At 52.9% G+C, this 141,443-nt stretch overlaps 1 protein-coding gene across 7 annotated transcripts; it reads left to right on the forward strand.

The window, feature by feature from the left end:
* Positions 1–599: 599 nt before the first annotated feature.
* On the forward strand, positions 600–95,156 carry ST3GAL1 (ST3 beta-galactoside alpha-2,3-sialyltransferase 1). Of its 7 annotated transcripts, none has more exons than XM_013996463.3 (9): positions 600–794; positions 21,299–21,450; positions 38,370–38,516; positions 81,286–82,190; positions 85,775–85,971; positions 87,176–87,355; positions 88,547–88,592; positions 89,933–90,052; positions 91,414–95,156. In XM_013996463.3, the coding sequence occupies exons 4-9, from the start codon at positions 81,876–81,878 to the stop codon at positions 91,585–91,587; spliced, it is 1,032 nt and encodes a 343-aa protein (XP_013851917.1). In that variant the 5' UTR covers positions 600–794; positions 21,299–21,450; positions 38,370–38,516; positions 81,286–81,875; the 3' UTR covers positions 91,588–95,156.
* The last annotated feature ends 46,287 nt before the right edge of the window (positions 95,157–141,443 follow it).

Consider the following 141,443-nt stretch of genomic DNA (forward strand, 5'->3'; position numbering starts at 1 on the left):
TATCGTGCACCCGGCTCGGGCTCTTCGGAGCTCTGCCACGTCCTCTCAGAGGGCGCCCTTCACCTCCTCCGCGGGGCTGATCCCCCGGGCCCCCGGCCCCCAGGCCGCTCTTCCCTAGCCTTGCCAGCTTGAAGGCGGCGGCTTCGGCACGAAGGGTCGCCAAACCATCTCCGCAGAGCCCCTCTCGGGGCGGCGATCCGGACCCCGCGCCGCCTCCAGCGTCTCCCCGGCCGGGCCTCCGCCGAGCCGGCGTGGGTCCACGTGGCTCGGAGCTCTAGATTCGGCTCGCAGGCAGCCCCCAGCGAGCGGAAAGACGAGCGGAGTCCGGCAGGGAGCGGGGCCGGGGCGGGGGCGGGGGCGAGGGCGGCGCGGGGCCGCGAGGGGCGGGCGCTGGGCGGAGGAAGGGGCGGGCCGCGCGCAGCAGAGGCGCCCGCCCGGCTCCGGCGCGGCCCGGCTCGCGGCCCCGCGCCGCCCCTCCTCGGCCGGCCCGCCTCCCCCTCCCGTTACACCCGGGGGAAGGTGTTCCCGAGACCGCTCCCATCCTCACCCCGCCTCCCGGCTTTCCCGGCTCCAGCCTCCGCCGGCGGAGCTTCTGTGCCAGACAGTTTCGACACTTTGCAAAGACAAAGACCAGAGGGAGGAGGAAAAGGAGGACGAGGAGGAAGAGAGAGAAGGAAGGGGCGATGTGAGCTGGGGAAGGGGTGCGTGTTCGGGACACCCCCCGCTTATTCTCCCCCTCAGCCCCTCTTCCCCTCAAAGCCCCAGAAACTTCCGCGTGGCTCCCACGGCGGGCGGTGAGTGAGCGCGCGGAGCCGGGGGTGCACGGGGGGCTGCGTCCTCCGGAGTTGGGGCTCCGGCAGTTGCGTGTGTGCTCTCCCAGCGCAGGGGTGATTGTCCGGAGCCGGGACTCAAGTGGTGGGGAAGGATCCCGCAGGGTGTGACAGGAGGGTGGAAGTGGATTAAAAACCCCAGGCGCCCAGAGGGAGTCGGGCACACGTAAGGAGACCCCTTCCTTAGTGGAGGCGCCGCCGGGGTCTTTAGAAGAGGGAGGAGGTCGGGGAGGAGGGTCGGACATAGGGGTCTTCAGCCATTTCCAGAAGAGCTGCTGGGAGCCCAACGGGGAGCCTACACCGGTTCTGGGGCAGCGGTGCCCGGGGTGGCCCCAGTGACATTGCACTCGGCGCCAGGCTGGCGTCTCCCGGGTCGGCGGAAAGGTGGAGTGGCCAGTGGCGCCGCAGTGGGATGAGACCCCCACGGGGCGGCGGGGCTCCCGCCCTTTAGAGCGGAACCCAGGACTGCGGGGGCGCGCAGAGGCCGCCCAGTGATCCGGTCGAGCGGCCGCGGGATGGTATCCGATCGAGCTTCCAAATCCGCTGCGAGCAGGCGCAGATCGGGGAGGTGGCTCTAGTCCCCGGGGACACCGCCGGCCCACGTTACTCCGGATACTGTGGAGAGGTTGGGACAGCTGGACGTGGCGTGGTGGGCAGCCGAGGGGTGGGCGAAATGGAGGGTGGCGGGGGTGGTGTTGGTGGCAACTCGAAACTCTGAGTCCGCCCCAGTCCCGTTAGGCGCCGCCGCTGCCGCGAAATAATCTCACAAAAGTTCGCAACTTGTCTGCGTCTCGGGTGTGTGACCTGCGCGGGGCAGGGGCCGCTCCTGGGGCGAGCGGAGGGTCCGGGAGCAGTGCCACAGGGCAGAGCGCCCGGATGGGATAGAGCCTGATTTGGAATCGGGACAGTGGCGCAACTTTCAGCTCCTGGTTTCGCCAGGCGTGAGTGTTTGAGCTTGACCTTGCGGGAGCAAGCACGGCGGAACTTGAGATGGGGATTGAGGCTGCGCCCCAACTGGGCACAGTTGCGCCCCAACTGGGCACAGTTATGCCCCAGGGCGCCATCGCCTTATCCCTCGGCCAGGTCTCCTGGGAAAGGTATTGGGATCGTCCTGGCTCTGCTCGTCCACTGGAGATCTGAGTGTTTCCTCCCTCTAACTCGAGGGTCCCAACCAGCGCCTACCACGCGCGGGGTCTGGTGGGAGCGCTGGGAGAGCGGACATGTGCGCGCTCAGAAGTGTGCGAATACCGATGGGGGCTGGGCGGGTCACTCCGTCTCTGGGGCTCTGCATGCCCTGTAGAAGGAGACAGCCTTGACCCTGAGGGCAGTGACCTCCTCGCTGCGTGGCTGCATCAGGCATCCGCCTAGGCTTTCTCATGGCCCCCCTCGGGGGACGTGTTGCCTCCTCGAGCTCATCCCCCTCGCGGGTCCCACTCCACTCGGATTTGTGCCGAGGTGATTCCTTAGGGAGACAGTGAGTACCCACCCCCGCTCTGCGGCTGTGTGTGTGTTTGTGTGTGTTGGGAGGGCCGGTACTCGCCAGCGGGAAAATAAGGTAGGCGGGGGAATGAGATTTAGCCCGGCACACAGTAGGTACGCAGGCCTTGTGAAAAGGCCTCTTTAAGGGAAGGCGCTGGCAGGGGCCCCATGTCCCTTCCCTCTATTTCTCCACGTTTACTATGAATTCGAATTCATCTACCCAGTCAAGCACCTTGGGCTTCTGCATGTGCCTGGTGCACCTACTATGTGCGAGGCACAAAGCTATGCTGTTCCTAGAAGCTGCGGGCGGAGCCGCCAGGTTTTCTTTCCCCCTGCTGCGGGAGAGCAGTCGGGAAGTTCTGAAAAGGCAAGGTGCACTGCCCCCTGCTGGCGGATCTGGAAACTGCCGCTTGGCTCTGAGGCTGCCCAGGGACGAGGGCGGTAGGGTGCCTGGGTTCCCGCGCGCTCCCTGCATCTTTTTGCACCTCTGGTTCCTACCCCCAAATGCCATGGCCCGGCCTTTATCTGAAATCCTGCAGGTAGCTGCAAAGACAGACCCGCGTTCACCATAACATGCCCGGATCTGGGCTCGAGTGCGGGCCCTTCTAGTCTCTCATCATCTCTCTCTGACTTTGGCTTCCAGACTTAATCTCTCAAAGTCTCAGTTTCCGTATTTGTAAGATGGGGTCATTACTATTGCCTTACAAAGTAAACATTATATGTAGTTGTGTGAATGTGTGTGTAAATATGTACACTTGTTCACACACTATACATAGTATGTATGTGTGCCTGTGCCTTGACTTCAAGTGTAGGGAAAGGGATTTCCTCCTACCAAAGTTTTATTTTGCTGAATATATGACAGAATAAGTAGGGGGCCCCTTCCGCCACTTTTGAACGCTCCCCCGAGCCAGGGAGCTTGCTGTGCCTGTGTTTGGCTGGGCCCACATTGCACTGGCCATCGGGGTCTATGGTTGGGAGGGAGGGCCAGGGCCCAGGCCTGAGCAGAGCCTTCGCTTCAGTCCTTGGCGGGGCAGCACCCCCCTGCAGCGCTGGGCTCAGAGAAAACCAGGAAGTGTTGCCAGAAGTGAAGGGAGAGGGATTTCTTGGGGGGTTCCAGATTCTGCTGGAAGCTCTTCTCAGCAGGGGGAAGCTTCTTGTAGCAAAGCAGCCTCTTGCTGCCCTCAGGTCTGTTTCCACTTGGAAGCCCACTAACTCCCCTCCTGAAGTCAAGAGCCGCCCAGAACTTGCCTTCAGGAGCCTTTGGTGCCCCAGCTCTGGGGGGCAGGGTCCATCATCAGTGATCAGTGGGCCTGGCAGTGAGGGTCCCCGAAGGTCCTGGAGCCTCGGGGGGGGGGGGGGGCCTTTGTGCTGGTGGTGCTCTGTCTCCTCTCCACGAACAGCCCCGAGAATCTCACCTGGAGGCAAGCTGTCTGAAGTCCCCTAGGAAAGGACCTCTCTCTCTTTCTCTTTTTTTTTTTTTTTTTTTTTTTTTCAATTTTGGACACCTTGGGGCGTATGGGATCAGATCCAAGCCTCAGTCTCAACCCAAGCCGAAGCGGTGGCAACGCTGGATCCTTAACCCACGGTGCCAGGCTGGGGATCGAACTTGCATCTCAGTGCTCCCAAGATGCCTCAGTCCTGTTTTGCCACAGCAGGAACTCCAGGAAAGGGCCTCCCTCAGTCTTCTGGTCAGTTGACCTTGCCTGAGTCTGTTGCTGACTCAAAGGAATTATATTTGGACAAGGCTTTGCTTTGTAGGATCTAAACCTGAACCCTCTCCCAGGTCCCCTCCCACACCACAAAAAGCAGCCAAGAGAGTGAAAAATAAAATCCGCCAGTCATCTTGTCCTTACATTGCTTCCCAGTGGGTCCACCGTGTGGATCCGCACGCACACCACACAGGCCACTGGGAGAGCTGGCCCGGTCACAAAGAATTATTCTAGAATAAGGCTTGCCTGCCCTTAGTTCCATTCTGGAACCTTATGGGATGTCCGGCACCTCCTCCTTGCAGAGTGGAGGGTCTGGGTACGCTCCTGCTCTCATTTGGTGCCAGGAGCCCAGCCTGGGACCCCAGCAAGAGCCTGTGTTCTATGCTTAATAGATGCAAACTATTGCCTTTGGGATGGATCAGCCCTGGGAACGATATCTAGTCACTTGTGATGGAGCAGGATGGAGGATAATGTGAGAAAAAGAATGGAATGTGTATATATGTACGTACATGTGTGTGACTGGGTCACTTTGCTGTACAGTAGAAAATTGACAGAACACTGTAAACCAACTAAAATAGAAAAGATAAAAATCATTTAAAAAAAAAAAAAGGAGTTCCGGTTGTGGTGCAGCGGAAATGAATCCTACTAGGAACCATGAGGTTGCAGGTTCGATCCCTGGCCTTGCTCAGTGGGTTAAGGATCCGGCTGTGGTGTAGGTCACAGATGTGGCTCGGATCCCGAGTTGCAGTGGCTGTGGTGTAGGCCAGCAGCGATAGCTCTGAATCGCCTCGCCTCCCAGCCAGGGAACTCCCATGTGCTGCAGGTTTGGCCCTAAAAAGCAAAAAAAAAAAAAAAAACAACTGTGTGGGTGTCACCTTGGGGCCATTAGAGCCTTTCTTTGTGAAGCCAGCACCCCCTGCCCATTTGCCTTTGCCTCCAGCTCTGTCCTGGGTACCTTCCCCACATCCCTGGTGTCATAGGCAGTCCTAGCCAACCCTGCACCCAGGGGGCTCCCACCTCATCTGGTCTCGGGGGCCCACCATCACGCGGCAATGCCGAGCCCCAGCGGTTCTCAGCATTGGCTGTGGAGACGGGGCCTGGAAGTTTCAGATTCTGGGGTGACATCAGGGGAGATACCCAGATGATGCCTGCTGCAGCCAGGAACCACAGCGGCCTCTCCAGGACCTGGTCTGTTCCCACTGTAAGAGCTGAGAAAATGGTCTTAGAAATGATTTTGTTCAACTTTCATTTTATGCAAACATCCCGAGGCCCCTTGGGTAGGTCACAGGGACCTGCAGTGACAGAGCTGATCTCGAATACTGGCTGGTCTCAAACTTTACCTAGATTAGCCCTCTGGGCTCCGCCTTCCCCAAGCCCACTCTTTTCCATACACTTAGCATCTCCGTTTCCTTAGGAGACCAATACATCCTTGGAAATGGCTGTTGTTGGTTGGATTGTGTTGATTTCCATTGAACCAACATTTATTAGGAACTTAGTGTGTTCCAGGCACCCTACAAGGTGCTGGAAATACAGAGATGGGAGGACTTGTGCTTGGTTCTTGTCCTCCCCACCCCCCATCCTGCCAGATGTCATGGTGTCGTGTGCATGAAGAGTTACTGCTGCAGTGTGGTTTGCACTAGAGCAGAAAGATGCACCGGCTGAGACAGGGTTGGGACAGTGGGAGACAGGATTCCTTTGCCTTTTGGGGAATGGGAGGGGGGGCACAGAAGGATCCATTGAGGCAACAGTCCCAGGTTAACTTGAGGAACTCTTATAGTCATCAATCAGACTGCAAGAGAGCAATGGTATTTTCCTGAATCTGCAGAACTGGTTTCTAATCAAAGTGGCGCATGCCCTGTGTGCTTGAGAAAAAGAAAGGAAAATGACAGATGGACCATAGGTCTGTTGTGCGTGGTTCCGCAGAGGTGAGGGAACTGGAGGTTGTAGGGGTTCAGTGCTTTGGACCTTGGTTCCTGCACTGTGCCCTGATCTACGGTCGAGTTCGGTTCCTGTGGCCGGTGCTCCTCAGCCAGAGCTAACTGTGCCGCCCTCCAAGGGCTCCGGGCTTCAGAGAAGCTTGTGAGAAGGCCGGTGGCTGCTTTGCTTGGGCTTTTTGAAAAAATAAAATGCGATGCGTCATCCTTAATACCGTCCTCATACACTTGCTCAGATTGAATGAGCCGATTTGGGAGAGTGCGAGGAAGTGGCAGGGCAGGCAGTGGAGGCAGCCAGGTGATCAGCATCCTGCTGCCGCAGTCCAGCTGTGTGAGTTTGGATCCTGCTGCTTGCGGTCCAGCTGTGTGCAGCCCCCTGGGCCAGATTTGAGATGCCGGTGGGTGGTTATCCCCCTGGGACACAGACCCTGGTGTAAAGGAAAGAGGTCCTGCTGAGAGGGTATTGCGAAGGGGGCGGGGCTCCCAGAGCCTCCCGGGGATCCCAGTTCTAGAGGAATCGAGAGAGTCTGGTCCTAGAGGAAGAGCTGCTGGCTGCAGATGCTGCCTCCGGACAGAACGGGTGGAAATGCAGGAGGTGACCAGAGATGGAAAGTTGTGGAAAACTCACGGAAAAGCACGCGAAACCCAAGGCTGGCTTTCCTGTTAAATGGCTTAACATTAACAGAATGGCCCGGTTGGTTGGGAGATGAGCATTCTTTTCTCCTTCCTGCAGGTTGTATCAACTTTTTAAAGTTTCTTTTTCCCTAGGGCTAGACCTGGAGAGTTACCAGGAACAGGGACACCTGGGGAGGGGGTGGGGAGAGCCGCTCTGTTCCCTGAGCCTGTCTCCATTTGGTATTGCTGGTCAGCAGGGGACATGACATGTGTCCAAGTGGAAGGCACCTGGAGTGGACTCTGTAGCGGGTCAGACCTGAGACAAATATCAGAGAGAAGCCTCTGGTGTCAGGATATTTCCTCCAGGCGGGGAGGGGGGGATCCTGGGTCCTGATCCCGTTCCCCCTGCTCCTGCCCAGCGATCTTGGGCACACTGCTTGTGGATTGCAAAAATGCATAGTCCAAAATCTGAGCATTAGGAGTTCCTGTTGTGGCTCATCGGAAACGAATCTGACTAGTATCCATGAGGACCCAGGTTCGGTCCCTGGTCTCACTTAGTGGGTTAAGTATCCCTCGTGATGTAGGCTGGCGTTGCTGTGGCTGTGGTGTAGGCCAGCAGCTGCAGCTCTGATTCCACCCACCCCTAGCCTGGGAACCTCCATATGCTGCCTGTGTGCCCCTAAAAATAGCTAAGTAAATAAATAATTAAATAAAAGTTGAGAATTCAGTTTCATTTGGTAGATCTTGTGGGGACTTCAGGCCTGTGAGACAGCTTCTCAGGAGCTCTGAGGGCTTGATCCAGGAGGAGCCAGGATGTTGGAGGGGGTTTTGCGACAAAGACTAGGTAGTGGGACCATCAGAAGATTCTCTTTTTTTTTTCTTTTTGCCTTTTTTTTCTAGGGCCGTACCCGTGGCATATGGAGGTTCCCAGGCCAGGGGTCTAATCAGAGCTACAGCTGCCAGCCTACACCACAGCCACAGCAATGCCAGATCCAAGCCGCATCTGCAACCTACACCACAGCTCACGGCCATGCCGGATCCTTAACCCACTGAGCGAGGCCGGGGATCGAACCCGCAACCTCATGGTTCCTAGTCGGATTCATTTCCACTGCGCCACGACGGGAACTCCAGAAGATTACTTTTAATTAAAGAAAACCAGACGTCTCAAGTTAATGAATTTAGCACTTTTCTAGCTATGGGAAAGATGCAAGAGCCTGGGCTCACTGAAATCATTTGTTTGCTATGCACCTTAGCTGTCTAGGGCCCGTAACCCGGGCTTTCTCATCCTGAGTCCCCACAGGGTGTACCGGGGTGACCGAAGTAGCTGAGGGCTTGGGGGATGCTGCGGCAGCCCCTTTGTCTCCATGCTGGTGGGGGGTGGCTGCAGTGGCTCCATGGCTGCAACATCCTTTGTTTACTGATACAGGGCAGGTGACATTTTTCCTTCTTGCCCTGAACAGTGGGGTCTCCATTTTCTCCATTAGTAGAAGCGCTATAGATCCCCAGAGAGAGGGTGAGGCATGGGAACAGGCCTTATTGCTTACAAACTAGTTAGCATCTACTTTTTATTAAATGTTTGGTGTGCGCCCAGTATAGTGGCGAGTATTTTCAACTCAGATCGTCTGGTGTTGCAGTAGAAAGCGTGCACACTCAAACTGAGTGGAGCATTTAATCGAGTGTTTATGAGAGTTCCTGTTGTGGCTCAGTGGGTCACGAACCCGACACAGTGTCCCCGAGGATGTGGGTTCACTCCCTGGCCTCGCTCCGTGGGTGAAGGATCTGATGTTGCCGTGAGCTGCGGTGTAGGTCAGCTTGGATCCTGTGTTGCCTTTGCCGTGGCTGTGGTGTAGGCCGGCAGCTGCAGCTCTGATTAGACCCCCTAGTCCACGGACTTCCATGTGCCCCAGATTTGGCCTTAAAATAAACAAACAAACAAATAAATAAATAGAAGAGTGGTTACAGAGCTGGGAGCAGTATTTAGGGAAACCAGCAAGGGGTGTAGCAGGGCCTGGGCCCAGTGACCAGGCCCCACCACCCGCTTCCTGCCCCCCAGAAGAGGAAAAGGGAAGGGCGGGTGAAGGGAACCCGGAGAGCCTGGCAGTAGGAGGTGATAGAAGCCTGCGGAAGAGCCTCCCCGCCCCTGGCAGGGAGGGGCTGTCGGATACACGCTGCCCCCTTGCTCTGTCCCACCTGCCCCCCACCACCCCTCTGCCATCAGGAGCAGAGCCCTCTCTGCAGCCAGAGGCCAAGTGCTTCCTTGTTGGAGCCTCTTGAGGACAGGACAGGATGGAGCCAGGTCAGGGGCGGGCCTGGAGGGCGATCTGTGCCCCGTGCCCTCAGTGATGCTGCAGAAACCTGGAGGTTTGAGGTTTGAGGTCCTCGGAGGGGGTGAGCTGCAAACAGCAGAGAAGGCCCTGGCTTGAGGCCACACGGCCCAGGTGTTAACCTACTGTGCTCTGTCTACACCTGCAAAGTAGGTGTCAGGTATAAGATATGATTATTACTGTAAGCTCCTGAGGTTTTTTCTTTTTCTTTTTTTGGTTTTCTAGGGCCACACCCGCGGCATATGGAGGTTCCCAGGCTAGGGGTCTAATAGGAGCTATTGATGCCAGCCTACACCAGAGCCACAGCAACTCAGGATCCGAGCCGCGTCTGCAACCTACACCACAGCTCACAGCCATGCCGGATCCTTAACCCACTGAGCAAGGCCAGGGATCGAACCCGCAACGTCATGGTTCCTAGTCAGATTTGTTTCCGCTATGCAAAGGGAACTCCCATGTTAAAGGTTTTTTCCTTACACAACATCTGGGAATGTTTGGACCTTTTCTTCTGCCTCTGTGTGTGTGTGTGTGTGTGTGTGTGTGTGTGTGTGTGTGTGTGTGTGTATTTATACTCTAAGATACGTAAAAGCTATTTAATGAGGTCTGACTAGGAAACCCTTATGAGAATATAAAATACAAATGAAAAATCATTTATAATAAATCAGAGAAGTTAAAAAGAGAACATTAGTTGCAAATATTTGGCAAAATTTTATCTTTAATTTTTTTTTTTTTTTTTTTTTTTTTTTTTTTTGCTTTTTAGGGCCACACCTGTGGCATACAGAAGTTCCCAGGCTTGGGGTTAAATCAGAGCTGCAGCTGCCAACCTACACCACAGCCACAGTAACACGGGGTCTGAGCCATGTCTGCGACCTACACCGCAACTCATGGCAATGCCAGATCCTTAACCCACTGAGGGAGGCTGGAATGGAACATGCATCCTTGTGGATACTAGTCAGGTTCTTAACCTGCTGAGCCATAATGGGAACTTCCCAGAATTTTTAAAAAAGAGGTTGCAAATGACTTTTGGAAGGTCCACATTTGGGTGTGCAAAGAGAATGCTTTCTCTGAATTCCACTAGACACCTTAAAAAAAATCCACAAAAAAAGTCCACATAGGTATCATGGTAATAGATTTTGCTGCATTAAAAAAATCCATTTGAATCCATATTGAACTAACAGACCAGAGTGGCTAAAAATTCCCTTCATGCATATTTACTTAGCAGAGGGCTCTTGAGAAAAACCCAACCAAAAAAACCCAACCAAAGCAAATCTAACTGAGAGGGTAAAACGATTCCAAAATATTGTTTCATGCTCACAAAGCCTAAAGCAGCTCCACATGAAAGATGAAAATCCATCTAATTGGGCATTTACCTTTGCAGAAATAAAAGGCTCGGTGGAAAGAGAAGAAAAAAGCAACAAGAAAAACAAAAACCCTTTTTCCTCGGAAGTCTAGACTGGAGCCCAAAATAAATCCCTTGCATTTGGCCAAGTAGCGAAAGGCTGCGTTCTCCCTCCCAGCCTCAGAGATTCGCGGCTGGTTGAGAGCCAAACGCCCTCTGAAACACCCACCCAGCACCCACAGGCCTCACCCTGTTTGTACCTCAGTTCCAGCCCCCCTGTGCTCCACTGGGATTAGGGTCCTTACCTTGTTTCCCAAAAACAAGCCCTTGAGTGGCTCACCCAAGGTCATGAAACGGAGCAGGACCCTGTGAGGTTCCTGGGCACAAGCCTTCCTGTGTCCCCCTTTCCTTGTTTTGGGAAATAAGTAGCAGCCTCCATGACCTTCCCTGAGTTCCAAAGGGGGTTCAGGCAGTGGCTCATCAGGGAAGTGCGGGAAAGCAGAGACCCGAGAGGAAGCGTCGAGAAACCACAGTGCAGCTGGGGGCAGGGACCTGGTTCCTCCTCAAGGAAATACGCACGAAAATATCTTTGAATTCTGCAGATAAAAGCCTCGACAAATGAAAACCACAGAGGAAGATCACTAAACACCAGTTTTGAAGAAGAATGCAAACTTGCTTCTACCCCATCCTTATCTGCAGCCCTATTTTCCACTCCCCAAACTGCAAGACCGTCTCCTGTCCTCTTCCAAGGGGGACAGAGTCTTTAAGGCATTAGCCTGCCGTGGCCCCCTTTGCCTGGCAAAGCAATAAAAGCTACCTTTTTCTCCTTCACCCAAAACTCTGTCTCCACGTTGCTATTCAGCACCCGTGGACAGAGGCCGAGTTTCGGCAGCAGCCACCCTGTCACCCCTGCACTCGGATCTTCCCTGTGTCTGGAATTACCCTCGTGGGAAGCAGGTGGCTCCTGAGAAGGGAAGAAACCCACACTTCCGTCGCCTCGAAGCCCCCTTATGCATCTTCCTCTGCTCAGACCTTGGAGCCCCCACCATCACACTTCTACCTCGAACAGGTGAGGGAGCTGGAGGTTAGCCAGGTGACCCGGTCCACACAGGGCCGTGTGCTTAGGAAACCGCCTTGGATTTTGGTGGAGCCACCTCCCTTCATCCTGGTCCCTCAGTGAAACCTACAACGCTTATGACTCGAACCCAGCCGGAACCCAGATTGGAATTTGAACCCACAGGGTTTTTTTCATTAGAATCACTCACCCAGCGTCTGGACTTCCTGAGGTTTAGGTTCTTTGTGTCTCAGCCCAGAAGGAATTCATCAAGCGACAACGTGGCAGACAAGAAATAGGTTTATTAAGATCGGAGGCAAGTGAGCCGTTAAAAAACACTGCCCTGAGGATCGGGTGGGCTCCGTTTTTATAACCCAAGGAAAGTGGGAAAGGGAAAAAGATGCTTTTTTTCTCTTTCTTCGAGTAGACGTCAGGCTTACATCACTAGCTCCTCCTTCGTATCCGCTAAGAATATTTGATGCTGTGAGTTCGAACCAGGAGTGTCGAGGTCCTTATTCAAAGCAGCAGCAGGGTGGTAACTTAATGCTAAGATACACCGAACCATCTCAGGTTTCCGTATAAGGAGTGTCTCCTACTTTGGAAGGTCATCTTTCCTCCAAATTCCTGTCCTTGGTCGCAAGGATCATTATCTCATTGAACTTGAATGCAGGCCTCATTTATCTATGACTTAATATATCTTAGGTTCTCTAGTTAAGCAATCCTGCTTTGCTCCAAGATGTTCTGATGACTCTCCTGAGCAATTATTAACTTAAAGTGATCTCCCAAAGGTCCCTAGGTTTCCCTCTCTCTCTGTGGTCCCCGACTGGGACTTCTGCAACTACCTGTGTAACTCACCTCCTCCATCTTTATGGCCTTGCCATCTCCACCTTGCCCCCTGCTCCCTCCATCTGAGAACCGTGGCCAAGAAATCCATAAACTGCGTCTCAGCATCCTCATTAGATCCTGGAGTCAACTTGGGAGACCAAACGTTGTTATTCCTAACAGTGTAATACAGCAGGGCACAATTCAGCATAATACAACACAAGACAAGACAACGCAGCACCACACCACACCAGGTGCCAACCACACCTGACACTGACAGTTCATGCAAAGTAGGTATGGATGAACCGCAACCGGAGACAGACTTGGCCCAGAAGCAGTTTAGCAGTAGGATGCCGGAGAGGGCCGTGCCCCGGGGAGCCTTGGGAGCGGGCCAAGGCTGGGTTCTGCTGGTCCGGATCACAGTGGAACCTACAGAAAGGAGCTGTCAAGCAAAAACCCAGACAGGTCCCTAGATAATTTCCCTGGTATTTAGTTATTTTGCTGGTCAATAATTTCCTCCCGGGGGAGGGAGTCAACCAGTACATGGAGTCAAAGTCCTAGAACAATGGCATAAACAGAGTTTAGGAGAAAGGACTGAGGAGAAAAAGCCTCCAGACATCGGGGAGCAGGGATGCTTGCCTGCGCATTTTTTGGGGGGTGGGGTGTGACAAACTTTTGAACTGTCAGCGAGCAGAGAGGTTACTGTGTGTGTTCTGTGCTTGTAGGATTTCAAAGACTGCAATTTCAGTTGATGGATTTTTCTAGAAAACTCTGAGAGTTTGACTGTGGAGCCTCGTGGCAGGTGGTCTCTGGCTTCCCTGGGCCCAGGCCTGCCTTCAGTGCTTACCCTGCTGCTGGGCCAGGAGGCACGCTTTCCCTCGTCAGGGCTTTCATAGTTCCTTTAATATTAGAACCCTCGTCTTTGGGACGGCCCTGTAAAGTGGCTGCTTGTACTTTTCCCATGATCCCCTTTATCGATGTGGAAACAGATACAGAGAAGTTACACCCCTGGCTCAAAGTCACATAACTAGAAAGTGGCAGAGCCAGGATTTGCAGCTTGTTCCACCTCTGCCTGAAGCCCAAGATCCTGCTATTGCCAGGATCTCTAGATCCGGGAACCAGGGAGGGCGGGGCAGCCTCCCTGAGAGGTGCAGCTATGAAACACGTTACACCGGGCGTCTGTCCCCATGCATAGCCCAAGAGGTGTGCCATCTCATCTGATGCCCACGACAAATGGACCCAAGTTCCGTGGCATCATTTTGGGGGGAGGTTCAGGTTTTCCTCCACGCGCCGTTTGCCAAAGGCTGTGACGCCAAGCCTTTTCCCGATTCACCCTTTGGGGCTGGTTGGATGGGTTTGTTTAGCCCATGGTAATCTGGCTGGATTCTCAGATCTCTTGAGTGGATCCTGCTTTGCTGATTTGCAAGTGCTTGTCCTTTGGCGGCTTGTCTGCGTACATTGAATTCAGAGCCCCCTGGTGCCTGGGAGATTGAGGAAGGACTGTGAGCAGGAAGCTTTGGTATAAGTTTGTCATCAGGCAGGTAAACCTACCCAGACCTCTAGACAGGTGTATCTCAGGCTGTGCGCTTCAGGAAAAATGAATAAAGTTGCTCTTGGCAACATGAAAAAATTCCCTTTTAATAACATTTTCACCACAGAGAGAAGGGTTTGTGTTCTCATTACTTGAAAATGCTGTTAATCCTACCTCCTGGTGGAGAGTTTGATGAATAAAAACTGTTACTGGGGAAACATATCGTCTGCCACCAACAAGAATGTCTTGGTGGGGGATATTCCTGGTTGTTTCTGAAACCTCACCTTAGATCGCAACACTTTAGTCTTTGGGCGAAAAAGGAAATTAAAACAAAAGAAAGAGATGAGAAGAGCAAGGCCGTGCTTCGCCGGAGAGACATTTCAAGGGAAAAAGACGCCTTTCACAACAGTTTGAAGAATTGGTTCCCACAGCAGGGCGGCTTCTGTTCTTCTGTCTCTAACCTAAGATAGGGGACAAACGGAGCTCCGCAAACGTCGCGCCCAAACCACAGGATTATGCGAATTAAACTGATGTCTATACAATGTCACACATTGAACAAGGAGAACAAAATGGACTGGCCCCGGGGACGGTTTTGAATATCGAAATAACTTCTGCGTCATCAGGAACTGGCCCCCGGGATGGGGTAAGGGGGGGAGGTTTCTCCGAACATGAGCCGTGGTGTCATAAGCGGTGACCCGTTACAGAAGGGGGTGGGAGGAAGTCATGTGTTGAGGTGATCAAATGATAATAAGTTACAGAGCTTGCACATCTAAACAGCGTGAAATCAGAAGGAATTATAAAAATCCGAGCATTTTCAAAGATCCTTAGCAGTGCCCTTGATCAACCTTCCTCGCTCCAAGACTTCAGTTACTCATCAAATGAGTCCTTCCTTGATTCACTCAAGAGAAGTCCTGGCTCTGCCACTTCCTGGCTGTGTGACCTTCGGCGTGCTGCTTAACCTCTCTGAACTTTCATTCTGAGTGCCTTCTAAAGAGTGAGGCATTCTGAAGCATGCCTGCTTTACAAGTGCTGGCTGAGTACATGCTTTGATCATTGTCTTTCGCATTTAGACGCCCCTTGCTCCGCTCCCGTGAGTTAAGTTCGTCACTTTGATGCTGCCTTGTGGTTACCCCTCCTCTGCTCGAATGCTGCCAGTGATGGTCGGCTCTGTGTCCTACACCACGGCCCTCTGACCTGGATGCCTCTGTGGATTAGAAAGTTCTTCCTCACGTAGAGCTTCCAACCCAGGGGGGCTTCCTGGAGGAGGTGGTAGGCTGGGGGAATCTCCGGAGCTATCTGAATTTAAGGCTGGAAAGTTTGCTGGGTTTAAGAAGCTGTGGTGGGTCCCATCTAGTGGGAGATGATGCCCATCTGAGACTTTGGACCTGCCCTTAGAGTCATTCCCTGTATTTCACCGCTGAGACCGCTCAGACAGAATCCTGACCCGCGTGACTCCTCAGCCTGCAGAGCCTGGACGAGAAGCCAGCCTCGCGTGCGTTCAAGGCTGCCGCGGCCCGCTTTCACCCCTGGTTTTCTGCCCCCCTTGGGCAGCTCCGGGTGTCAGCAGCAGGTGTGGATCCCTGTGCCGCGTCTCCAGGTGGCCCTGCTGGCCAGGTCCCCACTAGCGCCCCCTTCGTGTTTACACCATAGCCCCCCGCCCCCAGCAGGTCCGCGCTAGTTCGGGCGACCTCGGGCATCTCTCTGTCCTCTCATCCTTCCTCCTTGTCTGCCCAGGAAAGGCCTGGACTCCTGGACTCTCTGGACCCACTTAACCTGCAAAGTAGGGTGTTTCTGTCCTGTTGGCAGCATTTTGACAGTTGAGGGGCGCATGGAAGTCGCCCCCTTGACCTGAGCCCCCCACTCCCGGGTTGGGAACAGTCCCTCCCAGCACATCCCCGAGTCTCCCTCCAGTGTCCCCCCACCTGCCACGTGGTAGAAGCTTCCTGGGCCAGGATCTGCCCTCAGACTTCCTCTCACCCCCTTGACATTATTCTGAGAATCAGATAAGAGGCCCAAAGCGTGAAGTCCCTCCTCCCCAAGCCACGTATTTCAAAGGGCTGGAAACAGGCCAGGTCGTGGTGGCACTCCGTGTCGCATTCACCGAGGAGAGATGCTGCCTGATGCCAGCGTGTCCTCCAGCCCAGGGTTTTCACCGTCCGTACAGGTGCTCTTCCCTCCCACCCTCGTTCTCTGCCTTCCTTCTCTCGATCCCACCTGCGCCTCTTTCTGCCTTCCGTCTCCCCCTCACCCACAAATCCTGTCCGAAAGAAGCTAGTTATGCCTCCTAATTAGGTCACGGCTGCCTTGAAAACCCACATGCAAATTTCACGCGTTCTCCCGGGTCTGGCAGACACAGCCGTGCCCATCAGGTGCAGGGAGGCTGCCCAGCCTGCCAGCATCTCCCACCTCCGGAGCCCAAGTCCATGCACCCAACAAGGAGGGCACCTCCTGTCCTGGAGGCCACGGGGGCGGAGGCTGGCCAGGGCAGGGGCGGGGAAGTGTCTTCCTGTCCGAGCCTCAGTTTCCCCACTTGTGCTCTGGAAGTACCACCGCCCTCTTTCTGGCTGAGAAACAGGAGATACATCAAACAGGAGGGGTGGAGGGAAGGCCTGGAGAACAGAGGGTCTTAGGAGCTGGGAGCTGGGTGGGAGCTTCTGACAGCAGCATCAAGGAGGGGGAGAGGCGGTGCACACAGGACCCCAGGGGGTCACCCACAGCCAGAGCTGGGGTGCCTCCCCAGTCGTGGGATGGGTGGGTGGAAGGGATGCGAGAGGAACACATCAGGGCATCAGCTTGATGGGCACTAAGTGCCCTGTCTTCTTCCATTCGTGAGGGGTGATCCTTTCCTGCTGAAAGCCGTTGAGCCAGACCCGTGTTTTAGGCAAACCCATAGCTGAGGTGTGTAGAGAGTGGGAGGCGGAGCCCTGAGCATCATCGAGGGAGTCCCCGTGGAAGTTTTTGTGCTGCTCCCACATAAGAAGGGTGGGTGACCTCATCGCTTTGGGGTTTGAGAGCTGATTGTACTCAGGGGCTACAAAATTAGAAATTGAGAGCCACTTGGAGGTGTCCAGCCTGGTCCCTAGAGAACTGGGGAGCCGTGGGTGACCGCAGGGAGCACAGCCACAGGACACACCACTGTCCCTCTCATTGTGGACCTATGGGATTTTTTTTCCTTTCTCTCACTCTCTTTTTTTTTCTCCCTTTTTCTTTTTAGGGCCACACCCATGGCATATGGCTGTTCCCAGGCTAGGGGTCGAATTGCAGCTATAGCTGCCGGTCTACACCACAGCCACAGCAACACGGGACTTGAGCTACAGCTCATGGCATTGCTGGATCCTTAATCCACTGAGCGAGACCAGGGATCCAGCCCACATCCTCATGGATACTAGTTGGGTTCATAACCCACTGAGCTGCAGCGGGAACTCTGATTAGTTCTTGACCTCCTTTCCCATGGTCCTCGTGTGTGGGTCAGGAATCCAGATGAAGAAGCCATCCGCTTAAGCATGGGGTGTCTGCCACTGGCTACAGAGTGGCGTGGTTCTTACTTGCGTGCTCGAGGCCTCCTCTGCACCGTGGCCTCCTCCTGGCCAGAGCCCAAGAGTGTCCTGCTGTCCCCATCAGGGCAGAGCAGGGTCCGTGCACAGAACAGAAGCAGTGCAGTTGTTGCTGATGGAAGGGATTTGTGCTAGTCCTGATATTCACCCTGAGGAATTAGTCTAATCCCTGAGGCTCTGCTCTTGACTATGACCTTGAGCAAGTTACGTAATCTCTGCAAGTCTCCACAGTGATGAAAATGATAATAATAATAACAACAACAATAATAATGATAATAATTATGCTCACATCACAGGAGAATCTACTGGGCCTTTGGGTACAAAGGGCTAAAATTTGGCCAAGTGTTAGTAAGCATTTAAAAATGCCGTCTGCTACTTTCGCCACTGCTAGTTTTACGTTGCAATTATTATGAAAGCAACTTCAGTTCTTATTCCCTTGCTTTGCAGGACAACCCTCTAAAGCATCGAAGCAGGTACTCTTTCCATTTTACCAGCGAGTAAACTAAGACTCAGAGCAGGGCTGTTTTTCTAAACTCACATAGCCAGACCTGGCTGGCCTCCTCTGCTTGGCCCACCTAGCAGCTGGCCACACGGGCTTGGAACATGACACGACCGCAGGCCTCTGAGCAGAGATTCCTGTCATTCAAAAATGCAGTAATAGTTTGCATCCAGGCCCAGGCTTAATACGGATTCAGATGATGGCTTTTTTGCTTGGAAGAGAAAAGCAATGCTTTATAAAGCGAACGGGCTGTGCTCCTCCAGGGTCTCTATTGTGCTGGAGTTGCCCTTCCAGTCCCCAGCTGTACCCCAGGAAGATGCAGCATCGGAGAACACAGCCTCTTATAAGATTTATTGGAGTCCATGGCGCAGGAGATAGGACCTTCAGGGGAGGCGTGTGCTGAGAGGGGCGGGGAAGGAATGGTGTCTGGGTCCAGAACGGGAGACGGGAGAGCTGACTTGTTTGACTGGAATTGATCCTCTTTTCAGGGCATCGGCTGGAATTGATGGGCAGTTTTCTCGACTCCAGGTCTCCTGGTTGAAGCCCAGGAGTTTGCACCACTAAAGGCCCAGTTGGTAGCTAGTGGCTTCCAGCTGGATGGAGAGAAATAAGGGGGCGAAATGGGCTGGGCTGGGCTGAGAGTAAGTCGGGTTGGTCGCAGGAGGAGCCCTCAGCCCGTGGTCCCCCTGCCTTCCTCTTGGCCCCCCGGCCCTTGGGCCCGCCTCTCTGGGCCCTGGCTTCCTCCCCTGTGATCTCACAGAGTCGCCTGGGCTTTTCCGGGCCTCCCCCCAAATGGAGAGTGTAACTGATTTGTCTTCCTGTATAGCCTGTGTTCATGAACATACTTCACACTTTTTTTTGTTTGTTTTTTAGGGCCAAACCCGCGGCATATGCATATGGAGGTTCCTAGGCTAGGGGTCTAATTGGAGCTACAGCTGCTAGCCTACACCACAGCCACAGCAATGCTGGATCCTTAACCAACTGAGCTAGGCCAGGGATTGAACCTGCAACCTCATGGTTCCTAGTCGGATTCATTTCTGCTGTGGCACAATGGGAACTTCTTCACTGTGATGTCACTCTTTGCATTTTTAAGAGTTGAGCTGGGGAGTTCCTTTTGTGGGGCTCAGCAGTAACAAACCCAATTAGTATCCATGAGGACACAGGTTCGGTCCAACCCCTGGCCTCACTCAGTGGGTTAAGGATCTGGCATTGCTGGGAGCTGAGCTGTGGTGTAGGCCGGCAGCCGCAGCTCCAATTAGACCCCTAGCCTAGCTTCCTCTAACTGGCTCTGGCTTCTTTCTTCTGGGTAAACATTCCGCCCCCATCAGGAGCTCCAAATAGCATCTGTTTATTGTCAACACCAGATGCCTTTAGACAAATTGGGCACTAAATCCTGTTGACTTTACATCTAAAATAGCTCTCGAGTCTTCCACTCCCCATCATGCCCACAGCCCTGCCTGAGCCCTGGCCCTCATCAGCCCTTGATAACTAGCCCCCTGGGGCTGACTTCTTTCTAGCATGAAGGTTAATTAGGTTGTATCACTGCCAGCAGCCTAAAGAAAACATTCTGGTTACATCAGCTAGCTTTCTCTGAGTAACAAATAGCCCCCAAACTTAGTGGTTCTAACAACAAATGTTTATTACGTCTGACACTTTGGTTAGACTGGGTATTTCTTTCGGTCTGGGCAGCCTGGCTAAGGCTCCTTGATTGCCTGTTACTGCATATTATTACCTCCTTTGTCGTGGATTAATTGACCGTGTGTGGATTTTGCTGTGAATTTTTAAATACATTCATTGTATTAAAGTCAAGGGCTATTAGAGAAAAGATCATAATCAGCTTTTACTCTTAAGTTTCTATAATGATCCGTATTATAAATATCTTTCTGGACAATTAGTATAATGGAATGGGAGTTCCCCGTGTGGCTCAGTGGTGATGTACACGACTAGTATCCACAAGGATGCACATTCAATCCCTGGCCTCGCTCAGTGGGTTGGGAGTCCGGTGTTGCCCTGAGCTGTGGTGTAGGTTACAGATGGGGCTTGGGTCCAGCATTAATGTGGCTGTGGCAGAGGCTGGCAGCTGTAGCTCCGATTTGACCCGTAGCCTGGGAACTTCCATATGCCACAGGTGTGGCTCTAAAAAGAAAAAAAAAAGTTTAATGGAATGTTGGCATTGTCACTTGATATATTAGTAAAATTGAACAGTCCATAAAAAATAAGCTAGGGGCTCAGCTGGGAAGGTTCAGATGCCTCCGTCTTCTCCCCAGGTTGTTTCTGGTCCCCCAGGGGGCCAGCTCAGGTGTGTTCATGTGGCAGCAGTGATTCCCAGCCCAGCCGCACGAGTGAGGATGCTCTTGCCTTGCCACTCGTAAGCCTTTCTTTGTGTCACGTGTGTTAGTGGCTTATTGTTCAGAAGCAAGTCACATGGCCAAGTTCAGACTCCAAGGAGAGATGGACCCCACTTGGTGGTGGGAGGGGAAGCAGAGGCACAGCACAGAGGGCCTGCTCCCAGGTGACGTGAGCCAATGGGGCTGCTTCTGCCATCAGCCCTCCCCGAGGCTCAGAGGACCTTTGGAACTTGACAGAAGGGGTGTCCTGGGGTGGTCCCTTTCTGCCACCTGCCGCCTTGGTCATCCTGGGCGAGTTTGCTCACGTCAGCCCTCCCGGACTCAGCAGCTCATCCGTGTTGGGGGGGTGACTGGTGTGGTCACGTTGGATCTCGTGAGAGGATGAGCTGAGAAAACCCATGGTCTGCATAGCGCAGGGCTTGGGACGCAGTAAGAACTCAGCCGAGGGTCCCGGATCACCATTCTCAGCTGAGGTCTTTCTCAGATGAGCCCTTTCCTGTCCAGCCCCAGCCTGGTTAATCTTAACCTTGATCTCACAGGTTGCACTTTCACATCTTCCTACTTCTTTATCTTTGTCCTTAGAGATACTTTCCCCGAGGTTTTGCAAACGGCATCTCACTTGTACCTTGATGGACGAGCAGCTAAGAATATCATGCCCTCTTCACCCTCGTTGTTGGACTGAGCTGGCTGTTTCTTCCCTGGCTCTCCCAGAGGTCGCCCCCATGCTGGCACCTGTTGCCCTGCTTTCCTTATTTGTTTTCTCCACCTGGCTGAGCTCCTGGAGGGCATGGGCTATGCCCCCCTCATGCTTCCCTCTCTGGCTCTTGGCTCCAGGTACGGAACAGAATAGGGGTTTCTTTACAGAATATAGGATGCCTTACTCATCGGGTGAGTGAGTGGAGAGGTGGGAGAGTGCGTTTTAATCATCTTGTCATCTTCAGAAGGTGGCGGGTGAACTAAATGTGTCAAAACTGTGGCTCAGTGGTAACGAACCCCACTAGTATCCAAGAGGACACGGGTTCAATTCCCGGCATCCCTCAGTGGGTTAAGGATCCAGTACTGCTGTGAACCATGGTATAGTTGCAGATGCAGCTTGGATCCTGTGTTGCTGTCACTGTGGTGTGGGCCAGCAGCTGCAGCTGTGATTAGACCCCTAGTCTGGGAACTTCCATGTGCCGAGCATGCGGCCCTAAAAAGCAACAAATAAACAAAAACAAGCCAAAAAAACCTCCTGTCTTAACTGTTTCTCCTCTTCCCTTCCAGCTGGTACCACTTTCAGATGCAACCGTTCGGACGCAGAAAAGCCGATAGGAGCAATGAGCATCTCCAGGGGCTGTGGCGAGCAGATGCTGTGACCTTGGTGACCAGGACAGCCATCTGAGGACCAGGAATGGATACCCCCTCAGCCCACTGAGGTAATGACTGACTGACTGACCCGCCGCCCTGCACCAGTGAGAGGCTGTTTTTCTGGTTTCTTCCATGGATGACGTTGGGAGGGGCAGGGCGATGCTCCTGCCTCTTGATCTCTTTGTAACTTGGCACGCTCTCCTGGGATAGTCCATCAAGAGGGAATAGCACCTTCTCCTGCAGGGAAAAATGCAGGCCTTTTAGAGTATCAAGCAACCTCTCTGTTTCTTAAAAGGAAAATCTTCTGAGCTCTCACGAAAACTGGTAAATCCTATCATGACAAGGGCCTGCCATCCCAAAGAAGGCCTGCAGTGACACTGCTGTGTCCTGGAGTGAGTGCTCAGCAGCCAACACTATGACCCACAGGACAAAGCCGGCCTGACCATGTTTTATAAATAAGGTTTTACTGGCACCCAGCCAGGCTCATCCATTAGGGTCGTCTGTGTAGCACTTGCGACAGAGAAGGTGTGGCTTCGAAGCTGAAAGTAGTTATGATCTGGTCCTTAACAGAAAAAATGTGCCAGGAGTTCCCGTTGTGGCTCAGAGGATTAAGAACCCGACTAGTATCCACGAGGATATGGGTTCGATCCCTGGCCATGCAAGTGGGTTAAGGATCCGGCATTGCTGTGAGCTGAGGTGTAGGTCGCAGAAAGACGTGGTTCGGATCCCGCGTAGCTGTGACTGTGGTGCAGGCCGGCAGCTGCAGCTCTGATTTGACCCCCTAGCCTGGGAACCTCCATATGCTGCAGGTACAGCCCTAAAAAGAAGAAGAAAGAAAAAAGAAAAAATGTGCCAGTCCCCGGTGTAGAGCTGGGCTGTCTGGTTAGTGTCTCCACTCCATGTGTGGCTGTTAAATTTAGTGAATGAGAAGGAAATGAAATTAAACATTTAGTCCTGGGTGGCACTTAGCCCTTTCCAAGTGCAAGTGGCTGGTGGGGCTGGTGGGGCTGATGGCTCCCATTTTGGACCTTGCAGACTGAGAACGTTCCCATCGTGGCCTGGGCGACCTTGACCACCCGGGGTGTCTGTCCTCACTCCTTCAGCCTCTCACTCAGAGTGGGCATAATTGTAACCCTTGAGGAAGAAGGCAGGTTTGTTGTGTGTATGTGTGTGTGCAGGTGTGTATGTGTGTGTAGCTGTTCTGTGTCATTATTGGCAAGACGTGTTTCTACCTACCTACTCATCTATAAAAATGGAATTCCTTTTTTAAAAAATCTTTTTTTATCAGAAATTCTTATTTGGGAGGTCCCATCTTGGCTCAGTGGTTAACGAACCCTATTGGGATCCATGAGGAGGCGCGTTTGATCCCTGGCCTCACTCAGTGGGTTAAGGATCTGGTGTTGCCGTGGCATAGGCTGGCAGCGATAGCTCCTATTTGACCCCTAGACCGGGAACCTCCATATGCCAAGGGTGCAGCCCTAAAAAGAAAAAAAGAAATTCTTATTTGGTTCTCCTTTGGGTTTTGTGGGGAAGGTGGCCTTTGTGTACAGCGGTTTGATGTGGGATCTCAGTTCCCTGACCAGGGATTGAACCTGGGCCACAGAGGTCAAAGTGCTCAATCCTAACAATTAGGCCACCAGGGGACTCCCCCAAAATGGAATTACTTTTAACATTTCTTTGGGCAGCCGACCTGTGGTCTCTGCATGAGTCCATGTAGAAACTAAGGTGCTTGGGTCTTGGGATTTATTTGTTTTATGTGTGCAGATAGGGAGCTGTAAATACGAGCTTCAACCCCGCTAAGGTCACAGGCAGACAGACACAGGATGGGGCCTCCTGTAAAGGGAAGAAGCAATGGCCACCGTGTTCCCCTGGGCTGAAGATAGGAGTTAGGGAGATAAGAAACAAGGAGAGGACAGGAAATGAGCTGAAGATAAGCTATCTTTGGGTTCTGGAGGAATGAGGAAGGATGAAGACCAAAGCTGATAGGGAAAGAGTCACAGGCTTACTTTCAAAGAACATGCTGAACACGGAAATGATGGTTGGGACCTAATCACATCTCAGAGCTGGGCACAGCCGGTTGCATACAGCAGACCTGTGGGGAGAGCCTTGGACTTGGCAGTAGTCCTGCCATCTTGGATGGGTCAGGACGGGGGCATAATAGGAGGTTCCACTTGTTGATTAAGCCAGCGTGCAGGGAGGAATGACAGGATGCCCAGTGGTCAGGATGGGTTCCAAGACGGAACAGAGAAAAAGTTCTAGGTGGCCAAGAGAACCTGCAACCTCATGGTTCCTAGTTGGATTCGTTTTCGCAAAGACCCCAAGTTGTGTCTTTCCAAGCTGGGCTTCCTCACTCTTGGGTGGCCCAGGGCCAGGAAAGAACAAAGGAGAAATTCAGATGATGAAAAAAGATTGATTTGCTTCCTAGACATCTAGGTCTGAAGATGGCTTCTGCCCCTCTTCTCTTGGTTGGCTTTCAAGCTCCTCACTCTTAGAGGTGTGTGTTGGGTGCGTTGGAACAGGTATTTCTAAAACAAACCTTCAAATAATGGAGTGTAATGAAGACATTAAGTAATCAGAATTAAGAATAATAAAGGTATTCATTTTTTAATTCCAAACACATCAAGAATGAGGAAAACGATGGTGGTGATTGACAGTGATAATACTGTTCATTTCTTTCCAACTTACAACATGGCAGATGCACTGTTCTGCAAGTAATAATAATGACTATTATTATAGCCTGAAATTACTGGGCACGTGCACACAATGTGCAGACCATCGTGCTAAGCCTTAAATCCGCTCTTTCTCAGTCATATGAACCCTGAGTGTTCTTTTCAATTCACAATTTTTTTCAATTATTTTGTTGTTACGTCATTGCACATTTACAGAGATGCTGAACACATAGCCAAAAAAAATCGTGGATACCTTCATCAAGGCTTCTCAAGTATTAATGTTTTGTTGTATTCCTAAAATTACAGATTTTTTTTTTTTTTTTGGTCTTTCTGTCCTTTCTAGGGCCGCACCCTCGGCATATGGAGGTTCCCAGGCTAGGGATGTAATCAGAGCTGTGGCCACCAGCCTATGCCACAGCCACGCCAGATCCGAGCCACATCTTTAACGTACACCACAGCTCATGGCACTTAACCCACTGAGCGAGGCCAGGGATCGAACCTGCAACCTCATGGTTCCTAGTTGGATTCGTTTTCGCTGCGCCATGACGAAAACTCCAACAGAATTCTTATATCCACAACACAACTGAATCAGAGACTTAACATTGATTTGTAGTTCAAGACATTAACTTTTTTTTTTTTGGCTGCACCCATGGCATATGCCTGTCTGGGAATTGAACCCGAACTTCCACTGTGATCCAAGCCCCTGCACTCGGATCCTTAACCCACTGAACCATAGTGGGAACTCTGATGTTAACTTTTTTTGGACACATTCAAGCCAGTGATTTTCCAGAATGTTCCTCAGTTTGTGTTTGTCTGATGTTGCCTTATGGTTAGGATTTTGACTTGTATGCTTCTGTAGGAATCCCACAGAACTGATGTTGGATTGTCAGGGCCTCATGCTGGGAGGCTGAGGGTCTGTCCTGGAGCTGGTGATGGTGCTTTATCATTCGGTCAAGGTGGCATGTGCCAGGTGTCTCTACCGAAAGTTACTCTTTCACCTTCGTAACCATTAAGTGTCTTAAGGGGAGCTTCTCTGAGACTTTGTATTGTAAATATCCTGTCACTCTTTAACCTATTGTCCCCTAGTTTTAGCCTCTATGGACAGTTCTTGCTTGAATCACTTTACTAGCATGGATACCAAATAGTGATTTTTCTAATCTCATCATTTCTTTTCCAGTCGTTAGTTGGTTTTCCGCTGTAAAAAAGAACTTTCTTCCTTTCACCCTTCCTTTCCTCTCTCCACCCTTTCTTTTCGTGAGTGTGGACTCGTGGACTGGAATTTTACTCAGTGGGTTTGAATCTCCTGTTATCTTTTTTTTTTTTTTTTTTTTGATATTTAAGTCATCCCAAATGTATCCAGTGGAGGCTGACTCCTGCGTCTTTTTAACATGCCTCTCTTGTTTTTTTGAGCATTCACTTGTTCGTGCAACACGATAGTCTAGCCTCATTTTGTGCTTTCCCCGCCCCAGCCTCTGAATCAGAATTTTCTCAAGGAACCCTGGCTCCTTTCTTGCAGGATGGTGTTTAGAAATACCGTCTGGTCTCAAGGGGTGTCCATTACTGCTGGGATAGCATTGCTCCCAGGCCCTCTGAGGAGACAGAGCTGGGCAGTGTGAAATTGCGCACGTGTGTGTGTGTGTGTGTGTGCATCATGTTTATAGACACATGCACACCCATCCATACATCCATCCATTCACATCACATGTGTGTGTGTGTAAATGCACATACACATCATCTCCATTATCTCTAAATCAACCTCTCTGTGTATTAAACCACCATGAGTGCACGCTGATGATGCCAGAACGTTCTTGAAATTCATGTCTGTCTAAATGATGCTGCATAATTGCTTCTCGGCCTTTTGGCCAAGATCAGGTGTAAATGATGCTGCACAGCCACCCTGTCCCCACCATCAGAGCCACCACCCGTCACATCTATAAACTGTGGATTAGGTCCTGTCCAGCCCCTTTCCTCGCTGCTCCTGCTCACAAAAGCCCAATGGCCCAAGTTCAGAGGAAGAGACAAGATTCTGAAAAGCTAATAATTCACTTGTGCAAAGGGGTGTCACTCGTGCACGTGGCAAGCTCGCAGAGAGGATGGCCTGTCTGCAGGTGACATTTGATCAGGAGGCCCGGGGAGACGGTACTGTTCCAGAAACAAAAAGAGCAAAAGGTGGGAGCAAAAAGAGCCTTTGTCCCCATGGACCTGGGGTCTCTGACTCCCACAGCAGCAAGAAAGCCAAAAGTGGGGGGTGGATGTCCACCTCCCTTGCACCCCAAGACCCGTGCTTGTGCCCTGGGTCACTGAAGGTGTCACGTGACATAGACCAGCAGGTGCAGCGATCCACGTGGCGCTGGGGGAATGGGCCTCTGAACGGGATCGCCTGTGTGCCTGCGTCACGTCGCTGCAGGGTTCGGGCGCGCGTGGCTGCTGTCCTTGCTTGCACAGACCTTGAGCAAGAGGAGGGTGTGATTAGGGAACTGGGCCTCTCTGGGGCGAGGGCGTTTCCTCCCTTGCACTGGGGCTTTCCTGGGTGAGCTGCTTAAGCACAGAGGCTTAAACAAAACATATTTGTCCCCCCAGCTCCAGGCCGGATATATGCAAAATGTGCAGTCAATAAATGTTGATTTCATTCACGCATCAACAATGAGATCTCTGTTTTGTTGTTGGTTTTTTTTTTTTGGTTTTTTTTTTTTTTGCTTTTGCTTTCTAAGGCTGTATCCACAGCATATGGAAGTTCCCAGGCTGGGGGTTGAATTGGAGCTGCACCTGCAGGTCTACCGCAGCCACAGTAACACAGGATCCGAGCTGCATCTGTGACCTGTACCAAAGCTCATGGCAATGTCAGATCCTTAACCTTCTCTGCAGGGCCAGGGATTGAACCCATCTCCTCATGGATCCTAGTCAGATTTGTGACCGCTGAACCACGACGGGAACTCTCTGAGATCTCTGTTATGTGCCAGGCACGGGACCGACTCTGGGGAGTTCCCATCCTATAGCAAAGAGCGGGGAAGGGAGGAGACTGATGGAGCAGGAAAAAATATGTATGAATGGCACTGTCGGGGGCTAGCAGGGGACCAGGGGGCAGTGTAGGTGTGGTGGTCCAGGAAGGTCACTTGGAGGAGATGTTTATGGAACCAAGTCCCACGGCTGATAAGACAGAGAGGACAAACAGTGCCGAGTGGGGGGAGCAGGGGGCTGCCAATCAAAGGCCAGGCCCAGCCGGGGACTCATTTAATCTCCACCAGGGACTCTCTAGGGGCCTGCATCCCGGACACCCAGGCCTGTTTTCTCCATGGCATCCTTTCCAGGCCTGAAGAGTCCCCGGGTCCGGGCACTGTCCCTCATACCTCCAGCATTTCCTCCAAAAAGAAAAAAAAAAAAGTGATCAGCTGGCCCGCAGACGGACGGGAGGCCAAGGCATTTTGCATAGATCTCAGCACAGCCGGCGGTCATTAGCTGTGACAGTGGACAGCAGGGGAAAGCCGGTGGGATTCCTGTGGCCAATAACCTTTAAGAAAAGAGCACTGGTTCCAGGAACAGGGGCCTGTTTCCCCGGAAGAGAGGAGGCCTGGCGCCGGCCTCCTGAATATCTGAGAGGCTGTCAGAGGGAGGAGGATGCACTTGCCCTGGGCGGCTTAGAGGCGGGAATCCAAGAGGAACGAGTGAAAGTCACCGGTTTCAGTTCACGGGGTGCTTCTTCTTCCTTCTCATCCCCCAGCTGATTCCTGCATCGTTTCATTCCTTCAGTCATTCAGCAAACAAAAGCCTGGCACTGTGCCCAGCGCTGGAGGCAAAACAGAACAAGATAAGGGCTGTGTCCTCAGGATGTTAAGAATTTAATGGGAGAAACAGACGGATGAGCTGATCCGTGGTATACACGGATCCAGTTCCCAGTTCTGTGAGGCCTGAGGCTAGTGCACTTTGGGGAGTTCTCTTTAAGGAAAAGAATGCAACAAGTTCCCGTCATGACGCAGTGGAAATGAATCCAATGAAGAACCATGAGGTTGCGGGTTCGATCCCTGGCCTCGCTCAGTGGGTTAAGGACCCGGTGTTGCCGTGAGCTGTGGTGTAGGTCAGAGACGCAGCTTGGATCCCATGTTGCTGTGGTTGTGGTGTAGGCCGGCGGCTACGGCTCCCATTAGACCCCTAACCTGGGAACCTCCGTATGCCACAACTGCAGCCCTAAAAAGACCAAAAAAAAAAAAAAAAAAAAAAAAGAATGCAAGGTTGGGCACTTAACATACAAACCCTAGACAAGTGGGTTGCCGCCGTGGGGCCCTGGAGCTTAAGCTTCCTTGGCGTGGCCCAGGCCCCCTCTGCGGTGGGGGAAAGTGCTTGTTGTCACTGTACCTGGAGCCACCGGGCTGGCTGGGCATGAGGGTTTGTTCCCTGCAGGAGGCTGGACAAACACTTGGCAGAAAGGCGGGCAGTGGGAATTCTGGTGTCCCTGTAGTAGGGTGGCCTTATCTTCTGGGTCGTCTGAGCTCTTGTTCTTGGACAAGTGCTGCTGGGGTTTTCTTTTTTCTTTTTTTTCCTCTAACTTTTTAAAACTCTTTCAAAAACTCACGTATGGTTGATTTACAGTGTTGTGTCAATTTCTGCTGGACAGCACAGTGACCCAGTTATACTTTCACATATTTGCTTTTTCTCATATCATCCTCCATTGTGTTCTAACCCAAGAGCCTGGACACAGGTCCCTGTGCTGTACAGTAGGACCTCATGGCTTATCCATGGTACATGTAATAGTTTGCTAGTAGCATCCATGTGGCTGCAAATGGAATTATTCCTCTTTTTTATGGCTGTGTAGTATTCCATTGTGTATATGTACCACATCTTCTTAATCCAATCATCTGTTGATGAACATTTAGGTTGCTTCCATGTCTTGGCTATTGTGAACAGTGAGTGCAGTGAGAATTGGGGTGCAAGTATGTCTTTGAATTGTAGTTTTGTCCGGATCTATGCCTAGGAGTGGGGTTTCTGGATCATATGGTAGTTCTATATTTAGTTTTCTGAGCAGTCTCCATACTGTTTTCCAGGGAGGTTGCACTAATTTACATTCCCACCAGCAGCGTAGGGAGGCTTCCTTTTCTCCACACCCTCTTTGCTGCTGGGATTTTCAAAGGCGCTTCCCTTACGGTTCTGCAGGCTGACCTTCTGAGACCTACTTCTGAGACTGTGTTTTAGGAAACTGCCTGGACTTTCAGAGTGTAAGTGTTGGTGGAGTGTCTGTGCGCACACGCAGAGGGCTGACAGGGGCCACCCACCCTTCTGAGAGCCCCCAAGACCCACAGCTTTGACCCCACCACCACTCTGAGAGCCGGCTGCTGTGATTCTCCCTGTTTTACTGATGATGGAACACAGAGAGGTTAAGTGACTTACTCACAGATGCACAGCTAATAAATAGCAAGCTGCATGCTGGAAACACCCCCAGTGGCCAGTATTGGCGAACAGCTAAAGTACAACCACGGATGGGATCTTACCTGTTTGATGAATGCGAAGAGGTCTTACTGGCACGTTGAGATGCTTTGATTAAGTGTAAAGGTGGACTACAGAGGTAGTTAGAACTATCCACAATAACTAAAAGCTAATAGTGCTCGAACCCTCTCCCAGCCTTTGTACCCTCTGGGGATGCTTCTCATGGCTCGTGTGTTCATACTTCCATTCAGTGGGCTTTAACTGAGTCCCTGTTATGTGCCTGGTGCAGGGCATATGGCTGTGACAAACTCAGACGTGCTTTCTGCTGTTATGCAGCTTTGTTGACTTGCAGGCTTCCGGCTGTGCCTCTGTCCCTGCTTTCTCCCTCCATGTCACCCCAGATGTACCTTCCCGGGGCCCTCATGGACCCCCAGCCCTCAGACCCAGCCCCTCCCTGCAGGGGCTTGTCCCTCAACTGGAGCATGGGTCAGGCCCTCACAGGCCTCATGCCAGGTGTCAGCAGGTGTAGCTCCTACCTTATCATCTTCCAGAAGGGTCAGGCTCCTGGCAGCTGCAGGGATTGCCCTGCTCCCTGGACGTCCAAAGAGCCAGCCCTGATGGACATCTGGGCTGGAAGGAAGGAAGCAAGGGCCCTGGATTCCTAAGAACAAGCTTCCAGACGGTTCTCTGCTTGCCAGCTGTTCTTTTTTAACCCACCGAGCTTTGTTCTCTTGATAAACGGGGCCAGTCTCATCCAGCAGGAAAGACGGACCCCTTTGGAACCTGAGCTCTCTCTGGTTCAAGGTCCCAGCAGGGGACCCGCCTGGCGGGCACCTGCGTCTGCCTCTCTCCAGCTCTTGGGCGGGAATTTTGCTTTTCTGCGACTCAGCTTCTCCTTCTATAAGAAAGGAGAAAAATCACAGGACCCTTTGGGAGGGATGCTGAGGATTAAATGAGATAATGATTCAGGAAGCTGGGCACGGTGTCTGGCCCACAGCACGTGCCGGGTACGGTACAGCCAAGTTCTTGTGTTATCACCGTATTATAGCTGAGCTGCTCTGGTGGCACGTGGGTGAGCGGCGAGGGTGGCTGAGAAGGGGTCTGGCTCCAGCAAAGACCTTTCTTCCGGGCAAGGATGGACATTGCAGGGGTGGCTTCTGTGGCCGGGCCCAGAGGCCTTAACGATGCTGGAGTCACAGGAAGAGGGAAAATCCACCCAGAGCGTGGACGTCTGCTCTGTGCTTTCCAGGAGCCAAGTCCACAGCCTGAGACATCCTTAGAAGAGTAGTTTGTACTCAAGTTGGGTCCAGCCGATAAGCGTTTGGACACTTACCAATAATAACCTTTTTGTTCCCAAGGCATCCGATTGTGCCTTTCCTGCTTTCAGTGACTGTGCCATTTCAGGCCCCGGGACAGAGTCCAGTTCCGTAGCAGGACAGCCAGGGCCATCACCACCTGGGCCCTGCCAAGATCCCTGGCCTTACTACTGCTCCCTGGCCCTGGTGGTTCTTGCTGTGATTGCAGAATGCCTCTCAGCAACCCCTGTCAGGGAACTTTGGAAAAAACCCGAAGTTTATCACTTGTAAGCTCTGGAGGCACATGGCATGGCTGGGGCCATGCAGGAAGGTGGTTGTGGGGGGGGGGGGTTTGGCATACACAGAGCTGGGGTTCTGCCTTGATTGGGATCGAGGCGGCATCCCCCGTGTTTTGCAGAATCACTCTATTGGCAAATTTAAAATAGAGGAGTGAGAATTACAGCATGGGAAGGGTAAGGCGAGGCCACCCATAAGGTCAGTTGTCTAGATCCCTCAGGGCTTTTGAGAATAGGGAAGTGAATGGGTGGGGCCACCTGACTGTTTCTCAAGTTTGTAGCTGTAGTGATGTGTTTATTCAAGAAGAACAATCATCTTTGAAATAGATGCTTAATGTGAAAAGCTTCATGTCAGCCACTTATTTTACCACCAAAAAAGCTAACTGGTAAACATTTACGCACAGATGCACAGATACAGATGTTTGGCTTTAGATGGGGACGTAGATAGGGCTGCCTGCTTTGTTCTCATTACCCTAAATAACATTCCCTCTAAATGAAGTCACTTCCCTGTGTCCATCGTCCTTCCTGCAAAACTCAACTCAAGCACCATCTCTTCGCATCCTCTGCCACCCCTCCTCCTTCCAAATGTCCCCAAACACCCATGCGTGTCTGACTCTCATCACACTGACCCCACTCCGGTGCCTGGCTTTGGAGCGTGTCCCTGTTCGCTGTCGGCCCGGGAGCTCCACGGAGAACAGGAGCGCGTGATGCATCTTCACGGGGCCGTACGGAGAACCCACCTGTGCCAGGTGCATCTCTGCATCTCCAGGGCCGAGAACGGGCATCTGAAAGCTGGCACAGTTTGCCCACTTGTCTCAGCCCCCAGAGCCAGCCCTGGCTATTGGTGTTGGTTTGGTAAACACGAGGTCCAGCCACCTGACTGCTCTGCTGGGCTGGACGCGGGCCTGGGCCACCTCGGGGCTTATTTCTATCTTCCCCTCCTCTGGCATCACCCTGCCTGCCCCACTTCCACGGACCTCTGCCTCCAGCTTTTGGAGAGCCGGAGGTGGGGGAGCCTGTGTCTGTGGGCTCATGGTCCTTACGGGCCGGCCACCTTCTCTGTGTTGCCCACAGCTCGGTCACCCCGGGTGCTTGCAGAACCTTTGCTGTTTATAGATCCGCACGCCTTGGCCTCTGTGAAGCAGGCACGTCCTGCCAGAAGGGCCCACCGACCTCTCGGATCAGGATAATGAGGCAGAGGAAGAAGGACGTGGGAGGGAACCAAGGCCAGCCTGTCTGAGAGCCGCTTGGGCCAGCGTGTCCTGTGCACTGTGTCAGGGGCTGCGCAGGCGAGAGACGCCACCAGGGGCTCAAGGACCTTCACATAGACACTCAGTCTCAGCCACTGAACATACCCTCCGTGCTGGGGGGATAGGGCCTCAGAAAAGGGGGAGGAAGGGAAGGTCTTTGGGGCAGGGGAGGGGGATAAGCTCCTTTTAGAGGCTGAGTGTGTGGAACTGGCTCCCTGAACTGTGAAACCAAGGCAGATGGACGGTCACTTAACCAGAACCTCTTGGAGGGCAGAGGCCCTCTCCTTCCCCACTTGAGTCCTTGGTCCCTGCGTCAAGGAGGGGCCACGTGGTGAGTGAACATCTGTCCTGAACAATTGTCAGACCGTACGCCTGTCGAAGGTCCTGGCAGGTGGCGGTACCGCAGGACTTGGCGTCTCCGTTTCTGCATGTCTGTGTGTATCTCCCCGCGCCACCACCAGCCTCAGCAGCAGCAGCAGCGCTGCACTGAACATCTTTAAGCTTTTGGCATTTTTCTTCCTGTGAACTCTGTCCTTGTGGTAAGTTCCCAGGAGAGAGATCCTGAGGATGTTTTTAGGGTTCTTGCCACCTGCTCGTAATTGTGACGTTGTCCTGGGATAAAGGGAGGAAGGCGGATGGGGACAGGAGCTGGAGGACGATTCCCGCTGGGACTGCGAGAGGGACCAGGGCCAAGGCCAGAGGCAGCAGCGGTGGGATCTTGTGATGGCCAGCGGATCTGCTCTCGGCTGGGCCCAGTGTCGCCCACCCCCGTGCACACACACACACTTAGGGAGAGGCGTGTTGGCTGTCACAGCATCTGGGGAGTCTCCTGGCATTTTGTAGGGAGGGGCCAGGGATGCTGTACACCTGCGGCGTGGCCAGCCCTGCCCTGGGTAGGAAGGCTGGTCTAGTCCAAATTGCCAGAGACCCTGAGGGAGATTTGGCATCAAGCAGCAAGGCAGCAGTACTAAACTTTTTGGTTTTCAAGGCCGCATTACACTCTTGACATTACTGATGGCACTGAAGAGCTTTTGTGTCTATTATCTTTTAACGTGTATCATGTGAGTTACTAAAAATTGAGAAATTCTTTTTTTTTCTGCCAGGGCCACATCTGCAGCATGCGGAAATTCCCAGGCTGGGGGTTGACTCATAGCTGCAGCTGCCAGCCTACAGCACAGCCTCAGCAACAGCAGATCCGAGCCACATCTGCGACCTACACTGCAGCTTGCAGCAAGGCCAGAGATCAGACCCTCATTCTCATGGTTTTTAACCCGCAGAGCCACAGTGGGAACTCCTTTATATGTTATACAAGTTCGATCCCTGGCCTCCCTCAGTGGGCTAAGGATCCAGCATTGGGTCAGGCTGTGGCGTAGGTTGCAGATGCAGCTCGGATCTCGTGTGGCCCTGGCTGTGGTGTGGGCTGGAAGCTGCAGCTCCGATTTGACCCTTAGCCTGGGAACTTCCATATGCCGTGGGTGTGATGGTAAAAAGAAAAGGGGAATAAATAAAAATAACAATAAATTCATTGCATAATAACGTAAGTATAGTGAAAAATAGCTACTTTCCCAAACAAAAAAGAAAAGCAGTAAACGTAGTATTGTTTTACTCATCCCCTCACCTCTGGCCTGAGAGTGAGCATGGGAAAGCAAATGATGTCTTGCTATTACTGTGAAAATGGTTTTGGTGTCACAGACCCCCTGGCAGGGCCTCAGTGACCCCTGGGAGGGGGGCGTCCCTGGAACATAATTTCTGAAGCACAAGTGCAAGGTTAAGATTATGACTTTTGAAGCAGGCTGCCCGTGGGGGAAGCGGAGGTCAAGTGCAGGTTCACCTGCATCCAGGCGGGTGACCCTAGGCAAGATAGGTAACTTTCCCGTGCCTCACTTCCATCCTCTGTAAAATGGGATAACAGTACCTGCTTCACAGGATTATTGGGAATTAAACAAGCTAATATGCATAACGCTCTTGGAGAACAGTGTTGTCTGGTACATATTAAATGCTGTGTAAATTTTATATCAATAAGTACGTATCGGAGTTGCTGCCGTGGCTCAGTGGTTAACGAACCCAACTAGTATCCATGAGGACACAGGTTCCATCCCTGGCCTTGTTCAGTGGGTTAAGGATCTGGCATTCCTGTGCACTGTGGTGTAGGTCACAGATGTGGCTTGGATCCTGTGTTGCTGTGGTTGTGGTGTAGGTCTGTAGCTACAGCTCTGATTTGACCCCGAGCCTGGGAGCTTCCATATGCAGCAGGTGTGGCCCTAAAAAGCAAAAAAAAAAAAAAAAAAAAAATGCATATGCACATACGTGCTGTAGATGTATGCATGTGTGTATACATGTACGTACCATGCTATATAAGTACACATACATGTGTATATGCCTCACTGTATACACACCCTGCATGTGCATATGTGTATGTACGCAGGTCATACTACATAGAGACTATATACACGTGTGTGTGTGTTTAGGCCAGTAGAAAACAGTTTTCAGTCACTATGGCAAAAGCCACCCATTTCACCTCGCTTGTAAGAACCTGACTCTTTAACAGAGCCATGTCTGAAGGCAGCATTTTCGTCCCGTCACCAGGGTGCAGGGCACGGAGGCGACGCATTGTGCTCAGGGACTGCCTCATGGGAATGACTAGAAATGCGGGACCCAGGTGAGAGCTCGGCTGTGCCCACACTGGGGGCCACGTGTCAGCCCAGCGCGTGCTCCCCGGAGCCCCGATCCAGGGCTTGGCGACACTGCTGACGCTCCTTCTCGTGTCTCTCCTCCTCCCTTTGCCGGCGAAGTGACTGTCTTCCTTTAGCCACCTGATTGAGAACATCTGGCCGCCGAGGCAGACATCAAAGCAGGAGCCCCCCTCGCGGGCTCCAGGGGTCCCCAGAAGCCCCAGGCTGCTCCTGATGGCTCAGGGGATGCTCGGTCAGCGGCGCAGCTCACGCAGTGTTTTCCTGAAATGCTTTTTGTCCGGAAGCGCCCAGTGTGAGCTTTGCAAAGCTCAGCCTCAGCCTTTGAAAATCCACATCAGTTCCAAAAAAAAAAAAAAAAAAGATAAAAGATCAGCGTGGATGATTCAGCCACAGCATTTGAACCCAAGGAAGAGGAATCTGGAGGGTCTCTTGGTAAAGCACTGGCTCCTCTTCCACCTGCTTCATTCATTCATTCGACCAATAAACACTGATGGGACTCCCTCCTAGTGCCGGGCGGGTCCAGTGAGCTGGGGCTGCTTCTGTCAGCGGACGACAATTCCTTGTGAGATGGACGTGGGTTTCTGATAAAGGACGGAGTTAACACCTCGGTTCAAGGGTTTGTAGCAGATGGGAGAAGAGAGGAGGGGAGTTGGGAGCCTGCTGGGGGCGGCGACGGGCTGGGCACGGTGAGAGCAGAAAGGTGCGCAGAGACCTGGAGGTGGTGAGGGATCCAGGTGGGCACTGGGGGGTGGGGGGGGACAGTGGTGGCCAAGCCCTGGGCGGGAGGGGTGCGCCTGGTGAATCTGACAGGCAGAGGACTCAGGCTGCCCTGCTGAGTGAGTGAGGGGCCAGCAGAGGGTCAGAGAGGAAAGGGGATGAGGACTGTAGAGGCGCTTGTTTCCAAGGGTGACCCTGTGCTGCTGCTGCCTTTTTTTTTTTTTTTTTTTTTTTTGGCTCTTCAGGGCCACATCTAAGACATATGAAGGTTCCCGGACTCTGGGTTGAATTGGAGCTATAGCTGCCAACCTACACCACAGCCACAGCAACTTGGGATCCAAGCTGCATCTGTGACCTACACCACAGCTCACAGCAATGCCCGATCCTTAACCCACTGAGTGGGGCCAGGGATCGAACCTGGGTCCTTCTGGATACCTAGATGAGTTCGTTACAGCTTTGCCACAGTAGGAACTCTGACCCAGTGCTTCTTGATGGACTTGAGTGACTCCCTGTGACTAATTTCTTAAGCTTCTTCAATTAATTACTCAGCCTCGCTGCCTCTGGGAAGCCACCCCGGAGCCGTGACTGGGCCTGGAGCGCCTCGTCTGGGCTCCCATGTCGGCCTCCAGCCTCGATTCCCGAACTCAGATGAAGTTAATCCACCTTCCAGATTAAGACCTGTTAGCTGGGTTTTTCAGTTTTCTATCTGCCAAGCGGGCAGCAGCTGGTCCTGGGTTTCGTGACCTCCTGCTCTTGTCCAGGAGCCCCCCCCCCCGCCCCCCAGCCTCTAAGCCCCAGGGCCTTTCTGAAATTTCCGCTCTCCTAGGACCCTTTTCATCCTGTCCCCCAAATAGACCAGTCTCTCCTCTATCAGAAGCTGCTCAGATTGGAGTTCTTTGTGCCTGGGTTAGGGATCCAGCATTGTCACTGCTGTGGCTCGAGTTAGATCCTTGGCCCCAGAAACTTCCACATAAGAAGGGTGCAGCCAAAAAAAAAAGAAGGATTAGTTAAAAAAAAAAAAAGTAGAACCTGCTCAAATTTTCTTGGTGCCCTGCCTTTCGCAGGCGCTCAGCACATTTTGCCTGGCATTTGCCCGTCACATTCCCCCGCTGGATGCTAAATTCCATAAGGCAAGGGACCCCGCCTGAGCTCTGTGTATGTCATCTTCCTGTGGCTGGAGAGGGTTGGGGATGCGGACATGCCGCTACAAGACCGGAGGACCGAGCCTTGGGTGCCTGTCTGTGCAGTGCTCCTGTGCCCACCGCCCCCCACCCCACACCCCCGCCCTCGCTGGCTACTGCCCTCCCCACGCAGTACCTGCAGCTCCCATGCATCCTTGCCTGGCCCAGCCTGTCCCTCTGCCCAGAGGGGACCTTCTCTTATTTCTTCACCTAGCGGGTCACCTGCTGGCCATTCCTAACTCACCCGAAGGGCCAGCTCCTTGGGAAACTGCCTGATGCCCCTGCCCCTTTAGTGCCAGCCCCTCCCCCATTTTGGTGGCCTTTTCTTTCTCCCACAGCAGCCTGGGAGGCTCTGAGGTGCCAGAAGGATTCCTGTAGCCCTGTCCTCAGAGCCCTCGGGGTCTAGAGTAGGAGCAGTGAACTCTTTCTGTAGAGGGCCAGAGAGAGTAAATATTTTCGTCTTTGTGGGCCAGGTCGTCTGTGTTGTGACTGCTCCGGTCTGCCCTGGCGGTGCAAAAGCAGCCACAGGCAACGCAAAAGTGAACAGGCGGAGCTGTGTTCCAGTAAAACTGCATTTAGCAAAATAGGCGGCCGGCCAGATTTGGCCTCTGGGTGGTCATTTGCTGAATCCTGGCTTGACTGAGCCTTGGCCGTGGAGGCCAGCAGCTTGACTCGCACACGGACGCACTGTTGGCTGATGCCCTGGGGACCCCCGGGGTGGGGACAGGGGCTCTCCCAGAGCTCGGGAGCATCCTCGGTGACTAAGGTGCCTGACACAGGGCTGGTCCCTGCCCCTTCCCTCCCAGCGCTGGATTCCTGGGAAGGGCCGGGCGTGGTCTCTGGGGCCCCTGGGCGTGGAACCTGGCCTCTCCTCCGAGTGCACGTTTCTGCACTGACTTTACCAGCTGAGGCTGGGTAGCACACCCTGGACGTGGCCCTGGGAGGACTCAGCTCAGCCCTCCAGATGCTGCTGTCCTAGAAACGCCTTCCCCGTGGTGGCAGCCTGCAGACCGCTAAGCACCCGGCCTTAACCACAGAGCTGTGCTGGGGCCTGGGGCACCTGGAGCTTCCTGTCCAACCTTAGTCCCTGAAAGGGAGGCCCTGAGGTGTCATACCCGGCGGGAGGCAAGCTCTTCCCTTCTTGCTTCTGCGCATCCTGGGCTCTGCATGGGCCTGTTGCGTCCCGACACACACGTAGGCGGTGCCTTGTATGCTCCAAGTACACACGTTATTTAATCATCATAACCACCTATCCCGGGGGTATTGTTAGCCTGATGTTCCACAGGGCATACTGAGTCACAGAGGTTATACCGCGCGGGGGCAGAGCTGGGGTTTGAACCCAGCGATCCGACCCAGGGCCTTGGCTCATGACTTCCCATGCCATGCTCACATGCAATAGAAAGGATGCAGAGCTGGAGGGAACCAGGGTGGATCCAACTCACCCATCACCCAATCCCCTCTCTCCTGCCAGGACACAATTGCACAGAGAACTCAAGCAATCGGCTGAAGGTCACACAGCATGGGTAGTAGAGGCAAGATTTGAAGCTTGGTGATTCGATTTCTGATCCAGTGCTTTATCCATGAGCCCAGACCCCTCTGAAACCCTGTACAAAAAGAGGTGAGCCCTCTCCCCCCAGAACAATACAACCTCTTGTCTTTGTTCAAAAGGTGCGCCTTCTCCAGGAAGTAACGGTACAGACATGCACCTTAGTTAACATGGGTGGGTTATCTGGTTCTGGAAGCAGCTAGATCTGGGCTCAAGAATCAGTACTCAGGTGGGGCTCGGGCAACGCTCCCCTCTCTGACCGTCTGACTGCTCATCTGAAGCCTCAAGGCTGCCCTTGGCTGAGTTGTTCTGAGAGCCGAGTTCCATGGTGTATCTGGCATCACGGAGTCCTTGGCCCTCAGCTAGTGTGGCCTCTGGTCCCCGCTTCCTCATTCGCTCTCCCCCCCCGCCCCGCACCAGGGATGTGCCAGCACCCTCCTACCCACTGTGCCTGCTGCAGAACTTGGTCCCACGATTCCTCTTTCCAGCAGCCGCCCTGCCCTCACTTGGCGGTATTGCAAGTCCAGGAAACCACGCTGGGCTATTTCCACCCCAGGGGCCGAGGCAGCTCACTTTTTTGTTCTTGCCCTGTAATTGCAGGGTTTTACAGTGGTTTTTCTGTTGCCTGAAAGTCCCAGTATTCGCTCTGTTTCTCTCTGACATGTAATCGTATCTTAGGAACCCACAGCAATTAGGCCCCTGGCCCTCAGAGGATGCTGTTTTTCTATGGAGACAGATGTCTGGATGAAAAGGAAGGCATTTGCTGGTTGTAGCGAAGTCTGTGATTAGGCAAACCCTTTAATGAAGCCTCTGCATGGATTTGCTGGCTCTGGATGGTTGGGGAACCTTACAGTCTTGATGAACTATTTTCTGGCTTCCTTCTTCTTGATCCTACAATCTGTAGGAGCCCAGACCTGGATGCTGGCTGGAGAACGGCAGAGGGCAAGGGTCTCTGGTGTCCAGGGCTGGGGCGTTGTCATGTCTGCAGAGGTGGGGGTATTCTCAGCTCAGGTGCTTGGCAGCATTCAGGCTGCCTGGGGTCCAGCCCTGCCTTCCAGGCAAGGCTACCTTTGGGGGAAACTGAAAAAAAGTGGCAAGATCCACTCGTTTGCAAAACGGTGATGTCAGCCCGAGGTGGCAGTATTGCTTGGTGGTCAAACTCTCTCCTGGGGGTACGGCCTGGGTTTGTGTGCTGGTTTTACCACTTACAGGCTGGGTGACCTTGGATAAGTTCTTAACCTCTCTGTGTTTCAGATTTTCATCTGAAAAATTGGGATGGTAATAACTAGCTCAACCCTCGTTAAAATATTTGTTGAGGGGCCATAGATGTTACGCGGGAATAACATTGACCCCAGCGCAGACCTGCGGGAGGTCCTGGGACTCCCAGCTGACTGTGTCCTTGACACTGAGGGCGAGAGGTGGCTGGCCACTCTGGCCTCCATCCACAGCAGCATGAGTCGTCTGAGTCTTTACATAAACTCCCGATCCATGCCCCCTTGAGGTAGGTGCTAGTTTTAGCATCACCATTCCTGCTTTACAGAGGAGAAAAAGGCACAGAGAGGTTAAGAGACTTGCCCAGGGGTGCCCAGCAAAGGTTGGCAGAGACTCAGACTCAGACGACTCGCCCCGAGTCTGTGTGTTTAACCACTCAGACCACTTTACTGACTCTCAGTGTGGAGGGAAAAACAGCTGCCACGTGCATGGTTGTCGCCATGTGACATGTGCTGGGACAGAGGCAGACACGGGCGGCCCGGGCCTGTCTGTCCTTTTGCTGGTGGGGCCTGGACCTTTCTCTCTCTGCCCCTGTGGTGCTTGGAGGCCCGAGCCACCCCCCAGGCAGGGCTGTACCCCACTCTCCCCAGGAGGCCACGCAGCTCCCCCCTGGTCTGGTCCGAAGGCGGGAGGCCCCCCGGAGTGGGCGGGGAGCCACTGAGCAAGGCGGAGGTGGGGCACAGACCCATCTGTTTGGAATTAGACAGGAACTGAGCACAGTTGGCCAGAAAGCAGTCATTTGAAGCCAAAAAACTGAGTTTGGAAACACTGGGCAAGAGTCTCAGCAGAGCCGACGCTTCTTCTGCGATTCCATCTCAGTCTTTACTCCAAGGCCTGTTTGCCCAGCACCTTCTTCACACTGGACTGGGGATGGACACCGGTGCAGGGTCGTGGGGGGCCTTTCTCTGGCCTGGGATGCTGGAAGGAGGGGGCAGTGTGCTAGGGCACACCTCGAGCCCAGGGAGGGTCCTTACTCCGGGGGGGACAAAAGTGACAAACAGCATTAATAGTATTTATGGAGTTCCCACCGTAGCACAGTGGGTTAAGACCCAGACTGCAGTGCAGTGGGTGAAAGGATCCAGCAGATGCGGCTCAGATTCAGTCCCTGGCTGGGGAACTTCTGTATGCGTGGGTGCGACCATAAAAAATATAATAATAGTGATAGTATTTATGATGTGCTTACAGGGTGCCAGCAGCTTGGCATCTGATCTCCTGGGTCAGGATTAGGTTTGCCTTCAGTTGGTGAGTGGAACCTGGGCCCTTAGGGGTTAACTAGCAAAATGCCCATGGCTGATGAGCGACTCTGCTGGGGTGTGAACCCAGGATTCTAGATGCCAGCGCTCAGCTCGTGGGCCAGCTGGGGTGTAGCATAAACTACTCTGGGGGTCAGAGCATAAGCCTGAGTCTCATTCCTTGCTTTGTCTCGTACCAGCTGTGTGGCCTCAGGCAAGTCGGGCAACCTCTCTGAGCCTCAAACCTTCTGCTGTGGCACATAATACATGACATTGACATATGTTCCCACCAGGATAGTGTGAGCAGATCCACCCATTTCGAGCCTGTGACGGTGGTTTGAAAGGCAGAGAAGGACCTCTCAGTGCTCCTGGATGAACAGGCTTTTGGTTGGGGTTGGAGAGGGGAAGGTGGGGTTGGGTGGGGCCCTAGGGAGCCTCAGAATCCAGGGACAGTGTTCCCAAGCCTTCATTCTTGGGAGGCAGGGCTGACCTGGCTGCGTCTGCATTCTCACACACCCTTGCTGGCCTCCTCTGCTGCTTCCTAGTTTCCCTTTTCTGCTGTGGATCTAAGCCTCTTGAAATGAAATCTCAAATCCTGGGAGGCTTTTGCATTAAATACAGCCCTTGAGAGCTTGCTAGGTCAAGGTTCTGGGGACAAGCTTCAGGTGGCTGGAGAAAAAGGTGCACCATTTTCCAGGGCTTGGGGTAGGTTTTTTTTTGGGGGGGTAGTTTTATTACATGCTCAGAAAAGTAGCCATGACCACTGAAGAAAGTCCTGCAAAGAGAGGAAGTGTGAAAAAGAAATCTCTCAGAACCACCCCTCCTGGAAAGTACCTATCTTAACACTTTGGAGAATTTCCTTTTGCTATATGTTTTTCAGTTCCTGTATTGTTACATCTGTCATTCTGATCCTGGTGTTATTTCCTTTGTCTTTTAACAATTTAACAGTGTAGCAGATGTTTCATCCTTGTTATTTTAAATTCCTCATGAGTGTTAGTGAGATGCAGACTTTTCCATGGTATGACAGCTATTTCTCATACCACGATACACTTAGTAATCTCCTTAAGGTGGATCGTGTTGGAGCTCTGTGGCATTTTGCTATGAAAAATAACAGGATGGTGGATAAAGAAGTTGTGGTTTTTATATACCATGGAATATTACTCAGCCGTAAAAAAGAACGAAATTCTGCCATTGGCAATAATGTGGGTGAACCTAGGGGGTATTATGCTAAGTGAAAAAAGTCAGGCAGAGAAAGACAAACACTGTCTGATTTCACTTCTATGTGGAATCTAACACACAAAACAAATGAACAACCATAACAGAATAGAAACAGAGTTTTAGAGATAGACAGCAATAAATGAGTCACAGCTATGAAATATGCAATGGGGGGGATATAGTCAGTACGTATGTACCATCTTTTTTTTTTTTTTGCCATTTCTTGGGCCGCTCCCTCGGCATATGGAGGTTCCCAGGCTAGGGATCAAATTGGAGTTGTAGCCACTGGCCTATGCCAGAGCCACAGCAACACAGGATCCGAGCCGCATCTGCATCCTACACCACAGCTCAGGGCAAGGCCGGATCCTTAACCCACTGAGCAAGGCCAGGGATCGAACCCGCAACTTCACGGTTCCTAGTCGGATTCGCCAACCACTGAGCCACGACGGGAACTCCAATTATGTACCATCTTTGCGTGGTGCAATGTTATAACTAGACGTACCGTGGTGATCGTTTTGAAATATATATATAAAAAAATAGCCGTGCTGTACGCCAGCAACTAACATAGCGTTTGTAGGTTAGTTACACTTCAAAAACGATTCAACATACAAGCAGACTCATAAAAAAAGAGATCAGATGCGTGGTTCCCGAGGTGGGAAGGTGGGGGAGGGAGAATTGGATGGAGGAGTGAAAAAGTACCAACTTCCAGTTGTAAGGACTGGGGTCGTAAGGTACCACGTGATAAATAAAATGAGCACTGCCGTATATTGTATAGGAAAATTGTTAAGAGACTGAATCCTAGGAGTTCTTATTATGAAATTTTTTCTATTTCTTTAATTCTGTATCTATATGAGGTGATGGATTTCCGTAAACTTACAATAAGTGCCTGATGCAAGTCAAACCATCATGCTGCACATGTTAAACTTATGCAGTGCCGCCTGTCAATTCTATCTCAGTGAGAATGAAAGACAAAAATAACTTGATGATAAACCCCTCTGTCCGCACGCTGAGCCATTTCCAGGAACAGGTTCCTGCAAGGAGGAGCCGAGCTCTCGTGGAGGCTTTTGATGCTGCACACGAATGCCCTCTTGTTGGAGACGAGTGAGCAGAGCTCCGCTGCAGGGGCTCGTGCTGCTGCTGAAAAGAGAACAGAAGCCATGTGCTCCCGCCTCAGAGGAAAGGTACCAAATGGACCAGACTTAGCATCTCTTCTTGATGATTCCAAAGGAGCTCTAGGAGTCCTCATGAGCTCCGTGAAGTTTCACCCGAAGCTGGGATGTCTAGGATCCCTCAGAAGGTGGAAGTGGCAGGACGCAGACGCTTCCGTGCTGCTGGGATGGGAGCTGCCTCCAGCAAGACGGGGTTCACTGCAGAGGATCCCCCAACACAGAGCAGCTGCCTGTGCACACACCCACCTCCCCTCGCTGCACTCTCTGAGCATCCCCCGTTCTTAATTCTCTGTCACTGGCTTCTGGACATCTGCTCTGTTATGCCTTTACTTCTTAGCTGAGTCTCTCGTGCACCTAGAACTTAAGTTCCCTTCACCCATGGTGCCCCTGCTGTAGCCTCACCGCTCGTCACATTACCTGACACGTAGCAGGTACTCAATGAATATGTTGATTGAATGAATGAATGAATGAATGGGGGAAGATGTAAAAGCCAGCTCACTGTCCCCCGATCACGGTTGTTTGAAGTAATAGGACTTGACCACATTGATTTATTGAATTAAGTGTGCCTGCTACATCATCTCAGACACATGCCGGGTAACCCCTCGAGGTGGCTCCGTTGTTATCCCATCTGTGTCCTGATGCCTGCCTCCTTGACCTTGCAACAGGAATAGCACTTCCCCATGTTGTTAAACATTGGCGAGCCAGAATTTTTCTTCCTTTAACGTATATAAAAACATTCCAGAACCTGCTCGATATACTCCTTAACACTTGGAATAGCTTGCCCGGGAATTGCTGGGGTGTAGAAGATACCCACAGGTAGCTTACTCTGGAACTGCCAGGGCGTGTCCTAGGGCGGCCCATGAGCCCACCGTCCCATCAGCAGGGCACGGGTTCCGGTATCTGCACCCGCCCCTGGCACTCAGCATCGCAGTGCCTGCTCATTTGAGCCAAGCTAATAGGTGTCAGGAATGTCTCAGCAGTTTTTATTGGCATTGCTGTGATTGCTCATGAGGCCCTGGACCGCTGCGCTTGCCCTGCCCTCAGCTTGGCCCCTCTCCCACCCCGGACTCACTCTCTCTTCTGCGCGTCCTTCAAGATTCAGGACAGACATTTGTCCCTGCAGTGGGCTCTGGTGCCCGGCCTCTCCCCTCTGCTCCGCAGGCCGCCCTTCCAGAATAGCAGCTAAAGGCATGTTTTCAGGTCTGGAAGCTCATATGGCTGTGATCAAAGCCTGTTCCATCACCTACAGGCTGAGAAACCTCAACCAAGGGCCTTAACTAAGTCTCTGAGCCTCAGAGTCCTCACCTGCAAATGAGGGGTTAAAAATAGTACCCCCCCCCCCAGGGTTGGAGTGGGAGTACAAAAAAAAAAAGGAAAAAGCTTAATTCTGAGCGGTGGGGATACAGACTGTCACCTGCCTCCCCCAGCCCCACTCTCTTTTCTACTTCTACTAGTTGTAATTACAGTGTAAGCCTCTGCCCCCCCCCCAAAAAAAATCTCCTGGGAGAGAATTTTCTTGACAATTTCCTGAGCTTATTTATGTCAAGTATTTGGCGTACAGCAGGGCTGAATTCACGGTAGCTACTGGGTTTCAGCGCCCATGCGGTCCTGCGTTGCCATCAGACCAGCTTACACAGCCTGGAAGGAGTCGCGGGTGGAGCTGGATTTGCTGCATTTTTATATTTTCAGCTCCTGGCAGTGTTGGGTAGATAGAAAGCCCTGGAACAAATCTTGTCAGCCTCTCTGGAGGAGATTTAAGCATCAAATAGTGGGTTGGTCTAGATGCTTTTTCAAAGTCTCTTCCAGCCCTGAAATTCTGTGATCAGGAAATTACCCAGGAAAAAGTTCCCTTTGCAGGCTTCTTTCTAAGGTTTCTAAATGGGGCTTTATTACACACTGCAGGTAATTATAGAGGCTGAAGCGGCCTCAAGGAGCTCTGTGTGGCCTGGTGTTGCTGGTTGGTACATTTCAGAGGCTATCATCTTTCCGCTGACCAGGGGATCGGAATCCTGACCAGGGGATCGGAATCCTGGCAGAGGCAGGCCCTCTCTTCAGCAGGGCAGTGGGAGGTGGCCCCGGAGGACGCGTCCTCAAGCTGGCAGCCCTCCACTCTCTGCTCCAGGGGAAGCCAGCACTAGTGGTGTGTGAATAATATCAGGAAAGTCACAGAAAGCAGGAGCAAAGGAGACCTTGGGGACACCCAGTTCAGGAGGCACAACCTCTCTGTTCACAAGGACCGTGTGGGTTATATGAACAGATAAAGAGACCTGGGTAGGGCAATAGGGAGTAGTGGGGCCTGTGACAGACTAGAAAACTGATCAGTTTCTGCTCAGCCCCTGGGGTTGTTGGTTTGGGGAACATGGGCTCAGGGTTCCTGGATCTGCCCCTGCTTTACCAAAAGAAGCTCTTTCTGATTTTTGAAAGTTAGAGCTAATTCAAAGTTTTGTCAGTCGCTGTATGGCGCAGACAAAATAGGCTTGCGAGGCTTGTGAGTTTCCATATCCTCTGATTTAGCATGACATTTGGCAGATTGGGAAACTGAGGTACAGAATGGGGGAATTTGGCAAAGTTTCCTGGGGAGGCTTTGACCTTGAGGGACATAAAGAATGGTCTGGCATCCCAGGGGGCTCCTAACCCCACCTTCTCCCAAGGCAGGACCTGAGGCCCAGAGAGGGAAAGAGGCTAGCTCTGTGTCACACAGCTGGTAATGGCAGAGTCTGGGGTAGGGCTGGGGCTTCTGGGCCCTCCTCCATGGGACTGTCCACCAACGGTACTGCCAGAAATGACCCTGGAATGGTTTTGGTAAAGAGCATGGCAGAGGGCAAGTTCTGACTTGTCGTCAGGCAGCAGGAAAAGGCTGGCCCATGAGAGGCAGCTATGCCAGGGAACTCCCCCTGTGCAGGGGATCTGTTTGTGCATGTGCTGAACTAACCCTTTCAGCTCTGAAGGTGCACAGGTCAGCCTGGGGGTGGGGGGACAAGAGGTCTGGAAAATGGAGAAGACAGTGGGGAGGAGGAAGGCGAATCACCCCCAAAAGACATCAAGGGAGGGGTGTCACTGCGCCATGGAGTGTGAGTAAGGTTGGCTGTCCAGTGAGAGGAAGCTGGATTTTGCCCAGAGGGCTTTGGATTGGCCAAGGGGCCAGTGTAGAAATGCCCACTGTGGGCTCCCTGTCTCTAAAACTCTGGGCGAGCCCAAGCTTGAAGAGAAGGCCTCGAACCCTGGACCCGAAAGGCAGGGTCTTGGCAGGCAGACCCTGCGATGTCCGGATCCCATGTCACTCCCAACAGTGCAGGACCTCGCCAGCCCCCCACCCCATCCATTCCAGCCTCGCTCATCTGCTCAGAGGCCAGGGCTCCAGAGGTCGGTCAGCGTGGTTATCCTTCAAATCCCAACATGTAGGAAATGTCTCTTTGCTGCTTGAATCACTCCGATGGGTAGTGAGGTTGAACCGTTCTTTATAGTGTAGGGGTCACCTGCATTCCTTTTGTGTTGATTTGCCTTTCATGTCCTTTCCGCATTTAAAAAAGAAAGATTACTTCAAGGCATTTGATCCCACAGAGCAGGGATTAAAAAAAAAAAAAAAAAAAAAAAAAGCAATGTTTTTACATAAAGGGCCAGATAGTACATATCCTAGACTTTGAGAACCATCCTGTTAAACTAGCTACTCACCTGTCTGCCATGGGAGCACAAAAGCAGCCCCCAGACAATAGGGGAATGAATGTGCACAACTATGTTCCAATAAAACTTTATTTACAAAAGCAGGGGCCAGCCTGTGGGCTGTGGTTTTCCAACCCTTGCCTTAGAGAAATTTACATTTCTTATGTAGTCAGCCTTTTGCTTGATATAAACACGGAGTTTAACACTAAGCAGGGATCTTCCCCATTCTAAGGTGAAATGGGAAAAAATAGTACAATAAAAAAATGTACCGAGAAGTGGTGTAAGCAGATGCTTCTGGACACGGCATCCTGGACGTGCCGCATTGACCTGCATCTTGTTTGGTCTTAGGTCTCCAGTAGGAGAAGAGAGGGAGGGCATTGCTGCAGGCAGAGGCAAAGTCAGAGGCAGGGAGGCTGTTGGGATCCTCGAGCAGGGAGGCTGGAGTGGGGACAGCACTGTCTCTCCCTCTGTGCTTCTCTCCTGACCTTGAATGCTGTTCTCAGAGGACCCTGGGCCCATCGTGTCTCGAGGTGCCTCTCCAGTCAACCAACCAGTCCCGGCAGCCTCAGTAGGACCCCAAGTGAGGACCCCCTACTTCCACAGAAGCTACCACCCCTTTCCCCCAGTCTGGACGCTTCCATTGACTGAGTTGTCAGCCTAACAACTGAAGAATCACATGGAAATTTTATACTAAGCCAAAAGAGACTTTTCTGATCCTCTTTCCGAGATGACTTTATACCCCGTGCTGTGCATAAGATACAAATTTCCTATTGAAACTTTATTACTCACTGAAAACCCAAACTGGCCAAAGGAAAATAGGAAGAAGCATTCGTTTCTCTGAATTTGAAGAGGCCTGGTGGCTTTGTCCTCCTTTCCTCCCAGCCTGCCCGCCCCCCACCCCCCCGGCTTGGTTAGCCTCGGGATGAGGCGTGGGACTTGGACTGTCCCTGAGCTGACTCCCAGCTGGCCTGTGACCTGGGAAAAGCCCCTCATCTTCTGCAGCTTGACGGACCCTCCTTAAGAGTGGAAATGACGGAGTTCCTGCTGTGGCACGATGGGAGCAGCAGCGTCTCTGCAGTGCCAGGACGTGGGTTTGATCCCCGGCCTGGCACAGTGGGTTAAAGATCCGGTGTTGCCGTAGCTGCGGCGTAGGTTGCAACTGGGGCTCAGGTCGCTGCGGTGGCACGGGTTCCATCCCTGACCTGGAACTCCTGCGTGCTGTGGGCATGGCTGAAAAAAATCATAGTAATGGCAACGATGATATGTCATTGTCAAGGTCTGTAGCTAAGAGGTGGAGAGGTACTTTAGGGGAGTTTGTCCCTGTTGGTGTTGGGTCCTGGCAATCTGGATTCTGCTACTGGCTCTGCTGTCTCCTTGCTGTGTGACTTTGGACAAGTGATTTCACCTCTCTGTGCTTGCCTAAATATGGGGTGACAATAAGGCACCTAATACCCGGTTATCTGAAAGATGGAATGGCTTTATCCACATAAAGTGTTAGAAGCAGTACACACATAAGGGGTTAGTGAGTGTTCAATTGTAGGTACAGTGCTGAGCACATAGTAGGTGCTCATGAAAGACAGTCACCCCTCGGTGTTATTAGATGTTCCAGAATAACTCCCTTATGTTAATCTTTGCTCCTCTCACAGGGACTGTGGATTTCATGCATATTTACCTCCTTATGCATCATTAATGAAAGCCCCAAGCCCACATAACCTTGCTTTTCCGTCCTTAGCAAGCCTGGGCTTGATGAGAATTTTCAAAATATGTTTGTCGATCTTTTAAAACCCGAGATAAGTATTTAGTGCCCACATGTGCAAGTCTATCAGAAGGATTTAATTCAGGCGCTGGATAATAAGGCTGGAGATTTAAAGAGGGAAATGCCAAGGTTTTCCGTTCTTTGCCCTCTAGCAGCTGTGGCAACAAGCACTTCCATTTATCACCCAAAGTCCTATTTGAAAAGGTCACGGGTTATTCACGTGAATCGCGCGGCGTGGGGACGCAGGAAGGAAGAGCTGGAGGCTGGGTCCTCAGATTTCCCCTTCCTGCTCTGTCCTTCGCCAGTGATGGATTTTGCCCCACACCCCCGTGATGCTCCCAGCCGTGGGGGCCGCCCCCAGGCGGAGGAGGACGGCTGCGTCCGGCCACGCGACACTGTCAGCGTGAAGACCTGTCACCTGTCCTCAGTATGCTCGGTTTGTGAGCCGCCTTCAATGCACCTGCTCAGAGTTGCCAGCATTCCCATTTCCCAGAGGAGGAGACTGAGGCCCCAGAGATCTCAGGGCTGGCTTCAAGTTGCCTGGCCAGCAAGCAGCAGGGCCCATAGCTGCCTTTGAAGGGCAGCAACCCCCTCTCCCCGCAACCAGAAGCCCACCCTCTCCTCCTCCTCCTCTGCTCTGCTCCCGTCCAGTAGGTTCTCCCCACCCCTCCCACCACTTGTTCATTTGCTGCGCGATGAAACCAAGAATGATGAAATATTGACCAGCCTCGTGTCTGCTGGGCACCATCACGTGAAAGCCTGGAGAGACACTTTGCAAAGTGGAGCTGGGCTTCCGAAGGCCACCAGGCTTCATTGCTGCTTTTGAAGTGGCCGACGTGAAAGGGGGTCCTGGCCTGGGAGCCCCAGGGGGTCAGGCCTGCTGCTGGTTTCCCAAGGACGAAGCTCACCCAGAGGAGGTGGCTGGGTGGGGGATCGTGACGAGCCCTCACATTTGCTGATTTGCAGGGTGACAAGCAGTGGCCTCCTGGGGCCACATCAGGCCCTACTTTCCTCTGTGACCTTGAGGCTTTCTCTTCGTGACGGTCATGGCTCAGACCGGCCTTCTGCTGGGGAGCTAGTTCCCTCCTAGCGGAGCCTGAGGCAGATATTGGGTGCATGTGGGGTACGGAGGAGCCTTCCAGAAGCCCAGGACGTGGGGACAGAGGCTGGGCCAGGAGGTGCCTTGGACTGCAGTCAGCTTGCAGCCTGTCCCCACGGGATCCCACCTGCTTACCATTGCAGGGCTGGCTCCTCGTGGAGGGCCAGCGGGCCAGCTTCCTGCAGCCCTGGATTCCCTTGGTCCTAGTCTGGGGGTGCCGGGGTGGCAGCGGGCAGGGGGTGGTCCTGTGATCTGTGAGCAGCCAACAGACACAGTGCCTGAGGGGTGGTGGCCGGCCCCAAAAGGCTGTCTGGGCTGGGTGCCAGCAGCTTCCACCCTCTGGGGACCCGGCCCCTTCCAAGTAGCCTGACCCCAGCTGAGGAACTTAAAACCTGAAACCTGCCTTTCCAGGTGGGGTGACTCGGAGAGCCAGGGGGAGTGACCTGCTACCTCGGGAAGGGCCAGTGGCTCCTGGTTACCAACCCTGTCCCCCACGTCACTCAGGTTTCCTGCCAATCCTGCAGGCTAGCGCAGAAAAGAAAGGAGTAACGAATTTTCAGTTCTTCGTTACCTACCATGTGCCAGGGACTGTTCTGGAAGGTTTAAATGTATCATCCCATTTATCCCAGCAGCCTGCCAGGTGGGTCTTAGGAGGCCAGTGTTTGTAAGGGGAGGGCTGTGGCTCTCGAGGTAAAATACCTGTCCCCACGGCCTCACAGGTCCAGAGACACCCACATCTTCTCACAAAGCCTGTGAACTTTCTCCCCTCCGCATGGCCCCCGTGAGCTTTGGGCCGGAGAAGAGGCCTCCCTCTGCCTACAATCATCTGAGGCTCCCACCTGCCCTCGGAGTAAGGCCAAAGCTTCAGGCCTGGCTTCCTCAGGTCTGGGTTTGTCACTGTGCTTCCTATTTGGTCCCAGCCCTCCGTGTCGCCGGCCACCGCCTCCCACTGTGATATGAAGGGGACCTGGTGTTTGTTCAATACGCAAACGCTTGAGCTCCTGTGCCGGGACCCTGCGCCGTGTGTCCAGGCTGGGCTGTGCCCTTGCCGTGTTATCCTGTGGGATCCTCACGAGACCCGTGAAGTCAGTTTTTCTTTCCTTCTAATTCAGCAAAAGGAGCTCAGAGAGCTGAACTAAACTGCTCCAAGTCTTAGAGCCAGAAATTGTAGCAACAAGGATTGAACCCAAGTTGGCCTGGCCCCAGACCCTGTGCTCTTACCTCCAGACCAGGCTCTGCAGTAAATTTTCCCGGTGATGGGAATGTCCCCTTCTGTCCCCATCTAGTCTGGTCACCACTAACCGGAGGCAGCTTCGAAGTACTTAAAATGTGGCTGATGCAACCAAGGAACTGTATATTAAGCTTTATTTAATTTTAATTGAAAGGAGCCACATGTGACCAGTGGCTACGAAGAATTAAAATCTGTTGGCAGATGCTGCAGAAGACACGAGCTTCCTGGATCTGAGGCAAAGACCGATTACTCACAGCATAGCAGGAAGCCTGAGCTTTGTTTGTGTCATTTATTTTCTCCCCAAGTCCCATGGCTTTGCTTTGTAGACAAAGATCCATGATCTTTTGTAAGATGTGCCAAGCAAACCAGCAAACCTATCCAACCTTTTTTTTTTTTTTTTTTTTTTTTTATGGCTGCACCCATGGCATATGGAAGTTCCCGGGCCAGGGACCGGATCCAAGCCACAGCTATGACCTACACCGAAGCTTGCAGCAGTGCCAGATCCTTAACCCCCTGAGCAGGGCCAGGTATCGAACCCACATCCTCATGGATACTAGTTGGGCTCGTGGCCCACTGAGCCACAACAGGAACTCCCTCCCTCTGCATCCTTGAAAAGGTGGTCCAGGACAGAAGCTGTGGGCTTCTACCTCTAGGGTTCATCTCATGGAGACCAGTTCTTCGTAGGAAGAGCTGCCTCTTGATAGTGACTGCTGTGCTGGGCAGTGCAACCTGGACCACCTGCAGGGCATCCTCTGGGATGTCCCGTGTGGGTGTCATCATCCCCCACCCTCCAGAGGCCTATGGAGTTGGCTGCAGCTTCCCCATTTTGCAGGTGGATAAACTGAGGCTCACTCCAGCGAGGCTCCCTGAACATTCATACCTTGGATTCTCCTTATTACCCATTATCACCTCTGCCCACAACCCCTTGAACACAAACCAACACAGACACATGGGACGTTTGTCCTTCCAGCTTCCTTTCTAAACCCCACCAGGCTCTGCAGGGATTTTTCTCCTCTGCCTGGTCATATTCTTCCCAACTTTCTAGAACCAGTGCCAGGCTCCCCTCCTCCCTGAAGCCCTCCATGTGCCGCCCTTCCTGTCTCTTCTCTGCATAGAATATCCTTTCTTTCTTCTGGACCAGCAGCTCTAGAGAACAGAGGCTTCCCGCGCCCCCCTCCCCACTCTGCCTATTTCGAGGCTTAGGGGAAAACCCATCAACTAGAAAAGACTCCAGACTAATGCAGAGCCCACCAATGCCACCCGCATGCCCCGCCCTGAGTTCCCAGTTGGCTACCCTACTTCCCATTCCGGGATCCACAGAGTGTGTGAACAGGAGTGACTCTCCCAGCAGGAGAAGGGAGACTTTTCCTTTTTGGCTGCCCTGCGGCACATGGACTCTGAGGGTCAGGGATCAGAACCAAACCTAAGGCTCTACCTATGCCACAGCTACGGCATCTCTGGGTCTTTAACCCACTGCAGGGCCGGGGATCGAACCTGCATCCTGGTGCTGCAGAGACCCCGTGGGTCCTATTGCATCACAGCGGGAGCTCCACGGGAGATGTTTCGAGGTGACTCAAAGGAGAGCTTGTTGAATTATGTTGCATTTGGCAAATTCTCCCACAGAGTTAGAGAAACCCGACTTTTGCCTTCTAGGCGGGCATAAGGAAGGCATCTTCTTTCCTCCTTAAAGGGCAGGGGGCAGAGGAAAATGCCTGAGATGATCTCAGGAGACCAAGCTCTAGTTCAAGTTCTGATGCCAAGTGGCTCCGTGACCCTGGTGGCTCTGTGACCCTGGGGAAGTCACACTCCTGTTCTAGGCCTCAGCTTCTCATCTGTGAGGTGGGGCTGGAGAGGGAGAAGAGAAGCCAGACCCTCTAGCGCCTCCCCTCCTTCCTTCCTGTTAATGCTGTGGCCCCGGCCCCCTCCTGTAGGAGGTAGACCTCCAGGAGTTCCCCCTGTGGCTCACTGGGTTAAGAACCCAGCTAGTATCCCTGAGGGTGCTCCATCCCTGGCCTCACGCAGTGGGTGAAGGATCCAGCATTGCTGTGAACTGTGGTGTAGGTCTTAGACATGGCTCGGATCTGGTGTTGCCCTGGCTGTGGGGTAGGCTGGGGCTATAGTTCTGATTCAAGCCCTAGCCTGGGAACCTCCATATGCTGCAGGTGTGGCCTTGAGAAGAAGAAAAAAAAGAAAAAGAACGTAGACCTCCATACTGGCCACACCGAGGGAGCACTTGGCCCAAGGCATGGGCTGAGAGAGAACCCACAGCTTGATTCGAATACAGCCTGACTCATCTCACCATCACGCCGCTCACCAGCCATGCTGATCCCTTACTGTGCCAGGTGCTGGCAGAGAACTTTCTAGCACTTCTACCTTGCAGCAGCCAAGTCCTTGCCACAACCCCAGGGTGGGGGTGGGGTTATTATGCCCATTTTGCAGAAATGGGCCTCTAGCCCAGAGCCTGACACAAACGAGGTGCTCCGAAAACAATTTTTTGGAATCCCACAGTGAAGCGTGAAGCAGTTGACAGGCAGCCAGTCAGGGTCAGGAGGCCCTGGGCTGTGCTCTTGGCTGTTGTGAACTTGCTGTGTGGATAAGTCCCTGTCTCAGGCCCAGCCAGGATCCATCATCTTAAGACAGAGGCAGTTTCATCAGCAAACTCTCAGCTGATTTCGTTTTCTCATGGCCTTTGTGCCTACACCGAGGAGCTGGGCAATATTCAGAGCCAGAGTGGACTCAGAGATCCTCTTTTTGTGAAGATACCGTTATCAACTCTGAGGTGATAGTAGTTCGCACAAATACTGTCCCCCACCAGCAAAGCACCGTTGTGTGACGGGGCTGGGCCTGCATGGGTACCAGGAGAACTTGCTCTCACCACTTTGTGGGCGGGGAGGTTTCTGACATGGAACCACCAAGCGTAGAGTGACCTCTTTGGATTCCATGGCTACACTTGGAGGTTCCATGCCCATCTCTCTTTCCTGGTTCGTGGTCCCTTCCCCACGCCTGGCCTTGCTTAGGAAGGGCCGTGTCCGAGGATGCTTATTGAGCAGCTGGCTCTGTTAGCTGGGCACGAGGAGATCCCAGGACACGGGAACAGCCGGCCTTTCCACGCCCTCTGCCTGAAGTGCTCGGCTGGCAGTGTCGGGGAGAAGAGAGCACTGTGCCTCCTCCCAGCTGGCTGCGAATTACTGATGGTGTAACGCGTAGTTCAGTGTGCGCTGACTCTCTCGGGCTCAGTTTTCTCATCTGGGAAATGGGAGCAATGCGGCGTTCTGGGAAATGTGCAGCCTCTAAGCCAGGGCGGATGATGTAGTAATGGCATGATGATGGTAATATGGTGATGATGACATCATGATGCTGTGAGGATGCGGACGTGACGTAACGAGGGTGACATGACCATGATGAGAGGATGGTGATGGTGGCGACTGTGTGGAGGTGATGAGAGGATGGTGATGGGGTGACTGTGTGGAGGTGATGAGAGGATGGTGATGGGGCGACTGTGTGGAGGTGATGAGAGGATGGTGATGGTGGCAACTGTGTGGAGGTGATGAGAGGATGGTGATGGGGTGACTGTGTGGAGGTGCTGAGAGGATGGTGATGGGGTGACTGTGTGGAGGTGCTGAGAGGATGGTGATGGGGTGACTGTGTGGAGGTGATGAGAGGATGGTGATGGTGGCAACTGTGTGGAGGTGATGAGAGGATGGTGATGGGGCGACTGTGTGGAGGTGATGAGAGGATGGTGATGGGGCGACTGTGTGGAGGTGATGAGAGGATGGTGATGGGGTGACTGTGTGGAGGTGCTGAGAGGATGGTGATGGGGCGACTGTGTGGAGGTGATGAGAGGATGGTGATGGGGTGACTGTGTGGAGGTGCTGAGAGGATGGTGATGGGGCGACTGTGTGGAGGTGATGAGAGGATGGTGATGGTGGCAACTGTGTGGAGGTGATGAGAGGATGGTGATGGGGCGACTGTGTGGAGGTGATGAGAGGATGGTGATGGGGTGACTGTGTGGAGGTGCTGAGAGGATGGTGATGGGGCGACTGTGTGGAGGTGATGAGAGGATGGTGATGGGGTGACTGTGTGGAGGTGCTGAGAGGATGGTGATGGGGCGACTGTGTGGAGGTGATGAGAGGATGGTGATGGTGGCAACTGTGTGGAGGTGATGAGAGAGGATGGTGATGGGGTGACTGTGTGGAGGTGCTGAGAGGATGGTGATGGGGCGACTGTGTGGAGGTGATGAGAGGATGGTGATGGGGCGACTGTGTGGAGGTGATGAGAGGATGGTGATGGGGCGACTGTGTGGAGGTGATGAGAGGATGGTGATGGGGCGACTGTGTGGAGGTGATGAGAGGATGGTGATGGGGCGACTGTGTGGAGGTGCTGAGAGGATGGTGATGGGGCGACTGTGTGGAGGTGATGAGAGGATGGTGATGGGGCGACTGTGTGGAGGTGATGAGAGGATGGTGATGGGGCGACTGTGTGGAGGTGATGAGAGGATGGTGATGGGGCGACTGTGTGGAGGTGATGAGAGGATGGTGATGGGGCGACTGTGTGGAGGTGATGAGAGGATGGTGATGGGGCGACTGTGTGGAGGTGATGAGAGGATGGTGATGGGGTGACTGTGTGGAGGTGCTGAGAGGATGGTGATGGGGCGACTGTGTGGAGGTGATGAGAGGATGGTGATGGGGTGACTGTGTGGAGGTGATGAGAGGATGGTGATGGGGCGACTGTGTGGAGGTGATGAGAGGATGGTGATGGTGGCAACTGTGTGGAGGTGATGAGAGGATGGTGATGGGGCGACTGTGTGGAGGTGATGAGAGGATGGTGATGGTGGCAACTGTGTGGAGGTGATGAGAGGATGGTGATGGGGCGACTGTGTGGAGGTGATGAGAGGATGGTGATGGGGTGACTGTGTGGAGGTGATGAGAGGATGGTGATGGGGCGATTGTGTGGAGGTGCTGAGAGGATGGTGATGGGGCGACTGTGTGGAGGTGATGAGAGGATGGTGATGGTGGCAACTGTGTGGAGGTGATGAGAGAGGATGGTGATGGGGTGACTGTGTGGAGGTGCTGAGAGGATGGTGATGGGGCGACTGTGTGGAGGTGATGAGAGGATGGTGATGGTGGCAACTGTGTGGAGGTGATGAGAGAGGATGGTGATGGGGTGACTGTGTGGAGGTGCTGAGAGGATGGTGATGGGGCGACTGTGTGGAGGTGCTGAGAGGATGGTGATGGGGCGACTGTGTGGAGGTGCTGAGAGGATGGTGATGGGGCGACTGTGTGGAGGTGATGAGAGGATGGTGATGGGGTGACTGTGTGGAGGTGATGAGAGGATGGTGATGGGGCGACTGTGTGGAGGTGCTGATGACATGCTGACGATGAAGGTATGATGGTGACGATGACATCGTGATGACGGCAGGGGGGTGTCGATGAGAGGGTGATGACCCGATGCTGACGACAGGATCACCGTGGGGAAGGTACGATGATATTGACATGATACTGACGACGTGACGGGCAATGGTCGTGGGAAGATATGGTGATGACGACTGCGTGATGAGGACGGGATGGCGGTGATGACAGTTTCGCCTGTGGGGAGCACTTAACTCCTTGCTAATTTGTTGACCTTAATCTTCTCAGCAAGGAGGTAGGCACTCTCCGTATTCCTACTTGACAGATGAGGAAACTGAGGAAGTGACTCATAGGCAGAAGTGACAGAGCTGGCAGGCGGGCTTCACAACCCGTGCCCCTTGCCACTGAGTCTCTGGCCTGAGGCTCCCCCCATGTTGACTCTGGGCCCCCTCCCCCGCGGCTTCCCTACATGGGGCGGGAGAGAGGGTGAAAGCACTACGTGCTGCTTGTTCTGGAAACTCATTACTTTTAATTAAACTATTTTTCGATGTGTAAAAATTCCACCTTTCGTGCTGTTTCCATGGAGAGTCAGAGGCAGGCTGGGCCCACCTTGGGCTCCCCCCCTGCTGGCCGGGGTGGCCGCTATGTGATACTAACGTCCCCGTTCCTCCCCAGGCCTCTGAGTCATTCATTATTGACGGTCTGGGAGCTCAGGTCCCAGACGGGCGGGGTGCCCTCAGATGAGGGGGAGGGAGAGAGGCCCTGGAGGACTTGTCGGGAGGGAAGCATTTGACACATCTCAAGGGGACAAGAGCTGAGGCTGCCTGTGACCGAAACTGCTGCAGGCCCGCAAGCTTATTAATAATAAAAATAATAATAATACATGGGGTGTCGGCATTGTTGCTTAGGAGCGCCTCCCTGCATGCGGCCTTTAGGCATTTAGGGAAAACCTTCCCTAATCCTCAGGTTCAAGACCTCCCTCCCTCCCAAAATGCGGAGCTGTTTGTTTGCTGTTTAGAACATTCCAGAGTCCGAGCCCCCTTCCCCCCCAACCCTGCCTGTGATCTGGGACTTGCCACCGGTTCATTGCAGGTGCCGCCTGCTCAGGTCTGTCCCCTGTCCCTGGCCCATAGAGAAGGAGTCCTCGTGACAGAGGGGCTTCCAGCCCTGCTCCTTACCCGCCCCCACCCCCACCCCCACCGAGCTGTCCCTGAGGAGCTTCCTGCTCCCTCCCACGGAGGCCGGGAGGGTAACGTGTGTGGGGCACCTTAACTCAGTGTGGGGCGTGTGGCAGTCTCGGGGGCAGAGCACGCCCTCCTCTGCCTTCTGTCTCGAGCAGGAAGCGGTCTTAGACAGCAGACAGCACACAGCGCTTGCTTTCATTTACAGTTTGGCTCAGGACGCCTCCAGCTCAGATCCCCTGACTCCCCCCAGGCCTCTGTAGGGGACTCCTGTTCCCTCCCCCATCGTGGCTGTCATTTCACATCTGCGCTGGGTATTTACTCAGCTGAGCAGGGTCCAGGCTCTCTCCTTAGATCTTCACGCCCTCGGTAAGTCTAGATATTTTTTCTGTTTTTCAGATGAAGCAACTGAGGCTCAGAGAGGTTAAGGAACTTCTTCGGGGTCACACAGCCAGTAAGCGGCAGAGCTGGGTTTGGATGCAGGATCTGCTTTCAATCACTTGTTCACTGTGCCTTGAAACGATTGATTGTCCTCTTCCACCCCAGTGCGGGAGGCCTGTGACTTGGTTATTGTTGTATTTCTGCCTGTGCCTCCTCCAGCATTCAGGATGCGGCGGGCTCTCCATATAAAGGGGGTGTCGAGGAGGCAGACCTTTCTCATCCCACGTGGTCAGGCAGTATTCTGTTCTGGGAATGGGAAGCCCCTGCCAGTCACTGGAAAGTTCTGGTTAACTAAGTCTTGCTCCATTTTGCCACATTCGAATGCATCAGCAAGTCGCCAACGCATGCAAATACGAAATGCATTCTACCCCCGTTATTATTATTATTACTTTTTAGGGCCTCGCCTGTGGCATGTGGGGCATATAGAAGTTCCCAGGCTAGGGGCTGAATCAGAGCTACAGCTGCCAGAGCTATAGCTGCCAGCCTATGCCACAGCCACAGCAACGTGGGATCCAAGCCCCATCTGCGACCTACGCCACAGTCACAGTAACACTGGATCCTTAACCCACTGAGCGAGGCCAGGGATTGAACCCATGTCCTCATGGATACTAGTCAGGTTCGTTTCTACTGCACCACAATGGGAACTCCCTACCCCCACTATAGAGATCAGGTGTTCACCCGCAGACTCTATCGATGGCCTGTTTCGAAGATGGATGTGTCTTTCTTTGTGATTCCAAAAGCAGGAGCCTTGACTTCATGCTGGGAAGGAGGGCAGGACAGGATGGAAGTGGGTCCCCGGTGCCTTCACCCGCATCCAGGTGGACACCCACTAGGTGCTAACTCTCTGCCAGCCTTCCTTGCATCCTCACGGAGGCTCTGCCACATCCACCTTCTCCTGGTCCTGCTGCTTCTTCCTTGCCTCCTTCTCAGCTCCTCTTTCTCGTCTCTGAAACCTGCTCTCTTCTTTTTCAGATTTCCTAGAACCCATTTTGAAAAACGTTTGAGAATGAACAAGGCCCAAATTAACTACCTGTTTGGGCTCCCAGGTCCCCAGAGAGAACCTGGAGTTGGGGGTAGGAATGGGTGTGACATTCAGAGACCACCAGCATGGACAGTGGGTGTGGGCTGTTAAAGGCCTTGATTTTCAAACCGCCCTGAAGGCAATGAGGGGGTGTAGCCGCTGGGCCCAGGGTCCCTAACCCCGTGTCAACCGGAAAAGTTCAGTTTCAGTAACTAGTTTCTGCCTGGGTGAGATTTCAGTTGAAAGAAAATGTGAAAACCACCCTTTAATGGCCGATATCTTGGTCCAGTTGGTTCGCGGTCTGGTTCTGTCTCATCACACTGTGTGGACTTTGCCAAGCCTTTCCTCTTCATGGGGCCTCAGTTTGCCTACCTGTACAGTGGGTTATGACCCAAGTCCGGCTAAAGCTGCCCCTCGGCTGTGGATTCTTAGCTGGAGCCTTTGTTGAAGCTCATGCAGATTCCTGGGTTGGCAGGAAAGAGCCTTGGGGGCAGAGGACTGTGAAGGGGTGGCATTTGGTAAAAATAAGCTCTCCCTCTATGCATACCCTGGTCAGGACAAGCCCAGAGGCAGATACACGTGTGGGTCGAGGAATGACCTCCCGTGGCTGACAGAGACCATCCCAGCAGACAGCGAGGCCAGTCCTAGGCTCCAGGATCTCTGGGAACCAGACCCGTGGGCCTCACAGTGGGGCCAGGTACTTCCCCTTGTGCTGTGCATCCCGCCTCAGCCACAGAGGAGCCCAGCAGGCAGGACTCGGTCCTTCGTGCCACAGCTCCAAACGCTGCACGGGTACACAGTGCGGTTTTGTAGTATTTTGGGTTTTGCTGTTGTTGCAAAAGCTAAAAGGAAACCTGTAGGCTGGGCTCTGACTTCCTCTCCCAGAGGCGGGCTGAGCTGCTCGGCCGGGGACACACAGAGCTCAGCGAGGAGAGGAAGCCTCGAGACACAAGGTCCAAAGATCAGAGGGCACCTGCTCGGAGCTGGGTGCTGTGGGTGGCCGCCCAGGGGCAGGACCGATGGAGGCTGTCGTTGAAATCATTCCCTTGACTATGGGAGGGCACTGAGGCCCGGAAACGACCAAGAGCCCCTACCTTTCCCGATGCAGCTGCCAGCATGAACCTCTGCCCGCTGAGCTTGGAGCACGGTTTCATTCCGCTGTCTGTTTACACATAGTTGTTGAGAGCCTCATACTGTTCCCAGCAGGGGGCTCATAGCAGTGAGGGACGCAGATGAAGCTGCTGCCCTCCTGGTGGGGGGCAGCCAGACAGCCAGATAAAGAAGGAATTCACTATACAATGGAGGGACAATTGTGATTAAGGCTGTGAAGGAAAATGCAGCTGAGCAAAGGGACAGGGACAGGGACAGGGCTAGAGAAGCTGCTTAGGGAGATCAGGGAAGGCCTCTCTAGGGCAGTCACCTGAGCAGAAGTGTAAATGCAAAGAGGGAGCAAGCCATGTGGGTTCCAGCATAGGCACATTCTAGGTAGAGGGAATTGTACGTGCAAAGGCCCTGGGGCAGGGCATGGACTTATTATACCTTTGTGTTCTTAGATTCTGATTCTCTGTGTTGGCCTCCCCACCTTCCCAGCCACACAGCTCCTCACCATCCCATTGTTCCCTCCATCTGTAACCCCCAGGTGTCTAGGGTGTGACAGGGCATGGAGGTTGGAGAGTAAGAAAAATCAAACAGGATTGAATGGGGCAGAAGGAAGGTGCGTCTCAAACAGGAAATGACTTGTCTCATTCCTTCATCCTCCTTGTGCAGTTCATTCTTGGGTGACAGTTGAAATAGTTTCACATTCTTACTTGGCATTTACTCTCAAAATGCGTGTTTAAACCAAGACTGTGAGTTTCCAGTGCACTGTAAAGCACTATTGTGGGCCCATCTTTCCAAGCAGGACAGGAGTCTGGGTTCTAAAACCACAGAAACAGAGCCAGAAATTGGGTTGGCACCGCACCGTGGACCCCAGGCTGAGCAGAGGCTCCTGTACGCCGAGTCTGGGGTGGGGCGGGGGCATGGCCACTAGCAGGCTGTGATCCTGGGCAGACCTGTTCTATCTGGGGCTCGGTTTATCCTGGCATCTGCCTTGGTCCTAATGTTTGTTTACCTCCTGCTGGAACTGCTCCTGGGCCAGGTGTGCAGGAAGGGACACGCTTTGGGATGGAGGGACCCCAGCTTCTCATCTCGGGGCCATGACTTCCTCCTTTACAACCTTGGGCAACTCACATCCTCTCTGCGAACCTCTGTTTCAGCACCTGGAAAAGAAACAGCAAGGTGCGATCCTCGCTCAGATCCTTTGTGATCCTGCAATGCCAGGAGCCTTCGCCTCCAAGGCAGGCAGCAGCCAGGCCCAGGACAGAGCCTTCTGGCAGCTTCCCTTTGATTCTGCAGACGTGGGGCTCTCAGCAACGGTGCCCAGCGAGGGGAGCGTGACCTTGGCCGTCTTGCCTCAGGCATTTGGATAAGAGTTTCAAATAGTTCTCACCTCCCCGATCTGAGACCCAGGGCTGCAGAGCCAGAAACTCATTTCCGGCAGCAGAAGAATTTTTCTCTTTCCATGGGGCCCAGAAGGACTTATTAAGTCTTCCATGAACAGACTTTCATTCAGCTGGAAAAATAATAATCAAAAAGCAGTTCTGCCTGGTTAGTGTGAGTTCCTTGAAAGTTTCGCCGAAGAAAGGGTCAAAAAAGCTCCTGCACCATGAGGCTCAGAGCTTAGCCCTCCCTACTTCCTCCCCAAGGAGCAGGCAGCCTGGTGGTCGACCAGCAAGCCCATCGGCATCATGGGGCTACCCACCTGTCCATCTGTCCATTAACAGATGGACTGGGCTGGGAGGGGCCAGGGCCAAGGGCATAGCATTGGAGACACAGAACTATAGAAAACACAGTCTGTGCTCTCAAGGGCAGTTCAGACTCAAACTGACCATTTCCTCGATGTTTTTTTTTTTTTCTTTTTACAGCCGCACCTATGACATATGGAAGTTCCCAGGCCAGAGGTCGAATCAGAGCTGCAGCTGAGGTCTGTGCCACAGCCACGACCACAATGGACCCGAGGCGCATCTGTGACCTCCATCCACCACAGCTTGCGGCCACGCTGGATCCTTAACCCACTGAGAGAGGCCAGGGATTGGACCCACATCCTCGAGGAGACCAGGTCTGTTCCTTAACCCGCTGAGCCGCAACGGGAACTCCCACTTCCTCCATTTGGTCCGACTGAGTGTTTGTGGCTGAGCTCACTCTCAAGGTCACAAAAATGTAAACATTCGGAAATGTTTGCCTCTGTGTTGTCTGTTTTGCACAGTGCCTGCCCCCAGTTCTCTTGGCTTAACGCGTTCTGTGTTTACTTACAAGAGCTAATGTCTCTCTCAGTCAAGTCCCATTTGGTCCATTCCATCCAAACTGTCTCGTCTCATATGAATTTGGGGAAAAGGGGAGGAGAGGGGCCCAGGGAAGTTCCCAGGAAGGTGATGCTGGAGACGTGAGGTTGACCGGCTGGGAGGGGACAGGAGACAGAAAGCTCCTCCATCCACAAGGACATCCGGTTGATAACAAAATCCTTTGTATAAAATAGAGCAATAGAACAGCAGGGGCGTAAGGCTGGGATTTGGTTTTATTCTGCTCACAAGCTAATAAGCTAGTCTGTTAGTGTTTTAGGGATGCTGGCGGAAGGCAGGAGACTCCTGGGTCAGAGACGAGAGGCTTTCGTAAAGTGGGAGAGGGGCCACTCCTGGAGCCTGAGCTCAGATGAACTCTTCGGAAGTTTAGGGAGGATGGCAGCTCAGTCAATACTTTTCAGAGGCTGAGCTCAGGAACGAAAAGGGAGTGACGGTTCTGGGGACCAATACCGGGGCACGGCTTATCAGAAAGCACTTACTAAGTCTGCGGATCTCCCTGTACCGTAGGGAGGAGCTGAGCATCCAGGCATCTTGTGGGGGCCTCATGAGTCTAAGCTGGATCTGAAGGTCCTGCACTTAGGATTTGCGTTAATAAGAGGAGGCCAGCTCATCCCAGGTTTGAGATGATTTCTCTTCTTTACTGAGAACCAAACCGTTTGATATGCAGCTCTTGTTCTCCCCACACACAGACTCTCAGGTAGCATATTCACCTGCAGTCTCTGCCCTGATGGAGGGGTTGGCCATTCATTGGGAGCAGAAAGGAGGAGGTGACAGGGTCAGGATCCCAGAGAGCAAAAGAAGAGAGCCAGAAAAAAAAAAAAAAGGAGGCCCTGGTGGCTCAGTGGGTTAAGGATCCGGCCTTGTCACCAATGTGGCGTCAGTTTGATCCCTGGCCCGGGAATGTCTGTGTGCTGCCCCCCCGCCGCCGCCGCCCAAAAAAAGGAATAGAAGGAGAGAAGACAGCTAGGGCTGGCCCCTTCAGATTTTGTCCAGGTGGATGAAAAAACATTCATCAATAGTCCATCTAAGAAAGAAATGGAAAAAAAATTTTTTCCAGCCGCTCTCTTGGCACATGGAAGTTCCCCAGGCCAGGGGTCAAACCCTCACCACAACATCCAGCCCAGCTGCTGCAATGACCATGCCAGATCCTTAACCCGCAATGCCACAAAAGAACTCCCCAAAATGGAAAATTGTATTCCAGCCAACCTGGGGATTACAGCCCAGGAGATAGTCTTTCAGAAAACTCTGTGGACTGTTCTGCCTGTTGGTGGTCCAGACGTGTAAGGTCTTTGGTTCTTTTTTTTTTTTTTTTTTTTTTTTTTCCTTTTTAGGGCCAAATCCACTGTGTATGGAAGTTCCCAGGCTGGGGGTCAAATAGGAGCTGTAGCCACCGGCCTACGCCAGAGCCACAGCAACGCCAGATCCGAGCCGCGTCTGTGACCTACACCACAGCTCACGGCAGTGCCGGATCCTCAACCCACTGAGCGAGGCCAGGGATTGAACCTGCAACCTCATGAATAATAGTCAAATTTGTTTCCGCTGCACCACAACGGGAATTCCCAAAATGTGTAAGTTTCATGCATCAAATGACATATTATGGACAGTTTACACAATGCGGATGTATGCTTAAGAACAGCGTCGCGTGTCACCGTGAGCCCTTTCAAGATTAAGAAGGAAGATTTTCTCCTAAGGAGGTCTGGTTAATGCACATGCACAATACACACTTAGAATGGAAGCGGGAGGCCCCTATAGTGAAGGAAAATTTCCTGGTCTTGTCATAAATTACAAATTCCTTTTCACCGTCCCTGACTCCTGCTCTGTGCTGCACATCTGGAGAGACCTGTCATTACCCAAGCTCCTGTGGTCCCCGTGTCAGCCCAGGACACTCAAAGATGAGCATTTTCATCGTCCTGTCTACAGGTGAGGAAGGCGTGGTGAGGTCACCCCGCTGGCCACCTAGGAGGGCTGGCACTCTTGAGATGGAGACCCTGCCTGGTGCCAGGTGTGCTCCGCCAGACCCAGAGACCCGCCTGGACTTGCCACCCTGGCCGGCCTCTGAGACCCCGGGACAGCAGCCAGCCTCTTCAAAGCCCGCCTCTCACCAGGCGTTTCAGGAGAAGATGAAAGGAGGCCTGTGAGTTTTAAAGCAAAATTAGGCAGAACAAGAGGCTTTGAAAGTGCTGTGTCCCCAAGTGGGAGGCCCTTTGATGGGCGGCAGAGGACAAATGGTGCCGTCTCCTGCCCGAGGCACTCCCCCAACCCCCCAGAGCTGGGGCAGAACAGCTCTGTCCCCAGGGCACCCCTGGCCACAGAGCGTGGGCATTCACCATTCTGGGGGTGTGCACAGCTCACTCTTTCTCCCTCCTGCTCTACTTAAGCTTCTTCATTGCTTAGAGGGTGAGTAGCTGCTGTGAGTGTGAACACCTTGGGGGGGGTGGGAGGGCTGAGTGGGGGACACAAGGCCTCAGCTCGCATGGATGCCCCTGCTGGAGAGGTGAAGGGCTCCAGCCAGGACCCGCCGGTGGGACAGACACTTAGGCTCAGAGCTGGGACCCTGCAGCTCTACTGCTTGCATCTCTTTTTAGCGTCACTCTTACAAAATGCACAGCCTTGCGCCAAGTGCTTAGCCTCTCTGAGCCTCCATTTTCTCTTCTGTGAAATGGGCATATTCATAGAGTCACTGAGCCAGCAACTCTTAGACCAGAACTTAGAGCTGCAGTTAGTTCCAAGTCAGGGCACAGAATATGTCTTCTCTTAGTAGGATGAGTTCAGAGGAGGAATCAGAGAGGCGACTGGCCCACGTGGAGGCCAGACCTCGTTGCTGGCTCATCCCGTTCCTTTGGGACTCCTAAGGCACGCGTTCTTAACTGGTTTGATTTTGCATAGGTGTGGCACAGTGCGGTCAGGTGACTCGTCCAAGGTCACACAGCTAGTCAGGCTTTGGAACTGTAGCCCCCGTCCTCTTTCCAGCCCTTCCCGTCTGCAAAGCTCTTTAGAACCAGGGGCACGGAGTTCTCACTGTGGTTCATTGGGGTTAAGAACCTGACTAGGATCCATGGGGATGCAGGTCCGATCCCTGGCCTCGCTCATTGGGTTAAGGATCTGGTGTTGCCGTGAGCTGTGGTGTAGGTTGCAGATGTGGCTCAGATTCAACCCCTATCCTGGGAACTTCCATATGCTGCAGGTGCGGCCCTAAAAAAGTGGAAAAAAACAAAAAGCAAAAAACAAAACAAAGTAGAAAAGAACCCGGGGCAGACCTCGGAGGCGGAGGTTCATAGTTCTGAATCCTCTTTCCCTTGTCATGAGTTCGGTACCACCCCAGTCAGGGAAAGCCCTCTTCTCTGGGGGCCAGTGTCGGCCTGGATGTGCATACGCAGTGGGACGCCTTAAATTCCTGACCGTATTACATGCTTTGAATGGTGTGTGGATGTCTTTGGGCTCTGAACTGAGCACCCCTCGGTCTACACACTCAAGAAGATTTGTGGATTTAAATTCCTTTTGTGCAGCTCAGAATATGAAAATATATCCAGCTCCTTCTCACATGACCCTAATCCTGGTTAATCATGTTTCTCGGGGCGCATCTCCAAACTGCCTGTTCTGAGGCACCACACGTGCTTCCGGAAGCGGGGCTCTCCCCTCCAGCCCCCTGGCAAAGGAGCAGGCAGGAGGTCCCAGGGTTTGCAGGCGCTCGAGAGGGTTCTTTCAGCCTGCCCGCACTTTTGGGGTGTCGAGGAAATGGGCATACAGTCAAGTCAGCACTGGAAGAGGTAGGGAAACTGAGGACCCCCCCAAAAATGGGCTTCCCAAGGCACCAGGATGGCGGTGGGGCTGCTCTCCGGACTCCAGGGGGCGCTGTGTGCACCCCCTACCCCCAGTCCGGACTCCATGTACCGATTGTATGGCTACCATCTGCAGCTCGGAAACCATCACTGGCTCCCCGCCGCCTTCATCCCAAAGTCCTCGTTCCTAAAGACGTCCATGACTATAGGGTGCCCCCCACCCCGAGCCACTCCAAAGGGCACCCTCTTTTCCATGACTGTGCCAACTGCCCCCATCACCGCTGCCTCTGCCATGTGCTTTCCGGGTGCTGCCTGGTTTACCCCACTCTCTCTGCTTTCCTCCATCAGTGCCAGAGGCCTCCTCCTCCACAGAGCCTTCCCTCTCCCTTCAGTTGTCACCACCCTGCCACTTCTGAATCATGGGGGCCCTTGGGGTCCCTCCTTGGCGATGCTGGTCCTTCGTGAGCATGGAGGATAGCCAGGCTGGCTTTAGAGACTCGGCCAGGTGAGCATTGGAGCGCAGGCATGGGAATCAGCTCCAGCCCTCCCTAACCCTGTGACCTTGAGAAAGGTACCCAAGTCCATGGCCTCGGCTCCCCCATCTGTAAAATGGAGGTGACAATACCACCTCCCCCACTGGACCAGCCACTGTCTCTTTCACACCCTGGCTGATCCTATGAGGCTGCCCAGCCTTGGGAAAGCCTAGCCCCTCAGAGCCCAGCTCCCTCCCCTGCAGAGCAGAGCAAAGGGTACCTGCCCCAGAGGTCAACTGGGCGCTTTGCCAGGTGTCCAGCACGAAAACCTTAGGTATTGACACAGCTGGCGGGGCAGACTGGGTGGATAAATTGGCTGTTGTGGCTGCCAGTCAGTCCTGAGATGGGATGAAGGAGACACTCCCAGAGGCCCCCGGGTCTGGTTAGAGATGATCTATGGGCCTCTGTCTGCTGGAAAAACAATGAGGATTCTCTCTGATGCCTGGATGTTTTAAGTTGAGCAGAAGTCAGAGAGCGGACGGGGGAGAGTGTGGGAGAATTAGGCACAGACCGGGGGTCAGGAGCCGGGTGTGTGTGTGTGTCAAGCTCATCACCCTCCAGAGCAGCCAAGGGCTACAGGGCCCTGGCCCTGTGGCTCCTCTGCCCTCCAGTGGGTGGCAGGCTGGGGGCGGAGCTTGTTAGGGCACCCCCCAGTGGAACCTAGAATATGGCGAGCCTGGAGCCTGAGTGGTGCCCACCCAGAGCCCCCATCTCATCCCTGCCATGGGCTGTCTCAAGGCATGAGGGGAACAAGATAGGTGAGTCCTGGCAGCAGTGAGAACAGGGTTGGGAAGATTCTGGAAAGAGCAGCTCCTAAGGCAGAAGGGGAGCTGGGGCTCAGGAGGATCCATTGGGCCTGAGCCGGCTCTTCCTGCAAATCCTCTGAGCTGCCAAGGCTGTTCCTAGAGCAGCTGGTTTCTCTGGGGAGGGTTGGGGTGGGGAGGCGGGGCTCCCAGGGGACCAAGCCTCCAGGGGATGCCACTTGCATTGGCCCTGGGGTTTGCACCAGGCCGGACAGATGCAGATGCTGTGCTCAGAGTGGGGGGGGGGGGGCAGGGCAGTCCGCCGAGAGGGTGGTTCCTAGGGGTGTGGTCTGGGGCGGGAAACACAAGGATGACGTGGTCCCTGGAGATGAAAACAGTGGGGTGTTTCTAATCCTAGGGCTAAAGAGGCAAGAGGAAGAGGGTCAGGATGTTACCAGGACCGCAGGACAGAGCCCTTGCCTGGAGAGGGCTGCTTGACAAGGGCGAGAGGTCGCCAGCTCCTGGCTGCCCCACAGGGGGGCACTAGGCAGCTGACCTCAGCCCCTTCTCTCCCTCCAGTCTCCCTTTGGCGTCTCCATGGGCCAAAGCCCAGAGGAAGCCAGCCCGTGTGAGGACCCATGGGTGCAGGCCCCCAGGCCCTCCCCGGGGCCCAGAGCAGGATGTGAGAGGTGGAGGGAACATCTGGAGGGAAAGCCCAGGTGCCCGGCTCACTGCCCAAGCACCGCCCCCCCAGCCCCCGCAGGCCTGGCTGCGCACATTTGGCCCGCCCTGGCTGGCAGGGAGGGGACGGGGTGCCGCTGGCCCTGCACATTCGGCAGGGTGGGGAGGGGGTGGCGCCGCAGGAAGTGTCCTTCTTTCAGTCCTGATTTTCTTCCAACCCACCCGTGTGACAGGCAAGTGGGGATCTCCCTGAGCCTGACGGGAAACCCCACTGCTTCCAGCCCGGGGGGGGGGGTCTCACGGCTCCTGCTATGTGGCCCCGGGGCTGCGAGACCTCCCCTGCCCGCCCCCCCAAGCCCGTCTTGCATCCTCCTCTCTGCTTTTCTGCTCCACTTGACTGTCTCGTCTTGGACTCGCCTGCTCTCCTGACAGGCCTTTGCGCCTGCAGCTTCCTCTGCTGGGAGGCCCTTGTCATCTCTGCCTAGTTACCAGGCCCTCCCACAGCCCTCCGGCCATGAGCATATTCTTGGGGTGCTTGCCAGCGCACCCCATTACTCTCCACTCTAGCACTGCAGGAGGCCGTCTCAGCGGGTTCTCCAGAGAGACAAAACCAAGAGAATGGATGCGCACGCAGAGTCGGAGATGAATGATGAGGAATTAGCTCGTGCAGTGATGGGGCTGGCAAATTCCTGATCTGAAAGGCTGGCCTCTAGACAGGGACAGGAGCTGATATTGCAACCTCTAATGTGACATCTGTGGGACAAGCTGATCGGCCGGAAAGTCAGGCAGGATATCCGCGTTACTTACTTACTGTCGTGGCCCGTGGGCCTCTCCATGGCTGTGGCCATCTTAGGCCTCACCTCGTCCAGGCTGGGCTTCTCTGGAATCATGTTTTCTGGAGGGGCCTGGGTCTGGCTGCAGCTGAGGCTGGTCCAGGTCCAGGCTGGGCCACAGGAGCCTGGCTGCCAATTTCCTGTGTGACTCAGAGGGTGGGGCTGGGCTGAAAACAAAACAGGGAAAGGAGGGTTTGCATCCTCTACCTGCTGGGCTCTCCCTGCCCAGCATCCTAGCTCCCCGTGGACAGGTTGTTGACCGCGGTGGGCCTCTGCTCCTGCCTCTGAAAGATGGAGATGGTACCCAGTACCAGTGCTGGGATTGTCATGGGCTCTGGCAGTTTGATCCAGTGCTGTGCTTAAAGAAGGATCTGGCAAAGAGGGAGCCCCCCATGAATGGACGGTGTCCCCTGTTAATAGGTTCATTAGTGCTTTCCTGGTCTCCTCAGGGGCAGGAATGGCCCCCATTTTCTACACGAGGGGCTTGAAGCTCAGCCAGCCAACCCTGGGTCACTCTGCAAAGGACTCTGTGCTTTTAGGACTTTCCTACAGGCCCCACCCCTGGCCGCAGGGGCCAGACTCATTCTGGACTCTCCACCTCGGCCCCTGCTGGCTCCTTCCCCATTCTGTCTCAGCCAAGGACGCCGGCCAAACTCCTTCCCCTGGGAAGCATAGAAACAGCCGCACCAGGGCAGCTGAGTGAATGGAGTGGGTTCCTTCTAAGGAGCCAAGCCTGTCCTGGAGTTGGGCTCCCCTCCTAGCGCCGGCACTTTGCTGTGTGTCACTGGATGAATCACTTCCCCTTCCTGAGCTCAGCCTCCACATCTGTTCCCTGAAGGGGGGCCCAAGAGAGGGGGCAGGGGTGTAAACTGGCACTCCCTGCTGGAAAACAGAAACCCCAGGAGGGATGTCAGTAATAAAACCCAACACTAGGGGGAGCCCTCGCTGTGTGCCTGGCACAGCTCTTCAAGCTTTACCTACTGATGCAGGTCTTTCTTGGCCCAGTCCTGTGATGTGGGCACTACCTTATCCCCACGTGATGGATGGAGCTTCACTGAGGCAGAAGCCTCAAGCAGAAGGATCTGGATTATGAATCCGGTTGTTTATGGAGTTATTGGAAAGGTGACCAGGGTCCTGCTGTTCCAGGCTGGGGTCCAGGGGCCAGGAAGCTAGAGGAAGCCAGCACGGAATCTGAGACTACCCTGCAGACTGGGGTGGAGGGCAGTAGAGGGCCTGGGTGCAAACCTCAGACCACCCTGCAGCCTCTGCCACCGCGGGAGGGAGGACAACCCTGCTTCCCTGCTGGTTATCCTTCTTTTATTGGCTGATTCTCAATTACATCCAGCCTGTGGTCAGGGGAAGCTGGGAAGTGTAGTTTCTAGACATCCAGCCCCTGCAGTACAGGGAAGAGAGCACAGAGGAAAGAATCCTCAGTCCAAGAGACACAAGATAGCATGGCAGCCCTGCCAACAGAAGTACTGAGGGAGTTCCCGTCGTGGTGCAGTGGTTAACGAATCCGACTAGGAACCATGAGGTTGCGGGTTCGATCCCTGCCCTTGCTCAGTGGGTTAACGATCCGGCGTTGCCGTGAGCTGTGGTGTAGGTTGCAGACACGGCTCGGATCCCGCGTTGCTGTGGCTCTGGCGTAGGCCGGTGGCTACAGCTCCAATTCAACCCCTAGCCTGGGAACCTCCATATGCCGCGGGAGCGGCCCAAGAAATAGCAACAATAAAAAAAAAAAAAAAAAAAAAAAAAGAAGTACTGGGATGCCTAAAAGCCCTCACATGCACATAGGTTAACCCTTAGAAGAGAGAATTTGGCCATGTGAATTACATGTACCTCCTACACCTCTAGCCCATTCATTGCTCTGGGACCCCTTCCCTGTAGGTTCTCAGAAGTCCTGGGCAGTAGAACAGAAAGCAAAGAAGGGCTGGTTGTCCTTTCCCTTGAGGAATGGAAGACACTGATGAAACAAGTCAGACTCATCATTTTCCTAATTCCACCACTTTGTTCTTTCATGCTTGATTTCATTTGGTCTTCTAAACAACCCTGCCAGTAGGGCAAGCCGGGGCCTCTGTTGGACTTTTTACAAATAAGGAGCCTTAGGAAGAAGGAAGGAGAATTGAAATTTATAATGTCCCTGCCCTATGCCCTGAATCCAAGCTAGTCACTTTGGTGCAAATCATGTTATCCTATGGCAGCCCTCCTTTTGGGCATTATGAGTCCAACTTTGTGGATTCTGAGGCCGAGTATTAGAGAGATTCAGGGCCTTGTCCCTGAGAACAAAACTGGGGGTGGGGACAGTTGGGATTTGAACCCAGGCATGTCTGGCTCAAATTTGTTTTTATTCCAATTAACATGGGTCCTGATCCACTAGCATGTTCTTTACTGAACCAGAATATCTGGATAGCAACTGTTCATTGACCAGAGGGCTCCAGAGCAGTTCAGGAAACAGTCATTCTTCTTTTTTAAATTTATTTTTTATTGGTCACTTGGAGATCTTTGGGGTATTTTTTGCTTCTAGTTTTATTGAGATATAATTGACATACAGCTCTGTATAATTTCAAGATGTACAGCATAATGATTACTTACATGCATCTTGTAGTTCTGGTTCATTTAGGTCTAAGTTTAGGCTGTTTATTTGAGACTTTTCTAGTTCTGAGTTAGGCTTTTATCACTGTAAACTTCCCTCTTTGAACTGCTTTTGCTGCATCTCATAGATTTTGAATCATTGTGTTTTCATTTTCATTTGTCTCCATGTATTTTTTATTTCTTCATTGATTTCTCTTGTGATCCATTGGTTCTTTGAGTACTATATTTTTTAGCCTCCATGTGTTCATGTTTTCTGTATTTTTTTCCTTGTAGTTGATTTCTAGTCTCATAACATTGTGGTTGGAAAGATGATTTCAGTTTTCTTAAATTTACCTGTTTTGTGGCCTAATGGATGATCTATTGTGGAGAATGTTGCATGTGCACTTGAAATTCTGTGACTTTTGGATGGAATGTTATAGCTATACACAGTCCATTTGGTCTAATGTGTCATGTAAGCCCAGTTTCCTTGTTGGTTTTTCTCTTTGGATGATCTGGTCATTGATGTAAGTGGGATGCTGAAGTCTCCCACTATTTTCTATTACCATCATAATCCTTCTCTTATTTCTGTTAATATTTGCTTTGTGTATTTAGGTGCACCCATGCTGGTGCATATATATTTATATTTGCTATATCCTCTTCTTAGATTGATCCTTCGATTATTATGTAATATCCTTCTTTGTCTCTTGTTATATTCTTTGTTTTAAAGAGTATTTTGTCTGATAAAAGTATTATAAACCTTTTTACAATACTTTTCATTTCCATTTGCATGGAATATCTTTTTTTCTTACTCGATCACATTTATAGTTGTACAACGATCATCACAAGGAATACCTTTTTTCATCCCCTTACTTTCAGTCTGTGTGTGTCTTTAGATCTGAGATGAGTCTCTTGCAGACAGCATGTATATTTTTAATTTTTCCTGTTCAACTTCAGCGATTTCCACTCCTCTGTCTTCCAGCTTGCTGATCCTTTCCTTTACATCATCTTCTAATCTACTATTGATTTCATTTTCAGTCGTTGTATTCTTTATCTCTATTTGGTTCTTCTTTATATTTTCTCTTTAGTAAAAAACTGTAACTTCTCACTTTGTGCCTCCAGTCTTCTCTCAGGTCCTTTGAACATCTTTATAATCATTACCATGAATCTTTTATCACATGGATTTTGCTTTTCTCCACTTCACTTAGTTCTTCTTCCAGGGTTTTTTATTATCCTTTGTTTAGAACATATTCCTCTGTTGCCTCATTTTGCCTAATGTACTATTTTTATTTCTACGTATTTGGTGGGTTGGTTGTGTTTCCCTACCTTAGAAAAGTGGTCATTTGTAGGAGACATGTTATGTATCCCAGCAGCACAGTCCTCTCTGGTCACCACAGCTTTATATTCTAGGGGTGCCCCCTATGAAGAGTCCGTGGGTCTTTCTGTTATGGTGAGTTGATTACTTTGGGTTCTCTGGTAGATGTGGCTGCCCCCAGTCTTGTCGGTTGCCTGGCCATGCCTTGTGCAGAGGTTACCAGCCACTGGTTGGAGTGGTTGAGTAATGAGATACCTGGCTGTGAGTCCCTAGGGGCCCCTAAGGCTAGTGCTGGCCCACTGGCGGATGGAGCTGGGTTCCAGGGTAGATGGTTGCAGGGCCAGTCTTCCTGGATCTCAAGTTATCCTGCTAGTGGCCAGAGTCAGATCCTGGCATGGCTAGTTGCATGACCTGGGATGTCCCAAAGCTGAGATCAGTTAGCTGCATCCTGGAGCAGCTAGCTGAGGTGTCCACTGTGTCTTGGAGCTGGTGTTGGCCTGTCTTCTAGTGGGCTGGGCTGGGGCTCAAATGGGAAGGCAGGTATTTCCTGGGGTTGGTGTCGGCCTGCTGATGGGTTGGGCTAGAGCCCAGGGCCTACTGGGGCTAGTGTCAGCATGTTGATGGGCAGAGCTGGGTCCTGGGGTCTCTGACTGCAGGGCCCTGAGGGTCTCACAGTTGGTATATTGGCATGCTGGTGGGTAGAGCCAGTGCTCAGTAGTTCCTGGGGCTGGTGTTTGCCCACTAGTGGGTAAGACTGGTCCCAGGGCTAATGCCAGGGCACTGGTGTGCAAGGCTTGGTCTTGAGCCCTCTGGTGGGTAGGCTGGGCCCAGAGGCCACTGTGGGCTCAGGGGGTTTGTAGCAGTTGTCTTTCTGGTGGGTGGGGCTTCGTCCTTGCCCAGTTAGTTGCTTGGTCTGAGGCCTCCCAAAACTAGTGAGTCTGCCCCTCCTACTCCTCTTGCTGTGGTTCCTTCTTCTTTTTTTTTTTTTTCCATCTTTTCTAGGGCCGCACCCACGGCATATGGAGGTTCCTAAGCTAGGGGTCGAATTGGAACTGTAGCCTGTGGCCTACACCAGAGCCACAGCAAGGCGGGATCCAAGTCATGTCTGCAACCTACACCATAGCTCACGGCAATGCCAGATCCTTAACCCACTGAGCGAGTCCAGGGATCGAACCTACAACCTCATGGTTCCTAGTTGGATTCGTTAACCACTGAGCCACAACAGGAACTCCTGTGGTTCCTTCTGTATGTCCTTAGTTGTAGGAGATCTTTTCTGCTCAGTCGTTGCTCCGTAAATAGCTGTCCTTTTGTTGGGCCCCTGGGAGGAGGTGAATTTAAGGTCTTCCCACTCCACCATCTTGGCCGCTTTCCCAGAATCCTTCTCCTTTGATAGAAGGTTTGGGGGGCCCTTCACCATCAGCTCTGATTTCATGCCACCATGTGCCACCCTGGACCAGCCAGGACTTTAGAGGCCAAGACGTGGTGGGATCCATTTTTCAGTGATCAGAAGGGTCACAGATGCTGTGACCCCAATAACTCATCATGTTCTCAGGACGAGTTGAGCCGGGAAGTCAGCCTCACTGTGTATCCCAGAGCTGGTGTGTGAGGACGCAGAGTGAAGGCAGATGGAGCTGGGCCTCTTCGGGGGCAGGGAGGTGGTGGCAGAGGAGAGGCTGCAGCTGTTAACCGTCCGCCTGTTGATTTGCTTCCTTCCCTCCCACCATCTGCTCGCTCAGCTGCCGGGAGGAGCTTTACCCTGGCACCGCTGGGCCTCTCTGCCGCTCCCCCTTCTCTGGATTTACCAAGCCCCTGAGATGTGCAGGATGCCACATCAGGCGCCAGGCACATGGAGAGGCAGAGGAAAGATACCGTGTCTTCCGCTTCCGGCTGTGGCTGAGGTTTTTGTCAGACCATTTACCCCACCAAGGACTCTAAGAGCTGGGTAAGGTAGAAATTTAGCTCTTTTTTTTTTTTCTTTTTCTTTTCCTTTTTCCTTTTTAGGGCCATACCCGTGGCATATGGAAGTTCCCAGGCTAGGGGTAGAATTGGAGCTGCACCTGCCAGCCTACGCCACAGCCACAGAAACACAGGATCCGAGCCTCGTCTGCAGTCTGTGCTGCACCTTGCAGCAACACTGGATCTTTAACTCACTGAGCGAGGCCAGGGATCGAACCTGTATCCTCATGGATATACCAGTTGGGTTCTCAACCCGCTGAGCCACAGTGGGAACTTGGAAATGTATCTCTTCAAAGGTATTAGAGAGCAACCAAGGCAGCCAGGACTTGAGGGACAAAGATCCTCTAGAGAAGGGAAAGGAGGCGGGTGAGCCTGATTTTCCTGCCGCCTTCCTCTGTGAGGGGTGCCCTGGCTCATAGGAGGCTCAGGAGGACAAGGGGAGAGAAGCAGCTCAGTGCTGGGTGGTCTCACAGGCCGGGAATGAAAAATAATAAGAATGGGATGAAATAAAAATGGGCTTCAGGGAGTTCCCATCCTGGCTCAGTGGTTAACAAATCCAACCAGGAACATGAGGTTGCAGGTTTGATCCCTGGCCTCGCTCGGTGGGTTAAGGATCCGGCGTTGCCGTGAGCTGTGGTGTAGGTCGCAGTCGCGGCTCGGATCTGGCGTTGCTGTGGCTCTGGTGTAGGCCGGTGGCAACAGCTCCGATTAGACCCCTAGCCTGGGAACTTCCATGTGCCACGGGTGTGGTGCTAGAAAAGATGAAAAGAACAGCAACAACAACAACAAATGGGCTTCAGGACTCCGCTAAAGTCAGCTGAAACGAAGGGGCCCAGAACCTGGAGCAACAGAAACCACAGGAAGAGTCATTTCATTCTTCAGCTCTTTTTCCTTTCAAGACATTGGCCAGGATTTGAGTTGCCTGGGACCAGAGCCTAAGGAAACAAGCTGCAAACAGCAGCTGAGAAAATGCAAAACTAGGCTGAGCTTTTGACAGTCTCACGGTGCCCGGGAGACAGAAATTGGACACGAAGCCTTGCAAGGAAGGGGGCTTTTGGTGGGCAGCCCAACCTTGAGGAGACCTAGGCCCTATAAGGAAGTCAGACCAGAAACAGCCATCATGATAACTGCGTGCAGCCCCGGTCAGCGCAGTCCCCAGCCGGAACGACGCGTGTCCCTGTGTGCCCTCTGCCTCCAGGAGCAAAAGATCCCTCCCGAATAAGGGCAGCCTCCGCCTCAGCCGCTACACCTTCAGCACATGCAGTGTCCACTGTTACCAGACAGTCCGGGAGACAGAACCGAATGACCAAAGAGAGATAAGGAAAGAAAACAGACAACAGAAATGGACCCGCACCTCGTCCAAATGTGGTCTTTAAAATAACTGTGAAGGAGTTCCCATTGTGGCACAGCAGAAACCAATCCGACTAGTATCCATGAGGTTGTGGGTTCGATCCCTGGCCTCGCTCAGTGGGTTAAGGATCCGGTGTTGCCGTGAGCTGTGGTGCAGGTCACAGATGCGGCTTGGATCTGGCGTTGCTATGGCTGTGGTGCAGGCCGGCGGCTATGGCTCTGATTTGACCCCTAGCCTGGGAATCTTCACGTGCTGCAGGTGCAGCCCTAAAAAGGACAATAAATAAATAAATAAATAACTGTGATGAAAGGCACTCCCATTGTGGTGCAGGGAAAAGAAATCCGACTAGTATCCATGAGGATGCAGTTTTGATCCCTGGCCTCGCTCGGTGGATTGGGGATCCAGCATTGTCATGTGCTGTGGTGTGTAGGTCACAGACAAAACTCGGATCCTGAGCTGCTGTGGCTGTGACATAGGCCAGCAGCTATAGCTCCGATTGGACTCCCAACCTGGGAACTTCCATATGCTGCAAGCGCAGCCCTGAAAAGCAAATAAATAAATAAAAGAAATGAAATAAAATAAAATAAAAATGAAATAACTGATAGATCATTGCTGGAAGATTGATGACACGGTACAGGTTTTCATCTGAAAACTAGAACTTATTAAAAAATTTACTCGGAAGTCCTAGAACCGAAGGACACGGTAAGTGCAATGAATTGGTATATGACTTAGGTTAAGTGCAGCAGAAGAGAGGGTGGACAAGGTATTGTCTGTCTCAGGAAGCTGGAAAGATGACAGATTTCAAACCCTAAGAAATGACAAGGAAATGATGAAGTCGAGAGCAGGTCCCGGGTGACATAGGACAATTAGCCATGTCTACAGAGGAAGCCAGAGGAGGAGGCGGAAGCCTGGAACAAAGTGCTGGCTTTGCCACCATCTTGCTGTGTGACTTTGGACAAGTCGCTCCCCTTCTCTGAACCTCTTCCCGTTTCAGGAGACAAGCGTGCTTGCTCATTTCTCCCAGGTGATATGAGGCTCCCCTGGAGGACAGTCCTGCAGCTCTTTGTGAGAAGTGCTGGCACCGCTGACAACCTGCAGTGTTTGCTCGGTCATTCTGCCAAAGGTCTAGGGCAGGAGGCTATGCAGCGAGCCCGGAGAGCATCACGGCTTCGTAAGAACTGTGCTACAGGGGCGTCACTCGACATTCGCAAACCCATCCCATTCACGCATTTGCTTTTCCAAGTATTTGAAACAATGCTTCTCGGTGGCTGGTAGTCGCTGCCATGTCCCCATTGCCAGGGGAGTTTATCTTCATGAGCGACTCTCCTTCGGGAAGTTTTTCCTTCCTGAGGTCTTGAAAGAGCACTGGTCTGTGTCTATGTTGTGCGGTCGCCTTGTCAGACTGTCACATACAGGGCTTCCGGGCCTCCCATCAGTGGCCATGAGATGGTGGCCGTGAGATGACCGCCTCTCTGCAGAAAGGACCGGGAGCTGTGTCCCCTCCCCCGCCCTCCTCTTCCTTTTTGCTTTGAGAGGCGTGGCCAGCCTCCCTCACCACGCACTTGGCACCCTGTGATCTCTGGCCCGTGGTGTCTTGGCGTGGGTTTCATGTCAGGGGGCCAGGGCCGTTGCTCGGAGTGTTGCAGCTGCCTCGCTTCATAGAGCTCAGAAAGTCTCGCGTTCCTGTCTCTTCCCTGGCGCTGGGGAAAAGGTGGAGGGCTTGCTTTTCCACTGCAGGTTTTTCTAGGGCTTTCAAAAGTGCTAAGGGATACCAGGCTGGAAGCGCCTGCTGGTCAGGGGGGTGAGAACGAGAGCGCTGGTCTTGCCAATGCAGCTGCCAGGACCTTCCAGATGGGATGGGAAGAGGGCGTCACGGCCCCCCTGCTTCTGCAGCTTAGACTTGCCCTCCGTCCCAGCTCTCGCCCCACCTCCAGCATCAGTTAGACCATTAACGTCTGTGTCACAGAGCTGGGACCTGCAGGGACCCTGATTCACAGTTCTGTTTGGTCCACGTGGTTCAGCCGACATCTGTTTCAGTGAACTTGTCTCTGGCCTTGGCATCGGGATACAGTCAGTAGGAGCTTTGTGGGCCCGGCTCGTTGCAAAGACAAATGTAACGAGACGGTGTGGCTGCTCTGCTCAGACCGGCCCGTGTGTCTCCACGTCACTCAGAGAAACTCGGCTTTGATCCTGGCTTCTGCAGCCCCATGTACTCTTCAGGTCACCCACATTCACGGCTGCTCCACTCCATCCAGGGATGCCAGCCTCCTTTCTCTCAAAGGCACCGGAGCCTCGCAGGTGCCCAGGAAGCTCCCACCTTAGAATCGTTCATAGTGGATCCCCGTCACCCAGCCCAGAGCCTGGCACAACTCAGGGACCCATGAGATTGGTGGGGAGTGAATCAGATCAATGGACAGGCCTGGCCTGGTTGACAGCCCCCAGGAATGGGCAGGATCTGTGTTATCAGCCCCACTTTCCAGTTGAAGGGATGATTCAGAGAAGGTCGGTAACTTGTTCACGGTCACACAGCAAGTGGGGCGTGCTGCCTGGTGGGAATCAGCCTCTGTGTCTGTGCTTTCCCGCTCGGCTCTCTCCTCTGAATCGGTGATCCTCACCTTGCCCTTTGTTCACCTCTGTGTTCACACCATGTGTGTCCCCAGTGACAGGGTGGCCGCCACGGCGAGTGGGACTGAGTTTCTGTCCTCATGGAGCTCCGAGTGTGGGGAGGAGCCAGATAAGCACACAGGGCAGCCAGCGTGGAGCTGGAATGCTGTGCAAGCAGGAGAGGCCCCTGCTCAGGCCAGGCATGGGCAGGTGTCCCTCCAGGAGGCAGGGCCAGCTGAGCCCCGGAGAATGAGTTGGAGCCACGCAGGGTGGGATGGGTTTTCCTGGATGATGGGGACAGCCTGGGCAGGACTCAGAGGCAGAGCAATTGTGACCTGTAGGTCAGTCATATTGCTACCAGTTACAGGCAGTCTGCTTTACACGATAAAGGGGCTTTATTCTCTCAGGCCACTGAAAAGTCGAGTGCAGGGTGGGCTGCAGGAGTGGCTAGACTGGGGGATTCAGCACTGTTTGCCTGGCCCCATTCAGCTCTCCCCTCTTCTGATGAGCTGGCAAGATGTCCAGTATGACCCTGAACTCATAACCAAAGGGCAAACTGGCCAGAGCAAAAGAACAAAGACCAGGAGCTTCACTCTGGATGAATTAAGCTACCTCTCCATCCCTGGACCAGTTACTGGTCGGGGGGGGGGTGGGAATCCTCTGCCTGCCAAGTTCAATCAGAGCCTGTCCTTGAGGACAAGCGGGTTCATCTAACTCAGAGGACAGACCTGGGACTTGATGGAGGAGCAGGGGGCAGCTGGAAGGGACAACTCGGGACACCATTAGGTTCTCAGCACGTCAGTTTGTCGTGACAGGTAGAGTGGAGCAGGAGGCAAATGGAATGACCTTGCCTCAGCCTCACCTGGGCTGAGGAAGCTGCAGGGGCTGCAGCACCTCTGGAGCCCTGGTTCTCTCTGGAAAGCCACCGTGAAAGTCATCTGGTTTTTGAGCTGCCTCTCTTCCTCCCAAAACATAATCCATCTCCCTTCTTGGAGTTCCTGTCGTGGCGCAGTGGTTAATGGCCCTGACTAGGATCCACGAGGACACGGGTTTGATCCCTGGCCTCGCTCAGTGGGTTAAGGATCCGGCGTTGCTGTGAGCTGTGGTGTAGCTCTCAGATGCAGCCCGAATCCTGAGATGCTGTGGCTGTGGTGTAGGCTGGCAGCTGCGGCTCTGATTCAACCCCCAGCCTGGGAACTTCCATATGCCAAAGGTCCAGCTCTGAAAAAAACAAACAAAAAACCCCAAAAAAAACCCTCCCTTCTGCTATCACTTTCCTGGAAAAATTATATCCTGCTCGTTGACCATCTGCACGTTGAAGATGGGGAAGGAATTGATGAGACAAATGGAGGTGGGGTGTAGGTCCAGGTAAGGGCCAACCCAGCCATGGTCAGGTTCAGCGGATGCCCCCAGCTGCCCTCTGTGGAAGCCCAGCAAGTCAGCGAGATGTGGGGGCTTGTGCTATGGGCCTCTGAAGAGTCCCTGGTGGCTTTCTTGGGTTAATTCATGGCCTCTTTCTCTACATCCCTCCAACCGTGGTCAGCGGCAGGCCAGGCACCAGACAGGGTGCCCCTTCCAGGGCAGAACATCTGCCCTGTTCCTGGTGCACCCCCCCTCCAGGGTGTGGGATCTGAGGGGGGTGGATCTAGATTCAGACCTCGCTTCCTCCTTTCCCCGTGACCTTGGGCAAGTCATTTCATGCCTTTGAATCTCCATTTCTCCTAAGGACGAGCTGAGAAACCTTGATCTAGCAGATAGTATACTTCCTCGATTATCTGAAGAACTAGATGTGAATGAACAAACCGTCACATCCGGCTCTTAGTGGGTCATCCAAAAATATCTGTTCACATATTGAAAATGGAAAATGAAAGTTTAGCCATTGCTTAATGAATACGAGACACTTGGCATCAGTCCTTTCGTCTTATAACCATTCTATCCGTGGGCGTATTATTGACCCATTTTTCAGAAGGGGAAACTGAGGGCCAGGGAGGTTGAATAATGTTCTCAAAGTCAGACAACTGGTAAACCAGGACCAAACCTGGGCCAGGTGGAAGCCTGGGCCACTCCCAAAGCATTCCATTTTGGTTGTCATTGAACTTCAGCCTCCACGCAAGAGAAAGTAGCATAGGCTCAGCAATCTGTGTGCCTGGCGGTACTTGCGCCACTAACTCATTTCGCAAACGTGGGTGGTTTGCTTAGATGCCCTAGGTTCTGGGTGCAGTAAGAGTGGGCGGGCACCTCCCGTGTCATTTAGCAACCTTGCAGAACAGGCGTTCACTGCTCGGTCAGGGGACCCCTGCACACGCTGAGGCTCAAGAGGCTAAAAACATGTCCGTAGCCACCTGCCACGTCGGCTTGACCACAGAGTGGAAGATGATGCGAGGCCATGGAGAAAGAGCGATACTGTTTTATGAAAGGTAACAGTGTCCCCACTTTCTTCCTCTTTTCTGTGCAGATGCCACAGACGCCGTTCAGTGTCCTCGTCCGGCTGGCTGCTTCATTGCCACATCTCTGGTGACAGCATGGACAAGACCAGGCTCTGATTAAGATCCTTTCTGGAGGAGAGTGGCAAAAACAACTTCCCTCTGACCTGCCTCGAGGTCCTCGACCCCAGGGACCCTGGATGGTCACAAGGATTGATGACCCTTCCACCTCCTCGGATGCGGAAAAAAGTCAGCGTTATTAAGTTTGATGCAAGCCTCATCACAAGACATTATCGGCTGTTTAAGGATTGGTGACAAGCAGGCCACTCTCTTTTCTGGAAAGACTAATTATACGCCCGCGGAGCCAACCCGCCACGAGCGGTCCACGTAGCCTTTGAACATCACGGTGCCACGTCTGACACCGCCCGTGGCCATCGCCCAGCAGAAGCAGAGTTGGCCGTGGGAGGCTTTGGGGTTCCCTGGGAGTCCCTGCCTTGCCTGGTGACCGAGCTTCCCTTCCGTCTCTGGGATCCTTCTTGGGAGGTGCTCGTCCGTTAGGCGTGGGTTCCTGCATCCCATCCCTGGGGTGCCCCTGCCCCGCGCCCCGGCCGGGGAGGCAGACATGGCCCCCATGAGGAAGAAGAGCACCCTCAAGCTGCTCACGCTCCTGGTCCTCTTCATCTTCCTCACCTCCTTCTTCCTCAACTACTCGCACACCGTGGTCACCACCGCCTGGTTCCCCAAGCAGATGGTCATCGAGCTCTCCGAGAACTTCAAGAAGCTCATGAAATACCCCTACAGGCCCTGCACCTGCACCCGCTGCATCGAAGAGCAGAGGGTCTCCGCCTGGTTCGATGAGCGATTCAACCGGTCCATGCAGCCGCTGCTGACGGCCAAGAACGCGCACCTGGAGGAAGACACTTACAAGTGGTGGCTGGTGAGAGCGGGGGCTGAGGGGCGGGGCTGGCGCTGGCATGGGTGGGGGCTCCCGGTCCCATGGGTGTGCCCCGGGAGCCCTGCCAGGCGCTTTCCAGAATTCAGAATGCCAGTCCTTCATTCATTCACCCGTTCAGCATCTGTTTATTGAGGACCCGCTAGGGATGTCAGAGCCGAGGGTCTGCATTCGTTTCCTGTGTCTGCTGCAGCAGCAGACCTCAGACTTGGTGGCTTAAAGCGACAGAAATGCATTCTCTCGTGATTCTGGAGGCGGAGCTCTGAGATCAAAGCGTCAGCTGTTCGGTCCCTCCTGGGGGCTCCGAGGGAGGGTCGGGCGCTTGCCGCTCTCCCAGCTTCTGAGCATCGCCGGCAATACTTTGAATTCCTGGCCTTGCAGACGCACCCTCCCTCCAGTCTTCCTCCGCCTGCACGTGGTCTCTTCTCTGGGCCTCCCGGGGTCCCAAACGCCTCTCTGGAAAGACACCTGTCATTGACTTTAGAGCCCACCCTCTATCCAGGATGCCTTCTGCTCTGATTCCTTAATTACATCCGCAAGGACCCTTTTTCCAAGTAAAGTCACGTTCTCAGGGGTTAGGGTTTGGAGGCATCTTTTTAGAGGTCACGGTTCAACCCACTACAGGTATTGAGAAGAAAAACGACAAGATCTCTATTCTCACGGAATGATGTTCTGGCGAAGAGAGACAGACAGGAAACAAATAAATAAGACAGGCTCATAGGGAAGCGCTCCCAGGGGGACCGATGAGGTTCACTATAGGGAAAAGCTTTCAGTGGGGAACTTGGTAAGTGAGCTCACCAGGGAAGGGGCAGAACTTGAGCTGATATCCAGAGGCAGAGAGGGCACCGGCCATGGAAGGATCTGGAGAAAGTGCTGCTGGTCACAGGAATAGCAAATGCAAGAGTCCTGGGGCAGCTTGGTGTTTGGAGCTGTGAAGCCCTGTGTGGCCTTGAGCCCAGGAGGCTGCCGGGAGAGGAGTTCTGGGAGTGGGCAAGACCCAGGGGGAGGAGTCTGGGGTTCCTTCAAAGTGCAACAGGAAACCACTGTAGAATTTTACTCAGAGGAGTCCCCTGATCGCAGCCAGTTGTGTGAAAAGTCATTCTGGTTGTTGAACGCAAAGTGATTGAGGGGGAGTGAGAAATGGCCATTCACACAAGATTTATTGAGCACCTACGAGATGCCAATATAGTGACATGGAAACGACAGGCTTCCCTTTCTGGGTTGCAGGGCCGCATCAGGGCGAAGGGAAAGCAGACAATCACAAGGCAGAGCAATAGGGACGGGGACACAGGGTCCCTGGGTTTTGCTCCTGACTTTCTTTATCTAATCAAGATTGGTCCTGAGGAACCTCGTGCTGAGTCTCAGGTGGAGGTAATAATAGTCACCTCACCAGGTTTCTCTACAACACTGCAGACATTAGGTTTTAACGTTTTAATTTATTTTTGCTGCTTTAATGGGCAAGGAAGAGTGAATTTGCATCCTTTCAGCATTTGTGAAAGCTGAACATTTTCCCATGTGATGTCACCATCTTTTTTTTTTTTTTTTTTAAGGGCCACACCTGTGGCATATGGAGGTTCCCAGGCTACGGATCCAGTTGGAACTGTAGCTGCCAGCCCATACCACAGCCACAGCCATGTGGGATCCGAGCCATGCCTGTGACCTACACCACAGCTCATGGCAATGCCAGATCTCCCACCCAATGAGCGAGGCCAGGGGCTCGAACCTGTGTCCTCATGGATACTAGTCAGGTTGGTAACCTGCTGAGCCACCACCGGAGCCACTGATGCTACATCTTAACAGACTGTCCTCCAGCATCCCGATCCCAGCCCTGACCTGCAGTCCTTCTTTGCGGGTGTTTAGCCTCCGGTGGCCACGTGAAAGGGGTTCCGCAGGGTGGTGGCGGGGGGAGAGGACGGGAGGGCGGGGAGGAGGGGCCTCACACATAGAAATCAAGAGAAAGGAGCAGGCCTTCAGAGCTTCTGGATTTCTTGAAGCACATGGACCACATATTTTGAATAAAGAATTGGGACACCGCATCCGGAAAGCACTCCTGTTCCTCCGGACGCAGCACAGAATACTGGCATCGACACCATCCCGGGGGGACTTCCTGTTGTGGCCCAGAGGGTTAAGAGCCCGACCAGTATCCATGAGGACGTGGGTTCAATCCCTGGCCTCGCTGGGTGGGTTAAGGATCCAGCGATGCTGTGAGCTGTGGTGTAGGTCGCAGACGTGGCTTGGATCCTGCGTGGCTGTGGCTGTGGCTGTGGCCTAGGCCAGCAGCTCCGATGAGACCCCTGGCTCAGGAACGTCAGCAGGAGCCTGTTAGAAATGCCGGGTCTGGGGCCCATTTCTCACACGTTAGTGGGATCCCCGGTGAGATGTGGGGTTCTCAGGTGAGCGTGTATTCGGGGGCCAGGCCCTGCCCTCGGAGATCCTGTCAGAGTCGGTGTTTCGTCCAGATGTTGTTTTTGTCTTGTGAGGAAATATACATGACATAGAATGTATCCTCTTAACTACTTACAAGCGTGCAATTCAGTGGCATTAAATGCGTCCATCACATTTAGTAACCATCACCACTGCCAACACACTACTCCACCCCCCCCAAACCCCGCGGTCCCCGTAAACAATCCTTAGCCCCTCCCACCCCTCTCAGCCCCTGGCAACCACTGGTCACCTTTCTGTCTCCATGAATCTGGCAAGTCTAGCATCTCCTGTAAGTGGATGCGTGCAGTGTGTGTGTCGTTCTGTGTCTGGCTTGTTTCACTAAGCGTTAAGTGCCTTCGAGACTCTGCCATTTGTAGCATATACTGAAATGTTCCTTTTTCATAGCTGGTGATGCTGTGTTGTGCTACGTTGTTTTATCGACTCACCCTGACACACCCTTGTGGGGTTTTGACCGTTTGGCTCTTGGCACTAGTGCTGTTCTGAACAGGGGTGAACAAAAATCTGCTCATGATCCTGATTGCAGTTCTTTTTTTGGGGGGGTATACAGAAGGCCTCAGTGGGGCGACCCACTTGTCCCATTCTTAGCACAGAGCGTCCTGCATCGAGGAAAACCCCTCCGTCCCGGGCTGGTCATCTTCCCCCGCCGGGGTGGCAGGGAGGTCCCCGCGCAGCTGATCTTGGACATCATCTTCAAGGATGAGAACCGTTTGCTCAGCAGACGCTGGATGCCTCGGTGCCTCTGGCAGAGGGCTGATTCTTGGCTCTGGCTGGCATCCAGTGGTCCCGGGGCTGCAGGAGCTGAGAGGGTGGGAGGGGGAGCAGAGGCAGGGGAGGTGGGCTGGAGGCTGCTTTACTCCTACTGGCCAGTCTCATTGCCTCAAGATGCCAGAGCTGTACCTACCACATAGTAGGTCCTTAATAAACCCTTGCAGAATGAATGAGAGATCTCTCGCCTTCCCACCTCCCTGGGGGGCCCTTGGGATCCTGGCTGGGGAGGTGTCGTCTGAGCCGCCTGCATGGCCAGGTGCCCAGCAGAAAGATGGGTACCCGGGAGGCGCCAGGTAACCGAGCCCAGCAGCAGGGCACAGCCAGGCTGACCCGAACCCTCTGTCCTCGGCCCGCAGAGGCTCCAGCGGGAGAAGCAGCCCAATAACTTGAACGACACCATCAGGGAGCTGTTCCAGGTGGTGCCTGGGAACGTGGACCCCCTGCTGGAGAAGAGGCTGGTCAGCTGCCGGCGCTGCGCCGTCGTGGGCAACTCGGGCAACCTGAAGGAGTCCTACTATGGGCCTCAGATAGACAGCCACGACTTCGTGCTGAGGTGAGCGCCAGACCCTTGGCTCAAGGTCAGGAGGTCGAAAGCCCAGTCCGGGTGTGCCGAGCCTCACCTGTTGACCCCGGACCCCTCCCTGCACCCTCGGGGCCTTGGTTTCCCCACCTGCACTGCAGGATGCAGCTGGACCAGCAGCGCCTCTCTGGATGCAGAGAGAAAACCCTCCACAGAGGTACCCGGTGGGCCGGGAGCTTGGCCTTGAGAGGCCTGGCGTGAGGGCAGAACTAACTTGAAAAACTCTTGTTTAATCTTTAAAATCCACCCTCGTTTTGCAGTTTAGGCCACAACATAACTATATATTTTTAACTAAAATATGTTTCCCCGGGAGTTCCTGTTGTGGCTCAGCAGGTTAAGAACCCAGCTGGGATCCATGAGGACACGGGTTCAATCCCTGGCCTTGCTCAGTGGGTTAAGGACCCGGCATTGCCGTGAACTGTGGTGTAGGTTGCAGATATGGCTCAGATCCCACATTGCTCTGGTTGTGGTGTAGACCGGTGGCTACAGCTCTGATTTAACCTAGCCTGGGAACCTCCATATGCTGCAGGTGCAGCCCTGAAAAGCAAGAAAATAAAAGTTTCCCAGTCACCAAAGTCAAATAGATGTTCCGGGAAGATGCCACCATGCCAGTCGCCTAACCCAGGGGCACCAGTGCCCCTGCGTGAGAAACACAGGCACCTTCTGGAATCGTCACCTGTTTCTGTGACCTCTGACCTTCTGTCTTTAGATACTCAGCCCCTGGGAGCCTCAGTGTACCTGGAGTCCAGTGGGAATGGTCTACTATGAGGGCCAAGGAGTCAGGTTCAGGGTCAGACAGGCCCCGAATTCAAGGCTGCCAGGGTAGCTCTGTGTCCTGGGATAAATTCTTTGCTCTCAGATTTCTTCAGCCATAAAAGTAGGACCATAAAATATTTACTGGACACAGTTACATTAAGGGTTAATGAGGTTCGTCCCTGGACCCGGCCAGTGCATCCTGCACAGGAGGCCAGCACTGGTGGCCATGGTTGGGCTCCGATGAGATCGCAAGTGAGAAGAAAGTCACAAAAGCCTGGGGCTGTGCCTTAATGGCCCCATTGTACAGATGAGGAAGCTGGGGCTGAATGACGGAGGGCGGACCTTTCAGAGCCAGCGCCGACCCGCAGAACCTGTGCCCCCGACGTGACGTGCGTGTATCCTTCTCCCCCCTCCCCCCCAGGATGAACAAGGCCCCCACGGAGGGGTTTGAGGCCGACGTCGGGAGCAAGACCACCCACCATTTCGTGTACCCCGAGAGCTTCCGGGAGCTGGCGCAGGAGGTCAGCATGATCCTGGTCCCCTTCAAGACCACCGACCTGGAGTGGGTGATCAGCGCCACCACCACCGGCACCATCTCCCAGTAAGTCCCCTCGGGGCGCCTGGGGGAGGGTCCTGCCTGCCCGGCTGCTCCTTGCCAAGGACGGCCTCTGAGCCTCCCGCCATGCTGTTCCCCTCACTATGGCCGAGCTCATGCTGTTCCTCTACCGAAACCACCTGCTCCTCCAAGCCTCCTCCTGGAAGGCAGAGCCCCAGCCCCCAGGCCGCCTCTGGATCTTCATGGTCCCCCTCCTCCCCTCACTCTAATGAACCCCAAGTTCCAGCCTTCCTCCTCCTCAAGACTCCCCCTGACCCTGGACCCTCCCTGGAAAGGATGCGGCAGGTGGTAGTTCTGACCCCTTCCTCGTCTCTGTGGTGATGCCAGCCCCTCGCTGCTTCTCAGACTGTCAGATGGCCTGGCTGGTGGGGGCATGGGCAGGGAGACGGGGTCGGGGGCCTCATCAGCTCGAGCATCGGGGAGCCCACGTCTTCTCATGTGTCCTGGGCACCGGGCGGCCCTCGGCTCGTGTCTCTCCCTTGACCGTAGTCCGTCTCATGACCTCTGTCCTCTAGGGAGACCTGGAGGCTTGGCCGCTATGCAGAGCCAGGCTCGCCCCTGCACCCCATTCTTGCCTGAAGAGAAGTGGCTTTGGTGTCCAGGTGGCCTAACGCCTCCTTGTGTGAGGCCCAGTTAGGAAGCCAGAGGGATTCAGGTGCAGGAAACTGGGGGGCTGGGCTCTCAGGAGGAGGGCGGCGAGAGAAACGGACTGGGGTGGGCGGGGAGCTGGACCAGGCCAGGGCTCAGCAGCCGTCTCCTCCTCCTGGTCCCACAGCTGGAGCGTGAATTGTACCCGAGTTAGGTGCCCCGGGAGGCCGGGTGCCTGGGCATCCATGCCCTCATCTTGGGGGCACATGTAACTTTGCAGGTGGAAGGGAGGTCTTTGTGAGCCTTATCAGCCAGACTCCCAGCAGCGGGGCATGGGTGCTGTGCCCCCACCCTGTGCTCCTGCTGCTGAGGGGTGCCTGGAGCCTCTTAACCTTTGAGTGGGAGAAGGCAGCATGAAACATTAGCCACGAGCGCCCTCTGGCGTCCGTGATGGGCCACTGCTGAGGAGATGGGGTCCCTCAGGATGCCTGTGCCTGCCCCCCTCACCCCACCTGCCTCTCCAGCCCCCGCAGCTGATGTCCAGGCAGCCGCCTCCCCACACTAACCACCCTCCTTGTCCTCCCACAGCACCTACGTTCCTGTCCCCGCCAAGATCAAAGTCAAAAAGGAGAAGGTGAGACCAGACTCAAGTGCTTTGTCCTCTGAGCTCAGCCTTGGTCTCAAGGCTCCGTCTGCTGTTGGGGAGCATCATCTCGCCACGGAGAGTCCCTGGGCCCCCAGGCTGGGGGAGGTCATGGCCCCCCACTTAGAGAGTAGAGAAATGGCCCCCAGAGAGGGTCCGCAAATGGGGGCTTGTCGCCGATGCAGATCCTCAGGCCCACCCCAGATCTGCTGAATCAGAAACCCTGGGTTTGTACAAGTCCCCCGGGGATGCTGGCGCCCTTTGAGAACCTCTGCCCTGCGGCGTGAGCATCTCAAAGGCAGACCTGACCTCCTGTGTCTCCATGTCGCCACCTTCCCCAGTGGCCCTGGTATGGGGTTGGCTGAGACATAGGTAGAGGGCAGGGGGATGAACGAAGGGCCCACCACCCCAGACCTTAGCACATGCTGTCATATGTACATGGACGATCAGGTTCAGAGAGGTCAGGTAAATTGCCCAGTGACGCACAGCTAGGCTGGAGCTGAGGTCCTCCCAGTGCTGGCTGTGTGACCTTGAGCATGTTACTAAGCCTCTCTGAGCCTCAGTTTCCTTATCTGTAATGCAAGGAGAGGGAAACTTAGCACGTGGGCTTATTTTAAAGACTGGAGGTCAGTCAGGCCCAGGTCAGGCAGAACGGGTGGCTCGGTGTGTGTGTCTTCCCCTAGCGTGACAAGAGTGTCCTTGCTCCCAGCTCCTGCTGCTCCCCGGAACCTTCTCCAGCAAGTCTCACGTCCCTGGCCTCATTTTTTTTTTTTTTTTTTTTTTGTCTTTCGTCTTCTTAGGCCCGCACCCACTGTATATGGAGGTTCCCAGGCTAGGGGTCTAATCGGAGCTGTAGCCACTGGCCTACACCAGAGTCACAGCAACGCCAGATCTGAGCCACATCTGTGACCTACACCACAGCTCATGGCAACACAGGATCCTTAACCCACTGAGTGAGGCCAGGGATCGAACCTGCGTCTTCGTGGATGCTACACAGATTTGTTTCCGCTGTGCCATGATGGGCACACCCCAGCCTCATTTGATTGTTAATCAGATGTCACCTTGTCAGTGAGCCTTTTTTTCCCAGTGCTTTGTCACCTGTCTCTGCTTCATTCCTCTCCGCAGTCTCATCATTCTTTTCCAGCATCTTCTGTCCCTTCGTGATTGAGGTTACAGTCTGTCTTTGCCCCTGAGAGCGTAGCCAGCCCCACAAGCACAGGGGTGTGAGTTCCAGTCGCCGCTGTGTCCCCCGCGGCCACAACGGCGGGTGGCACCTTCCACGCGCTTGTGCCCGCGCCAGCCCTCACGCAGGGCCGTGTCCTCCCCCGCAGATCCTGATTTATCACCCGGCCTTCATCAAGTACGTCTTCGACAGGTGGCTGCAGGGCCACGGGCGCTACCCGTCCACTGGCATCCTCTCCGTGATCTTCTCCCTGCACATCTGTGACGAGGTAGGATGCCCTCCCCGCTGCCCGCCGCTCCCAGGGCACCAGGGCTGCTCATCCCAGGTTGCCAAGAGGGGTGGTGAGGAGTTGCCACTGTGGTACAATGGGATTGGAGGTGTCTGTGCAGGACGTGGCTTCGATACCCGGCCCGGCACAGTGGGTTAAAGGATCTGGCATTGCCACAGTTGCAGCGTCGTTCGCAGCTGCAGCTCGGATCTGATCCCTGGCCTGGGGACTCCATATGCTGCTGAGCGGCCTAAAAAGAAAATCAAAACAAAACAAAACAAACCAACAGAGCGTTATAAAAAGAGGGGGGCGGGCAGCAGAGCGTCTGCGGTCGGGCTGACCTCCAGCCACCCACCCCCAGGCCCCAGCACAGCCCGTCTCTTCTGGAAGCTCAGCTCCCGTCTCTGGCAGGGCTTGTGCAATGCCGACTCTGTAGCATGTTCGCCTCCTGTGTGAGCTCCCAAGGCAGAGCCGGGCCCAGTGGCTGGAAGCTGAGTTCTGGGGGTGAATAAAGGAGCAAGTTGTCATCTGCGGAGCTGTCTGGGGCCAAGGCTTCAGTTTGGACTGTGCATTAAAAATCATTTGTGGTGGGGAGTTCCCATCGTGGCTCTGCATTTAACAAATCTGCCTGGCATCCATGAGGACGCAGGTGCGATCCCTGGCCTCGCTCAGTGGGTTAAGGATCTGGCGTTGCCCTGAGCTGTGGTGTAGGTCGCAGACGTGGCTCTGACCTGCCGTGGCTGTGGCTCTGGCGCGGGCCGGCAGCTGCAGCTCCGATTTGATCCCTTGCCTGGGAACCTCCATATGCCGCAGGAGCAGCCCTAAAAAGCATCAAAGAAAGAAAGAAGCCCCCCCCTGCACTGGACAGTGAGGACCCCTGGACCAGGGCATGTCACCTAAGAGGAGAAAAGGGGCAGCATCCACCTCACTGTGGTTGTCACCCTTGACCCATTTTCCAGATGAGCAAAGTGGGGCTCAGAGGAGGGAACTGGTGCTTGCAGGGTGTAGTAGCCGGAGGCAGAGCTGGGGTTGAGGGCAGGAGGCTGGCTTTGAACCCCTGTTCCTCAAGCCTTGGGAGAGAGTTTGTACCCCCCACCCCCAGAAGGGGCCCCAGCCCCCTCAGGGCCAGCTGCACACAGGAGCCTCCCACTGTGCCTTCGGCATTGGACTTGACTTTTGCCTTAACTTGTCTCTGCTTCCCCAAAAGCCCCTGGGGGTTCGGGGCTCCTGGGGGGAGTGGGGTGGTTTCTGTGAGTCCTTGGAAGTGGTGTTTACAGACTCCGGGGATACAGGCTCCCTTTCTCAGAGGTTCCACCTGCAGCCCCTCTGTCCGGGCCTCACCTTTGCTTTGCCCCCGGCAGGTGGACTTGTATGGCTTTGGGGCGGACAGCAAAGGGAACTGGCACCACTACTGGGAGAACAACCCTTCGGCGGGGGCTTTCCGAAAGACCGGGGTGCACGACGGGGACTTCGAGTCCAACGTGACAACCATCTTGGCTTCCATCAACAAGATCCGGATCTTCAAGGGCAGATGACGCCGCGCAGGTTAAGGACAGTTGCAGCAGCTCACCTCTCGACGTCCAGCCCCGGGAACTTGGTGGCCCAGCCTCAGGGGTGTGCCCAGGTGCCCCTCGCAGCCTCTTGCACCCTGACATTTGGCAGCCTCTGCTCAGCAAGGTCGCCGAGCCCTGCCAGGGCTGCAGAGCGAGTCTCAGAACCCATCTTGGGTGGGGAGAACCCCTCGCCACCGCTGCCCTGGGCTGGGGGATGGTGGGGGGCTCGGGAGAGGTTCCATCTGGATGCCCAGAACGGTTTCCAGGGAGGATGTGCAGATGCACTCCTCTGCCGAGGGGTGCAGGGCCAACATTTTGATTCTCGCCAGGAAGTTCCTGATCGGGGGGGGGGTGGGCTCCAGGAAGGCCACGTGGGGCCCGCTCACGTGGCAGGACTACCCCCCCTCTCCTTTCTGCCCGGAGGCCACCTGTGCTGGCTCCCCACCCCACAGGTCCTCAGAGACACTAAGCATCTGGGAGGCGCCGTCCTCCCAAGCTGACGTTCCCTGGAGTCATCCAGCTTTTTTTATAACGATGGCTGAGAGCAGATTTGACCACTTCCGTGTGCCTTTGTACTTGGGAGAAATGCCTGCGTGGGCTGAAAGGAGGCAAAGCCCCACCCTGGGAAGGGACCCAGCAACGCGCTTCCCTTGCTCTGGAGCTGGCGACAGCTTTTCTAGGTTCCCGAGCCAGCGCCTGAGTCGGAGCAAAGCTCGGCGGATGCCCTGCGCCATCCCGAGGCCCATCGGCCATGGACTGTCCCTTCTTCGTTCCTCAGACTGTTTGGCTTTGGTGCCCGTCGCCTTCCAGAGCCACGCAGAGGGGCCGCCACCAGCCTGCAATTTCCCCAAGGGTCTGCGCTCTGGGCCCGATCCCCGTGGGCCACCTGCGTGGTGTCCTGGGGGTTTGCGGGGACGTCCTGGGAAGGCGACCATCAGCGGGGAAAGGTCATACCTCATCCTTCACATCCCAGCTGCTCTTTCTTCCTCGTCAGCCTTCCTGATTATTTATTGTTTTGTCTTTGAAAATTCAGCAGACACCGTCTGTCCTCTGTGGTTCAATTGCTCTCGCCTCGCCTGGTAGCTGGGGCGTGGGCGCTGGAAGCCAGTTTTGTGGGACTCTTCAGCCAGGGTGGAGGGGTACAGGGGTGTCTCAGGCTCGAGGGCTCACTGGTGGGCACAGCCTGGGGTGTCAGGCTGGTGGGTTTGCAGAATGTGCTACGCTGCCTTCTCTTCCAACCCCTCCTTTCTTCTTGCTCCTTGTGGACTTGGGTTCCGTCTCAGGCTAGAAATCTGCAAACCCAGTGGCGCCATCTTAGGGCTGGGTGGGGAGTAGAGTCGCAGACGTTAAGAGGGCAGTGATTGTCGGCTCCAGGTACTGACATTTCATTAAAAAAAATTTTTTTTTTTTCCTAAAAGGCCACTGGTATTTGAGAGGCAGGATCATATCCCAGTAGGGTATCAAGGCTGCCAGTCTGGGAAGTGTGTGTGGCGGGGCTGCCTCCACCGCCCCCTGCAGCCCTCTGGCAAGCCCTGCCCTCCCCTGCCTGGGGAGGAGGAATAACCAGAACTCACACCTGGCAGCGGGCACTCAAAAACCTCCAGAAATCACGTGCCATTTGTTTTTCCCCCGAGTCTCTCTTTGAGTATTTTTCCTGGGGAGAGGTTCCATCATTTTCATGAGATTCTCGAAGATTCAGAATCCAGAATACAAACAAAACAAAACCTTGTTCCAGCTTGAACATTCTCCCAAACTGAAGCTGCTCTGACCAATAAAAGCTCATAGATGAGGGTGAGGTCCTTCTTCCGAACATAAATCCTCAGAGGCTAGAGTTCACGGCCGTGCTGGACGGGAAGGACGCAGCGGGCATGTGTTGGTCGGCTGATTAATCCCGGGGACTCACCTTGAGGACGTGGACACCGACGTGGAAGCAGTGCGGGCTGACCTTTGGAGGCCGAGTCCATTTGGGGATGACGGCTTCAGAGGGAGCACTGCTTCCTTGGGCTGGGCTGAGTCAGCTCAGGTCCCCCGAGTGGACAGGTGTCCATGGCCAAGCCGCACGCCACCTGGGCCGGCCGCCCGGTCCCCACCCACCTCTCCCTCCCTCCCACTGGATGGCCTTCCAGCCCTGGCCATCCGGCTCTCCCACTTTACAGATGAGAAAAGCAAGGCCAGAAAAGGGAAGTGACTTGCATATGTGAACCAATTGTGACAAATAGCGCAAGTCGAACAGATTTTGATGAAATGGGATGTTGTTGGTTCCCTATTTAAAGCACCTAGAGGTGGGCTTTCCCAGCCAGGCTCATCCAGCCCCTCAAAGAATCCGTGGGTGTAGGTTTCTGCCTCTGCTCGGCTTCATTCTCAGGCTGCCCACGGGGTCCTGAGGCAAGCTGGGACCTATGCCTTCTCACACCATCCTTCCAGTGGCAGAGACAACACTTTGCTGTCCCATAGCCCCAGCAGACGTCTCTTTGTGTCTCATTGGCTTCCCAGCAGCCACCTCTTAAAGAGCCCGCCGTTGTAGCCGAGGTTAATGCACTATTGCCTGAAACCAGTGGGGCCTGTGCTGGGGTAAAAGGGTGGCTGAGAGCTGGACAAGAGGGCTTCCCATGGGGATTTGAGCATCAGCTGCATGCGGGGAGGCTCTCCTAGATCCATTATATGCAGCTGGGCTTCCCAGGGCCCCTGGAGCCCAGCCCAGGCCTCTGTCTGCTCTGCAGATAGGGAGCTCTTTGGAACTGAGGTGTCCTTGTCTGCAAAAATCAGTGCTGAGCCTGAAAATCCAAAGCCTGGGCTGGGAGTTCCCTTCGTGGCTCAGCCGGTCAAGGATCTGGCTGGTATCCATGAGGGTGCGGGTTTGAGCCCTGATCTTGCTCAGTGGGATAAGGATCCCGCATTGCCACAAGTAGGTTGCAGATGTGGCTCAGATCTAGTGTTGCTATGGCTGTGGTGTCAGCCGGCAGCTGCAGCTCTGATTCAACCCCTGGCCTGGAAATTTCCATATGCCGCAGGTATAGACCTTAGGAAAAAAAAAAAAAAAAGATAAAGGCCTGGCTGATGACATCTGCCCCTGCCCCAGGAGGCTGCTTTCTCGAGCTGGAGCAAAAGCAACACTTGGCAGCCACCCCCCACCCCACCCTGAGACCGGCCCCCGCCCACCTGTTGGAGAAAGGAGGCCGGGTTTGTAGTCAGCTGGGGCAGAGAAGAAAGGACTTAAATTGACTCCCTTTGAAACCCTGGCTTCATCAGATATTGTCCAGCAAGCCACATGGGCTGGGCTTGGTGGGAGAAGCCGGATGCCAGGAAATAGGACCTGAAAGGAAGCCAGGCGAGAAGGCAGGCTATTCCTAGAGCGAGAGGCAGGTTCAGAGGCTTGGCGGCATCCGTGGCTCGGCTGTGGCCACGAGGGCTGGCAAGAGGCCAACCCTGCCTCCAGGCAAACTGAGCCTCGGGGTCAAAAGTGGAAGAGAATCACAGAGAATGTGTAGAACTGTGATGTTTGCTCAAACTGTCCTCTCCAAGGTCACCTGAACCCAAAGGAAAAAAAGAAACGATGAAAGAGCCCACTCCCTCCCACAACTGGTCGGAAGGGCTTTCTGCAGGGAAGCCAAAGACGGCTGACTCGGGGCACCTGCCATCAGGCCTGGGCACCTGTCCTCGCCCCTCCAAAGAGCTCGGGGTTGTCACTGTTTCTCTTGTGGGCATCGGGTTTGCACAGATCTGGCCGCTGGCCGCTGGCGGTCATCCTCTCCTGGGGTCTGGGCTAAGAAGCTGTGAGCCCTGCTCGGGGGGGGGGTCCTTCCGTGACACCTCTGCAGAGGAAAGGAGAGGGGGTCAGCAGCTCCCGTTGTGGCTCAATGATAACGACCCCGACTAGTATCCACGAGGAGGCAGATTCAATCCCTGGCCCTGCTCAGTGGGTTAAGGATCCGGTGTTGCCGTGAGCTGTGGTGCAGGTTGCAAACGCAGCTCAGATCCCTAGTTGCTGTGGCTGTGCTGTAGGCTGGCAGCTACAGCTCTGATTCCACCCCTAGCCTGGGAACCTCCATATGCCGCACATGCGGTCCTAAGAAGAAAAAAAAAAAAAAAGAGGGTGTTGGAGGAAGAGCAGGGCCAGGAAAGCGGCACCGCAGGGCCCTGCATTTCCTCCCAGCAGCCCGCCTGCCTCCTGCCTCGTTTCCCTCCCAGCTCATCAGAGACCCACACTCATTCTGCACTGTCCTTGTCACGAGCCCCCTCCCAGCCCCGGGAGGTAAGCATGGATAGGCGCCCGGGACGTTATCATTTAAAAGAACTGCAGCCAAAGCCAAAGTTTCCTGAGCACTTTTTCCTCTTGGCAGTTGGGTTGGGTTGCGTTGGTTGGTGGTGGTGTCCTCTCTGCTCTGTCCCCCGCCTCGCTCCCGCGTTTTGCAGCCGAGCGTTCATCTGGATGCTTATTTGAATGAAATTGGCCAGGGTCTGTCTTCCTCAGCCTCTGCTCTGGGTTTTGTTTTTGTTTTTTAATTTATTGTTGAACATGTCCAATGATGCAAATCAAAGTGAATTAAAAAATTATTTTATCATTTGGATGTATATGTTGGTTTTTCTGTAAGGGCTGTGCCTTGGGGCTGCCTTTCAGAGCTTCCCTTCGGGAGATGTTTTCAGTCTGCACGAGGCGCTGCCTGGGTTAATGTCCGCCTCTACCAAGTGGCCAGATGGTCAGGATATGGAGAGTTTCCTCCTAAATGCAGCTTTGCCTCTCCCTGCTGTGTGACTGCGGCAAGTCACCCAACCTCTCTGAACCTCAGCTGCCTCTTCTGTCTGGTGGGCACCACAATGCAGGCCCCTCAGAGGGGGTGTGAGATCAAGAATAAACACATCGTGGGAGTTCCCGCTGTGGCTCAGTGGGTTACAAATCCGACTAGGATCCATGAGGATGTGGGTTTGGTCCCTGGCCTTGCTCAGTGGGTTAAGGATCCGGTGTGGCCGTGAGCTGTGGGATAGCTTGCAGATCTGGTGTGGCTGTGGCTGTGGTGTAGGCTGGCAGCTGCAGCTCTGATTCAACCCCTAGCCTGGGAACCTCCACATGCTGCAAGTGCATCCCTAAAAAGCCAAAAAAAAAAAAAAAAAAAAAGAATAAACACATCATAGGCTGGAGGAGGCACACGCTGCTGCTGGAGCATTTGCTGGATGAAATAGCCCAGCATCTATCCTTCCTGGAGGGGTGGGTGCACCCATGGATGGGTCCGAGTCTGATCCAAAGTTGACACAAATTTCCCAGTTTTTAAAAAGCTCCAGCAGTCCACTCTTGGGCATCTGTAATGTAAAGTTGGTGTAACAATACTACCTCCTCATTTGTGTGGCACTTTACAGTTTGCACCCACTGCCCTGGGCAGGATCTTGAACTCTCCCTCAACAGCCCTACAGAGCTGGTGAGGGGTTATGGTGTTTCCGTATGAGGAACAGGTGCAGAAATAAAGCCATCTGAGGGCAGAGGTGAGGTTCAAGCCAAGCCTTCCCTCTCCGGGTCTGGGACTCCCTGTTCCTTGTGGTGACAACTCCTGAGTCATTCGATGAGTTTGTCTGTGATGACCTTCTGCAGGCAGCCCCTGGAGGTGGGATGGTGCAGAGATTAACACAGGTGCCCAGGAGTCGGGCTGCTTGGTTCCTGCTTATAAGCTGTGTGAGAGAGAGGAAATTACTTAACCTCTCTGTGCATCTTTCCTTATGGATAAAGCTGGGATAATGAAGTACCTCCCCTCTAAACATGCGTTGAGGATTAAATGAGGTATGCCATACCCATGCTCTCCTCTGTCGTTACCAGGCTTCCTGACCCCTCTGCTCCTTCAGAGATGCATTTTCCCCCCAGACTTGCTCCTGGTCGGTTATCACATTAGAGTTGCAGTGTGGACCCGTGGCCACCAGGTGGCGATGCACAAAGCTGGACCCCACTGGGCACGCTCCGCCAGGCAGGCGCTCATCACTCCCTGGTCCCAGGCGGGAGCCCCCAGCAGGGAAAGGAATTAGTCAGGGCCCTCCACGGGGAACCCCGAGGATCTAAAGCTTTTTATTCTGGACCCCGTGATGAGGAAAGAAGGTGCTGCGCCCAGATGGCAGTGTAGGAACATCAGCGTGGCCGACAGAGGACGCGGTCCTCTCCCCAGACACTGCTGCTGGGGCTGGACAGGAGCGGCCGTGGGCTGGGAGGGGGGCAGGTCCGCAGGCTCACAAATCAGGGCAACGAGCCGGGGGTGGGGGGTCCTCCTGGAAGCCACATGCCTGACCCACTTGCTGCCCCACGGAAGCCCTCAGCAAAGGGTCCTGGCTGCTATCAATCCCGAACCCCAGCCCTGGGGAAGGGGTGCTTGTCCACGACCTATTACCATGGAAAGCTGAACGTCCTGAGGCTGCCGTCAGGTCCAGGAACCGCCAGGCTTAACATCCGGTAGCGACCAACCCATTCTGAGAACTCTTTCCCCTCGTGTTTTAAAACAGGTGGACTGGGCATGTTTTAAAACAACTCTCCTGAAACTTTGTCCAAAACAGGGAGCCGTAGTTGGTGTCGATTTGTGGATTGCTGGAACATTCTTCCCCTTTGTAAGTCCCCCAGGAAGGGGGCTGGGAGAGATCAGGGGCTCCCCCAAGCCCCAGGAGTCAAAGCCTTGGATTCAGACACGAGCCTTCTCTGTGCAGTAGGCAGGATGATTGGATGATTCCTGATTTGCCTGCTCATGGGAGTGCGTGAAAAACTAACAGACTTCACATGTATATGTAAAATAAATATATGTATATATATTATATCCTTATGAGATATAGCTCACCAACAAATAGATCAAAGAAGAAATCAAAAAAGAAGATGTTTAGAGTGATAATAAAATTCTACATATCAAAGTTTGGGATGCAGCTATAAGCAGCATTTAGAGGTCACAGGCATAAAACCATACACCTAAATATATATATTTCATTTGATAAATATGTACCGAGGGCCACTAGGGACAGAGGATGGGCAGACGAGTTCTCTCCCATCGGAAGGTCACAGTCTTAGTGGGGGACAGGCTGGCAGCCAGACAGCGGCCACACCATGAAAAGTAGAATATTATTAATAAAACGCACGATTCCCTTTCACGTGCTGTCAAAAGGGCCTAGTGCTCTGCCTCCACTAATCTTATTTAATCCTGCAACAACCCTGCCAAGAGGCAGCGTTCCTTCTAGAGGAGACTCGAACAAGGAAACCTAACTTCCAGGAAGTGAAGTGACTTGCCAGGGAGGAAGGGTATAGCCAGGAAGGACCTCAAAAGCAAGGGCCTGAGTCCCCCACCCCCACCCCCCCTCCAAGAGCTTGGGGCCAGGGAACTGCCTGCTTTGCTCTGAACCAAGCAGGGTGGAGGTGAGCCCCCACGGACTGGTCCCCCTGCCCTGGGAATGCCTGGTGCAGCCAGAAGTTTCACCCTGACCTTGGCCAAGGGATCGACCAGAACAACAAGAGACAGTGGCCACCAGAGGGTGCAATGGAATCACCTTCAGCCAGATTTTCAGCACCATTGGGTTGGGACCAAAGGGGCTGGAAAACCACAAGAGAAAACACACAAGTCCAGGTCAGAAGTAGAAAGATTTGGCACCAGAGAATATTAGGTCCACACCCTCCAGAGAAGGAAGGGCGTTGAGATCTCTGCCACTCAGCCAAGAGAAGTGAGTCAAGGGGGGAAAGCCTGGATGCAGCCGGAAAAGCTCAAGACCCCGAGCAAATGTCAACTGGCTAAAAAGCTTTGAATGGTGTCCCATTGCAAAGCTGGCCTCAGGCCTGGAACTCTGGGCCTCAGAACTTCACTAGCTTCAGACTCTCCCTCTTCTTCTTTTTTGGGGGGAAGAGGGGTGGCTTTTAGGGCCATACCCGCAGCATATGGAGGTTCCCAGGCTAGGGGTCCCATCAGAGCTGTAGCCACTGGCCTATGCCACAGCCACAGCAATGCCAGATCTGAGCCACATCTGCGACCTACACCACGGCTCATAGCTCAGATCTTTAACCCACTAGGCGAGGCCAGGGATCTAACCAGTGTTTTCATGGAAACTAGTCAGATTCCTTTCTGCTGAGCCACGGTGGGAACTCCCAGACTCTTACTCTTTTTCTGAGACTCATAGCTTTGTAACCTATGTGTTACAAAGCCTGATCTCTTGGAACCTTAGTTTCTTTTCTTTCTTCTTCTTTTTGCTTTTTAGGGCAGCACCCATGGCATAGGGAGGTTCCCAGGCTGGGGGTGAAATTGGAGCTGCAGCTGCTGGCCTACACCACAGCCATAGCAACTTGGGATCCAACCCTCTTCTATGACCTACACCACAGCTCATGGTGACGTCAGATCTTTAACCCCCTGAGCAAGGCCAGGAATCGAACCCACAACCTCAGGGATACTCGCTGGATTCGTTTCTACTGAGCCACAACTGGACCTCTGGAACCTTAGTTTCTCAATCTGTAAAGTGGGTATTAAATGACAGAGTAGCTATAAAGCCAAGAAGGCAGCATCCCAGCCTCTGAGTCCTTTCTGTGTGCCAGGCTTTCGTGATGCATTTTCTCACTTCGTTCTCACAAGAGGCCTAAGGGTGAGATGGCGTTGCCACCTTCGTGGAAGGTCTGGGGCTCAGAGACCTTGGTTACTTGCTGCAGCCACACACTCTGTAAGGGATCAGGAGGATTCAAGGTCAGACCTGGCTCTGTCAGGCTAGTGCTGCGGCCACCAGTAAGCCCTACCTCCCAGTGACTTACAACCGAATAACAAGGTTTGTTCCCTGCAGTGTCACAGTCTGAGGGGTTTGGCAATCTCTCCCTGTGGTGACTTGGGTCCCCTAGCTGTTTTCATCTTGTGCCAACTCCAACTTCAATCGGTGGCCTTCAAGGTCACGGGCAAAGGGAGGGGGGGTGATGACTCACTAATTCTTTTTTTTTGTCTTTTTAGGGCCGTACCCGTGCCAGATGGAGGTTCCCGGGCTAGGGGGAGAATCGGAGCTACAACTGCCGGCCTGCACCACAGCCACAGCAAAGCCAGATCTGAGCCGCGTCTGCGACCTACATCCCGATGGATCCTTATGCCACTGAGCAAGACCAGGCATTGAACCTGCATCCTCGGGTTCATTTCTGCTGAGACGGGAAGTCTGACTCACTCATTCTTAACTCTCTCTGCCTGGAGTTGACACCCATAGCTTCCGCTCAAGGTCCAGGGGCCAGAGCTACCCACGTGGTCCCAACAAGGGGCGGGAGGCTGGGAGATGTGGTGGAGCATCTGGGATTCAGAGGGGCAGTGTCTCCACCCACGTCTTTCCCTGACATCACCCACATCAAGGAGCTGGCTGGTGAGAGGCCCCCTGGTCCTGCCCTGGTGAGACCCGAGTCTGCCTGGGCCAAGGGCTCCATGCTGTGGGCTCAGGGAATGGCAGACGGACCAGCCCAGACCCTAGGGAGGGACCCCAGCCTAGGCTCCATCAATGCCTCCTGCTATCCGAAGGGCTGCAGTGTGGACCAGGAGCTGGGTGTGTTCCTGTGCTTATTCCCTTCGCCGGGCTCCTTCTGTGCAGATCCTTCTTCCACTGCGGACTCCCCAGTGAAGGCAGGAGCAGCCCTGTGTCCGACGGGGGGATTCTTCTAGAAGCCCTGAAGGAAGGCCTTCAGGTTACACATTCCTCACAGCCAGAGCTCTGTGATGGAAGAGGAGGGAAGGTGGGGGTGGTGGGTCAGGACCAGAAACAATGAGAGAGAAAAGCTGGCTGTCAGGGTTTCATTTAAACTTAGGTTTTCTAAAGAAATCTGAGCCCATAGAATTGTTCCAGAAATAGAGCTGTGACTGCAGGCACGTCCTGGAAACCCGACTTCCTGTTGCACACACGTGGCTTCCCTTTACCAGCTGAGCTTTCCGAATAAAGACGGAAAATGCACGGGCCAGCCTCTCCAGGTCCCGGTTGCGAAAGAGTCAGGCTTCCCCGTCCGATGCACGTAGGCTCGGCGGAGGGTGGGAAGCTGGGAAAGAGCCCAGCTGATCAGGAGATGCCTCTGGGCAGATTCTTCCCAGGGCACCGGGTCCCTGGGAAACCAGGTCCCTGCCCAGGGGGCCAAGGTCCTGCCCCAGCCCTGCCCTTGCCCTCCAGCTCGGCCACCTCTCCTTGCTGGGCTGTGGCGATTGCCTCCCTTCCTGCTGTGGCACTAGCTGGCTGGATGGGGGCAGGACGAACCCTCTGGCCCTCAGGAGAGTCATCTGCTACCCTCTCCGCTTTGGCTGGAGGACACATCCCCCTTCCCTTCTGACACCCACCTTCTCCCCCCACCCTGGCCCGTCTTGCCAGGCTTCCAGAGCCTTCTGCCCTCAGAACATGCTTTTCCAAGGACCTGTGTCTTGGCCTTCCTGTCCGCCTGGTCCCCTGGGCAGCTCTCAGTCAGAGATGGGGGAGGGGGGTCCTCTTATTCTCAGGCAGTGCCCAGGACAGGGCCTGGCAGCTGGCAAGTGCTCAGTCAGTGCTGGCTGAATGGACAAAGCATCACCTTAAAGATGCTTTGACGGGGGAGGTCCCGTCATGGTGCAGTGGAAACAAATCCAACGAGGAAACGTGAGGTTGCGGGTTCCATCCCTGGCCTCGCTCCATGGGTTAAGAATCCGGTGTTGCTGTGAGCTGTGGTGTAGGTTGCACATGCGGCTCGGATCTGGCGTTGCTGCAGCTGTGGTGTAGGCCGGCAGCTGTGGCTCCGATTGGACCCCTAGCCTGGGAACCTCCATGTGCGGCGGATGCGGCCTTAAAAAGAAAAAATAAAAATAAAAAGGTGCTGGCTGGATAAATAGTCAGGTAAATGCGAGAGATGCAGCAGAAGATGAAGGCTGAGGGGGGCGTAGTGGGAAGGTGAGAGAGTTGCCCCCCACCCCGTGGCATCATTCCCAACCCGCTGGAAAGCCATAGCACCAACCTGTCCCTCCTCTGACCCCAATTCTCTAGGCTACGAATTTGAGTGGCCAGGTCAATTTGAAGTGCCTCCTGCTGATGGAGCAACCCTCTCCCGATCTGACCCTCTGTGAGCCTCAGAGCCTGGGGTCTTGGTTGGCATGGAGGGGACCTTCCCAAGGCCGAAGACTCAGGTCAGCAGTTTTGAACTGAGACATCCCCTGGAAGGACACACCTGGGGTTGGGGGGGAGTGGACCCCACAGGGGGTACTTTGTGCTGGGAGTCAGGGGTCCCCAGGAACACCAGGCCGAATTCCAAATTCCGACCTTTCCCTGGCACGTTCGCATCCACGACCATGTTTGCTGCTTGCAGAGCTGCGTAGAGCGGGAGGCAGAGGCCCCCAGCTCTGGATTCAGGGAGGTGTGGTGACTTAGCCACGGCCCCACAACACAGAGCAGGGCTGGCCTTCATTAGGCTTTGAAGGTCCCTGTGCAGATGCAACACTGGCCCGAGAAGGCGCTCGGTAGGTCCGGATGCCCAGGACCTTGCGTGGGAAGTATGTGTCATGCCAGCCTCAGGTCAGGAACTCGCCCAAAGCCAGAGCTCATAGGATTTGAACCGGCCATTTGACGCCATAGTTCAGGCCCTTACCTATCACACAGGGCTGTATTCTGCCACGTGGGGCGGCCAGACTGCAAGCTTTGGGTGTCAGAAGAACTCATAAATAGAAGGCCTTTAGGAAGAGCCAGAATGAGAAGGCACAGGAGTTTCTATTGTGACACAGCAGAAACGAATCCAACTAGCTTCCATGAAGCTGTGGGTTCGATCCCTGGTCTCGCTCAGTGGGTTAAGGATCTGATGTGGCTGTGGCTGGGGTGTGGGCTGGCAGCTGCAGCTCTGATTTGGCCTCTAGCCTGAGAACTTCCATATGCCGTGGGTGAGGCCCCAAAAAGCAAAAAAAAAAAAAAAAAAAAAAAGAGAGAGAGAGAGAGAAGGCATTTCAGAACAGTGGTAGATGAAGCCTATGGACACAAAACAAGATGGTGCCCCTTCCAGACCCAATGCTCTGTGATGAACTGTGGTTGCCGTGGTTCTCTGACTCCCACCCTTCCCTGACCCTGTCCACAGGATGAAGTGCCTCCTGCTGATGGAGCAAAGACCTGACCCGGCCACATCCCTTATGTAGGCTTGGGCAAATTTCTTAATTTTGCCAAGCCTCAATGTCCTCAGCCGTAAAATGTGAAAAATGACCATGTCTCCCTTGCAGTTTGGCTAAAGATGGGAGGGCACAGTGCCTATGATTGCTTAATGCAGTGCCATAAACATCGGAAGGTTACAAAAGTCTAATGTATTTTTGACACGTATGGTGAAATGCATAGTGTAGACACTGTGCCCTTGGCTACTCTACCTATATCCCAGAGGGCTAACTCCTGCAAATGACACTTCCCAAGCTTGCTTGCCAACAACTTCTGGCTGGGTTCAGCCAATGGGAGGCACTGGTGGGGGGTTGAGGGCAGGAGGGAGGAGGAAGCTATGTCCATTGTCCCTCTGCTTCAGAGCTGCACCTGCTCCCTGGTTCCAGCCCCAGGGAGGCAGTGCCTGCCAGTGTGCCAGCTCCAGGGGACAGCCTCAGCACCTAGACCCTGGTAACAACCTCTCCCTTCTTGTCTCCCAGCCCAAGGAAGGGATGTTTCCTGCTATTGCTAACCTCTGGGTTGGCTCAAAGTCCCCTGTGAGTAGAGTTTACCAGAATCAAGAAATAAAAATACAGGAAGTCCAGGTCAATTTGCATCGCAGATGAACAGCAGTCAGGATTCCCAAATATTGCAAAGGACATACTTATATGCAAAAATATTCTTGTTTACCTGAAATGCAAATGTAACTGGCCACTGTGTATTTTATCTGGTAATCCCACATGGAAGTCTTCTCATTTCTCCCCACAGCACTGTAACGAATTCTCTGTATTAAATGCCTTCCATTAAACTTCCTGCTAAGGGTTCTTTCGTCATTGGGTCTTGCTTGATACAAGTGCGGAGTCCCCCATGATCCAATGGCACAATCTCTGGAATTCTAAAGTTACTCCCTTATCCCAGCCTCCTATTCATCTGGCTCCCCAGGAGTTCAAAGAAGAATACGGAATTCAAAACTAACATTAATTCAGCATCTCTAGATGCCAAGCACTCAAAAACTTGGCAGAGATAAAACACTTTGCTATCTTAATTGCTGGCATCAGAACACACCCCAGGGAGAAGTTTTGTTTAGCAAAATACCTTCACAAGCCACTTGGGGTGGAATCTGAAACCCTGAGGGCAGAGACTCAGACAACCAAAGAAGTGGATAATGAAATGCTTAGGAAAATCTTTTTTGCCTCTGGGAGAGCAGGAAAGGGCAGTTCTAGTGGTTCTATTATAGTAGAGCAAAGCGCCCCCAAACCCAGTAATGGCAAACCACAATTTTTTTCCTTTTTTCTTTCTTTCTTGCTTGCTTGCTTGCTTACTTTTTAAGGCTGCACCTTTGGCATATGGAGGTTCCCATGCTAAGGGTCAAATTGGAGCTATAGCTACCAGCCTACACCACAGCCACAGCAGTGCCAGATCCGAGCCAGGTCTTGTGATCTACACCAAAGCTCACAGCAACACTGGATGCTTAACCCGCTGAGCAAGGCCAGGGATTGAACCCGCAACCTAATGGTTCCTAGTTGGATTCGTTTTCGCGGTGCCACGATGGGGACTCCCCACAATGTTTTTTCTTTTTTAAGGGCCCCACATTGCGTATTGCAAGTTCCCAGGCTAGGGGTCGAATCAGAGCTACAGCAGCCCACTTACACCACAGCCACAGCAACAAGAAGATCCAAGCCGCATCTGCAGCCTACACCACAGTTCATAGTAATGCTGGATCCTTAACCCACTGAGTGAGGCCAGGGATTTAACTGCATCCTCATGGATATTAGTCAGGCTTGTTACCCCTGAGCCGCAATGGGAATTTCCAGCAAATCACAGTTTTATTCTTCTCCTGAGTTCTGGGGTGGGAAGCTGGGACTGAGTGCAGTAATATGGCATCTTTCCCGGGAAGACTTGGCTGAAGGGGAGGTCACAACCACAGGTAGCCAGAAACACTGACAGGCGTCCGCACTTTCCGGCTTGGTGGCTGGTGCAGCCTCAGCTGGGGCTGATGACCAAAGCCAGCATCACGGCGTCTCCATGTGGTCCTCTTTGGTGGCCTCAGGGGACATGGTCCCCTCCCAAGTCAGCGCAGGTTGCCAGAAGCAAGCATCCCAGCAGACAAGGAAGAAACTGCATTGCCTGCTCTGACCTGGACTCAGAAATCATGGGACGCCACCTCCCCCTCGTTGTATTGGGATCAAGCTGATGACTGTGGCATCTTTTGTTTACCGATATGGTGGGCTATGTTTTATTTCTCAGGGGAGCAGGCTTTACTTGCATATGACACCCCCACCCCCACCCCACATCTGCTAGGACCTCCTAGTTCCCAGGATGCTCTGTACCTGGCCTCACAGACGGGGGCAGGGGGAGCAGGAAGAATGCTGCAGGGGGTTTGCCTAAGGGACCGATGTAAGGAAGGGAGTCCCTTCTGCCATGTGCCATTGGCGATGAAGGCAGTCACGTGGGCACCTCTCACTTCAGGAACTGAGTTGGTTCCCCCGGATGCCCAGGAGGAGGAGGAATATGACAGGTGCGATGAAGGAAGGAGACGCAGTGGGCCGATGGGGAGTAAGCGGGGGAACCAACTCAGATGGAGCGGCCCTAAGTGATGGGATCTGGGCCAAGAGCCTAAAGGGAGAGGGGGAGACTGGTTCTCAGGCGACTGGGGAAGAGTGTTCTAGACAGAAAAGGAAGAAGGGCAAATCCCGGAAGTGGGCCTGATGTATTCAAGGAAGCGGAAGTGGGCTGGCAGGGATCATTGGGCTGAGGGTAGAGAGGTGGGCGGTCCCTGGAGGCCTGGGCCCGGAGCTTGAGCTTAATGTGCTGGTGGAAGCGGCTGGAGCCTTTCAAGCCAGGAGCGCCGGAATCCGAGCTGTGTTTTTCTGAGATCTTATCCTCCTTCTTCCAAAGGGCAAGGAGACCTTTGTGGGCGTTATCTGAGAGTTCCAATCCTCACACTAGCTCTGGGGAGGCGAGGGCAGGGACGCTTTTGTGCCCAGGAGCAAACAGAGGGTCAGGAGCTGGACTAATTTCTCCAGGTTACTCATGACCTTGACCTGGCCTCATCCAAAGCCAAGGCCCAGAGATGAGCCCTGGTTGAGGATAGAAGCCAGACCCTCATCAGGGTCCAAGGTGAGGATGTGACCTGGCAGCACGACGGCCCTCCCTCCACCCCAGGACACAGCTGCCCCTTGTCACCCCAAGGGAAGGCTCCCCCCGGCCCTGGACAGCTGGCCCGAAGGATGGAAATTCTGGGATGCCTGTACTTGTGGGCCAGTGGGAAGTTTGGTGACCCTGCTCAGTGCAGAGAGAGTGAAACCCACTGTGCTCTCTGAATAACGGCCCCTCCCCGAAGCTGACCCCGGAACCTGGGAACAGGTTACCTTACCTGGCGAGAGGGATTTTGCAAATGTGATTAAGTTAAGGGTCTTGAAATGAGTAGATCATCCTGCATTGGCTCGCTGCACTTAATATAGTCGCAAAGGTCCTTATGAGAGGGCGACCAGAGCGGCAGAGTCCCAGACGGAGGTGTCACAGCAGAGGGATGTGGGGCCCTCAGCCGAGGGACAGCAGGCAAGAAGGTGCACAGTGGAAGCTGGAAAGAGAAACAGCCTGGTGGGTGTTGATTCTTGGAGTTCCCTGGGGACTCAGCGATTAGGACCCGGTGTTGTCACTGCTGTGGTGCGGCTTCGGTCCCCGGCCCAGGAACTTCTGCATGCCCTGGGTGCAGCCAAAAGAAAGCAAAGGCTTCTCTCCTTGTGCTTCCAGAAGGGACACGGTTCCAGTTTGGACTCCTGACCCCCAGAACTATAAGGTAAGCAGTTCATGTGGCTTTAAGCCCCTAAGTTTGTGGCATTTTTTTTGCAGTAGCCACAGGAAACTCATATGGTCACCCTCTTACACCCATCAACTGAGACTATGCCCTGGGGACTTGGAAAGATTCCAGAACTTCTCTTTGTTTTTTATTTATTTCTCTTTTTTCAGGGTCGTGCCTGTGGCATATGGAAGTTCTCAGGCTAGGGATCAAATTGGAGCTGCAGCTGAGGCCTACGCCACAGCCACAGCCACTCCGGATCCAGATCCAAGCTGTGTCTGTGACCTACACCGCAGCTCACGGCAATGCCGGATCATTAACCCACTGAGCAGGGCCAGGGATCGAACCCGCATCCTCATGGATACTAGCCAGGTTCTTAACATGCTGAGCCACAATGGCAACTCCTAGAACTTCTTTTTTGTTGTTACTGTTTGCTTCTCAGAATGGTCACTTTTCGTCCCCCCCTTCTGTTTCTCTACAAATATTATTCACAAGAACTTTGAAGGCAAGAAGACATGAGGGCTCACTTTGGGGGCGCCAGAGAGAGTTACCAGGAGTTCCCGTCGTGGCACAGTGGAAATGAATCCAACTAGGAACCATGAGGTTGCGGGTTCGATCCCTAGCCTGGCTCAGTGGGTTAAGGATTCGGCGTTGCCGTGAGCTGTGGTGTAGGCCGGTAGTTGAAGCTCTGATTAGACTCCTAGCCTGAAAACCTCCTTATGCTGCGGGTGCGGCCCTAAAAAGCAAAAAAAAAAAAAAAAAGAGTTTGCCAGTGTCCCCAGCTTGGAGCCAGGTGGGGTGGCAGCCGAGGCCCTGGGTCCAGTGGGAAGGGAGAGAGCTGAGTGCCTGAGATCCCTGGGTGGGCAGAGAGCAGGGAAAGCCAGGTTCCCTATGGGGGAGCCTCAAGGGGTCAGAGGAAGCAGGGCTCAAGGGCCAACTTCCCTGGAAAACACTCCACAATGGGGTGAACGGGCCACTCCAGGGGCCTTTTCCGGCTGGCTTGTGAGGCCTCCCCAAACAGGCCCAGCCTTTGATCCTTGGCTACCTTGGCAGAAAGGGTGGCTTGGGCCTCCCCAAGGCGGCCGAGCAGCTGGCAGGCCTGGAAAGCAGGGATTGGCTCATCAGTAAGGCTCTTGTTTGTCTGGCTTGGCCTTTCGGTGACTTAGCACCCTTGGCCTATTTCTGGGCGTTGGCGCGCTCAGCATTTAATAAAATGTAATGAGTAACCAGGACCCAAGGCTCCAGACCTGCCTTTTATAAACACAGCTCCGTGGCTCCAGCTTCCCCGGGGACTTTGGGCTGGGGGCACATCTGACATTGGGTTGGGGACATGCGGCCTCCCCTGGGGACGGGGCCCTGAGCCCTGAGCCTCCCGTCGCGAGTTCTGAGCCCCACTCCTCTTCCCCACTGTGGGCCACCCAGCCTCTCAAGCCTCCGTGCCCGCCTCCGCGAGGGATGTGCCTTTGTCCACCCCACAGGCGCTGCTTAACCGTGAACTCTCCCACCCGTGCTGAGGAGCATGTGATGGGACAGAGGGCAACCGAGGCGGACTTGCGAGACCCTCATAAGAACCCTGTGGGTGAAGGAGCCCCTTCTCTCATCCCCGATGTCATCCGAAGTCTTGTGTTTGTCCTCAGGGCCCCCGTGACCAGGCCCTTGGAGAGGGGCCTGTCCAGCGGCTGAGGGGCACAGGTGGGGTGGACCTGGCACAGAGGGGCCATCCCGATGGTGTCGGGCAGGCTATGTGGGCCAGGCCACAGAGGTCTGAGACCAAGAGCCATGTATGGGCTTCTGGCTGTGTCCTCAAGCAGGTGACTCAGGGTTCCAGAGCCTCAGCGTCCTCAGGTCTCAGGGAGTGTCAGAGTTCCCGTCATGGCTCAGCAGTAATGAACCTGATTAGTATCCATGAGGACGTGGGTTCGATCCCAGGCCTTGCTCAGTGGGTTAAGGATCCAGTATTGCCATGAGCTGTGGTGTAGGTCACAGATGTGGCTTGGGGTGGGTGCGTTACTGAGTAATTTCTATATAACAGACAACTCTGCCGTGTCTTTAAATACACGGTTTCTATTTTTTTTTTTTTTTTTTTTTTTTTTTAATGAGACTTGCAACACTTATTTCAGTTTCTAGAGAGTTTCGGTTTCTCTTTTTAATTTATTTTTTTTTATTTTAATTTTTATTTGTTTGCTTTTTAGGGCCGCACCTGTAGCACATGGAGGTTCCCAGGCTACGGGTGGAATCAGAGCTGTAGCTGTTGGCCTACACCACAGCCACAGCAACTCGGGGTCTGAGCCACATCTGCAACCTACACCACAGCTCGTGGCAATGCCAGATCGTTAACCCACTGATCGAGGCCAGGGATTGAACCTATATCCTCCTGGATACTAGTCAGGTTAGTTAACCACCTAGCCACAACGGGAACTCCTTAATTTTTTTTTTTAATTTTTTGCCACACTGGCGGTATGTGGAAGTTCCCCAGGGCCAGGGATGGAACCTGCAGTGCACGGCAGCAACCAGAACCACAGTGGTGAAAAAGCAGGAGCCTTAACCTGTTAGGCCATCAGAGAAATTTCTGTTTCTTTTAATTCTTAAGTATATCTTTCTTGGAGATGCCAACTATTGAAAAGACTTCCTCTCTGTTATTCTGCATCTGAGTTTTTTTGTTTGTTTGTTTTGTTTTTTTAGGGCTGCACCCATGGCATTTGGAGGTTCCCAGGCTAGGGGTCGAATCAGAGCTACAGCTGCTGGTCTACACCACAGCCACAGCAACGCCAGATCAGAGCCATGTCTGTGACCTACACCACAGCTCACAGTAACGCCGGATCCTTAACCTGCTGAGCAAAGCCAGGAATTGAACCCACAACTTCATGGGTCCTAGTCAGATTCTTTTCCACTACACCACGATAGGAACTCCTGCATCTCGGTATTTAACTCAATACTCAATCATTTTGTTTTTATTCAAGACATTTATTCATTTATCCAGCATGTGTTACTAAGTCTCTTCCTGTCAGCCAGAACTAAAGATAATATGACAAGAAAAACTTTTTTAAAAATAAAAATTGGTACCAAAACAGACATACAGACCAATGGATCAGAATAGAGAACCCAGAAACAAACCCAGACACCTATGGTCAATTAATCTTCGACAAAGGACGCAAGAACATAAAATGGGGAAAAGTCTTTCCAGCAAGTACTGCTGGGAAACCTGGACAGCAGCATGCAAAGCAATGAAACTAGAACACACCCTCACACCATGCACAAAAATAAACTCAGAATGGCTGAAAGACTTCAATATAAGACAAACCACTATCAAATTCCTGGAAGAGAACACAGGCAAAACATTCTCTGACATCAGCCTTACAAATGTTTTCTCAGGTCAGTCTCCCAAGGCAACAGACATAAAAGCAAAAATAAACTAATGGGACCTAACCAAACTGACAAGCTTTTGCACAGCAAAGGAAACCAAAAAGAAAATAAAAAGCCAACTTACGGAATGGGAGAAAATAGTTTCAAATGATGCAACTGACAAGGGCTTAATATCTAAAATATACAAACAACTTATACAACTCAACGGCAAAAAAGCCAACAACGCAACGGAAAAATGGGCAAAAGACCTGAATAGACATTTCTCCAAAGAAGATACAGAGGGCCAACAAGCACATGAAAAAAAAGCTCAACATCACTGATTATTAGAGAAATGCAAATCAAAACTACCATGAGATACTACCTCATACCAATCAGAATGGCCATCATTAATAAGTCCACAAATAACAAATGCTGGAGAGGGTGTGGAGAAAAGGGAACCCTCCTACACTGTTGGTGGGAAGGTAAGCTGGTGCAACCACTATGGAGAACAGTATGGAGGTACCTTAGAAATCTATACATAGAACTTCCATATGACCCAGCAGTCCCACTCTTGGGCATATATCCGGGCAAAACTTGCCTTAAAAAAGACACATGCACCCAAATGTTCATTGCAGCTCTATTCACAATAGCCGAGACATGGACACAACCCAAGTGTCCATTGACAGATGATTGGATTCGGAAGATGTGGTATATATACACAATGGGATACTGCTCAGCCATAAAAAAAGAACAAAATAATGCCATTTGCAGCAACATGGATGGAACTAGAGACTTTCATCCTGAGTAAAGTAAGGCAGAAAGAGCAATACCATATGATACCACATATCTGGAATCTAATATGGGGCACAAAGGAACCTTTCCACAGAAAAGAAACTCATGGACTTGGTGAATGCACTTGTGGTTGCCAAGGAGGAGGGGGAGGGAGCGGGGTGGAATGGGAGCTTGGGGTTAATAGATGCAGAGTATTGCTTTTGGAATGGACTAACAATGAGATCCTGCTGTGTAGCACTGGGAACTATGTCTAGTCACTTACGATGGAGCATGACAATGTGAGGAAAAAGAATGTATACATGTATGTGTAACTGGGTCACCGTGCTGGACAGTAGAAAAAAAACAGTGTCTTGGGGAAATAAAAAAATTGTCTCTTCTATCACAAAGCCTAGAGGTGAGACAGATAAATATTAAATTATTATACAAATGGTTCTTAGTTTTCTCCCATTAAACCAGGAGCCTGTGAAGGCTGGGATTAAGTTTGTCCTCTTGGGACAGACAGCGTGCCAAAGTTCGTAAGATCCTAAAAGCCGATTGTTGGGAGTTCCTGTTGTGGCTCAGCGGAAATGAATCTATCATCCATGAGGACACAGGTTCAATCCCTGGTCTTGCTCGGTGGGTTAAGGATCTGGTGTTGCCATGAGCTGCGGTGTAGGTTTTGCAGACGCGGCTCAGATCTGGCATTGTTGTGCCTGTGGTTGTGGCGGCTACAGCTCCAATTAGCCCCCTAGCCTGGGAACCTCCAGTATGCTGTGGGTGCAGCCCTAAAAGACAGAAAAAAAAAAAAAAAAAAAAGTGCTGATTGTTAAAGAGGCAGGAATCTTGTCAAGCAATTAAACTGTTGGTAGCTTGAAATGGATGATGGTGGGCGTGTTTACACCACAGCATCTGGCAAAGGCCACACATCAGGGCTTTTTCCTTCTTTTGTGGAATGTGGTTTACCAGCCCAGCCTCTTCCTCCCTGAGCCAGGGGCCTGCACACACGAAGAACTCAGGAAATATTTATTCAGACCAAGGAACACTCATAAAGCCATCTCCTTGAAAGCGGCACAGGCTTGTGCCCATTTTTCAGAAGAAGAAACTGAGCTCTAAGGGGCTTAGGGGTTTGCTCAGGGTCGTACAGCTTGTAGGTGATGAAGCCGGACTTCAGGCTCGGGGCTCTGGCTCCCACTCTGCTCTCAGCCTCCTGGCTGCACCGCCAGGTCTTCTGGGGAAAGAGGACCGGCTATACCATAGGAAGGAGCAGGGAAGGGGCCTGTGGCTCAGACACCAGGGCTGAAATTCCAGAAATGGTTCTCTAAGCTCAAGGAATGAGATAGTAATTGTGCCACATCACACGCATACGGGGGAGGAGGAAGCTGGAGACACCGCATTGTGAGGTCGGATGTGGGGGTTTGAAAGTGGAGGCGGAGAACGCTTTTGCCTGTTGTTGAACAGTTTTGTTTCCAAAAATATAAACGTCCACCTGAAGGGCCTGGAATCCTTCCCAGGAAGGCATGTTTCAAGCCCTGGCGAGGTCAGCGGACAACCCCCAGGCTGATGGCTTCAATGTGCAGGTGTTGGCGGAGCTCGCAGACAGACCTGTCTCTTTTTATTAGAAGAGGGGCTTCGTGAGGGCTCCGTGTCACTGGGCCAGCCACAGCCCTCGCCGCCGCCCTGTGGCCTGAGCGACTCCCTAACGCCCACCTGATTAGCACTGACCACAGAGTCAACACTTGGGAACCATGAGGAATAAAGGAGACAGTGTTTCTCTGATGTGGGTTAAACAAATAACACCTGCCTTTACTAACCTAGGGAAAAAATGATGAAATTAAATAAAAATAAACTAGGAGTTCCCTGGTGGCCTAGCATGGAAGGATCTGGTGGTGTCCCTGCTGCGGCTCGGGTCATTGCTATGGTGCAGAATTGATCCCTGGCCCAGGAACTTCCCTGTGCCATGGGCATAGCCAAAATAAAAATGAAAGCAAAAATGGAAAAAAAAAGTAACATAAAATTAAAAAAAAATTTTTTTGGGGGGGGACACTCCTGTGGCATATGGAAGTTCTCAGGCCAGGGTCAAATCAGGGCTGCCGCTGCAGGCCTGCGTCACAGTCTCAGCAAAGCTGGATCTGCAGCTTGTAGCAGTGCCAGATCCTTAACCCCCTGAGTGAGGCCAGGATTGAACTCAAATCCTTATGAACACTATGTCGGGTTCTTAACCCACTGAGCCACAGTGAGATCTCCAAAAGTAACCTAAAATTGATATAAAGTTATTTTGGAACAACTTTGTAAGAATAATTATAAGGAAGAAAATAAAACCTATGTACCTATGCTGCAGCCACAGAATTAAACATGTTTAGCATTCTAGTGTGTTCGTTTAAAAATGTGTGTGTGTGTTTGCATCCTTATTGAATCACACGGGATGTATATGTTTATATTTTCTCTCCATTTTTTTTTTTTTTTCGGCTGTGCCTGTGGCATGGGGAAGTTCCTGGACCAGGGATTGAACCCGTGCTGCAGCAGTGACCCAGGCTGCTGCAGTGACAACACTTGATCCTTAACCCACTGAATCACAGGGGAACTTCCGTATTTTCTCATTTTCACATAATCGTTTGTCAGCAAAAGTTTCTCATGCTATTAAAGTCCTATACAATTTTCATTTTACAGTCTACGTACTGTGATACGGAATTAACAAAAAGTAACTGATCCCCTAATTTTTTTTTTTGGCTAAGCCCACAGATTTCGGAAGTTCCCAGGCCAGGGATTGAACCTATGCCACAGCAGCGACCTAAGATGCTGTAGTGACAATGTCAGGTCCTTAGCCTGCTGTGCCACAAGGGAACTCCCTGATCCCCTAATCTGACTTTTGTATTTTTTTTCTCTTTTTATTCTTATACCTAACACAATAATGGTGATGTTTCTTTATAAATTATTGTTCAGATATCTGCTTTGTCTTCTTTCCCTTTTGATTGTGATTCTCTAGAAGTAGAATTAGTGGTACAGGGTAAGAAGTTTTCAAAGTAATACATAAACCTAAATTGAGGGAGTTCCTGTTGTGGCTCAGCCAATTAAGGACCCAACTAGTATCCATGAGGATGCAGGTTTGACCCCTGGCCCTGCTCAATGGGTTAAGGATCTGGTGTTGGTGTGGCTGTGACATAGGCCGGCCACTACAGCTCCGATTCAACCCCTAGCCTGGGAGCTTCCATAAGCTGCAGGTGCAGGCCTAAAAAGCAAACAAAAACATGAACAAAAACAAAAACAAACTCAATGGACTTCTAGCAAATTTGTTCCAGGACCTTCGAGAGAGCACGAGTACTAGCATTTTGAACTGCAGGAATGTGGTAGGTCACCAGTGGTGCTCCTTTGATTGTTGGGGCGGTTGTGGGGGGGGGGGAGCTGTTTTCCTTCTGTTCACTGGCCACATCTCCTTTCTGCTCTGTGCTCAGGGAGCCGAGCGTGTGGGCCTCCAGCAGAGCTCAGGAGAGGGACCCGGAGGCCTGTCCTGCCCAAGGCCATGCACAGCTGCTCTCAGCCCTGGGCTGCCCGCTCTCCCTGGGGCTGAGCAGAGCAGCAGAACCAGAACTCTGCCTGGCACTGTGGGCAACGCGGATTCCAGGAGAAGACTGGCACAGAGTGAGGATTTCTGGGAAAAGCCACAGCCCACCTGGCTGGCGCCCGAGGCCGACTTGGCACCCTAAGGCCTCCGCTCCTCAGTGGGAGGCCAGGACTGGGGGGGGCGTGCAGGGCAGAGGTGGGGGGTGGGCCTGGCTGGCTCCCCGACCTGCCTCCCAGCTCCCTTGGCTCCTGGCGTGGTCACCACCACGCCACTGTTCTCCTTCCTCCCCAGGGAAGGAGGGAGACAGAGGCCGAAAATAAAGTGAAAGAGGAAAGAGGGTTTCCTGTCTCTGGGTCTGGATTAGGATGGAACTAAGATCCTCTTAGATTCCTTCTCAGAAGCGCCGCTAACACAGGCAACCGGTGGGTCTTGGGATCACAGACGTGAGGTTACCCAGTGTGCTTTGTTTCACGGGAGCAGCCAAGAGCTGGGGTTCTGAAGCCAAAGTTCCAACCCCCACTGGCCACTTAGTACCCAGGTGATGGTCCCTTCACCCCCCAGCCTCCGGGGGCTAAATGACGTAGCAACACAGCATGCGGAGCTCAGGGGAAGGTCAGGGGGCCTTCCAGACGTGTGAGTGTTCTTTGTGAGATGCTCTTTCCTCTCGCTGCTCTAGAGATCGCTGTCCGTTTGCTAGTGGGTGCCTCCACACTATACGAACTTGGGATCTTACAGTTCTGGGGGTCAGGAGTCCTAGGTGGGACTCATTGAGCTAAAATTCAGGGGTCAGCAGAGCTGTGATCCCTCTGGAGGCCCCAGGGGAAATTTTGTTTCCTTGTCTTTTCCAGCTTCCAGAGTCAGCCTGCATTTCTTGGCTCATGCCCTCCCTCCCCCATTTTCTTTTCTTTTTTTTTTTTTTTTTTTCACTTTTTAGGGCCTCACCTGCCACATATAAAAGTTCTCAGGCTAGGAGTTGAATCAGAGCTGCAGCCGCCAGCCTATGCCACAGTCATGGCAATGCCAGGTCCCAGCTGTATCTGTGACCCGCACCGCAGCTTGCAGCAACACTGGATCCTTAACCCACCGAGCAAGGCCAGGGATCAAACAGCCATCCTTATGGAGACTCTGTCAGGTTCTTAACCTGCTGAGCCACAAGAGGAGCTCCTTTCCTCCATTTTCAAAATCAGAAATCGCCTCATTCAGAGACAGGTGCTTCCATCATCATATCTCCTTTTCTGACCCTTTTACCTCCTTCCTCCTTTTTTAAGGACCTGTGTGATAACCTGAGTCCCACCTGGACAAACCAGCACACGCTACCTATCTTATGAACTAATTCTTAACTTTGTCCCATATGCAAATTACCTTTTGCCACAAAAATAAGATATTCCCAGACTCCGGGGGTTGGGACGTGAACACCTTTAGGGGCCATTAGTCTGCCTGTCACACAATTCTATTTTCACATATACTTACTGAATACTCATTCTTTGCCATGTGTGGTATCTCATTCTGAACTGAACAAGATTTAGGACTATGGTCTCAAGGATCTCACAGGCTAGTACAGATGACAAACAAGTAAACAAATAAGAAACTTCGAGAGTTTTCGATGGAAGGATGTAATTCTAGGAGTTCCCGCTGTGGCACAACAGGACTGGGAGTGTCTCTGCAGCACCAGGACTCAGGTTTGATCTCCACCCAGTACAGTGGTTTAAAAGGCTCTGGTGTTGCTACCGCTGCAGTGTAGGTTACACCTGCACCTTGGATCTGATTCCTGGCCCAGGAACTCTATATGCCACAGGGTGGCCCAAAATGAAAAAAAAAAAGAGAGAGAGAGAGATGTAATTTTATACAGAGAATGGAATGACAAACAAGAAGAAAAAGAAACTTGGGGGAAAAATAAATCCCAGAAGAGCAACAGGATAAACAGAAACTTAAGAGGGAAAAGATGCCACTTAGAGGCCATGTCAAGAAATTGACTATAATTCCAAGTTGGAGCTTGTAGCTACTTATATGTCATGGGTGTTGGTTGAGTCGGGGCTGAAGAAACTTTGAGACATAAGCCTGAGGAGGAAAGAAAAACCCAGATCATAGAGGGCCCTACATATCACAAAGGCCTGGACTTTATTGAGTAGATAATGGAGAGGAGAAAGGTTGAGACTCGGTGACATGGTTAGGTTTCTAGTTTACAACAAGACGGTGGATTATAGAGGGTATTGCTGTAAAGGGGGGACCAGCTCATCCACTGCCCCCCTCCTGTCCATCCCGCATGCAATCGGTCCATCCATTCTTTAATCCATCACCCATCTAACTCCCCATTCACCCAATCTTTAGTTCATTCATAAATACATCATACCTACATTCAACTATCTGTCCATTCTTTACCATCCATCCATACAACTAGTCATCCTCCATCTGCCCATTAAACAATTTATCTATCCGTTCTTTTATTCATCATCCATTTACCCCTCCATCCATCCCTCCATCCATCCATCCTCCCCTCCACCCAGCTGCGGTTCCTCTGCTCATCTATCTATTCAAGAAACAGTTAGCCAGTACTTATGACTCTGCTTGGTCCTCTGACCAGAAAGCGAAACACAAGTACATCGTCTACGTCTCGAATAGCTCAGCTTCTAGAAGCATTGACAGATGAATAAAAGCCTATTGCAAAATGTGTGTTAAATATCAAGATAGCAAAAACAGCCAGACCGTGAGATCAGGGAAGACTTCCTGGAAGAGGAAATGCTTAAACTGAGTATTTAAAGTTGAGTAGGAGTTAAAAAAAAGCAAAACAGGAAAAGTAGGAAAAGCATTGCAAGTAAAAAGAACACTTAAAAGTCTGAACACATATGACAGGTTTTGAAACACCTCAAGGGATTCATAACAAGACCCCAAATTACACAGGTGGTGGGAATTATTGTCCCAGTGCCCAGTAGAATGTCAGCTCCACAAGGGCAAAGACTTTGCCTTGTTTTGGCACACAGTAAGTTCGCTATGAATATTTGTTGAGTGAATGATGAATGAGTAATAACAAAAAGGGAGTCTACACCCTTGTGTATGTGCCTAATATTTTTTATATCCACCAGCAGGTTGTTGCATCTAGGGCTAGTGATACTTCAATATTAACTTTTTTTTTTTTTGTCATTTTGGGGCCGTACCCATATGGAGGTTCCCAGGCTAGGGGTCCAATTGGAGCTGAAGCTGCCAGCCTACACCACAGCAATGCCAGATCCAAGCCTCGTCTGCCAACTACACCACAGTTCACGGCAATGCTGCATCCTTAACCCAGGGAGTGGGGCCAGGGATCAAACCCACATCCTCATGGATACTCGTGTGGCTTGTTAACCACTGAGCCACAACGGGAACTCCTTAGTATTAAATGTGATACAACTTGCAGTCTATTTTAGCCTCCTAGTTCTTGCATTTGCTTTGAATCCCCTGGGTGTTTACATGGACTCAGGGTTCACCATTAATCAGTTTGCGGAATTTCTCCATCTCAGCATCCAGTATTTGATTTATTGCTCGGGTGACAAGAATTCAGATCAACTGGCTTTTATCTTGTTTTCTTCTTTTTTCCCAAAAAGAACTCACGAACCCTCTGGTTTCTTGACTGCAAATATCTGCCTATTGCCTTCATACACGAAAGTCAGCTCGGCTGGATTTTACGTGTTGGAGCCCTGCTTCCTTCCTTCAAAATGTCATCGCCATTGCCTCTGGCAGTTAAAACTGCTGGAGAAAAGTCAGAAGTCAGCCTGGCTTTATCCTCCCTGACACGTGATTGCTTTTTCTACCTGAACGTCTCCAAGTTCTTGTCCTTAGCGGTGAAGTTCCGTAACTACATCTTGGCATTGGTTATTTTGCAGACATTTTTCCCCCTGGGACTTTGCCCATTGAATCTGCATATTTATTTCAGGAACGTTTCTCTCTAATACATATGTGAATAATTTTTCTTCTATTTTTCTGGTTTCTTTCTCAGAAACCCTAGTTATAACTAGGTTGGATAGCTTCCCTTTGTTTTCCTCGTTTCTCCATCTTCTATTTTTACCTTATTTTTCACATTATTGGAGCATTAGAAAATCAAGAAACAAGTTATTGTTATTTTTGTTGCCTTTGCTGTAGTTGTTAGCAAGATGGCTGCTATGCCGTGGACCCATCCAAACTGATGGTTGGCCATAAGTTGGGTTAAACATGAGCCTTTCTCTGGGCCAGTAGGAATCCAGCCAATGTTATGATTTCTGTAAATGTATCATGACTCATAAGGCTCCACCCATAAGAGCGGGGCTCCCTCCCCGGGCCACCCTCCTGGTCCCAGGTCCCAAGCCAGGAGCAGAACTCAGGCGGAGAGTGCACTGGCATCCACGGATGTGTGGCCAGCAGGGGGTCCATAACTGGTGGGTGCTGGCACCGTGCTTGGCTCCTCCAGCCACGATCTCATTGAAGGATTCCAGCAAACTCCTTGGGGTTTCCATCTTTATCCCCTGGCTTAAAGGATGAGGGAATGGAACGGGGCAGATGATGGGTGGTGGAGGACAGCTGACAGTCCCTCCTGCAGAGTCATAAAGGCCCATGGGGAGTTCCTGTCGTGGCTCAGTGGTTAACGAAACCGACTAGGAAACATGAGGCTGAGGGTTCGATCCCTGGCCTTGCTCAGTGGGTTAAGGATCTGGCGTTGCCGTGAGCTGTGGTGTAGGTTGCAGACACCAGCTCAGGCTCAGATCCTGCGTTGCTGTGGCTCTGGCGTGGGCCAGCAGCTATGGCTCCGTTTTGACTCCTAGCCTGGGAACCTCCATATGCCACGAGAGCAGCCCAAGAAATGGCAAAAAGACAAAAAATAAAAATAAAAAATAAAGGCCCGTGGAACCAGGGAAATAGCCAGAGCAGAGAATCCGCACATAATGGCCACCAATTTTGCAAAACTGGAAAAGAAAGCACAGATGGGTCTTTACGCAAAGATTAGGGCAGGGGGTCGGGAGCCAGAGAAGGGCAGGCAGGGCACGCCAGAAAGGAGCGAGTACCTGGGACAAGACAGGTGACTTTCATGAGTCCCTGGGGTGAGAGGGAGGAGGAGCAAAGAATATTCAAAGAGCCAGAGCAGGGGTTCCCCTGTGGCTCAGCCATTAAGAACCCGATTAGTGGAGTCCCGTTGTGGCTCAGCAGCAACAAATCTGATTAGTATCCATGAAGAAGCAGGTTCGATCCCTGGCCTCGCTCAGGGGGTTAGGCATCCGGTGTTGCCATGAGCTGTGGTGCAGGTGCAGACGCAGCTCGGATCTGGGGTTGTTGTGACTGTGGCGTAGGCTGCACCTCAGATTTGACACCTAGCTTTGGAACCTCCATACGTAGCAGGTGTGGCCCCAAAAAGACCAAAAAAAAAAAAAAAGCCAGAGCAGAGCCAGCGAGAGACATCTAATGTCTTAGGCTGAGTTTCCCAAGAATTGGACCCTAACGCAAGGGTCTGCCTGTTGGTAGCTTGGTAGCTTAGTATCTTACTGGAAATATCTCAGAGAGCACTCAGGGGGGGAAAGTGAGACAAACACTGATACCAGATGCATCCATGTGCAGGTCACGGCTGTGGGTCCCTGGGGCTCGTCCTGAAGGGGTTCTCTGGGAGACCGCAGGGAGCCTGACCCAGCGCCGTCTCATCAAGGGGTGAAAACTGCTGATTACAGCCACCAGCTCCCATTGTTGATCGTGTTAGCTCCTGGACCTCTTGGGCTCCTCCGGGCACAGGCTGAGGCTGCCCTGGCTCTGGGGGACACTGCAGTTCTGGGGAAAGAAGCAATGGGCCTCCGAGAGAGCAGGCCTGGGACATGGGTGGCATCAGCCTCAGGCAGGGGTGCACAGGGTCTCCCTGGGATGTTGTTGCAGGTCGGCGGGACCATGTGCATCTCAACCGATTGTGCGGGATCCTGCCCCAGCCAGGCCACCTCTTCCACTTCTGACCATCTCAGGGGCAGTGGGAAGAGAAACTCCCCTTAATGCGCTCCCCACCTGTTGCGGGTTTTCTGGAATGTTCTTTTTCAGCTGGACGGAGGCAGCCATAAAACCAGCTGCCACCTCCACCGCGTCCCACCCATGCAATTCAAACCGGGTGAAACTGTGTTTCCTGCCATTGCAAATATGTGCATTTCTCTTGCCTTTTTATGATTCTAGACATAATACTCTCACATTATGTAAAGTCTAAAGAATACAAAAATGTGGAAAGAAAGTACGCCGGAAACCCCAACCCAGACAGAAACATTGCTAACGTTTTTGTAATTTAATTTTCAGATTCTTTTTGCTACACACATTTTTAGGTGATTGAAATTATAGTTTTATATATACAGTTATCTTATCCTGCTTTTTAATCTAGCATATCCTGAGTTTTAATTTCCTTGTTCAACAAATATGTGCAAACATGCCTTTTATAATGGTTATGGTTCCAGCCTACGGTTTATCTTTATCATCCCTGTTCAGTACATAATAGCTGGGCATTGAGATTGTATCAAAGCTTGCATTGCAACAAAGGCTTTGATGATTAACATTGTACCCAGAATTATTTTTGCAGCTCCGGTTATTTTCTTAGGATGCTACCCCTCCTATGGACTTTCAAGATATGAGACTATTATGATAGAGTAACCAATGAACCTGGAAGAAGGCAGGGAAAGAAGGAAGCCAGAAGTGCATGTCAGAGTCTACCAGAAAACTACTTAAGAGCCAGGGGAATGACACACTGATCTATTTAAGTTTTCGTTTGTTTGTTTGTTTGTTTTAAAGTAATTAATATTGTTAGTGACAAAGCACCCCAACGGAATGGAGAAAATATTTGTGCTGATTGACAATTTCGCATAGTCTCTTTTTTAAAAAAATATTTTCTTGGAGTTCCCGTCATGGCTCAGTGGTAAATGAATCCGACTAGGAACCATGAAGTTGCAGGTTCGATCCCTGGCCTTGCTCAGTGGGTTGAGGATCCGGCATTGCCGTGAGCTCTGGTGGGGGCCGCAGATGCGGCTCCGATCCTGCGTTGCAGTGGCTCTGGCGTAGGCCGGTGGCTACAGCTCCGATTTGACCCCTAGCCTGGGAATCTCCATATGCTGCGGGAGCGGCCCAAAGAAATAGCAAAAAAAGACCAAAAAAAAAAAAAAAAAAAAAAAGTGGTAACCAAAATAGAGTAGGTGTGGTTTTACTAGTAACAGACAAAACAGCTGTAAGTGAAAACTGCCACATGAATCTAAGGAGGAGGTTATATAATGATAAATGGGTCAATTCCCCGGGAAGATATGACAACTATAAATGTTTATGCCCCAAACATCAGAGCTCCTAAATATGTGAGGAAAACTCTGATAGAATTGATAGCAGAAGAGACAACACCCCCAAAATAGCAGAAGATTTCAAAGAAGCCTCCATGGAAGAACTAAGGTTTGAGCTGAGACTGAAAATGCCAGAGAAGAATCTCTGAGCAAAAAGACTGAGTTAGTACTGATGTCGCATAGTATGCATAACGGGCAATGGTCTAAGTTCTACCTGCAAAAATTCCTTAGATCATCCACGGCTTCAGAAGGAAGTGTACTGCTTTCCCATTAGACCAAGGAGGAAAGAGAGAGCCAGAGATGCTCAGTCCCATGTCGCAGGCCGCGCTGCTAAGGGGCGGGAGAACTGAGGCTCCAACCCCAGCAGAGCCCACCCCGTAACCACTGCTCTGGACCACCTGCATGGTGGGCAGAGGAAGGGACAGAGGCAGGGCCACGGAGGCCTAAACATCCCCAGTGGGTGAGGAGCTAGAAGTGAGGGGTGCAAAGGGCCCAGGGAGGCAAAGGGCCAGGCCGGAGCAGAGAGGGCCTTGCCAGGCACGACCTTTAGGCTGAGGTCCATGAAGAGCCCTGGAGGCATAAAGCAGAGGTCCCTCCTGCTTCAGAAGGAAGGAGACACTGGCAGCCACAGGAGAAGGGTCCAGCCTGCACTGTGAGATCTCCTGGGGGAGGCAGACCTGTCCACCCCTGAGGGAGCTCTTCCCCACTCCACGGCTGAAGGGAGCCCGCACAGGCGAGGTTTCCTAGAGGTCAAGCCAGGGGGTGCACTGGAACTTGAACTCAGACGGACATTCTTTCCTCTGGACCTTGGGAGGAGTTTTTGGTAAACAGAAAGTGATGGAGGCATAAAGCACTGCCATCGCCTCGTTCAGGAGAGGAGGCCAGAGAAGCGGAAGTTAGAGTCTGCGCATGTCTGCTGGGTACCCACTCTGAACCGGGTCCAAGGCTCTTGCCAGGTGCTGAGGACTGGAGATGAAGAAGAAGCTGACCTCCGGGAGCTCGCAGTCTCAGGGAAGATTCAGAATCAACTGGAAACCACGGGCTCTTTGAGAGGCTCAGCCCATCAGCCCCAGAGCTCTCATGGAAACGGGAGGGAGCAGGGAGGGAGGGGCCTTTCTGTGGACCACACACACCTGCAACCACGATTTTGCTCCCTTCGAACCCCTAAGTCACAAGTGGGTGGCCCCCATCATCCATCAGCTACCACAACTCAAGCAATCGGCGTTAACCCTCCAGGCTGCAGGGGGACCCCAGACCCCAATTGCCCAACTCATCTTTCTCATGTGTTTTTCTGTAACATGAAGGGCAGCTCAAGTAACTTAAAACTCGCTTTTGTTCCATCCAGCATAACCTTCCTCCTTTGAGTACTGGCCACAAGTACAAACCAACCGCCATCTGCATGTGTTTTATCAGCTGTTATGAGTCAGAACTGTCAACCAAAATGTGAAAGAAAGAAATGGCCAAAGGAGCATCCACAGCCTTCAGTTCCCCGGGAAAATACAACTGTACATATTTATGCACCAAACATCAGAGCTCCTAAATGCACGAATTATAAGTGCATATAAATATATAAATATAAATACACGTTTACGGTGGTGTAAACAGCACCAAATGTGCAGAGAACACACTCAGCCGTGGGCACCCGGGGAGCTGGGCTCAGTGCCGGGAGCACGGACGATGCTGAATATCAGGGAACAGAGTCAGAGAAAAGGCTAGAGGTGCAGAGCCAGGAAAGGGAGGCAACCGGGAGCTCCAGGGTCTCAGCCTCCTCGGCTCATGAGGGTCTGGGTTAGTTTTCTGCGGCTGCCCCAACAAATCACCACAAACTCAGGACCCGAAGGCAACAGCGATGTATGGTCTTCCAGTTCTGCTGGTCAGAAGGCGAAAGTCAAGATGCCGGCAGGGCTGTGTTTCTTCTGGAGACTCCGAGGGGGAATCTGATCCTTGCCTTTCCCACCTTCTAGGTTCCACCCACGCTTCTTGGCCCCTGGCCCCGCATGACCTCACCTCCCGCTCCGGGTCCGTGGTCCCATCAGCTCCTTCTAGCTCTGACTCTGCTCCTCCTGCCTCCCTCTCTTGAGGAACCTTGCGATCATATTGGTCCATTTAAAGATCCTTTCTTTTTTTTTTTTTTTTTTTCGTCTTTTTGTTATTTCTTTGGGCCGCTCCCGCAGCATATGGAGGTTCCCAGGCTAGGGGTTGAATCGGAGCTGTAGCTACTGGCCTACGCCAGAGCCACAGAAACGTGGGATCCGAGCCGCGTCTGCAACCTACACAACAGCTCACGGCAACGCCGGATCGTTAACCCACTGAACAAGGGCAGGGACCGAACCCGCAACCTCATGGTTCCTAGTCGGATTCGTTAACCACTGCGCCACGACGGGAACTCCCATTTAAAGATCCTTAGTCACATCTGCAAAGCCCCTTTTTCCAGGCATTAGGGATAGGGACGTGTTTGGGAGGGGATGCAGAGGCTGGCGTGAGGTAGGGCTGCCCAGCGCGATGCCAGCGATCGTGGCCACACCAAAATCATGGGCCTCCTGCCAAGGACCATTCGGCACGCTCTCCAGGAATGCCTGCTCATCCTTAAACCCATGGCAATGATGACCGGGTCTTTGTTACTGTGTTCATTTTACACCCAGAGCCCAAGGACCCCGGCTCCGAGAGCTTGGAGACACTGCCTGAAAACATCCATTTAACCAATGGTCAAGGGCAGAAACTCAGCTTTAAAAGACTTTAAACTCCATGCAGTAACTCACTCAAGTTTGAGGTTGCTTTATTTTTTCTTTTCTGTCTTGTTTTCCATGAAATTCAAGGCTGGGTGGGTAAAGAAAGGAATCTGATAAACTTGCTCAGGTCTGGAACGTTTCCCAGAGTCCTGGGGGCAGACAACCAAACTGTACAGACACGCCCTCTCGGCCAGAAAGTTCTTTTCAACAGCCATCCCAGCCTGCTCAGTTCCTGTTTGTACCACTGGGAAGGGACTGCCTCCAGGTTGGAGGGGAGGGAGGAATAAAACTCCTGGACTTCACCCCTTACAGCCCTGAGCCGGGCATGCAGGAGATGCCTGCAGAGTAGAGAGAGGTTAAGCAACCTGCCTGAAGTCACACAGCGGGGAAGAGGTGGGGGGGTCCCAGGACGCAAAGTCGGTTCTGCCAGACATGGAGCCCCGAGACCAGCCCTGAAAGGGATGCTAGGCACAGAGGCAGCCTTGGAATCAAGGGTCATGAGCCAAAGGCCACTCCTCAGGGAGGGGGACGCCCTCATTCCTTTCCCGACCCTGAGAGTGTCTCTCCTTCCCCTCTGCCTGCAGTGGCCGGAAGTTCCAAGCAGAATCACCAGCTCTGGGGACCCAGCGAACTGCCCAGGGAACCTTGGCGTGGGAGCAAAACAGGAGTGTCTGGGAGTTTCCATTGTGGCTCAGCTGTAACAAACCCGACTAGTATCCATGAGGACTTGGGTTCGATCCCTGGCCTCACTCAGTGAGTTAAGGATCCAGCATTGCTGAGAGCTGTGGTGTAGGTCACAGATGAGGTTCAGATCTGGTATTGCTGTGACTGTGGTGTAGGCCGGCAGCTGCAGCTCTGATTCAGCCCCTACCCTGGGAACCTCCATGTGCCCTGGGTGCGGCTAAACATACACACACACACACACACACACACACACAATGTGGGGGAAGAGTTCTTTGGTGATCTAGGGGTTAAAGAATCCAGGGTGTTACCGCTGTGGCACAGGTTCCATCCCTGGCCCAGGAACTTCCCCATGTTCAGGCTGATAGAAAAGTCATGGGCAGAGTCACACTTCCTTTTTTCGAGGCAGCCGAGGCCTGGCTTGAGCTCGGGATCTGCAGGTGTGTGCCCGAGAGGCAGGGCCTTGTCTCCAGCCTAGTGGGGAATACGCAGCATGCCAGAGGGCTCAGGGTCCCACCAGACACAGGGGGCTCCCGGGCGCCTCAAACAAAACCCAGCTCCTCCCATGGGCCCCGGGGGCCTGGCCTCCTCCCACCTGCTCCGCACCCGGCCTCCCTTCACCTCCTCCATCCAAGGAGCCAGGCGCTTTCCCGCCTCCGGTCCCACACGCGGATCCCCGGCCTGGAAGGCTCTGCCGCCTCGACTCCCTTCCTCTCACCCTCCAAGTCTTGGCTTCAGTGTCTCCTTTCCATAGAAACGTTCCACGAATCACGTCGACAGAGTCGGTTTCCCCCCAGCCCCCGTGACTTCTCGCTCTAGTCCTTTTCCTGCCTTCAGAGCAAGTGTCACAGTGACACAGGGCACTTGGGCGCGTGTTCACTGGGTGATTGTGTTCTGCCCCCAGCAGACTGGAAGCTCGCCCGGGGCAGGGATTGCGTCTTTCCTATTCACCAATTCACACCCAGTGGGTAGTTTCTGGCACATAGTAGGAGTCTATAAACATTTATTAAATGGATGAGAGAGAGCAAGACAGCTTCTTTCCTTTCTTGCTCTGCCAAACCTGGGCGGGGCTTCTAGGAACTGGGAATCCAGATTTTTTTTTTATGGCTGCCTCTGTGATATATGGAAGTTCCCAGGCCAGGGCTCAAATCAGAGCTGCAGCTGCAGGCCTACACCACCAAATTCAAGCCACGTCTGCGACCTACACCACAGCTCACGGCAAAACCAGATCCTTAACCCACTGAGCAAGGCCCGGGATTGAACCTGCCTCCTCATGGACACTATTAGTTGGGTTCTTAACCTGCTGAGCCACAACAGGAACTCTGGGAATCCAGATGTAAAAGGCTTTTTTTTTGTCTTTTCAAGGGCTGCTCCCATGGCATATGGAGGTTCCCTGGCTAGGGGTTGAATCGGAGCTGTAACCACCGGCCTACACCACAGCAACAGCAACTTGGGGTCCGAGCTGCATCTATGACCTACACCACAGCTCATGGCAATGCCAGATCCTTAACCCACTGAGTGAGGCCAGGGATCAAACCCTCGACCTCATGGTTCCTAGTTGGATTTGTTAACCACTGAGCCATGGTGGGAACTCCTGTGTTGTTTTGTTTTTTGGTGGTACCCACAGCATGGGGAAGTTCTCAGGCCCTGGGGATGAACCTGTACTGCCATAGTGACAACAGAGGATCCATAACCACTTGGCCACCAGGGAGCTCCCCATATTTAAAATGTAAAGACCCCATGAGGTGGTGGAGAAATTCAGGTTCACTCCTTAACCTCCAAACCACAGATACTGGGGAGGTCCTGGGTAACTGTCAGTGTCTGACTAGGTCCCCTGTTCAGATTCCAAATTCACTTCAAGATGAGCCCAGAAGCAACCCCTAGCCTGGGGGTGGGGGGGTCCCAGGGGGACAGAGAGGCATTGGGCTGCTTTCATTGCCATCACTGGACGCTTATATTGCTGCATAAACCTAGACGCATAGATACATTTTTGAGTTAGTGTTTTCATTTCCTTGGCATTAAATACTCAGGAGTGGAAATGGATCATACGGTTGTTCCATTATTAACTTTTGGAGGACCCCTCCTCCTGTTTTCCACGGTGGCTGCACCAGCTTACACTCCCACCAAGAGAGCACGAGCCTTCTCTTTTCTCCACATCCTCGCCAGCACTTCTCTCGTCTGTTTCACGGTAGCCATTACAACAGGTGTGAGGCAGAATCTCATGGTGGCTTCGATTTGCTTTTCCTGCTACTTAGTGATGCTGGGCATCTTTTCACGTACCTGTTGGCCATCGGCATGTCTTCTTTCGAAAAAAAATCGTCTGCTCATTTTTAAATACGGTTTTTATATCAGATTGACATAAATTATTTCTTAATAGTCATTAAGGACCTATTCTATGCTTAGTCTGTGCCAAGGAAGAATGATTAATTGGACAGCCAGGCCTTCTCTTTAGCCAGGACGCTCCTATAGATGGTTCAATTCTTTAAGGATTGGCCCTGATAACTGTCTTGTTTATGTAGTTGAATAAGACAAAGTCCTCGATGTACAGCCAAGTGGAAAGAAATCAGTAGATACACGGATAACCATTTATCGGAAGAGAGGAGATAAGGTTCATTGGAGAGGTTCAAGGTTTGGCAGGAGACCAGGGAAGGGAAGAGGAATTCAGAGGGTGGATTTTTGGAAGGTCCCTGGTGGCGAGGGTTCATTCCAGGTGGACTTTGGCAGGGCATGAGCTGGCTGCAAGGGGTGGGGGTGGGAGAGGAGCATGAAATAAACGATGCAGCCTTCAGAGTGATTCAGGTTCAATGGGTGCAGAGCCATCTAGGATTTGGAAATCAACTGGGAATTATTTTCTCCTCCTGGTTGACCAGCTCTTTTTAGCCACAAGTCAGAGAAAGCCATGGAAGGCTTGGAGCGGGCCAATGGATGTGCCCCAAGGTGCCGTGAAGAGGGCTGTTTGCAGAGTTCCCATCATAGCATAGCGGAAACGAATCTGACTAGTAACCATGAGAACACAGGTTCAATCTCTGGCCTTCCTCAGTGGGTTAAGGATCTGGCATTGTCATGAACTGTGGTGTAGGTCGCAGATGAGGCTCAGATCCTTTGTGGCTGTGGCTGTGGTGTAGGCTGGCATCTGCAGCTCTGATTCAACCCCTAGCCTGTAAAATTCCATATGCTGCAGGTACGGCCCTAAAAAGCAAAAAAAGAAAAGAGAGCCCTTTGGAGGACAGGCCAGAGCTGGCAGAACAGCCAGGGAAGGGGAAAGAAGACCGACTCAGAAGACGAGGCATAGCAGGATGGGCCGGGATACGACCTCTGATTGGATGAGGAGGAAGGAGGCAGGGAATGTGGGGGAGACTGGTGGGTCTCAGTAGCTGGTCATCGAGGAGAGCTCGGGGCAAAGCCAGCACATCCAAGGGGCTCCTCAGCTTGCCTCCTCACCAAATTGCCCCATGACTTTGCCCCCCGTGCTGGCAGAACAGGCCAGGGGGAGATGACGGCTAAGAGAGAGCCAGCACCTGGGGCCACAGCTCAGGTCACACAGGTGATTAGAGGCAGAACCAGGACAAGACTTCAGGCCCCTTTCGCCTACATCAGCTGCATTTATCCTCTGACCGGTGGCCTACAGCCGGTCCAAGCAGTCAAACGCTGGGTAGGAGACCTGAACCTGTAGCCCAAACCCACTGGCGTGGTAACCTCACGGGGCTCAAACAAAAGCTCAGGAAACTCGATCCCTGGCCTGGGGACTTCCATGTGTTGCAGGTAAGGCCCTAAAAATAAAAATAAAAAAGAGTGGGTTCTTTTAGGCTGTTTTTCTAAATATTCTCTCTACTAGCGAGAGAGAGAGAGACGGAGAGGCTCTCTTGGGGATGTGATGGCTCAAGTAAGAAACTTTTCCAAGCAACACAAATCAACATTTATGGAAGAAATGATTTCTTCTGTTGGTGGAGGACAGGCTGCTCACTTACTGAGCCAGTTGCTTCCCCCAAAGGAGTCCTCAGCCCCACTCCACAGCTCTAAACTCCAAGCATTCCTAACTGGGCCCCTGTGACCGGCACACCAGCCCAAAGCTGGCTTTGCCAGAGGAAGAGCCACACGGCAGTGACACAGTCCCCCACCCCAGCCTGGAGAGGGACCCTCTTCGGGTCAGGAACAAGTCTGTTCCTCTTTGCACCTCGAAGTCATTCTCACCGCCTGACCAATGGTATCTGCTCCATAGGCGAGAAATATCTGAGTCAGAGGCCCCAGGTACGTGACTTTGAGTTTCTTTCTCATGCAGGCCTTGGTGGGGAAGAACTAGACCCATTCTCCAGGAGTCAAAACTGAGGCCAGGAAGGAGACGTTTCCTGAAATCAGATTATAACACCAGGTGAGAAGTAACATTCAATACACTATAAAGATGAAAAGAGGAGTTCCCACTGTGGCTCAGTGGTAATCAACCCTACTGGTATCCATGAGGATGCAGGTTTGATCCCAGGCCTCGCTCAGTGGGTTAAGGATCTGGCCTTGCCGTGAGCTGTGGTGTAGGTGGCAGATGCAGCTTGGATCCCGAGTTGCTGTGCCTGTGGCGTAGGCCAGCAGCTACAGCTCAGATTCGACTCCTAGCCTGGGAACTCCTATACGCCACAGGTGCAGGCCTAAAATAAATAAATAAATAAATTTTATTTTATTTCATTACATTGGGCCAGGATAATATAAAACTTTTATTACTAAGAAAGGAACGGAAAATGGATCTTGGGTAAGCCGCATCATGGTGCCTGCCACAAAAAGATTATTCCCTTTTTTTCTGGAATAGACTTTTATCTTCTCTGGCTAAATACAATGCGAATTCGCTGTGTTACAATTTTTAAAAATCCAGTTAAGAAAGGTTTTTCAAAGAGAAGGGAGGCACTCACCTTTCTTAGTGCGCGCCATTCGCCCAGTGGGCATTTCATGTTCTCTCATTTCGCCCTCAGGGTAATCTTGCGGGGCAGGAAGATCACCCCCCTTTGCAAAAGGAGGGGTTCTGGGTGCAGAAGGATGACACAAATTCCCTGGAGTCTCACTGTCACCAAGGGGCAGAGCCAGGACTGGAATCCAAGAGTGGGCGATGACCGATTCCGTGCTGCAATCTCGGAGGTCACTTTCAGGAGGGGCTGCAAAAAGTAGAACACAGCTCATGCGTGAGTCTAGAACTAGATTTGAAAAATAGAACACAACTCATGCATCCTAGATTTGAAAGGGGTTGCAGTCCCTAACCAGATCACTGGGATGAAAGCAGGAAAGTGAATCTGGCCCCTCTTTATTTATTTATTTATTTATTATTTACTTTGCTTTTTAGAGCCGCACCATGGCATATGGAGGTTCCCAGGCTAGGGGAATCAGAGCTACCGCTGCTGGCCTACAGCCACAGCCACAGCAACTCGGGATCCAAGTCGTGTCTGTGACCTACACCACAGCTCAAGGCAATGCTGGATCCTTAACCCACGGAGCGAGGCCAGGGGTTGAACCGGCGTCCTCGTGGATTCTGCTTAGGTTCGCTACCTCTGAGCCCCACTGGGAACTTCCCAGACTGTCCTTAATGTTCACATCTCTAATGGGCCTTCTCCAAGGCGCAGGGCTTATGACACCAACCGGTAGGATGTATTCAGTTTCTGGCAACGTGAATCGTTCTTTTTTGGTTGTTGTTGTTGTTCCTTTGGTTCCTTTTCATGCAAACATCTAGACAGAAACAAGGAGGTCAAAAATGAAAAACACATTTTCATTTGTTTTTCCCATTTCTTGAGTCTAATTCCAAAAGACTGAGAAGGAGGAGATCAGAGTCTTGGATAAACACGGGCTCCTCTCGGATTTTTATTGACATGAATTTATGAGGGAAGGATGGACGGAGACCTGCAGGATAATATTATTCCAGCCAAGATGCTGTCTGCTGCCTGCTGGGTGGAAGAACATGAGCATCAGGGGTGTTTTCCTTGAAGCCCTTTCAACACCAGATGGGACAGAAACGAGCACACAAGGGAGAGATTGCCCTTCTCCTCCAACCAGCATTAACCTGGGGTTCAAGTCTGGTTGGTCTCTCTGTCCTTCTGGAGACAGAGTTTTGTCCCTGAAATGAAAGCTTTGCTCAGGGAAATCAGAACTCCCCCCAGTGGAGGGTTATTTTCATGGTGGGTCCTGGTTTGCTCCCTGTAAATTCCAATCAGGGACTCTCCCTGCCCTCTGCAAACCCAGGGAACAAGCCAGAGCCTTCTCCCTGGCAAGGGCTGTGAAACAGCCTACACTTGCCTGCCTAGGAGACTGGCAGAGAGTTGGCCAGAGTTGGGGGGGGGGGCGCCCCAGCATCACTCCCCACCAGCTGTGGGAATTCTCCCTGATCCCTCAACTTTTCCAGCTCCGTTTCCTCATCTGGAAAATGGCTACAACGAGGTTGGGTCTTTGCTTTTTTTCTCCTTGTCCTTCAAGAGTCAGGGAAGTTATGTGACTCATCTCTGGCCCACATAACGTTGCCGGAAAAATTCAGGGAAAAAAAATCCAGCAAAGATTTTTCTATTGGGTTCCTGTTGTGGCTCCGAGAAAATGAACCTGACTAGTGTCCGAGGATACGGGTTCCCTCTGGCCTCACTCAGTGGGTTAAGGATCCGGCGTTGCTGTGAGCTGTGATGTAGGTCATAGATGCTGCTCCGATCCCACGTTGCTGGGGCTATGGTGTAGGCCGGTAGCTGTAGCTCCAATTCAATCCCCAGCCCGGGGAACTTCCATGTACTGCAGGTTCAGCTCTAAATAGGAAAAAAAAAAAAAGCTCGTTCTATTAATTCCATGTAAAGACTACACCCTTAACCTCTGAGCAATTGGCTAGAGGCTGGCCCTGAGCCTCAGAAGCTGTGGGGTGAGAACATGTTACCATAAAACACTCCCAAACCCCAAGGCCCAAGTTCAAACTCCAGCTCAATACCTACCAGTTATGTGACCTTCGGCAAATGACCCAGCCTCTCTGTGGGGCAGTTTTCTCGTCTACAAGTGGGGCTGATAATAGTGATGCTCTCAGCTGGGAGTTGATTCGTGCAAAGTGCTCAGAACAGCCCTCAAATACAGACTCAACAGACACGGGCAGTTGGCTTTTGTTATTATTGTTTCCACAGCTGCTCGGGGAGGTTAGGGCCCCACCTTCATCACATTCCCTCCAGGCAATAGCCTTGTCCAGAAAACGTGGCTGCTTCTGTGGCCAAAGCTGAGAGGGGCAGGGGGACCGCCTTTGCTTCCCCCTCCAAGACCCGTGCCCCACCTGCCATGGGGCCCACAAGACGGAATTCTAAGAAACCAATGGCGAATTGGAAAACACCTCTTCTGAAACCAGCGAGAGTGGCCAGCCTTCCCCTCCCAGCTGTGCTTATGGTGCTCCCTTAGACTCAGACAAAGCATCAATTACGTGAGCCTAACAACCACCTTCTCAGAGGGAAAAATGTTAATGGACTGGTTTCTGGGTCGCTCCAGGGCTGACTCAGGATGCTTGAACTTGGTGAATTTATAGAGCACCTAGGGGTTCTGGGCTAGGCATGGCTTCTCCTTTTTAAAAAATATCTATTTTGGGGCCACACCCACAGCACATGGAAATTCTCAGGCCCGGGATTGATCTCGAGCCACAGAAGTGACCCAAGCTGCTACAGTGACAATGCTGGATACTTCACCCACCGAACCACCTGGGAACTCCCCATGCATGGCTTTCCTTCAAGCAGATCTGATTTATTGAGCTCCTCCTGTATCCCAGGTCTTACGTTGGCTTCCTTACATATTCCATTCTCTTAACAACCTGGGCTGAGCATTCTGATCACGTCTAGAAGCAGTTATAGGGGACATCCGGTGTTTGGCTAGCGTGGTGGCGGAGCTGGCAGGTTCTGGGTTTGGTCTGCTGGGCTGAATTGTGGCTCCAGCCCGCACTAACTCAGTGACCAGGGTAAGCTGACTTCCCCTCTCAAGCTTCAGCTTTCTCACGGGTGAAATGGACATCAGAACGGTGCCTGCCTGGGAGGGGAAAGAAGCTAATCCACGTGGAATGCTTGGCACACGCGGTATATTCAATAACATCAATAAAAGCCAGCTCCCAGATGCCAGGGCAGCCCTGAGGACAGGGAGGTGATAGAGGGGCAGTGCCCAGCTCTGAGATGAGTGTGGTCTGGGGGAAAGATGAAGACGTGAGCCTGGACAATTGGGCATCTTGGCCTCCTTTCTCAGAGGAGGCCATTAAGGTCCAACAAGGCTGGGTGACCTGCTCAAGGCCAAGTGGAGGCCCAAGGATGCCTCGTGGTGTGCTTTGTGCCCACCTGGTCTGGTCCCCTCACCACACATCTTCTCCACCCTCTGGCCCCTCTCTCACCTCGCAGGGACTGTCCCACTTGCAGGGGAGACGCTGCCCCGTTGAAGCAGACCTGCTTCCTGAGTCTGGGGTGTGGTCAAGGTCAGGAGCAGACTTGACCTTGATGGATCAGCCTTTATCCGGAAGCCTGTGGTTCTGCACGTTCTAGTGGGACAGGAACCAGGAGCCCCATTGTTGGGGGCGGGGTGGGGGGACGGGGGACAGGGGTCAGTGAGGCCAGCTGTGTGTGTGGAAGTTCGAGGAAGGCAGGCAGACAGTTTCCAGCACGTGTTGCTGCTGGGCCATAGCCACCCCCCCCCACACCCACCTTCACCATGACCTGCGGCATCCGAGTCACTCAGGGATGCTTGGTGCCTGGGTTTGGGGAGGGGAACCCAGAAAGGAGGGGACAGGGGCTGACCTCAGGGGACAATTCCTTCAGGGTTCCCAGGCCAGCGAGTCCCTCAGTTCTTCATTCAAGATGCCCTCACATCCAGCCTCTCTCCGCTCCCTGGTCCTCTGCCAACCTGGACTTTTGGGACCGGCTCTCTCTTCCCTGCCTTGCTCGACCCAGGCTGGCCCGTGGTATTCGGCGAGTGCAAGAAGAGGCTAATTCCAACAGGAGCTCTAATTTCTAGGGCTGTGGAGCCTTGGGCTGGTTCCCTACTTGTTCTGTTTCAGCGGCCACATCTGTAAAATGGGAATAACGAGAGCATCTCCCTGAGACATTCCTTTGAGGGCACCAGAACACCAACAACTGGAATCGATTCCTGAGCAGTGACCTGAGTGCTTCTGTGGGAGGAAATCCCTTCCTTCCGACCACACACACGGAGGTCCAAGCACTTGTCACCTCTTCTTCCGGAAGCAAGTCCCGGGGGCCTTGGGAGGATCGAAGGGTCCCTGGAGAGGAAGCCCACGCACAGGGGAAGGGCTGGAAGCTGCAGGGAGTGGTGCAGATGCCACATCTGGGTTTGAACTTGAGGCCGAGGCAGGAGGGCTGAGAGGTCTGGGTTCAGATTCAATCACTGCAGCTGGAAGGACCGGAGCCCTCTGTGCCCCAAGCTCCTGATTCCAGCTGGCAAAGCTGAGCCTTGAAGGGTTTCACGCAGGGTGGTGACATCATCCTGTGTGGCCAGTGGTGGCAGACTTGGCGGGGGCTGGCTTGAGAATTCATGCCAAACCCCCAGCCTGGCGCCTGGGCCTTGGTAAGCGCTTCCGGGAGGGCAGGCCTCTCTCCCTGGATGCCTCTCTGTCTTCCCAAGTCCATCTGCAAAGGGTAAAGCCCTCCCTTCCTTTTGGAGCCACAGGTGCTCCCCGGCCTGGGGACAGATGAGCAATGCTCTGGTTATTCTCAAAGTCCTGGGCTCTGGAAGGTGCCTGCCTAAAGCCCAGGCCTGGGAAGAGAAGAAGAACAGAAACAGCCTGGGGAAACAAACACACAAACAAACCGACAAACAAGGGCTGTGTTTGTTGTGAAAGAGAAAGGCCCATTCAGCTCTGGGCCCTGGGCTCCTGTGCTTCTGGGCAGTGCTCGACTGTCTTCCTCAAAGCCACCTGTGACCCCTGGCCGCAGCGTGGGATGGGGTCTGCAGCTAAGGCCTGACACGTCCTGGGGTCGGTTGGGATGATGGCAGCTGCCTCTTCCCCAAACCCTCCTGGGTGGGCTTGTCTGAGAGGCTGAGGCTTCTCTGCCTGGGTGGGGTCTTCCTTTTGCTTCCTCTTTCATCATCTCTGAAGCTCCAGGGGCAAACGGTGGAGAGAATCATTCCAGCCATCTTAGGATAGGGGAAAAGGAGAGTGATATTTATTGAGCACCTACTATGTGCCAGGCACTCAGCTAAGCCATCCTCTGCTACTCCCAGCAAAGAAGGAGCTGAAACGCAGAGAACTGAAGAGGCTGGATCTGAATGACAGTCCCCTGTCTTTCCAGCTGAAAACTGACACATCGAGGCTGTGATAGGGTGAAAAAGAAAGGCTATAATGAATGAGGGAGCAGCCAGCCCACAGTAGGTGTTCGATACATGCATGTTGGGCCCCACTTCTGAGTCACTATGGCATGTGCCAGATACTAATACAAGGAAAGAAAAAAATGGCTGTTATAATCGGTTCATTAATTTCACTCAACAAATATACTGAGCAGCTGCTATGGGCCAGAAACTGCCTAGGGGCTGGAATACTTGAGGGACAGAGACAGAAAAAGGCCCTGCCCTGCTGTCACTTATACTCTATATGACATTAGGGAGAGGCTTTTTTTCCTCTTTCCGCTTTTTAGGGCTGCACCCTCACCAGATCCGAGCCATGGCTGCAAACAACACCACAGCTCACGCAACGTCATATCCGAGCCATGTCTGTGACCTATACCACAGCTCACAGCAACGCTGGATCCCCAACCCACTGGGCGAGGCCGGGATAGAACCCACATCCTTGTGGATCCTAGTCGGGTTCGTTACCACCGAGCCACGATGGGAACTCCAGGGAGAGGCATTTTTGACACGTGTTTATCCAAAGCAAATGTGTCGGCCTACTGTGTTAGTCCATCAAATTCTTTCAGGCTGGGAAGCAGCAGCATCGCCCTGGGCCAAACCGCAACCTCATGGGGACGTGAACCTTTTTTTTTCTTTTTTTTTTTTTGCCTTTTCTAGGGCCGTACCCGCGGCATATGGAGGTTCCCAGACTAGGGGTTGAATCGGAGCTGTCACCACCAGCCTACGCCAGAGCCACAGCAACACCAGATCTGAGCCCCGTCTGCAACCTACACCACAGCTCACAGCAACGCTGGATCCTCAACCCACTGAGCGAGGCCAGGGATCGAACCCACAACCTCATGGTTCCTAGTCGGATTTGTTAACCACTGTGCCATAAAAGGAACTCCTTCTCATGGGGACTTGAGAAAAGGTGACTTTTCTGCCACAAAAAGTGTCCTAAGCAACACAAGAATCGGAGTTCCTGTCGTGGCTAAGCGGAAACGAATCTGACTAGGAACCATGAGGTTGTGGGTTGATCCCTGGCCTCGCTCAGTGGGTTGAGGATCCGGCGTTGCCGTGAGCTGTGGTGTAGGTCACAGACGTGGCTCAGATTCTGCGTTGCTGTGGCTGTGGCTTAGTCAGCAGCTATAGCTCCGACTGGACCCCATAGACTGAGAGCCTCCATATGGCGTGGGTGTGGCCCTAAAAAGAGTTTAAAAAAAATAGATTTATTAAGATGCTTGTGAGAGATGCAAGTGGGCAGGCAAGGAGGCCCTGCCCTGAGGATCAGATGGGCTACAGTTTTATCATCCAAGGGGGGTGGTGGGAAAAGAGCTCCTCTTCCTCTTTCTTAGAGTGGTGGCTCCTCCTTGGTATCTGGTTAGAGAGTATTTGACCCTAAGTGGGGCTGTCAAGGTGCTTATTCCAGTCAGCAGGAGGGCGGTCCGTAAACTCCTGCCCTTGGTCTCAGGGATAATGATCTGAGGCCTATCTCGTGCTTTTACTTGTGGCACCTGCTCCGTTCTGATGGCTCTCTTGGGTGATTATTAACTTAGAGTGATCTCCCAAAGTTCCCTAGGTTTCTCTCTCTCTCTGTGGTCCCCGACTGGGACTTCAGCCTGTGAAACTAACCTACTCCATCCTTGTCAGTTGGATCCCTGGCCCAGGAACTTCTGCATGCCATAGGCACAGCCAAAAAAAAAAAAAAAAAAAGGGAAAAGAAGCAAATGAAATTAACTCAAATTCTCTGTTTCTAGTTCTATTTCTTTTTTTGCTTTTTTTTAGGGCCACACCAGCAGCATATGAAGGTTCCCAGGCTAGGAGTCAAATCTGCAGCTGCCAGCCTCCACCACAGCCACAGCAACACGAGATCTGAGCCGCGTCTGTGACCTACACCACCGCTCACGGCAATGCCAGACCATTCACCCACTGAACAAGGCCAGGGATCGAACCTGCTTCCTCATGGATACTAGGCGGGCTTGATAACCACTGAGCCATGACGGGAACGCCTATATTTTTATTTAACCCAATATCCCCAACATGATTTCAATCTGTAATCAATATTTAAAAATACAGAGGTATTTTCTATTCTTTTTTTCATTCTACGTCTTTGAAATCTGGTGCACATTTCTCACTGCCATTGTGTCTCTATTCGGATGCTAAATTTTCATCTAAAGGGCTTGATGGTATTTAGATTTCTTCAAACTTGCAGTTGCAAAAAGTAAGTTCCCATATCCAACCTGTTCCAAACATTTAAGTTTTCCGATATTTAAACTGCGTATTGGATTTAAAAATTTCCTTTTAACTACCTAAAATGCAGTCCGAGGAAAAACTTGCTTCTTTGGTTACTCTGGTCCCACAACAAGGGCTCAAAACCGCCACGGAAACGGTCTTATTGACAGTGCAGTCCGAGACCTTTCACTCATTCATTCACTCACCCACTCATTGACCACCCTTCCCTGGGTGCCCACCCTGAGCGGGAGCAGAGAGGGGGCCAGGGTCCTGCTCTGTGCCAGAGCAATGTCATGGTGTCCCATCTCCCCCCACCAGCCCTCAGTCTCCCTCTTTGTCAAATGGACACATGGGCATCAGCTGTCAATGGTCCTCGGAGGGCACCCCCATCCCCCTCAGAGTGACTGCTAGTGGGTAAGCCCACCGTCTTGGTTAGGCTGAGCTGGCTTTGAATCTCACTTGTGATTTTATTATTTTATTTTATTTCATTTTATTTTATTTATTTATTTTTTTTATTGTCTTTTTAGGGGCACACCCACCGCATATGGACGTTCCCAGGCTACGGGTGGAATCAGAGCTATAGCTGCCAGTCTAGGCCACAGCAACAGCAATGCCAGATCCACGCGGTGTCTCTGACCTACACCACAGCTCATGGGAACGCAGGATCCTTAACTCATTGAGCGAGGCCAGGGATTGAACCCACATCCTCATGGAAACTAGTCGGGTTCATTACCGCTGAGCCACGTCGGGAATTCCCTGAATCTCACTTCTTGCACAAGTCATGGGCCCGCTCCGAGCCTCAGTTTCTGCACAGGGACCAGCAGGATGGCAGAGTGGACTGGAGCGAGGGGGCTGTGGTGGCACCTGCCTTCAGCACTGCACACCACCTTCCGGCCCTGTGTTAATTGAAGACGGCTCAAGGAAGACAGGTCACAAATGGGAGGCCCCTCCTGGGAAAGGGGAAGGAAACCGGCAGGGGTGGAGCCGAGTTCCCGCAGGCTGGGCAGGTGAAGGTGGCAGGCGGCTGGTGGCTGTTCCAGTGCCGGGGGAGGGGTCGCCCCTCCCCTCCCGCCCCACCGCGCCCCTCCCCTCCCTGCGCACACACCCATCGCCCTCCCCACCCCCACCCTCTGGGCTGGCATCTGGCGAGGAGGGAGGCTCGTGGTCGCTGAGTCACCTCTGGCCTTGAGGGATTCCTGGGAGGGCGTGAGGTGCGGCACGTCCCATGCTGGTTGGGGCGGGGCGGGCAGGAGTGGGGTGGCGGAGGGGGACTTTCAGCGCCAGCCCCCCTCTGCTGCTCGACAGCCCCAACCAGAAAAACACCCCGTTTCCCCACACCAGCTAAGGGCCAGCTTGGGGTTCAGGCGCCCAGACCCTGCCCAGCCCTTCTGGTGCCCACAGGTCCGTGTGGGAGACAGACCTATGATTTTATCCTAAGACACAGGGACGCTGAATGCTGGGCCCTGCCCTCCAGGCAGTGACCCTGGGCTCAGCTCTTTGCTCTCTGAGCTGCCAGGTGGCACAGGGGCAAAATGGCCGAAAGTAACACTGTTTGACCCTGTTCCTTCCAGGCTGCCGAAAACCAGTGCTGCTCAGACTGTCCAAAGGCCTCCCTGAAGCATGATGGAGAGGCTGGGGGAGACTAGGGGATGCTGGCTGGGGGGATGGGGGGCTGGGGGGCTGGGGGGGCACAGGGGGGAGGGTCTTGCTGGGTAGCCATCATGGCCATTTGGAGGGAGAAGGACTTGGGGTCTTAATCCCCTCATCCCCCCCCCCACCAACACACCTCCCTTCGTTTGCTTCTCTGCCAAAAGGGCATGTCCTGCCTTCTGCCTCTGACGCAGCGCATCCTCTAGATGAATTAAAATGATGGAGATGGGAAGTTCCTTCCCACTGTGCTGCAGTGGAAACGAATCCGACTAGTATCCATGAGGATTCACGTGCGACTCCTGGCCTCGCTCAGTGGCTTACGGATCTGGTGTTGTCGTGAGCTGTGGTGTAGGTTGCAGATGTGGCTGGGATCTGGCGTTGCTGTGGCTGCCGTGTAGGTTGGCGGCTACAGCTCTGATGCCACCCCCTAGCCTGGGAACCTCCCTACGCTGCGGGTGTGGCCCTAAAAAGACAAAAAAATTAAATTTAAAAAAAAGATGGATATGAGGTGGTTGAGGGCTCCCTGACTACTGAGGGAACCTCACTGGTTCTTTCTTACTTGGCAGAATGCTTGTCACTGTCACTCACACTTGTCCTGTTTGTTTACTTGCTTTTGGCAGGAGCAGGAGCTTCCTTGGGCCTTGCTCTCCACTGTGTCCTCAATTCTTGGCCTTTATGAGCCTTTAGGAAATGTTTGTGGAATGAATAAAAGTCAGCGAATGGCAGAGGGCATGCTGAGAGTAGGTGTTTGTTTCCCCAGGAGATCTGGTGACCCCAGAGCAGCAGGGGTCAGCGTGGGTGAGGGGGCAGGCAGATGGCTTGGATCTTGCTAAACTGCTCAGCCCTAGTCCCACGTCTGACCACGTGGGCCTCAGTATTGTCATCTGTACAATGTGTAGTTGAGGATGCAGCCGGAAGTCAGATGAATAAACGCTCTTATCTCGAGGAGAGAGCTGGCTGAGCCCAGATGGGGGCTTTTTGCTGCCATGGATGTTTGCTGTTGTTGTTTGATTGAGGAATGTCTTAAATAGAGAAAAGCATGCAGAGGGCCCCCTTCCTGTGTGTGTGTGTGTGTGTGTGTGTGTGTGTGTGTGTGTGTGTGTGTGTGATGCTGCGGCCCCATCAGTTACACAAGTCACAGAGACAGCAGCAAGAGATCCCGGACTTTATTTATTCCTAGACTCCTGCCGTGTTGCTCGCACCTAGAAAGAGAGCTCCCCCGCTGCCATCATCTCACTTAACCCTCAGAAGGTCCCCGGGACCCAGGTCTTCTGAGTCCCATTTCAAGGTGGAGGAACCCAGAGTTTGGACGGGCCGAGGAACCTACTCACTGCCACGCAGCTGGTGGATGCCAAAGCTGGCTTTCAAACCTGGTCTGGCCTCTGGAGTTCCCACCGTGGAACAGCGGAAATGAATCAGACTAGGAA

The sequence above is a fragment of the Sus scrofa genome, chromosome 4 (genome assembly GCF_054392235.1).
Source record: "Sus scrofa isolate SSC_HxYL_T2T_F1_AM1 chromosome 4, Sscrofa_HxYL_maternal_Yorkshire_Landrace_v2.0, whole genome shotgun sequence".
Classification (NCBI taxonomy): Eukaryota; Metazoa; Chordata; class Mammalia; order Artiodactyla; family Suidae; genus Sus; species Sus scrofa.

Excerpts from the sequence above, each read along its gene's own strand:
- ST3GAL1 (XM_013996463.3), top strand. The coding sequence starts at position 81,876 with ATGGCCCCCATGAGGAAGAAGAGCACCCTCAAGCTGCTCACGCTCCTG. Across the intron at positions 82,191-85,774 it reads ACACTTACAAGTGGTGGCTG|AGGCTCCAGCGGGAGAAGCA; the intron begins GTGAGAGCGGGG and ends CTCGGCCCGCAG. Across the intron at positions 88,593-89,932 it reads TCAAAGTCAAAAAGGAGAAG|ATCCTGATTTATCACCCGGC; the intron begins GTGAGACCAGAC and ends CCTCCCCCGCAG.